At 35.7% G+C, this 144,179-nt stretch overlaps 1 protein-coding gene across 1 annotated transcript; it reads right to left on the bottom strand.

The window, feature by feature from the left end:
* Positions 1-52,668: 52,668 nt before the first annotated feature.
* LOC140147301 (uncharacterized) lies at positions 52,669-143,676 on the bottom strand. The gene is made up of 17 exons (XM_072169080.1): positions 142,508-143,676; positions 133,319-133,497; positions 131,840-132,060; positions 128,910-129,127; positions 120,652-120,740; positions 101,681-101,894; positions 83,717-83,873; positions 79,937-80,112; positions 75,268-75,390; positions 74,686-74,721; positions 65,249-65,617; positions 60,861-60,985; positions 58,716-58,917; positions 56,679-56,936; positions 53,777-55,747; positions 53,179-53,261; positions 52,669-52,975 (listed from the first exon to the last, which is right to left on the bottom strand). The coding sequence occupies exons 1-17, from the start codon at positions 143,333-143,335 to the stop codon at positions 52,669-52,671; spliced, it is 5,556 nt and encodes a 1,851-aa protein (XP_072025181.1). The 5' UTR covers positions 143,336-143,676.
* Between the last annotated feature and the right edge of the window lie 503 nt (positions 143,677-144,179).

The raw sequence follows: 144,179 nt of genomic DNA, 5'->3' as shown, positions 1-144,179 counted from the left end.
AAATTCCACGGACGGTGAAACAGTGGTGAATATTTTTGCTTTTATTAGACAATCATGACAATGTACGTGTTGATAAAACCAAATCATGCAACATAATTTCTAGGGGTCCATTTCGCTCAACTTTTAACCATTCTTATCTCAAGTAACCGTTCGCAAGTTACGAATACCCTATTTTCTAGACGTAATTTTACGAAGTAGGTCTATATAGTAAATCCCTATTACTTACAAAAGGTACCGATCGGAAATTATTGTAGGGAAATGGAGTTTATTATGTGCGTAAGTTACGATTGAAGCGTCTGAAAGTTGAGTGAAATGGTCCCCCAGGTCTTACATTAGAAAACAATATGACGAATATTTAAATCATTTCAATACACAGCATCTAAAAGCTAATCAATAATCTTATATGCTAGATGTAGCAACTGTAACTATCTTTCTTCATTATTTTAATATGGTTAAACTCATTATTTCATTATATGACCTCTGGTTGACGTCTGTAAGAAAAATAATCCATGTGTAATTTTGATTCCTCTTTCTTTCTTTCTTTCTTTCTTTCTTTCTTTCTTTCTTTCTTTCTTTTTCTTTCTTTCTTTCTTTCTTTCTTTCTTTCTTTTTCTTTCTTCATTTCTTTCTTTCTTTCTTTCTTTCTTTCTTTCTTTTCTTATATCCATGACTAAAATATTATTATAAGTCTGCCTTTGATGCAACAGCAACGAAGACCGTTGTAGTGATGACAAAGATACTAGTTACTACACTGAAAATCAACTTCTGCAAGTAAAAGGCTGAAATACAGTCGGGACATATCACAAACATCATACTTTGCATTTCTCAAAATAAAATATGTTGTTTGACAAATCAACAAACGAATTCCAGTTTTAGACGTTTGATATCATTTGCATAATGGCCTCATTTTGGCTGGTGTTTCCTAAGATCATTACAGCATGTAACAATTTCAGCATGCGCTTTTGATCCACCGAAATCTTTACTGGATTTGTTTTAAATGTTTTATTATATAACCACATACTACAGATTGAGTCTGTTTGCAAAATGTTGAAGACATTCCATTTTAGTCAGAATACCCCGAAAATAACATTGTTATTCAAACCGTTTGCCGTTAAAATTTTCTGATGCGTGTATCATGTTTGTATTTACTTCGTATATATTATCCAGAGGAACTGAATAATGAACGCGGACTAGGTTAGCAACGGTATACATAAATCGCGCTGGTTGCACCATGAGCTGTTAAGATACATTTCTGCACCAATCATAGTATAGGTACAAATAACATTATACATTACTGCACTAGGGGAATCTTAAAGAGCAAGGCAGGACAAATAAACCTTAAATACTGTCGATAAATAGGGCTGCCGGAATTGCCCAACACACTTGTTATGTTGGTGATGATATTGAGGATGATATGCATAAACCGTACATATCAGTAAAGTTCCTTTTATACCCGCTGAGACGGAACATTCTTACACTTCATAGGAATAATTTCCATCTCATTTTCACAATACTTTCCCTTGAGATGAATTCGGGTCTCAATTTCGTGAACAATAATAGGTGCCATCGACACGCAAGAGATGTTATGTTACATATTGTTGTAAAGGCGCCATGAAGACAAAAATATTGCACGTACTGTGAATCTTGATGCTTTTAACAGACAATATACGAGTCGATAGAAACAAATCATGCAAACTTTTTTCCAGGTCTTACATGTACATTGGAAGAAAATATGACGAGTACGTTTCAATACGCAGCATAACGCTAATGTATAATAGTTGTTGTAACTATTTTTGTCACCTGACGAAGGGCGAGGCCCGAAAATTCGTGTAATAAAATATTCAATTACGACATTTTAATTATTCTTCGCTTCTTTGCTTCCTTCATCAAATGTCGACGCAGTTAATTTTCTGCTTTAGACATTGTGCGGGTTTCTAATCTGTTATCAAAGATTTATGGAACCTTGAATGAGATTCAAGTATTTCTCGACTTCCGTAGAGTTATTATCAGCCCCGTACACAGGAACTTCACAAAGTAGGTAAACTCAACTTAGAGGTCTTAGATACTACACAGGCCTGGTACACAAGTTAAACCGCAAGCAATAATATGTCTTAGAAGTGAACCAGTCTTTAATTCGACCACAGCCAGATTGTTTGATGTGGTCATTTATTACAATTTTTAACAAAACATTATATAATGTTCAAATCTAGACCTGTAAAATACCAACAGCTATCACACTATATATACATATATTTTGTAACTATTTTTAACATAGATTTTCTTTTCTTTATATTAAATTTTTCATCTTTTTATGCTTTTGTGGTAATTTTTATTCTATAAACTGTACATTTGTGTGAAAATTGAGGGCGCTATGTATATATATTTTAAATTTAATTTAGTCCAATAATATAAGTTATTACTTCCATTTCATGATAAAAAATAGTTTGAAAATGTCCTTGCTACATGTTTCTCATTTTTATGATGTTTTAATGCCATTATACAAGTGTCTACCCCTTGTAAAAATGCGAGTAAGATTTAAGATAAATAGCGCCATCAGTGTTTAACTTTGCTTAAAAATGATTACCATCAAACAACCGTGAGCTGCAGAACGCTGTCTCAGAATCTTCAGCGATTCTATCGCATTGATCTTGACAACAAAAATGTCTCACAAACACATGGACGTGACACGGTCATTCAATCTCAGGCACAATATGTCTTAGAACTGCATACGTCAATTATTTCGACCCCAGACCATGCAGACTAGACGCTATAAAATTAGTTCAATCTCAACTAAAACGATGTCTCAGAAAACCCGGGCAGAAAACTTGGAGAAAACTACACGATTCAATCATTTCAGCCATGTCACAAAAAGTTCTTAGCCATACAAAAAGCAGATGTCTCAGAAACTATGCATGTCAATCATTTCAACCCCATGCAGCCATAAGTATATGTATTAAACACAATGTTCAAGTTAATCATTTTAATGTCAGCTAGAAATTAGCTCTGAAACTAGTAACTATAACAATTAAGGTAACTCTTAACTAAAACTCTCAGCGAAGATCAACAGCATCATTGAATGGAAAAACATCCGAACGCGTAAACGAAAACGAAAACTGAAACTGAAAAGAAAGATAAAAATCTGTTATCTAACGGATGCCTTTTACCTACTCTGTCATTCACTTGTTCAAACTAAAACTGCCTTTGCACATTGCAGATAATAATCAAAGTTACCATGCTAATGTTTCACTATGAATAGAGCAGATTTATATACAAGAGTCCAAATCCAATTTATTTTGCAATTTGTCAGAAATTGTATTTCAATCACGGTTCATACATACTTACGATATAACGACGTTTCTGATTGGATTTGCGCCCTTTTTTGCTGGTCATAAATACCGTTTATGACCAGTACGCAGGGCATAAACAAGCTGCGTCACGCAGCGTTGGAACCCAATTAACACGATCCACGATTTGCTAGTTCTGCGTACACGCGCATGTTACCGCGCCCATCTCACGCGGAGCGCAAAAGATGACGCGTATCACGCGTTGACTCCCGGCCGTTGACCTCATGAGCCGAGCTGCTTCCTGCAAGTAGGCCTACTCATTTTCTTCCAATTTATGAAGGAAAACGGTATGGAAATGTTATTTAAACTTGTAAACCCTTATTATTTTCATCTGTATTGAATTGCTAAGAATGTTGGGTATGTATGAACGGGGTTCATTCATAGGATTTCGGGCATGATCGCTGTTTATGCCCTCGGCTCACGCCTCGGGCATAAACAGCGATCATGCCCTCAATCCTATGAATGAACCCCTAATTTATCGGTCCTATGGTAAAACAAATGCCTGGTCGTACCAACCTGTTACAAGGCGTATAGGCGTTAAGTAAATACCATTTAGTTTGTTCTTCTGTCACGTCGAGTTTACTAAAGTTTACAAGCGTGCCGTGACATTCTCTCGACCTGACTCCGTATTAAATATCACACTGTATGCTACATGTAGCTACTGAAAGTCTTACTGAAGACATTTGATGAAGAAGCGCAGTAGAAATGTTGACATTATTGCACGTTCATACCTATAACAAATTACTATACACTGACATTCACCTCACAATAGGGATGTTTCTCTAACATCAATTATAAATCGTGTTCGAGCCTTTTATAATGTAGCAGGGCGTTCTTATACTGCCTTAAGAAACGTCCTATTCCCAGAGTAACTATAAGTTACAACATGCATCAGATATTCCATGCAAAGCGTGTCTATTAATGATAATATTCAACGCATATTGGATGGATAATAACAATAAGTGCTAATAAATCATTAACAAAGATTCCATAACATCTTTTAAACCACCAGGTCAGTAACACAAAAAGAAGGTTACTGATAAACATATACAAAGTGTGGTTATTCATTAAATATATCTTAAAACATTTTAGGTCTTTCTAATACCTACAAAATGCCAAAAACGTCCACCAGTAAGCGTCATCCCGACATAATGATATTACAATTACAATCTAAGATCGATCTTTATACAATTACAAACTTAGCATAAAGTACATTTGTATTAAAATCACATTTACTCAAAGTAAATTATTACCTAAGTATACTTGCCCTGCAGCAGCCAAGTGATTAGTGAAGAAAGAAACAGATTAAATCAGAAATGTAAATCTATTCGCTTTGATTTTTTATGTCAAGACTAATTTTTAAGTGCTCGTGTTAATTACATATTGCACTAATTAAATCTAATAGGATGTGTAAAGTAGGCACCTGTCAACAAGCGGATTACCTTCAATTGTATCCAAGTTAACACTCCATTTACTCAATGTCATCGTAATGAAAGGCAAATCAGATATTTCTCTGTTATTTCTACAATGTTGATGATTCAGTAATGTTTGGAAAGCACATACAAAGTACATAATGTGAGATTAATTTCCTCCGGGTCTGACACTTTAAATTTCAAACAATAAAAGATGTTATTTGACAAAATCAAAACAAACGAATTCGAGTTTCAATTTCAGAACTTTGATATAATTTGCATAATAACCTCATGCGCTCACGAAACTTGGCTGATGTTTTCCAAGATCACCATCGAATGTGAGTTTTTAGGAGCTTTTCATCGTTTTGGAGCTTTTCATCTTTTTCCAAAAGACAATTGTTCAAAGGTTTATTCAAAGTTCGTAGCATCAAGACAGTGCAACAAATGGTTCAACCATTTGTTCACAACTACATTATCCGTTGCCAAATTTAGAGTGCAGTCAGCCAAAAGCTGCCAAAATTTGGCTCTGAAACTAGTAAGTACACAAAATTAAGGTAGCTCTGTATTGAGCGCTGTCTTAAAATTCAAACTGGTACCAGTTGATACTATCTTTCTTCTTCACATTTTAACGAACTTTGCCTAAGACGACCTACGATTATCTTTAGAAACCCTTATACATGCTATACAAGCAGCTCGCCAAAGTATAGATGCCTTTAGGTTGGCAAGATACAGTAGATACTGTCATTTGCTTTATAAATCTGAAAGTAGCTATCGCGAAAAGGATATCCTGCTTTCATGCAAAGTATAAAGCATGAACTTATATTACACAAAACACACACTGCTTCATTCATGCCATTGTCGGCAATAATTTACAAGTCCAAGTTGAGCATCAACCTGTTATGATTATGATGTTTGAAAGAAACAAGGCTCGCTTAATTTAGGGAATAGGGATTCTGGCGTAATGAAAAGAACGGGTGACACCAGCAGAATGCTTTTGACCAGAGGATGATTTAAGGACTTCCCACCACGCCACTGTGTTGACTTGCGGTTAGCACAGCTGTGTGAGTGAACATGACACCACTGCTCGCACATTGCATTGACGGGTATGGTTAAATTTGAATTTGGACTGATATATTTACAATAAAACGCATTCAAAATGCTATGTTTTATGTTACCTACAGAAGGTGTGAATTATCCTTTATGCATACATCACTTTTGTTCTGAAATCGACCAAGTCGACAACAAAATTCCACGGACTGTGAATCTTTATGCTTTTCTGAGACAATGTACGTGTCGATAAAGGCAAATCATGCAAACTTTTTCCAGCCTTACATTGGAAGAAATATGACGAATATTTCAATCATTTCAATACGCAGAACATAAATGCTGATATATCGTAGAGTTGTTGTAACTGTCTCAGATATTGTGCGGGCCTCTGATGTGTTAATTCTGGATACAAAGATTTATGGTACTTTGTGTAAGATTTCGCGATTTCCATTAACATTTAAAATACAGCCTCGACTACAAAGATATATGAGAACCTTCACTAGTGGGTCACAATCCAATTAGCCCGGACACAAAGATATCCCTTAAATTACATGAGAGTCTGTCAACTCAGCTTCCGCCACAAAGACGTTCTCGTGTACTACATGAGTCGATCAATTCAACCTCAACCAATAAATATGTCTTAGAACTGCACCAGTCATTAATTCGACCTCAGCCAGAACGATTTTTCAGAATCTTCAAGAGTCTATCACCTTAATCTGAATCGAGTCGGTCATTCAATCTCAGCCACAAAGTTGTCTTAGAACTGCACAAATGAATCATTTCAATCACGGTTTATGCTTGCTATGGTAAAAAAGAAATGCTTAGTATCACCAACCTGTTACAAGACGTATAAGCATGTTAAGTAAATACTGCTCTGTTTTTCTTCTGTCACGTCTAGTTTACAAATTACAAAAAAGCTAGCATGGCGTAACATTCGCTCTACCTCCGTTTAAATCATTAAGTATCACACTGTATGATGATTCCTACATTACTCATCATCATCATCATCATCATCATCAGTCGGCTGCGGAGCAGGTGACTACAAGCTTTCTCAACTATATTGCGATCTTGGGCAAGCGAAACAATTTTGTTTGGCTGCAGCATCCCTTCAGTATCTCCTAGGAGGTGCTGGACATACTGTAAGTACAGTGTGCGCGGTCGTCCCGGTTTTTTCCCTTCCCGTGTGGTGGAATATAAAGGGCATATTCTTTCACAGGCTCATCAAGACGCAGTATATGGCCGAGAAATTTGAGTTGATGAATCTTGACTCTGGCAACCAGTGGAGTGGTGTTGGTCAGATTGTAGATGGTTTCATTTTGAATCCGATCAACACGCTTGATGTTTAACATGACTCTGTAACAAGATGTTGCAAAAGCGTTGATCTTGTTTTCTATGTCCTTGGTGATTACCCATGACTCACACCCGTACAGAAAGACAGTAACATAAGTTGTCTCAAACAGCTTGATTTTTGATTCGATTGGCAGGGATGGGCTTCTCCAGGGGCGTTCCAATTTCCAGAAAGCTGCCCAGGCTAGTGCTTTCCTTCTTTTTAGGTCTCCAGCACTAGACCCCTTCTTGGAACCCAAGTACCTGAAGTCTGTGACATGGCTGATGGTACTACATAGACTTCAAGTGCTGGTCGGGCGTTACAGTTTGCAGTCATATATTATGTCTTAGGTGCGCTGATGACATTACTAAAGACAATTTAATAAATATATGGAGTAGATAATTATGTTGACATTATTTCTGACACATTATTTGACGTTCATGCCCAAATCAAATGATTGCAAATTGATACTCGCTTCATAATAGGAAGTTTCTCCAACATCAGTTAAAACATCTTGTTGAATGCTTTTACAAAGAAGCTGTCAGTACATAATTATTTCTTGCTATAAATCAATAACAAAGGTACCAGATCAGAAACAAGATTACCAACAAAAAAGGGTAACTGTTTATATACAAAGTGTGATTATTCATGAATCGGTCCTTATACCTACACAATTCTAAAAATAGTTAGCGTATTCTGCGTGATGTAACAAGTTTTAAGCTTGTCTACACTCCATGACATTAAAATAACAATCTATGATCGATCTTTTCATTAAACGTAACACAATTACAAACTTATCATAACCTTAACAATACACACATATGTGAGTATTAAAATCATATTTTCTCAAAGTAAATTATTACATCAGTATGTATACCTGCCCTGCAGCAGCAATTGAAGAAAGAAACATATTAAATCAGTAATGTAAATCTGTTCGCTTTCATTTTAGTCATCTACTCTATGTCAAGACTAATTTTCAAGTGCTAATGCTAATTATATATTGCACTAATCATGCTAATTAAGTCTAATAAGATGCGTAAAGCGGGCACCTGTCAACAATCGGATTACCTTCAACTGTTTCTAAGTTAACATTCCATTTACTCAGCGTAATGAAAGGCAAATCTCAATATTTTCCTATGGAATATGCAATTTCCCGTTGAGTGCTTTCACTTCACTTTCAATCAAACATATAGCTGCTTTTAATTGGAATTTATAGCATCATCATTTGTTTGAGAATAGGAACAAAATTATCATATGGGATATATTACCTCGGGTGTGAATATATCAATTTCTTAAAACAAAAGATGTTTTTAAAAAAATCAAAATGAATTCCAGTTTTTTAGAAGTTTGATAGCATTTGCAGATAAATAGCTTCATTTTGAGCCTACAAAAATGTAGCTGTTTCTGAAGATCATATTGCATGTTACAGTTTCAGGCGTTTCCGATCAGCGAAATCTTTACTGAAATATTTTTGACAAAATATTTTAAGAACACCACAGATTTAGGGTTTTCGTTTACACAGGTCGAATCTTGTATTACTTTATAAACACTTGATTGATTTATATACTAGTATATTCCTCCTATTGCGCACAAATGTACTGAAATGTTCGTGAAAGTTCATCTGTGTTGCTGTACACAGTGGTTGGTATAAATCATGATTTGATTTAAACTTTTGATCCAAACACAAGGAATTAATTCCTACCTCGGAATTTTCAGATGGTACTCCATCTTTCATCAGCGAGTGAGTGACTGTATCAGGTCGTGATCTTTTTCACTTTTGACCTGATAACAGACTCGTAGACTCTTGCGAGTTTGAACCGGCCCCGTCTTTGTTGCGAGATGGTTGGTTGGCTTTGATGTGAACTGCTTCCTTGACTCCACGTTGGAACCACCTGCTGTCCCTATCGAGTATGTGAACTTTATCAAAGTCCACGAAATGATGAAAGATGGAGTACCATCTGAAAATTCCGAGGTAGGAATTAATTCCTTGTGTTTGGATCAAAAGTTTAAATCAAAATCATGAAATTAATGTTGTTTAATTGGTATTCAAATCGTCTGCCGTTAAAATTTCAGAAGGGTGTATTGGGTTTATATTTGCTTTATTGTGGAACTGAATAAAGAACGCCATTACCAGGTTCGCATCGGTAAACATAAATCGCACAGCTTGCACCATGAGCCGTTCAATAGAATTCTGCACTAAATTCAACAAAGGTACGAATAAAATATACAGTTGTACCAGACCTGGATTTATTTACATATCTAGGGAATCTTGAAGAGCAATAGAGCAAGGCAGGGCAAAGAAAGCTGATCATCCCGACAGATTGTAAGCAGCGAACATTGACGAAACGATTACAACTTTTTATACCATGTATGAATGGATGGTATTCGTCACAAAATAGCCGGAATTGCCCACACATTTGCTATGTTTGTACTCGTGAGAATATTGAAGATCATAATATGCATAATACATCAGTGAAGATCCTTTCTAAAAACACCCGCTGAGACTTTCTAACACTTCATAGAAATAATTTCCATCTCATTTTCACATTATTTCCCCTTGAGATGAATCGGGTCTCCATGAACATCGGCACACAAGATATACGTGATAGGTGCTATCGACACACAAGAGACGAGACGTGACATGTTATGTCACAAGATTGGGAAGGCGCCACAACGACAAGTAAATTCCACGGACGGTGAAACAGTTGTGAATATTTTTGCTTTTATTAGACAATCATGACAATGTACGTGTTGATAAAACCAAATCATGCAACATAATTTGCAGGGGTCCATTTCGCTCAACTTTTAACCCTTCTTATCTCAAGTAACCGTTCGTAAATTACGAATACCCTATTTCTAGACGTAATTTTATGAAGTAGGTCCATGTAGTAAATCCCTATTATTACTTACAAAAGGTGCCGATGCTGGACAAAAATTATCAAGGTCATGTCAGGGTCATACAGGCTCATGGGGCGCAAATAAAACGTGCTAAAAAAGTTAAAAAGGCTTAGGAAAACGGGACCGAAACGCTTTAATATGCAAATTTTCCTGCTTGCTGCGCTTGCAACATTTATCAAGACCATTTAAGGTTGGTAAATTGGGATCCCAAAAATTTGGCATGTGCAAGGGGGGGGGGCAAAGAATTTTTGGCGGGCCAAGAGGTGGGGGCCGTAATAATTATTGCACAGCCCCTAAACATTACTGGAAATAGAATGGGAATAGATTAAATACTGTAGATATGTTACATCAAATATTTTACATCGAATAAAAAGTTTGTAGGGTCACTAACACTAAGATTTGACAACCACTTTCAATCCTATTTATCATAAATCTATAGGCCACCACACACTATGGACCACAATGACCACATCCCAATGGCATAGTCCAATAACCTGAATTAAACAATCATAGTGCAAAATTTGATAGATGAGCATATTGTGGATCCTAGTGACACTATTATCTTTCAAACAAAACTTACCCCCCCCAAATACACCGCTATTATAATACTAGGATCACAAGAGGATGAATTCCTAGCATGAGGGTCAACCCATTATATTGCTCAATACAATAAGGGTATTTTGTTAAATAATTGAATTGAATACATACAATTATTATATGACAATGGGATGTACCTGTTTACACAGCAACTGTTGTAAAAAAAAATAACAGTTTTATAATGATGGAAAGTATTTCATGAACATGCAACAATCCAGTCTGCCAGTCTGCCACAGTCTGCCAGTCTGCATAATGTAAGAACCGGCGATCCGAAGTCATTGTAGGGAAATGGGTTGTAAGTTACGATTGAAGCGTCGTAAAGTTGAGTGAAATGGACCCCAGGTCTTACATTGGAAAACATATATTTAAATCATTTCAATATACGCAGCATCTAAAAGCTAATCAATAATCTTATATGCTAGATGTAGCAACTGTAACTATCTTTCTTCAACATTTTAATATGTAGTAGGATCAAAATATGACATAGCTACCACATGACCCCAAAAAAATTGCAACAGAAGGTTTTTTGGTATTTTCATGCAGTATGAGGTCTAATAAATAACATATCAAAAGTTTAGAAAAAATTGAACTTGGGCGAAGGGTCCAACTGTGACGAAATCAAAATGGCCGCCAAAAGCTGGAAAAATACCCATTAATCTACTGATTTCATCCATTTTTCACTCGATATTGTGGGTTCCACTGGTGACAATCTTGTTCAGATGTACATTACTGGATGTAGTAATAAATCTTTATATTGTGGTATTCAGATGGATCAATTTGACAACTATTATGCCTTTCAAAATGGCCGCCGTTTTGGTACTTTGACATTTAAAATCAAATCATGCACGTAATTGTAAAGCGAAACTTAAAGCGTTGGCTTTTCTAAAATAGCCAATATCCTTTGTACCCATATTCCATTAAAGTTTATATAGGCATACGAATCAAATTGGCAGCAAGAGTGAATTTCAAAATGGCCGCCATTTTGGTATGTTGGCTTATTGACTTAAACTATGCACTTATTGCAACTTGAAACTTAAAGCGACAGAAATTCTAAAATAACCAACATCCTATGCACCCATAGTACCACTTTTAAGTAGGCATATGTACCAATTTGGCAGCCATATAGCATCGCTGTCAGCTATAATCACCATATTGATATGTTGCTTTTAGTATATTCTTGGAAGTACACAAAATTCATCTTGCTATACCACGATGCGATGCCTTTGTTTGCAGTAGTATATATCAACCACATTGTATTATACATGTCTGTTTGTTGTCATCATCATCATCATCATCATCATCTGAGAATAGTTCTTGATCCATATTCTCACATTGGCCTATATGTGTCCACATGCTCCAGAGCAATTGAGTCCATTCTTTCTGTATCTACATTTCACTGTGATGCATCCTGCAGAACAATTTGTCACCTTGAAAAATCCATCCCCAGTCACTTGGATTCATACCATCACTTTTACACATCCAATGCATGCCCTGTAGATACATTCTCATGAAGTGAAGCTTTGCAGCAGAGGGTGTGGGTGGAAGTCTTTCAGGTTCAACAAAGCTCTTTGCTGTGCAAACTGTTTTGGAAAGAAACATGTAGAGTAAGGATACCGAAGCGTCTGATTGCTGACCATTAAACAGAGACACCATTGCTTTGCAGCCTTCACTTAATACATATTCTTGATCCATATTGAGAGTGCAAAATGCCTTGGAACAAACTTGTAAAACAGGATCACCAATAAATATAAGTAGTGTCGCAACCTGAAAACGCATGGGCAAACAACAAATCCGAACAAATGTCATAACTGAGTAAGCGCTTTGGAATCTTGATATCATACACATATGGTTTATCATTGTCAGACAGAAAGTACAGGTCCTTACCGTCCTTTTCTGCATAATGAAGAAGTAATACCAACAGATGTGTCTTCTACAATAAGGGTTGTTGACTTAATGATGTCATTGCGACTGCTGCTTTCACTGTATCAACATGTACATCTTCTTCGGCGTGGATCACATGGTATCCTTTCTGTTGCATACGGTCCCCATTTAGTTTAATGAGAATCTGTTTGCTCAGATCATTTGAGTTGAAGGCTCTTTCTGCTAGCATCTGATATGTCTACCTTATTTGCAACCTGACTCTAAGTTTTGAAAGATGCATGATTATCAGAAGAGGAACATAGTGAGCAGTCCTTGGAATTGTCTCAGGGCCATCAGCCTCTGATAAGTCGCACGATCCTGTATGGCTTGTAATAGTGATGCAATAGTTTGGTCATCAGTGACCTTGACAGTCCAAGCAGATGCAAGGGATAAATGCTGATGAGGATGTTAATGTGCAAACCCTGTTCAAAGTAGGTAAAGATACAGTCAAACAAATGGAAGGACAGGCTGTCCTTTCATATAGCTACAAATGGAAGGCTAGAGTCAAAATGTAAGGTCCAGGTCACTGATGACCAAACCATTGCTCCAGCTCTGTTGTTTCAAAGGTTCCTGATTGTATCACAATCTGGAGATCTGTGCTTAGATAAGAAAGTTTATCATGAACTATCACCATATCCACCATCTTTGTTTGAAGCAAAGTATACGTATGTTTTACATTAGCCAGATAAAGCACCACTACTACAAGCCATGCTCCTGAGACAGTTCCAAGGACTGATCACTATGTTCTTGATGAAGGTTCTCTTCTACATCGCTTGAAGTGGGCAGATCGAAGGAAGAACCCTTGCCGATAATTATGCATCTTTCACATTTGATCACTATGGCCAGACCACAGTTGTCTTTGATGGATACACTGGTGGACCAACCACAAAGGATAACACGCATCAGCGCCGCAAGAGTCGGGTTGCAAATAAGGTAGACATATTAGATGCTGGCAATTTGCTGGCAAGAAACGCTTACTCAGTGATGGCATTTGTTCGGATTTGTTGTTTGCCCATGCGTTTTCAGGTTGCAACACTACTTCAGGAATATTGGCGTAGGTATAAAGTCTGTATTACACAAAATCATCAATGGTGATCCTGTATTACAAGTTTGTCACAAGGCATTTTGCACTCACAGTATTGATCAAGAATATGTAGAAAGTGAAGGCTGCAGAGCAATGTATCCCTGTTTTATGGTCAGCAGAGTCTTTGGAGTCCTTACGCTACAGGTTTCTTTCCAAAGAGGTTTGCACAGCAAAGAGCTTTGTTAAACCTGAAAGACTTCCACCCACAGCGGCAAAGTTTTACTCCAGAAGAACTTATCTACAAGTCATGCATTGGATGGGTAAAAGAGATGGAATTATTCTCAGATGATGATGATGATGATGATGATGATGATGATGATGATGATGATGATGACAACTAATTCCAACATACATGTAAAATACAATGTGGTTGATGTTACTTCTTCAAACAAAGGCATCGCATCGTGGTATAGCAAGATGAATTGTGTGTTACTTCAAGAATATACTATTGATTTTATAGCTGACAGCCATTTTGAAATGTAAATATGGCTGCCAAATTGGTACATCTTCTTCAAGTTACGGCTCAACACCCCAGGTAGAGAAAAGCTAGTCGGTGCATATGCCTACTTGAAAGCATACTATTAATGGTGCTGTGGGTGCAAATGATGTTGGTTATTTTAAAAGTTCTGTCACTTTATGTTTCAAGTTACAATACGTGCATAATTAAACTCAATAAGGCAACATATACCAAAATGGCGGCCATTTTGAAATTCACTCTTGCTGCCAATTGACCTTTTCGGTAAATCCCATAACCCTTTGCGAGTACACCTGAGAACTCGTCATTTGACGTCACGCCGACTTGAAATGCGCAGTAACGATGTTCGATAAACGATGTGCGCATCGGCGCGGAGCGGCGTGACGCAGAATGACGAGTTCTTAGGTGTACTCGCAAAGGCTTATGGGATTTACCGAAAAGATCAATTTGGTTTGTATGCCTACCTCTATATAAATTTGAATGGGAATATTGGTGCAAAGGATATTGGCTATTCTAGAAAATCTAACGCCTTAAGTTTCTCCTTACAATTATGTGCATGATTTACCTTCATAAGCCAAAATACCAAAATGGCGGCCATTTTGAAATTCATTATGGCTGTCAAAGTGAACCATCTCAATACCACAACATAGAGATTCATTACTACATCCAGTAAAGTACTTCTGAACAAGGTTGTCACCAGTGGAACCCACAATAACGAGTGAAAAATTGATAAAATCAGTAGATTAATGGGTATTTTTCCAGCTTTTGGCGGCCATTTTGATTACGTCACATTTGGACCCTTCGCCCAAGTTCAATTTTTCTAAACTTTTGATATGTTATTTATTAGACCTTATACTGCAAGAAAATACCAAAAAACCTGTTGCAATTTTTTTTTTTTTTTTTGGTAACTTTACTCTACTAATGGTTAAACTCATGATTTCAATACATGACATCTGGTTGACGTCTGTAAGAAAAATAATTCATGTGTAATTTTGATTCCTCTTTCTTTCTTTCTTTCTTTCTTTCTTTCTTTCTTTCTTTCTTTCTTTCTTTCTTTCCTTCTTTCTTTCTTTCTTTCTTTCTTTCTTTCTTTACTATTATAAGCCTGCCATTGATGCAACAGCAACTAAAGACTGTTGTCGTGATGACAAAAACACTACACTACAAATCAACTTCTGCAACTAAAAGGCTGAAATACAGTCGGGACATATCACAAACATCATACTTTGCATTTCTCAAAATGAAATATGTTGTTTGACAAATTCAAGACGAATTCCAGTTTTAGACGTTTGATATCATTTGCATAATGGCCTCATTTTGGCTAATGTTTCCCAAGATCATAACAGTTTCAGCATGCGCTTTTGATTCACAGAAATCTTTTCAGGATTTGTTTTAAATGTTTTATTATATAACCACATACTGCAGATTGAGTCTGTATGGAAAATGTTGAAGAACATTCCATTATAGTCAGAATACCCCGAAAATAACAGTGTTGATTGTATTCAAACCGTTTGCCGTTGAAATTGTCTGATTTGTCGGGTTTGTATTTACTTTGTATATATTATCCAGAGGAACTGAATAATGAACGCGGACTATGTTAGCAACGGTATACATAAATCGCGCTGCTTGTACCATGAGCTGTTAAGATAGATTTCTGCACCAATCATAGTATAGGTACAAATAACATTATACATTACTGCACTAGGGGAATCTTAAAGAGCAAGGCAGGACAAAGAAACCTTAAGTACTGTCGATAAATAGGGCTGCCGGAATTGCCCAACACACTTGTTATGTTGGTGATGATATTGAGGATGATATGCATATACCGTACATATCAGTAAAGTTCCTTTTATACCCGCTGAGACGCAACATTCTTACACTTCATAGGAGTAATTTCCATCTCATTTTCACAATACTTTCCCTTGAGATGAATTCGGGTCTCAATTTCGTGAACAATAATAGGTGCCATCGACACGCAAGAGACGTGAGATGTTATGTTACATATTGTTGTAAAGGCGCCATGACAAGAAAAATATTCCACGTACTGTGAATCTTGATGCTTTTAACAGACAATATACGAGTCAATAGAGACAAATCATGCAAACTTTTTCCAGGTCTTACATGTACATTGGAAGAAAATACGACGAGTACGTTTCAATACGCAGCATAACGCTAATGTATAATAGTTGTTGTAACTGCTTTAGACATTATGCGGGTCTCTAATCTGTTATCACCGCAATTCTGGATACAAAGATTTATGGAACTTTGAATGAGATTAAGTATTTCTCGACTTCCATAGAGAATTCATTCGAAATACATAAATCAGATATAAGCTCAGTTATTATCAGCCCCGAACACAGAAACTTCTCAAAGTAGGTAAACTCAACGCAAGAGACGTGAGATGTTATGTTACATATTGTTGTAAAGGCGCCATGACAAGAAAAATATTCCACGTACTGTGAATCTTGATGCTTTTAACAGACAATATACGAGTCAATAGAGACAAATCATGCAAACTTTTTCCAGGTCTTACATGTACATTGGAAGAAAATACGACGAGTACGTTTCAATACGCAGCATAACGCTAATGTATAATAGTTGTTGTAACTGCTTTAGACATTATGCGGGTCTCTAATCTGTTATCACCGCAATTCTGGATACAAAGATTTATGGAACTTTGAATGAGATTAAGTATTTCTCGACTTCCATAGAGAATTCATTCGAAATACATAAATCAGATATAAGCTCAGTTATTATCAGCCCCGAACACAGAAACTTCTCAAAGTAGGTAAACTCAACTTAGAGGACTTAGATACTACACAAGCCCGGTACACAAGTTAAACCGCAAGTAATAATATGTCTTAGAACTGAACCAGTCTTTAATTCGACCACAGCCAGATACGGTTGTTTGATGTTGGAATCTTGATATCATACACATATGGTTTATCATTGTCAGACAGAAAGTACAGGTCCTTACCGTCCTTTTCTGCATAATGAAGAAGTAATACCAACAGATGTGTCTTCTACAATAAGGGTTGTTGACTTAATGATGTCATTGCGACTGCTGCTTTCACTGTATCAACATGTACATCTTCTTCGGCGTGGATCACATGGTATCCTTTCTGTTGCATACGGTCCCCATTTAGTTTAATGAGAATCTGTTTGCTCAGATCATTTGAGTTGAAGGCTCTTTCTGCTAGCATCTGATATGTCTACCTTATTTGCAACCTGACTCTAAGTTTTGAAAGATGCATGATTATCAGAAGAGGAACATAGTGAGCAGTCCTTGAATTGTCTCAGGGCCATCAGCCTCTGATAAGTCGCACGATCCTGTATGGCTTGTAATAGTGATGCAATAGTTTGGTCATCAGTGACCTTGACAGTCCAAGCAGATGCAAGGGATAAATGCTGATGAGGATGTTAATGTGCAAACCCTGTTCAAAGTAGGTAAAGATACAGTCAAACAAAAGGACAGCATATAGCTACAAATGGAAGGCTAGAGTCAAAATGTAAGGTCCAGGTCACTGATGACCAAACCATTGCTCCAGCTCTGTTGTTTCAAAGGTTCCTGATTGTATCACAATCTGGAGATCTGTGCTTAGATAAGAAAGTTTATCATGAACTATCACCATATCCACCATCTTTGTTTGAAGCAAAGTATACGTATGTTTTACATAAGCCAGATAAAGCACCACTACTACAAGCCATGCTCCTGAGACAGTTCCAAGGACTGATCACTATGTTCTTGATGAAGGTTCTCTTCTACATCGCTTGAAGTGGGCAGATCGAAGGAAGAACCCTTGCCGATAATTATGCATCTTTCACATTTGATCACTATGGCCAGACCACAGTTGTCTTTGATGGATACACTGGTGGACCAACCACAAAGGATAACACGCATCAGCGCCGCAAGAGTCGGGTTGCAAATAAGGTAGACATATTAGATGCTGGCAATTTGCTGGCAAGAAACGCTTACTCAGTGATGGCATTTGTTCGGATTTGTTGTTTGCCCATGCGTTTTCAGGTTGCAACACTACTTCAGGAATATTGGCGTAGGTATGAAGTCTGTATTACACAAAATCATCAATGGTGATCCTGTATTACAAGTTTGTCACAAGGCATTTTGCACTCACAGTATTGATCAAGAATATGTAGAAAGTGAAGGCTGCAGAGCAATGTATCCCTGTTTTATGGTCAGCAGAGTCTTTGGAGTCCTTACGCTACAGGTTTCTTTCCAAAGAGGTTTGCACAGCAAAGAGCTTTGTTAAACCTGAAAGACTTCCACCCACAGCGGCAAAGTTTTACTCCAGAAGAACTTATCTACAAGTCATGCATTGGATGGGTAAAAGAGATGGAATTATTCTCAGATGATGATGATGATGATGATGATGATGATGATGATGATGATGATGACAACTAATTCCAACATACATGTAAAATACAATGTGGTTGATGTTACTTCTTCAAACAAAGGCATCGCATCGTGGTATAGCAAGATGAATTGTGTGTTACTTCAAGAATATACTATTGATTTTTATAGCTGACAGCCATTTTGAAATGTAAATATGGCTGCCAAATTGGTACATCTTCTTCAAGTTACGGCTCAACACCCCAGGTAGAGAAAAGCTAGTCGGTGCATATGCCTACTTGAAAGCATACTATTAATGGTGCTGTGGGTGCAAATGATGTTGGTTATTTTAAAAGTTCTGTCACTTTATGTTTCAAGTTACAATACGTGCATAATTAAACTCAATAAGGCAACATATACCAAAATGGCGGCCATTTTGAAATTCACTCTTGCTGCCAATTGACCTTTTCGGTAAATCCCATAACCCTTTGCGAGTACACCTGAGAACTCGTCATTTGACGTCACGCCGACTTGAAATGCGCAGTAACGATGTTCGATAAACGATGTGCGCATCGGCGCGGAGCGGCGTGACGCAGAATGACGAGTTCTTAGGTGTACTCGCAAAGGCTTATGGGATTTACCGAAAAGATCAATTTGGTTTGTATGCCTACCTCTATATAAATTTGAATGGGAATATTGGTGCAAAGGATATTGGCTATTCTAGAAAATCTAACGCCTTAAGTTTCTCCTTACAATTATGTGCATGATTTACCTTCATAAGCCAAAATACCAAAATGGCGGCCATTTTGAAATTCATTATGGCTGTCAAAGTGAACCATCTCAATACCACAACATCGAGATTCATTACTACATCCAGTAAAGTACTTCTGAACAAGGTTGTCACCAGTGGAACCCACAATAACGAGTGAAAAATTGATAAAATCAGTAGATTAATGGGTATTTTTCCAGCTTTTGGCGGCCATTTTGATTACGTCACATTTGGACCCTTCGCCCAAGTTCAATTTTTCTAAACTTTTGATATGTTATTTATTAGACCTTATACTGCAAGAAAATACCAAAAAACCTGTTGCAATTTTTTTGGGGTCATGTGGTAACTTTACTCTACTAATGGTTAAACTCATGATTTCAATACATGACATCTGGTTGACGTCTGTAAGAAAAATAATTCATGTGTAATTTTGATTCCTCTTTCTTTCTTTCTTTCTTTCTTTCTTCACTATTATAAGCCTGCCATTGATGCAACAGCAACTAAAGACTGTTGTCGTGATGACAAAAACACTACACTACAAATCAACTTCTGCAACTAAAAGGCTGAAATACAGTCGGGACATATCACAAACATCATACTTTGCATTTCTCAAAATGAAATATGTTGTTTGACAAATTCAAGACGAATTCCAGTTTTAGACGTTTGATATCATTTGCATAATGGCCTCATTTTGGCTAATGTTTCCCAAGATCATAACAGTTTCAGCATGCGCTTTTGATTCACAGAAATCTTTTCAGGATTTGTTTTAAATGTTTTATTATATAACCACATACTGCAGATTGAGTCTGTATGGAAAATGTTGAAGAACATTCCATTATAGTCAGAATACCCCGAAAATAACAGTGTTGATTGTATTCAAACCGTTTGCCGTTGAAATTGTCTGATTTGTCGGGTTTGTATTTACTTTGTATATATTATCCAGAGGAACTGAATAATGAACGCGGACTATGTTAGCAACGGTATACATAAATCGCGCTGCTTATACCATGAGCTGTTAAGATAGATTTCTGCACCAATCATAGTATAGGTACAAATAACATTATACATTACTGCACTAGGGGAATCTTAAAGAGCAAGGCAGGACAAAGAAACCTTAAGTACTGTCGATAAATAGGGCTGCCGGAATTGCCCAACACACTTGTTATGTTGGTGATGATATTGAGGATGATATGCATATACCGTACATATCAGTAAAGTTCCTTTTATACCCGCTGAGACGCAACATTCTTACACTTCATAGGAGTAATTTCCATCTCATTTTCACAATACTTTCCCTTGAGATGAATTCGGGTCTCAATTTCGTGAACAATAATAGGTGCCATCGACACGCAAGAGACGTGAGATGTTATGTTACATATTGTTGTAAAGGCGCCATGACAAGAAAAATATTCCACGTACTGTGAATCTTGATGCTTTTAACAGACAATATACGAGTCAATAGAGACAAATCATGCAAACTTTTTCCAGGTCTTACATGTACATTGGAAGAAAATACGACGAGTACGTTTCAATACGCAGCATAACGCTAATGTATAATAGTTGTTGTAACTGCTTTAGACATTATGCGGGTCTCTAATCTGTTATCACCGCAATTCTGGATACAAAGATTTATGGAACCTTGAATGAGATTAAGTATTTCTCGACTTCCATAGAGAATTCATTCGAAATACATAAATCAGATATAAGCTCAGTTATTATCAGCCCCGAACACAGAAACTTCTCAAAGTAGGTAAACTCAACTTAGAGGTCTTAGATACTACACAAGCCCGGTACACAAGTTAAACCGCAAGCAATAATATGTCTTAGAACTGAACCAGTCTTTAATTCGACCACAGCCAGATACGGTTTTTTGATGTGGTCATTTATTACATTTTTTAACAAAACATTATATAATGTTCAATTCTAGACCTGGACAATACCAACAGCTATCACACTAATATATACATTATATTTGTAACTATTTTTAACATAGATTTTCTTTTCGTTATCAAATTTTTCATCTTTTTATGCTTTTTTGTGGTAATTTTTATTCTATAAACTGTACATTTGTGTGAGAATTGAGGGCGCTATTTATATATATTTTAAATTTAGTTTAGTCCAATAATATAAGTTATTACTTTCATTTCATGATAAAAAATAGTTTGAAAATGTCCTTGCTATATGTTTCTCATTTTTGTGATGTTTTAATGCCATTATACAAGTGTCTACCCCTTGTAAAAAATGCGAGTAAGATTTAAAATAAATAGCGCCATCAGTGTTTAACTTTGCTTAAAAATTAATACCATCAAACAACCGTGAGCTGCAGAACGCTGTCTCAGAATCTTCAGCGATTCTATCGCATTGATCTTGACAACAAAAATGTCTCACAAACACATGGACGTGAACACGGTCATTCAATCTCAGGCACTGCATACATCAATTATTTCGACCCCAGACCATGCAGACTAGACGCTATAAAATTAGTTCAATCTCAACTAAAACGATGTCTCAGAAAACTCGGGGAAAACTACATGATTCAATCATTTCAGCCAGGGCACAAAAAGTTCTTAGCCATAAAAAAAAAAAGCGGATGTCTCAGAAACTATGCATGTCAATCATTTCAACCCCATGCAGCCATAAGTATATGCAAAGAATACTTTGGTATAATGTATTAAACACAATGCACAAGTCAATCATTTTAATGTCATCTAGAAATTAGCTCTGAAACTAGTAACTACAAACTACAAAACTAGGTAACTCTTAACTAAACCTCTCAGCGAAGATCAACAGCATCTTGCTCCCATTGAATGGAAAAACATCCGAAAGCGTAAACAATGACATCCGAAAGCATAAACGAAAACGAAAACTGAAACTGAAAAGAAAGATAAAAATCTGTTATCTAACGGATGCCTTTTACCTACTCTGTCATTCACTTGTTCAAACTAAAACTGCCTTGAAAGGCACATTGCAGATAATAATCAAAGTTACCATGTTAATGTTTCACTATGAATAGAGCAGATTTATATACAAGAGTCCAAATCTAATTTATTTTGCAATTTGTCAGAAATTGTATTTCAATCACGGTTTATGGTAAAACAAATGCCTGGTCGTACCAACCTGTTACAAGGCGTATAAGCATGTTAAGTAAATACCATTTAGTTTGTTCTTCTGTCACGTCGAGTTTACTAAAGTTTACAAGCGTGCCGTGACATTCTCTCGACCTGACTCCGTATTAAATATCACACTGTATGCTACATGTAGCTACTGAAAGTCTTACTGAAGACATTTGATGAAGAAGCGCAGTAGAAATGTTGACATTATTGCACGTTCATACCTATAACAAATTACTATACACTGACATTCACCTCACAATAGGGATGTTTCTCTAACATCAATTATAAATCGTGATCGAGCCTTTTATAATGTAGCAGGGCGTTCTTATACTGCCTTGAGAAACGTCCTATTCCCAGAGTAACTATAAGTTACAACATGCATCAGATATTCCATGCAAAGCGTGTCTATTAATGATAATATATATGATGATATTGGATGGATAATAACAATAAGTGCTAATAAATCATTAACAAAGATTCCATAACGTCTTTTAAACCACCGGGTCAGTAACACAATGAGAAAGTTACTGATACACATAATGTGGTTATTCATTAATTATCTTAAAACATTTTAAGTCTTTTTTTGCCAAAAACGTTCACCAGTAAGCGTCATAATGATATTACAATTACAATCTAAGATCGATCTTTATACAATTACAAACTTAGCATAAAGTACAGTTGTATTAAAATCATATTTACTCAAAGTAAATTATTACCTAAGTATACTTGCCCTGCAGCAGCCAAGTGATTAGTGAAGAAAGAAACAGATTAAATCAGAAATGTAAATCTATTCGCTTTGATTTTTTATGTCAAGACTAATTTTTAAGTGCTCTTGTTAATTACATATTGCACTAATTAAATCTAATAGGATGTGTAAAGTAGGCACCTGTCAACAAGCGGATTACCTTCAATTGTCTCCAAGTTAACATTCCATTTACTCAATGTCAACGTAATGAAAGGCAAATCAGATATTTCTCTGTTATTTCTACAATTTTGATGATTCAGTAATGTTTGGAAAGCACATACAAAGTACATAATGTGAGATTAATTTCCTCCGGGTCTGACACTTTAAATTTCAAACAAATGTTATTTGACAAAATCAAAACGAATTCGAGTTTGAATTTTATATAGAACTTTGATATAATTTGCATAATAACCTCATGCGTTCACGAAACTTGGCTGATGTTTTCCAAGATCACCATCGAATGTGACAGTTTTTAGGAGCTTTTCATCGTTTGGGACCCGGTTTGGGAGCTTTTCATCTTTTTCCAAAAGACCATTGTTCAAAGGTTTATTCAAAGTACGTAGCATCAAGACAGTGCAACAAATGGTTCAACCATTTGTTCACAACTACATTATCCGTTGCAAAATTTAGAGTGCAGTCAGCCAAAAGCTGCCAAAATGTGGCTCTGAAACTAGTAACTACACAAAATTAAGGTAACTCTGTATTGAGCGCTGTCTTAAAATTCAAACCGGTAGCAGTTGATACTATCTTTCTTCTTCACATTTTAACGAACCTTGTCTAAGACGACCTACGATTATCTATAGAAACACTATACATGCTATACAAGCAGCTCGTCAAAGTATAGATGCCTTTAGGTTTGCAAGATACAGTAGATACTGTCATTTGCTTTATAAATCTGAAAGTAGCTATCGCGAAAAGGATATCCTGCTTTCATGCAAAGTATAAAGCATGAACTTATATTACACAAAACACACACTGCTTCATTCATGCAATTGTCGGCAATAATTTATAAGTCCAAGTTGAGCATCAAGCTGTTCAGATTATGATGTTGGAAAGAAACAAGGCTCGCCTAATTTAGGGAATAGGGATTCTGACGTAATGAATGGAACGGGTGACACCAGCATAATGCTCTAGACTACTTCAAACCAATTATTTTAACAGTTTCCGGCCAAAATAATGAAATCATTTTAAACATTTAATTGTTATTTTGCTAACAATCCGGTCTATAATTATAATGTCAATCATTAACTGTGTTTTTTATAGACAGTCACAAACTAAAACTGCCCTTTGAAAGGCACATTCCTAATATAATAAAAGACAGTTAAGATACCACGTTAATGTTTCACCATGTGATTGCATAGACGCAGATTTATATACGAAAGTCCAAATCCAATTTATTTTGCAATTTGTCATACATTGTACTTCAATCACGGTTTATGGTTGCTATGGCAAAAGAAGTGCTTGGTAGCACCAACCTGTTACAAGACGTAGAAGCATGTTAAGTAAACACTTCTGTCACGTAGGTATAGTTTACAAAGTACAAAAAAGCTGCGTGAGATTCTCTCGACCTGTCTCCGTACACATCATTAAGTATCACACTGAAAGGTATCTACTGAAGACAGTTTACGAAGAGGAGTTGAAATTGCTTCTGACACATTATTCGACATTCATGCCCAAAGCTAAATGACTGCACTGCACATTGACATTCGCCTCATAATATAATAGGAAGTTTCTCCAACATAGATAAAAAATATTTTAAATATTTTCATAACGAAGCAGGGTTTACATAATTATTTCTTGTTTGAGGGTTGGGGACATCTATCTGTCCTTCAGATTCTGTACGTAAAGGATTATTTTTGACTTCCAAATTAATGTCTATGTTCGTTCATGCCAAGACTATTTGTTCTTTGTTCTAAGAGCCCGTGTCCTTTCCAAGATCGATTATGGCAACGGGTTGCTGCTTGCTTGTTGTAAAGCAGACATTCAAAGACTACAACGCATCCAGAAATTGGGCCGTTGATATGTTAAGCCCTACATGAAATGCGATCATGCCAGCCTGTACTTAAAACAGTTGCACTGGCTCTCTGTTGAAGAGTGCATCACTTTGAACGTTTTAGTCACTGTGTTCAAATGCATCTCCCAGAGTGTTCCTGAGTACATGTCTGAGTACATGCGCTGCCCTGCGCGTGCTGGCCTGCGTTCTGCCACTGATACCACCCTCCTGACTGAGTACAATACAATCAAAACCAATATGTCAGCTGAACGCAGGTGACCTTCTGCTATGTTGCACCTCGCACCTGGAATAGACTGCAAATTGGTATCAGGGAGTCACAATAGGTAGGTGCTTTCAAGAAGGTTCTGAAGTCACATTTGTATTCTCAGATTATGTAACCTTTCATTCATAGCCAGTTTTGGTTTTCCTCATATTATTCGTTTGACTTTGTCTTTGAGTGATTCGTTCTAAATGTAGTCCCAAACCAAAAACAAATTATCCAAAAATGGGAATTCCCAATTTAAAAATTTAAAATTTAATCTTCTTTAGGGGGAGTACCTTTAATTTCTGGAATAACCCAATATTCATCGGATTGGTCATGTTGATGATAACAATAAGCGATAATAAGTCAACCACAAGTTACCTTTAAGATGCAGATCAGTAACTGATCAAAAACACACAAAGAAGTTATATACAAAGTGTAGTTATTCATTAAATACATCTGAAAACATGTATCGGTCCTTAATACCTACACAATGCCCAATATTTGGCCCAATATGAAGACTGCAAGGGAGGAGTTGACGGCATACCCGCAGCGATATGGAAGCATGGAGGACCGACACAGTCGGCCCTGATTTGGTAAAACGATCTAACTTGAAATTTGGACATTTTGAGATAAATCCATATCTTGGGTAATGTGAGGGCGCTCTTTCCATTGGTGACATCCTCAAAACGCCACCATGCTTCATTTTGAAGATAGCAGAACATATCTTGACACTTTTGTCATATTTCATATGGTAAAATGAGCTATCTCAAAGTTAGATCATTTTACCGCATTAGCCAAGACCCTTTAGAGAGCCCCAGACAAATTCTAACACATTAATGATAACACGGCAAAACAACTTATCTCAAGATAGATCATTTTACCAAATTAATGAGTCTCGCTAACTCCCTAAAAATGGTTGTTATTTTAAAATTACTCAACCAAATTAGCCATTTTTTTTTTAAATAATGAGATTTTTATATTTTCTAAGACATTAGAAATAGCGATTTTCAAGTTAGATCATTTTACCAAATCAGGGCCGCACTGCACACCATATTACATGAACTCTTCACCTGCTGCTGGAATCAGGGCAAGCTTCCCCAAGACCTAAGAGATGCAGTTATGCCGCCAATATACGAGTCGATAGAGACAAATCATGGAAACTTTTTTCCAGGTCTTACATGTACATTGGAAGAAAATGTGACGTTTCAATACGCAGCATAACGCTAATGTATAATAGTTGTTGTAACTGCTTTAGACATTATTCGGGTCTCTAATCTGTTATCAACGCAATTCTGGATACAAAGATTTATGGAACCTTGAATGAGATTAAGTATATCTCGACTTCTGTAGAGAATTCATTCGAAATACATAAATCGGATATAAGCTCAGTTATTATCAGCCCCGAACACAGGAACTTCACAAAGTAGGTAAACTCAACTTAGAGGTCTTAGATACTACACAAGCCCGGTACACAAGTTAAACCACAAGCAATAATATGTCTTAGAACTGAACCAGTCTTTAATTCGACCACAGCCAGATACGGTTTTTTGATGTGGTCATTTATTACATTTTTTAACAAAACATTATATAATGTTCAATTCTAGACCTGGACAATACCAACAGCTATCACACTAATATATACATATATTTGTAACTATTTTTAACATAGATTTTCTTTTCTTTATCAAATTTTTCATCTTTTTATGTTTTTTTGTGGTAATTTTTATTCTATAATCTGTACATTTGTGTGGAAATTGAGGGCGCTATTTATATATATTTTAAATTTAGTTTAGTCCAATAATATAAGTTATTACTTTCATTTCATGATAAAAAAAAATAGTTTGAAAATGTCCTTGCTATATGTTTCTCATTTTTATGTTTTAATGCCATTATACAAGTGTCTACCCCTTGCGAAAAATGCGAGTAAGATTTAAAATAAATAGCGCCATCAGTGTTTAACTTTGCTTAAAAATGAATACCATCAAACAACCGTGAGCTGCAGAACGCTGTCTCAGAATCTTCAGGATCTTAACAACAAAAATGTCTCACAAACACATGGACGTGACACGGTCATTCAATCTCAGGCACAATATGTCTGCATACGTCAATTATTTCGACCCCAGACCATGCAGACTAGACGCTATAAAATTAGTTCAATCTCGACTAAAATGATGTCTCAGAAAACTTGGAGAAAACTACACGATTCAATCATTTCAGCCAGGGCACAAAAAGTTCTTAGCCTAAAAAAACACCGGATGTCTCAGAAACTATGCATGTCAATCATTTCAACCACATGCAGCCATAAGTATATGTATTAAAGGGGGTCTCCGGCAATCATAACATTATGCCTTATATGTTAGAAAAATAATTATCAAGCACGAATCACATGGTTTTAATTAATAGAAACTCATATTGACCATAAAAAACGAATAAAAACAGTCGGCTCTCAACACGCAATATTCAAAATTCCCGCCCCGAAATAGTCTAAGTGCAATGACGTAATTGTTGTTTGTGCTCAATTGTCGCCAGCCTTCATTGTATTACTGGGACGTCATTGCACTCGACAATTTCGGTGCCCGGGAATTTTGAATATCGCGTGTTGAGAGACGGATGTTTTTATTCGTTTTTATGGTCACTATGAGTTTGTTTTAAATGAAACCACGGGATTCGTGCTTGATAATTATTTTTCTTACATATAAGGCATAATGTTGTGATTGCCGGAGACTCCCTTTAAACACAATGCACAAGTCAATCATTTTAATGTCAGCTAGAAATTAGTTCTGAAACTAGTAACTACAAACAATTAAGGTAACTCTTAACTAAAACTCTCAGCGAAGATCAACAGTATCTTGCTCCCATTGAATGGAAAAACATCCGAAAGCGTAAACAATGACATCCGAAAGCATAAACGAAAACGAAAACTGAAACTGAAAAGAAAGATAAAAATCTAACATATGCCTTTTACCTACTCTGTCATTCACTTGTTAAAACGAAAACTGCCTTTGAAAAGCACATTGCAGATAATAATCAAAGTTACCATGTTAATGTTTCACTATGAATAGAGCAGATTTATATACAAGAGTCCAAATCCAATTTATTTTGCAATTTGTCAGAAATTGTATTTCAATCACGGTTTATGGTAAAACAAATGCCTGGTCGTACCAACCTGTTACAAGGCGTATAAGCATGTTAAGTAAATACCATTTAGTTTGTTCTTCTGTCACGTCGAGTTTACTAAAGTTTACAAGCGTGGCGTGACATTCTCTCGACCTGACTCCGTATTAAATATCACACTGTATGCTACATGTAGCTACTGAAAGTCTTACTGAAGACATTTGATGAAGAAGCGCAGTAGAAATGTTGACATTATTGCACGTTCATACCTATAACAAATTACTATACACTGACATTCACCTCACAATAGGGATGTTTCTCTAACATCAATTATAAATCGTGTTCGAGCCTTTTATAATGTAGCAGGGCGTTCTTATACTGCCTTGAGAAACGTCCTATTCCCAGAGTAACTATAAGTTACAACATGCATCAGATATTCCATGCAAAGCGTGTCTATTAATGATAATATTCAACGGATATTGGATGGATAATAACAATAAGTGCTAATAAATCATTAACAAAGATTCCATAACGTCTTTTAAACCACCAGGTCAGTAACACAAAAAGAAGGTTACTGATACACATATACAAAGTGTGGTTATTCATTAAATATATCTTAAAACATTTTAGGTCTTTTTAATACAAAATGCCAAAACCGTAAGCGTCATAATGATATTACAGTTACAATCTAAGATCGTTCTTTATACAATTACAAACTTAGCATAAAGTACAGTTGTATTAAAATCATATTTACTCAAAGTAAATTATTATCTAAGTATACTGGCCCTGCAGCACCCAAGTGATTAGTGAAGAAAGAAACAGATTAAATCAGAAATGTAAATCTATTCGCTTTGATTTTTATGTCAAGACTAATTTTTAAGTACTCTTGTTAATTACATATTGCACTAATTAAATCTAATAGGATGTGTAAGGCAGACACCTGTCAACAAGCGGATTACCTTAAATTGTCTCCAAGTTAACTCTCCATTTACTCAATGTCAACGTAATGAAAGGCAAATCAGATATTTCTCTGTTATTTCTACAATTTTGATGATTCAGTAATGTTTGGAATGCACATACAAAGTACATAATGTGAGACTAATTTCCTCCGGGTCTGACACTTTAATTTTCAAACAATAAAAGATGTTATTTGACAAAATCAAAACGAATTCGAGTTTGAATTTTAGAACTTTGATATAATTTGCATAATAACCTCATGCGCTCACGAAACTTGGCTGATGTTTTCCAAGATCACCATCGAATGTGACAGTTTTTAGGAGCTTTTCATCGTTTGGGAGCTTTTCATCTTTTTCCAAAAGACAATTGTTCAAAGGTTTATTCAAAGTACGTAGCATCAAGACAGTGCAACAAATGGTTCAACCATTTGTTCACAACTACATTATCCGTTGCAAAATTTAGAGTGCAGTCAGCCAAAAGCTGCCAAAATTTGGCTCTGAAACTAGTAACTACACAAAATTAAGGTAACTCTGTATTGAGCGCTATCTTAAAATTCTAACCGGTATCAGTTGATACTATCTTTCTTCTTCACATTTTAACGAACCTTGCCTAAGACGACCTACGATTATCTATAGAAACCCTATACATGCTATATACTAGCAGCTCGTCAAAGTATAGATGCCGTTAGGTTTGCAAGATACAGTAGATACTGTCATTTGCTTTATAAATCTGAAAGTAGCTATCGCGAAAAGGATATCCTGCTTTCATGCAAAGTATAAAGCATGAACTTATATTACACAAAACACACACTGCTTCATTCATGCCATTGTCGGCAATTTACAAGTCCAAGTTGAGCATCTAGCTGTTCAGATTATGATGGTGGAAAGAAACAAGGCTCGCTTAATTTAGGGAATAGGGATTCTGACGTAATGAATGGAACGGGTGACACCAGCATAATGCTCTAGACTACTTCAAACCAATTATTTTAAGTTTTCCGGCCAAAATAATGAAATCATTTTAAACATTTAATTGTTATTTTTCTAACAATCCGGTCTATAATTATAATGTCAATCATTAACTGTGTTTTTTATAGACAGTCACAAACTAAAACTGCCCTTTGAAAGGCACATTCCTAATATAATAAAAGACAGTTAAGATACCACGTTAATGTTTCACCATGTGATTGCATAGACGCAGATTTATATACGAAAGTCCAAATCCAATTTATTTTGCAATTTGTCATACATTGTACTTTAATCACGGTTTATGGTTGCTATGGCAAAAGAAAAGCTGCGTGAGATTCTCTCGACCTGTCTCCGTACACATCATTAAGTATCACACTGAAAGGTATCTACTGAAGACAGTTTACGAAGATGAGTTGAAATTGCTTCTGACACATTATTCGACATTCATGCCCAAAGCTAAGTGACTGCACTGTACATTGACATTCGCCTCATAATAGGAAGTTTCTCCAACATAAATTAAAAATCTTTTAAATATTTTCATAACGAAGCAGGGTTTACATAATTATTTCTTGTTTGAGGGTTGGGGACATCCATCTGTCCTTCAGATTCTGTACGTAAAGGATTATTTTTGACTTCCAAATTAATGTCTATGTTCGTTCATGCCAAGACTATTTGTTCTTTGTTCTAAGAGCCCGTGTCCTTTCCAAGATCGATTATGGCAACGGGTTGCTGCTTGCTTGTTGTAAAGCAGACATTCAAAGACTACAACGCATCCAGAAATTGGGCCGTTGATATGTAAAGCCCTTAAATACATGAAATGCGATCATGCAAAACAGTTGCACTGGCTCCCTGTTGAAGAGTGCATCACTTTGAACGTTTTAGTCATTGTGTTCAAATGCATCTCCCAGAGTGTTCCTGGGTACCTGCGCTGCCCTGCGCGTGCTGGCCTGCGTTCTGCCACTGATACCACCCTCCTGACTGAGTACAATACAATCAAAACCAATATGTCAGCTGAACGCAGGTGACCTTCTGCTATGTTGCACCTCACACCTGGAATAGACTACAAATTGGTATCAGGGAGTCACAATCGGTAGGTGCTTTCAAGAAGGTTCTGAAGTCACATTTGTATTCTCAGATTATGTAACCTTTCATTCACAGCCAGTTTTGGTTTTCCTCATATTATTCTTTTGACTTTGTCTTTGAGTGCTTCGTTCTAAATGTAGTCCAAAACCAAAAACAAATTATCCAAAAATGGGAATTCCCACTTTGAAAAAAATATTTTTGGGAATTCCCATATCTTCTTTAAGGGGAGTACCTTTAATTTCTGGAATAACCCAATATTCATCGGATTGGTCATGTTGATGATAACAATAAGCGATAATAAGTCAACCACAAAGGTACCTTTAAGATGCAGATCAGAAACTGATCAGAAAGACACAAAGAAGATATATACAAAGTGCAGTTATTCATTAAATACATCTGAAAACATGTATCGGTCCTTAATACCTACACAATGTCCAATATTTGGCCCAATATGAAGACTGCAAAGGCGGGAGGAGTTGACGGCATACCCGCAGAGATATGGAAGAATGGAGGACCGACATTGCACACCAAACTACATGAGCTCTTCACCTGCTGCTGGAATCAGGGCAATCTTCCACAAGACCTAAGAGATGCAGTTATTATCACCTTGTACAAGAAAAAAGGGGAAAGGTCTGACTCCCGGGGTCTGACTGCTCCAATTATAGAGGGAATGCCCTGCTCTCCATCGCTGTAAACGGATTGTTCGGATTCTCTTGAATATACTGGTAACCACCATTACAAAGAGGAACACCTCCCAGAAAGCCAATGTGTTTTTAGATCCAACAGAGGCACTACAGATATGGTGTTTGCTCTTCGCCAGCTCCAGAAAATGTGTAGTGAACAAAACAAAGGACTTTTTGTCACTTTTGTGTATCTGACCAAGGCATTTGACACTGTGAGCAGGAAAGGACTTTGGCAAATCATCCTAGGCTGTCCATCAAAGTTCCTTAACATGATCATCCAGCTCCATGAAAACCAGCTTGGCCAGGTTAGACTAAATAACGACCTCCTTACGATGGACAGGATATGTGTACAGAATTGAAGACCACCGCCTGTCAAAGATCATTCTGTAGGGCGAGCTGTCCTCTGGGCGACGAAATGTAGGGGTACCTCTAAAGAGGTACAAAGATTGCCTCAAGTCATATATAGACCCCAGACACTGATCTACCCTGGCTGCTGACCGTAATGATTGGAGACATACCATCCATCAAGCTGTCTGACTCTGCCTTTGAAGTTACGAGAAAAACCTAGCTGGAAGACAAGAGAAAGAGACGGAAAGAGAGCAGCAACAGGACCCCCCACCACTGATCAGACTTTTACCAGCAACTACTGCAGTCGGACCTGTACGGAAAGCGATACATGAACCGGCCTCGTCAATCACCAGCGAGCCTGTAGCGGCAAATGTGGACAACGGCCTTTAGATCTTCCTTAGCGAAGCCAAGCCGAGAGACTCTGCGTGATGTAACAAAGTGTTGTCTACACACCATTGATGATATTAAAATAACAAGCTAGGATCGATCTTTTCATTAAGGGTAACACAATTACAAACTTAACATTACCCTAACATACAATACAGTCCTGCAGCAGCAGTGAAGAAAGAAACATATTAAATCAGTAATGTAAATCTGTTCGCGTTCATTTTAGTCACCTATGTTATGTCAAGACTAATGTTCAAGTGTTCTTGTTAATTATATATTACACTAATCTTGCTAATTAAGTCTAATAAGATGCGTAAAGCAGGCACCTGTCAACAAGCGGATTACCTTCAACTGACTCTAAAGTTAACACTCCATTTACTCAACGTAATAAAAGGCAATTTAGATTGTTCCCTGTTAGTTCTACAATTTTGAGGCTCCAGAAATGTTTGAAAAGCACATACAAAACAAGCTGAATATTTTCATGTAAAATGTAATTTTCCATCACAAGCATATAACTAAAACATCATCGTTTGATTGCGCATATGAACAAAATATATCATATGGGATATATTCCTCCGGGTGTGAATATATAAATTTCTTAAAATAAAAGACGTTATTTGAGAAAATCAAAACCAATTTCAGTTTATTTAGAAGTTTGATATCATTTGCATATAAATAGCTTGATTTGGAGCTTACATGTGACAGTTTCAGGCGCTTCCTATCCGCCGACATTTTTATTGGGATGTTTTATAACAAAATATTTCAATGACACTACTATACAGATTTAGGTTCTTCCGTTGCACAGGTCGAATCCTGTATTATGAACATTCAATTGATTTTGATATAGTTTCTACTATTCCGATCAAATATATTGATAATATCGAGTTTAATTGCTATTCAAATCGTCTGCCGTTAAAAATTTCAGAAGAGTGAATTGTGTTTGGATTTGCTTTGTATGTCGATTGTGGAACTGAATAATGAACGCCGATACCAAGTACCAGGTTAGCAGTGGTAAACATAAATCGCACAGTTTGCACAATAAGAATCAGCAAAGGTACGAATAAGGTATACATTCTGCACATATTTATAGGGAATCTTATTCCATGAAACCTACTTCGTCAAGGCCGATATCAGCAGTAGATAGCGTACTTGTAATTAATCAAATAGTTCTTCATCATCGATAGCTGATTCATCCAATGAAACCTACTTCATCAAGGCCGATATCAGCAGTAGATATAGTGCTTCTAACCAATCAAATAGTTTTCATCATCGACATCAGCTTGGATGATTTATCCAATGAACCTACTTCATCAATGCCGGTATCAGCAGTAGATATCGTGATTGTAATCAATAAAATAGTTCGTCATCATCGATATCAGCTTAGCTGATTTATCAAATGAAACCTACTTCATCAAGGCCGATATCAGCAGTAGATATAGTGCTTCTAACCAATCAAATAGTTTTCATCATCGACATCAGCTTGGATGATTTATCCAATGAACCTACTTCATCAATGCCGGTATCAGCAGTAGATATCGTGATTGTAATCAATAAAATAGTTCTTTATCATCCATATCAACTTAGTTGATTTATCAAATGAAACCTACTTCATCTAGGCCGATATCAGCAGTAGATATTATACTTGTAATCAGCCAAATCTAGTTTTTCACCATCGACATCAACTTAGCTGATTTATCAAATGAAACCTACTTCATCAAGGCCGATATCAGGAGTAGATATCGTGCTTGTAATCAATCAAATAATTCTTCATCATCGACATCAACTTAGCTGATTCATCCAATGAAACATACTTCATCAAGGCCGATATCAGCAGTAGATATCGTGCTTGTAATCAATCAAATAATTCTTCATCATCGACATCAACTTAGCTGATTTATCAAATGAAACCTACTTCATCAAGGCCGATATCAGCAGTAGATATCGTGCTTGTAATCAATCAAATAATTCTTCATCATCGACATCAACTTAGCTGATTTATCAAATTAAACCTACTTCATCAAGGCCGATATCAGGAGTAGATATCGTGCTTGTAATCAATCAAATAATTCTTCATCATCGACATCAACTTAGCCGATTCATCCAATGAAACCTACTTCATCAAGGCCGATATCAGCAGTAGCTTTCGTGCTTGTAATCAATCAAATAGTTTTTTATCATCGACATCAACTTAGCTGATTTATCAAATGAAACCTACTTCATCAAGGCCGATATCTGCAGTAGATATCGTGCTTGTAATCAATCAAATAATTTTTCATCATCGACATCAGCTTGGACGATTTATCCAATGAACCTACTTCATCAATGCCGATATCAGCAGTAGATATTATACTTGAAATCAATCAAATATCTACTTCTTCATCATCTTAGCTGATTTATAAATGAACACTACTTCATCAACACCGATATCAGCAGTAGCGATAACTTACTTATTATCAGTTTAACAAATTAACAAACAAAAAACAAGTAGGGTATCAGCAGTAGATATTCACTCAAAGTCAGTTTGGGTGTCCTTCCTGTAAACTTCACAGAGCTATTCTGCTTTTCTTAGGGACGCACCTCTGTGAAGCAATTTCTTTTTAGACACCTCGGCGAGACAACTATTTTTAATCGTCAAGTTCTTTATATTCAACAATTTCTTTTTGGATTTGTGAAACGAATTTTGTCCATATTTTTACCATTTTTACGTTTTGTAGCATCTAAATTTCGTGTGCCATGAAAAACATTATTTTTATGTTAAAATGAGTTCACATCAGGGGCGAAGCCTACGGAAGCATATTAGTGCCAAATGTAAAACAATTATTGCGAATATTCGCAATCGCAATAACAAATCTTTTTTTTTCTGGTCGGTAGAGTAAATTTGTGGGGTTCTTTTTGTTGCAAATACTAGAAGAATTAAAGAATCCATTTGGATCACGATCGTTTTTGACTGTATATTCAGTCGGGTGATTTGAATTTTCAAACTTTTTTATTCATGTCAAAATGATTCTCAATCCCTTTGCGATGACAGTTAGGTTCAAATCTCTTTCGTTTGAATTTTCAGTAGAAATGATCGATTTTCATTGTTTTTCAATCCATTCCAATTGAAAGAAAGAAAATATTCACTATACAAAGTTTGAAATCTCATTTCAAACATGCCATTCGGCAGTACATTAGGATAACACATGATTGGATAGTGAAATCAGTCTACAAAAAGAGTTAGAGTCAAACCAAAAAAAACACCATTTCAATCTATTTAGATTGAAATATTATTCATAAGAGAGAAGGTCCTCTGGAATTTAGAGTAAGTGATTGTACTGCTTGAAGCAGTGTTTGCTTCACAATCAGATAAACTAACCTTACAGTAACTGGACATAATTGCAGGATTCGCGACCTAGGAGCATTCACAACAAAGACAAGTCCAACGCTCGAACCCACTCAGATCGTAACATCATGATCCTGCCTATAGTATAAAATTCATGCACCAAAATGGCTTCAATGGACCTCATTTAGTAAAATTGTGCAACTTCTGAGGATATTCTACTGCGTATATGATTTAATAGGCCTAAAGTGGCCGATTTTACAATAACAGTAGGTCATAATAGTGGAAAATAGTCCACGAATGGCTTCAATTGGGCTTTCATTTCCAAACATTTTCTAAATTGTTCCAACCAAAATTTTACACATGTATACAATAATGGTGTCAAATTTTACCGGCCTCTCTTTTATACCAGCGCAGTTGGGTATTTTTTAAATTGAACATTTCAAGATTGTTAAAATCTTCTTCTTGGATCTTGGATGCTATACCTCCAAATACTCCTTGAAGAAGTTTTAACTGGAGGTATGATTGAGAGGTCTTACTTTTCGAGTCGGGGTCCTACGTCGCAACATTCAGCTAGAGCAGACTTGAAAGCTGCATTTATTTCATGAGTAATGGTGGATGCAGGCAAGTTGGTCCACTCTCTGGTCGTCCGTGGGTAAAATGAATTGATGAAAGCTTCGGTGTTGGTCTGGTAAATTTGGCATTGGTTGTCGTGTCCTCTTCTGGTCCGTTCTGTCTTTGGGGCGATGTATTTGGTGTAGTCAATGTCCATAATGCCATTCAGGATCTTATGAAAGCAGGAGATTCTGTTTCTTCCGCGAAGATCTTGAAGTGGCAGCCAGTCTAAAGATTTTTTTCAGTGTGGTATAAACAGTAAGGCCTATGTCTTTCCCATAAATACTGGTAACAAATCTAGCTGCAGCATTCTGGACTTCCTCAAGATCAGTTAAATGTTTTTGACGGTGTAAGGATCCCACGCTGCAGATGCGCAGTCTTACGGCTGGGTGGAGACACATGGCCTAATGCAAATTTCAATCAAATTAGGCCTAGGCCTACCGCAAAATATCAACATGGAATAAGTCACAAAGGTCATCAGGGCCTATATACTATGTATACGAACTTAATAATGCATTTCACCAAAGCGCAGAGCCTCGGTCTCTTGGGTAGACTATGGGCAGATAAAACCGTAAAAATCAGAGCGATAAAACGAGAAATAGGTCTACTTACTTTTCGTATCACATCTTCTACATTGTCGATGTCCAGCCTGTGAATTAACTCCCTTGATCAATGTTGTTGATAGAGCAACGTTCGACATAATTTTACACCAAAAGATGCTAAAACCCCGGGCCAAAACACGAAACACTTTTTGCTAACAACCGGTTTGTGAAGCACAAATTTTGTGAAATGATTTCGACCGCATCACTACGTGTCGTCTGTGAGCAATGTTGACATGAGAATAGAAATACTTTACAAGAAACCAACAAAAATTTAAGTGAAAGATTCTTTTACAAATTGTTTCAACAGTTAGCAGTTGTTATGGGTAAGAATGGCTTTTAATTAAGTCCTCATCAACAATTTATTCTAAAGTTTAAATACTCGAGGCCCTTTTTTTTCGTGCGTAATAACACGAATATAAAGTTTCATTTTGGTGCACCGGCAGATAATGGTATGCGGCAGCGCAGGTGCAATGCACCTGGCAATCAGCTGATCAATGTTTGCATACCGGGTGTAGGGTTAATAGGATTAAAGTGAGAGATTTGGCCGGGAGATTTGGTTTAGAATTTTGGGTGAATTGTGCTGAATTTATGCAGGAGCTATTTTGCCAATCACATGATTAAGGACTACTTGTAAAAGTCAGTAGGCTATCACTTAAAATTTCTAAACTTAAATCACTAATTTTATGAAGTTTTTGAAAAATAAAACAAAACAAAAACATAATCACGGGCATAATCAATGTCACGATTAAATCTGTTAGACCAGTTGAACAAAAAAGTATTAGGCCTAATGTTGATAGGTAAATAAATAAGTAGGCCCTAATGTTGTTAGTCGACCAATCAATCGATCTATAGGCCTACCAATTAATCAATCAATCGCCAAGGGGGCGAGGGGAACCTTTCCAAATAGCTCCAAAGCCTCCAAATCGTCCCGCTGACCAACTACTAAAATGGCTTTACCATGTTTACCGGGACGAAAAATTAGCAATGTTATATATAAATGGGTCAAAACGTTACAACAATATTATGGCATAAAACCAGGCCTGGTTTGGGCAAGGAATCCACAAAATAGCGACGGAGAAACTTTGAACAAGCATGCTGAATGGTCGGAAGAAAATCACAATGAAGAAGATTTCCATAGAGTTTGAGACTAAAAATATTCTTTAACAAAAATTCACGGTGCAACCGAAATGATCAGGTCAGGTCTTATCTCCTCAGTCTCACAATCATTTGAATTCGTTGTAGGGGCCTATCATGTCACGAAATGAGTTCAAAAATAATAATAAATCTATTATACTAAACAAAAAATATGTTTTTTGACATAGATAATAATAAATCCGAAATCTATTAACTATCTGTTGTTTGTTTTTTCCAACCACCACTTTTGCATGTGCAACTTTCTCCTGTCATTATTTATTTTCTGCATACCTACAAACTAGTTTGGCTGCCGTCCTGAAGCCGTCTCTGACTATTCCTGAAATAAGCCTTCCTCTTTGCGGTACTCGGATTTTCGCTCTTCCGCCATTTAAAGCTCTTGTAAATATAAACAGCTTTCCACTCTGTAATATTCTACTTTGCACGTTTACAGAGAGGAGCCGCCTACATGGCCTGTATCATGCCATGTGCAATGGTGCTGCAGGAAAATCATATTCCTCCTCCAAATGGAGATGCTTCAGAATTTTACCCAAAAAACTCGTTATTACAAAATTCTTGCAGCAAAGTGTTTTAAACAACTGTAAACTAAAGGCTATTAAAACAGATAATATTCCTCAAAACATTTTGCTCTGTCACATTCAATAATACATAAAATGCACAAAAGGATTTGTTTGTTCCTGTGGGTCGAGGTTATTCATTATCTCATCATCACTTGTAGTGTTGTTTTAGAATTCCCTATTTGCTATAGTTCATTTAGTCATTAGATGTAGCAAATGAGTTTAACCCAGATAATTACTGGCCGGTCACTCCTACTGCATTATTAATCATTCCGACACAAAATAATGAGCAGTTCACCACTGGCCTTCTAAATAAATCTCGGTAACGTGTACTGGCCATGTCAATGCCATCATTACCCATATTTTTAATTTCAAGCATTATTTTCATTAGCATCATTTCATCACCAGGGGTAGATCCAGGAGGCATTCCCCTGGATATTATAAAACAGAGAGCTGCAATGCGTTGTACATACCCCGGGTACATACACAATTTCTGTCCACCCCCTCCCTCCGAATGATCAACGTTAATAAGACTGCACAAATCACAGACCACCAAGTTGTTCTATTCAGTAGACGGTGGCCAGTCTTCTTCAGAATATATCTTTTTATATATACGATGTTTTACTATAGGGTCATTCAAAAATGTTCTACCTCCATCGTCTTATCACTTGTTATCGGAAGTGCCACAAAGTTGAAATTACTCATGATTATACTCTTAAATCTTGGCTACAAAATAAACGTTATTTGATTAAAATGTGATTTTTAGTTGTTGTGATGTGTTGCAGATTTGGTACGTCAGAAACGGTCTGAAAAGAAAGGCTAATTTTGATTAAAAAGGTAAGCCACATCTACGTGGAAATCATTACAGATTTATTTCTGAAAATGATTGAATTGCTTTATTTTATCGTGTCTTCTGCACAACAAAACAGATACATGTTCAGGATAGCCTTCATATTGATCATTTTCCATAGGTTGCTGTCTTCGATTGGGTGAGCACTTGTTGGTTCAAGTCGTATTAATTGGGGCATAAGTTAAAACAAAATAAGTCTTATGCACATTTTCTATATTTTGTAAGTATATTCACAAGGTTATTAACAAATTGTTCATCTTATTTCCACGTCAAGATGCACCCATTGCTTAAAATAAGGACGTAATTACGAATTACCATTAAAAATTGTCTAGTCGAAATCCGACAAATTTCACTATCATTTGTGTGTCTGTACTTTTGATTTCTTCTCATATAAAATATGTTTTACTTTGTTTTGAAGTCCCAAGGCATGTCAGGGAGCTCAAATAGCAACAAAATATTTATCCTGAGTAAGCAGTTGAACAACTGCATCTTAAAAACATTTTTATGGAGATTATTCAAAGCTACAATATGATGCTTACTAAACTTTTGGCTTCAGTTTTTAACCGTTTCCGACGTACAAAATCTGGATTCACTTTAACCAACACATCTTACCAACCAAAAACCACATTTTAATCAAATAACTAATTTTGTAGCAAAGATTTTATCCTGGCACGTAATATAACAAAAATGTGGTGGTGGAGGTAGAACTTTTTGAATGACCCTCGTATATGTCCAGTTATACATATTATTCAGTTATTTTTGTAGCCAAAAGACAGTCTACTCAAAGGCTCTTTTCAAGACCACAAATCTTCAGTAGAACAGAGGCACCTACCAAAAACGACTCTTTTCAGAGCCACAAAACTATCAGTGGACAACACACAGTGATGGCGTAAGCATTAAAGGGGTTGGGGATGAGCATATTTAGCCCCAAATGAAGGTATTTTGCAAATTTGATGGACCAGTGGGAGCACAAAATTTTATCATATTTGGGTCCCAAGGCTGCGATCACATAGAAGTATACGGTATACGGTATGCGCTACACGAAATACGCTCATTCGATCAGGCTGAGTTCACATAGGAGTATACTGATCGAATGAGCATATTTCGTATAGCGAATACTTCTATGTGATCGCAGCCTAAACGAGGTGTTTTTGGAACTAAATTGGAAGATGCACAGGACAATTATTTTTTCTTTTGATTTCAGCTTCCCCCGGCAAAAAATTAGGGGGAATGGGCCCCCCCCCCCCCCAGCTTCCGCCCCTTATGGTGGACAAGGGGCAGTTCACTTGAGCGGCTATTTTCAGAGCCACCACAAGGGTGTACCTACTATAAGCAATACTTTTCAAATTGGTCCAGCGGTTTTGATACAAGCTAAAACGTGTATAACAGTGCCCCATAGGATAGAACATACTTCCGGTTGTGGTTACCACAATTCATTACATATTTGTTCACACCATCATAAACAAAACATATCTCAGGTGTTAAATTTTACTTGGGTAATGAGAAAAATGTGACATTTCTTCAGATACCTATGATAATGAGGCTGATGATCGTGGCACACCCTTTAGAAGAAAAATCTCTGGTGTCAGACAGCAGAAGCCTACAGTGAGTTGAGGTTGGATCCAGTGTTATTATCCAAGTGTGACAAGATCAACAGCCTCATCCCCATACTTCATCCTATCAAAATGGAGATTTGGGCATCAGAAGAACACTCTCATAATCCCAATGAAAAAAAGTCTGAAATGTTCCGCTAAATGTTAAGAACAAAATATCCGGGCAAAATATATACAAGCTGCAATACAATTCTCCCACCTACCTCTAGGAAATTAACTTGCTCACAAAAAATTGCTAACAAGTCATCAACACTAAGCAAAAATAAGACGCCATTGGACACAATAATTAAGGTTCATTGTCAGTAGTTATTGGTTTAATTGGTTTGGTTTGATCTCTTCATTTCTCCTCAGTTTATCAGTTCTCTTGTTGTTTACAACTCATCAAAGATGATTTATCATATGTACTGATAGATCAATTATTCTCATTTGTAATCAAAGGTCACACATCTTCTAGTATTAGTAAGTACTGAAGCGACAATTGACTTTAAATTTGTTGGATAAACCTCACACACAATGCCATAGTTCTCCACTACATACATTATCGTTCAAAGTATACTGAACTTTGAGGACAATATGAGAATAATGATGTACAAATGCTTGAAACACCATTCAGCAACCTGTTTCTGTAGACGTTTTCAGTTTGCTGCGCCAATTCAAAGGTTACTCCTATAATAATTATGTTGGTGCTTTATTATGGTTTTAAGAGTGTCTAACATGGATATAATGATATTGTTTTGTTTTTAAATATGAATTGTAGGTACAATTACATGGCGGGGCTTTAAGATATGTTAAAATGTCTTATTAATGTAATAAGTTATTTTATGATGAACTATCATGATAGCTGTGTATATAGTACATAGTGTGTGCAACATTATCACTTTGTACAAAGTGCAAAAAACTACATAACACCAAAATTTGCCATTATAATTTTAACTTTGGGGAAAAAAGTTTGTGGATAACTTCCGAATGTGTGAACCAACTTCTGGAACTACTACTAGATGTGATAAATCTTGAGTTTCTAAACCAATTATCTGATATTTTCCTTGCTTTCTTACATCATTTCAACATTAAAAATTCTGAGATAGAATTTCTGCAAGTCAATGTCACAAAATGATGAAAACTTCTTTTTCTTATGGTGAAACAACTAAGTTTGTGAAAATAATGTTCAGACATAGCAAATCCTGCATGTATTCTGAATACTACAACGTTGGCAAGTTGTCAAATTTAAACATTTCTCCAAATAACATACAAGACTGGTCAAGTTAATCACATCTTAATAATTCCAATGTCAGTGAAATGAGGGACCTTGTGTTGGCTCTATGTTTATAAATTCAATATCTTATCAGATGTAACAATTTAAGTTTACATATTACATATACCAAATACAAGTTATTTTAAACATTTAAATTAAAGCCATAACATTAGTTTGTAACTAATTTGAAGACAAAAAATCTTTTAAAGATATTGATACCAAAACAACAAAGCAAAAACAAAAGACAAGATTTTTAAACTTTAAAGCCATACCATACAATGCAATTGCAAGGAGCGTAGCTTTTTATGTCACATAACTTCCATCACTTATCAGAAGAGCGATTGTCGATATCTGATCAATACGTTGCTAGCGTCAAAAAGGCAACTTTGCTAGCCACGAGTGGACGCTAGCTAAAAAACGCTACCAGTGTTTGATTTAAGAAAACACTATTAGTGTTTGATTACTTGTGATTCTTAAATCGCACGATGCACCTTCTAGTATGATATGTGCATTACATGTTGCATTATTCTGTTGAGTTTTGTCATATTAAAGGGGGGTAACCCTATTGGTTTTGGATATGGATTGTCTTTAAAATTACATAATAATATCAAATATCTCCCCCTTTATGCTGCTTTGTGAAAAAAAAGCGAGAGCATTTTCAGCGTAAATGTGAATAAATAGCCAAATTTGCAATCCAATACCTTGTATACGTGAATTGCATTCTGGGTAGGCATGCAACAACAACAATTCCCGTTCAGATGATTTAATGCTGACATGCTGCAATGCCGGCCCGTATTGAGCGGAAAATATTTGGTTTTTTGTTTTTTTCGTACCGTTTCAGAAAAAAAGGAAACAAAATATATTTCCCCTTGCAATATGTACATTTCAAATGAATATAAAAAGTTTGGGTTAAAAATGGAGAGGAAAAAACCTTCCGATACCGGGTTTTGAACCGGGTACCTCTAGGGTAAAAGAACGGTAGCTAGCCAATTGAGCTATTTCACCAACTGAAATAATCAAGGAATTGTTTTAATTATATCGGCGGACCGTCTCCTCAGCACTTAGCGTAGTCTCGAGCCACACTGTATGTGGCTATCGCCGAGGATCGGCGAGTGTCAGACCGGCGCAAACTGGCTGTGTAGGAGACTACACTTAGCGTGGTTCGCTTTTTCTCTTCCCATGATCCGAAGTAATTTTTATTGTTTACAAACTGGTATACCTGTAAAACCGCTGTGATTCATGATTTCTCCGGAAATACATCGACTTGGGCGTCAAATTTCAGGATAGTAATGAGAAAAATAGTATCTATTATGTGATACCAAAACCTCATCAACAATGAAAAAATCGGGGATGATGCTGTCGATCGGGTTACGGACCTTTAAATCATGAATATAAATCAACAAAGTTTATGATCTTTTAAATCTATTCAATGCAATAACTTAAAATAAGACTTATTGTTGGGCATGGAATGACATTTGGGTGTATTGGTCTATTATATCAGATTGGCTCTATTCACAACATCTTGAATAACAAATTGAACCTTTTTGAAACTTTTACTTTTTTTTATCTCTTGTACATTTTCAAAATTGCTTTCATTTTATACCATGCCACTTTCATCAATTGGCAATATACAAACTGGGTTGCATTTGGTGCATGTCACTTGGAGCATAAGTATGCACGACCAGCCATACGCAAGATAAACTAATTTCTATTATTTAGAAGCAATTCACTTTCCTTTGAGTAATGCCAAAATTATTATTAAAAAAATAATTCAATAAATAATTAAAAATAATTACCCTATTTTAACAAGAATCACACCATTCATTTGCACCAACCAGATGCATATTTATCAAAATTTTCAACTTGATAAGTTCATGTTCACCCCAGCAGCTGTGACAAAAACCAACTGATCACCTACAACAACTGATAACATCTACTGAAGATATAAACATACTACATATTCGTACCATCTCTTCTTCCCTGGAACTGCTTCAGGTTTAGTTTTAATATAAAGTTAACTTAATGTTCAGTTTTCATTTGCTTTAACCAAACAAATAAAATCCAAACAAATACTTGTAAATGGAACAACTTTTATTCACCAAAATCAAAATCTAATGGGGATACGAAAATGGTATATTATATGTTTATTTTGAAAGTTGAATGCAATAAGTACCGCACATGTGGTATACTTTGGTTTCAGTAGCGTGCATACTAGGCTTCATTGCAACACTTTAAGGGCCACAAATGGTTGCCACTAAAATAGAGGAGCCCTTCGTTATTGATACAATTACATTGAAAGGCATATAATAAAGCGTGAAGCAATGAAATTTAGTAATGAAACACTTGTTACAATGAGATACTGGAATTGTATGACTAATAGTAAGAACTTGGTGGTTTCATATATATTTTACAATGTACAGTTTTATTTCTTGTTTCATAATGAATTACCTAGTGTGGATACTGTGAAACACTATGTTAAATAACTGCCTTATTTTTGGTGGATTAGCTAGAACATCTTCAAACTAGGATTCCTTTTGACATGACGTGAACCATTTAAGGCTATATATTTTTTAACTGTATAAATATTATACATATGAAGAGGCCCAAGCTATTTACTGGAAGATGTAATATATTACTTCTAATTTAGGGTAATTCATTGAGTCATTGCAAACACTATCCCATGTCATTTCAAAATCACTAAAATGGTTAACAGATTTTTTCCCTTTAAATATTCATATGTAGACAGCAAGCTATCTGCATAGTTCAAATGATGCAAAAAAGATAAATTTACATTTTTGTTTGGTTGAAAGACAATTACCACTGAATGATTTTCAAGTAATATATTACGTCTTCTGTCAAATTTCTTGTTTGTTATACATACAAACTTCATACAGAATAATGAAACATTTTGATAACAGATTACACACCCTACACACTGTACATTGGGAACATAGCACAGTATTTTATTTTTTCAAAATTAAGTTAACCCAGCACACAACCACAACCATCACTCAAAATCTGCTCAACCAACCTCATCTTTATGTCATCTCATTTGGTAAATAAAAAAATAACATAGAATAATCAAACTTTTTTGTGAACACTTTCTCTGTTCAAAACTCATTCTGCAATTTGCATAAAGATGAGGTGGTTTGGTGTATTTTCAAAGTGGTTAATACTGTACATGCATATTACAAGGGTGGATAAACCCTTATTGCATAGAAAATAGATACAATATACAGACACTGGTGTGAGATGGACCAAATGCAGCAAGGAAACTGACCCAACATGTTAAGGCCCGTATATAGAATCACAATGTTTTTCCAGGCACTGTTCCGCTGTGAAATACGCTGCAAGTTCAGTTCTCGGCTCTGATTTTCTGCTAAGTGATTAGCTTTTCTCACTTCTTGTTGTGTTCTCTGGCAGCAGAAACTTGTAATCGGAGCCAGAGATAAAGAAATTAGTTGGAATCTGCCAATCAAACTCAGAAACAGGTTGTTTAAGATTTGTCTTGGATGATTAAAATTTCTGAATGCAGCGGATCAAATCCTGCCACACGGATAGTTATGCACTTTAAAACATGTAACCATCTCATAAGTTAGAGCTTAGTAATAGGAAATTTTCTTCCCTTTAAACAACATGTCAATAATTATGCCTCTAGATAATTTGCTGACTTTGTTGGCCATTTTCTGTCATTCCTTTTTTCTGATGAAGGCATCAGATGAACCAACTTTCCTATTACACTCTACTACCAATCGCAGGCTGTGTTGAGTTGGTTATCAGATGCCAACTAGTTTCTTTATCTCAGACTTTTGCTATAACTGCTGCATCTGTCGCAGCGGAAAAAGGCCGGAAGACGTCAGACTACATACTGACCTTAATAGTCAGTTTCATATCATACACCCACTGCAAGAAATGCTTGATGATATGATGATACTCCAAAGAGAGAAGAGTACAATATTTTCTTTCTATTATTTTTCCTTCTTATTAGATATCAGTAGTTTGATTTTTAGTGTTATCACAAAATGAACATCACACAGGTATGTAGCAATTTCACATGGAACACACCAATGCAAATGAGGTCAAAATAATAACTTTTTAAGTACACACACTTTTTATACTTCTGCAAAATTGTAACTGTGCTGATATGGAGAAACTTTGTCTTGGTTCCCCTGGGCTGCTTATTAGAACTTGAAAAATCTATTGAAAATTTCAGATTTGGAAATGCTGGAAGATACTTCTTGAATACATATATTGATTCCACTACAAGTGTATTTAGGTATTAAAATGGTATAGAGTAAGTTTACGTAGAAAATGACAGCTAGCTGCTTTTTTTCATATATCAAGAACAATTTAATGACCACACACTTTCTTCTTATTGAGGTAAAAATTGATAAAGCTATTTATTTGCTTATTTTGAGGTTTTACTTGAATTAAAGAAGATCATGGTACAATTTTTTGTAGATAAATGCAAGTTCTTATATGCAGGCGTAAAAAGAGTTCAACCTTCTTCTATGACATTCAAAACTTAATTTCCAGAAAATATTTGCGAGACAACTTGTCTGCTTTTCACCTGATAAATATTCATGCGATGCAACATCGAATTACTGATGAATAGACAAATTTTGCCTCAAATAATTCCTGGAAACTTGAGCGGTAAAAGCCACAGAAGTGTGCACTCTACCAGTTTATTGCAAAAGTTGGCATCAACTGTAACATCATCTGCATAGAACCGTCTGAAAATTGAAGCATGCAATTTGAAGGACAGATCAAGTTAAAAGCCCAGGGGAACTTCTTGTTTGCTACATGTATTTATATTTATGATGGTGTGGCACGGTAACTCAATGAGTGAATTGGCACCAGGTCCAATTGCTCTGAAATGCTTGCACATGCACACACACATATCAGCATCTTGGAGTTATGACAAAAATTCACTACCATACATGTATCTGTGACAAAAACCAATTGTATGATATCAGTATCTAGAAACGGCTATATATTACAGCAAACAGAGATCATGACTATTTTTTAGGATTTTTTTTCCAAATTCAATTTGACAAATATGGATATATATATACTCTGATCTTGCTGCACTGTATGAATATCCCAACTAATTGAACCTGTAATGTTCATTTTGTTCACATAATGATTTACTTTGATGGTGAGGAGTTCACCGAGTAGAGATGAGACGATTATATATTCACACAATTTTGTATATATGCCAATGGAATTGGATAATACACAAGTGCTTTATATAAATAAGCTGCTTAACAAGTACTTGAACCTAAAAAAACATGGACATGTACTTTTTTTAATTCATTCGTTCTATATTTTCATTAAAATGGGCTTAAATCAATCCCAACAAAATGGTTTACACTTAAAAGCACAGTGTTTAGGAGGCACTTATTAGTTAATGCATACATTTAGTAGTAAACACCATGGGCTCTTTGCTACTTTCAAAACTGGGGGATTTCAAGGCATTATTGGCACACATACCTGGGCCAAAAACTTGTCACAATAGTGAATCGGTGCTTTTTTTTGCGTTTGTTTGTACGCTTCTAGTCCATGGTGAATACACCAAATCAGAAGCTGCATTCAAAGAGTTGCTATGCTTACAATTTGTGATCAGAATCAAAATAAACCCCACAATAACACTGTGTGTTAATAACATTGGTAATAATAATAATAGTAATAATAATAACATCATCATCATCATTATAAGAAAAAATATCAGGCACGCAGTTTTATCATACTTAATATGGTATAAATACACTGACAAATTTGTAAATTACAATCAACATATTCTGTTGCATTAATAGCATATCACCATTCTCTAATAAGCCCACAATATACAAGACAAATGGGTAAATACATAATATTGGTCGTAACTATAATACAAATTGGTTACAAGATGGTATACAGTTTATAATAATTCAATGCCCATGGCTAGTTAACCAATGAAATCAGTAACTGTTGCTTTCTTTTGCTATGGTATGATGCTCATGCAGCAATGAGTGTATTTACTACTTTGGAACTAAATTGTTTGGCTGACTAACAACTTCAAAAAATATTTGGAGTACATTATGACAGCAGAAGAACTGTCTAGCTATGTATAACTATTGCATATTAATACGAACCATGTTGCTTATTGCTGCTAAAGGTGAATTTCTTCATAGATTGAATCTTACATGACAATGTGATGTAGTAATGATTGGCTACTTTCTTACATTACATAGTACAGCATATAATACAAGGTGGTCCCAAATCATGACAAAAGTACAAAGTTTTCTCTCCATGTGGACACCTGTTGAAATAATTTATGTCACCAACTAGTCAACCTTGGATGAATCCTGAGGTAACAGACTTGGAATGTGTTAATCCAGTTGAAATCCATACACCCCTATGGAAGACATGACCTTAATCTCCTACATGAGTGTAGATTTCAAATGGAGTTACCCATTCAGATTGAAAGTCACACTGTGGGTGGGAGATTAAGGTCATGTCTTCCATAGAGCTGTATGGATTGCAACTGGATACCCCAATGTCTGCCTGGAAAGCTACACTATATAGAAAACACTGCCACTCTCATTTCCAGTGCTTAGTGTAAAAATATGTCTAGAGAACTTTTTTTAAGTGGTTTTTTTAAATATTAGTATTTCACCTCGACGCAGACCTTTTCAAAGCATCGGTAAATTGGCGTTGGTATTATAATTTGTATATAGTATGTGGAGGTTATCTAAGCTCTGCTGACATGAGAGGACTGCTAGCAAGATTTCAAATAGTTTATCATAGGAACAAATGCTATCTCACTTGACATGGGTATTCTCTGATATCCAAATATCAGAAAACACTGCAGAGCTTTAGTGACAATTCCTTATCATACACACATTTGCTTCATATAGTTGACTAGTTCCAAGGTTGACTACATGTGCAATATTTTATGTTGCCCAATCCAACCAGTGCCACAGCAAGATAGTAAACAATGTCTTATGACCTGGGGTGCTGACTTGTAAAGTAGTCAAGTTCAAGGCAAGTTTCATGCAACTGTTGATAGATAGTGAAGAGAACCTGAAAGATTGGATACATTATATGTGTTCTATAGATATTAATAAAGACGTTTTGCACACTGTCATCTACAAAAATCGTCCATTGTTTAGGAGTTCATAATATAATCGGCAGACCTCATTCAGACATTCCCGAACAATCATTAACTAAAAAATATTTTCCCTACTTTTTTTGCTATCCTGCGATCGTTACAATAAGCACCCGGGCATTAACGTGTTTATGACCGGCGCTCGACCAAGCACACGCCATTGCATTGCGCTTATATATGAACATTTAACAGGGTACCTATGTATACTTTTATATTGATAGGTGTTTTGCATCATAATGCACAACGGAGTTTCAAAAGGACCTTTCACCGATCAGTTACTACATCACAATCACCTGCCTTAAATATCTGAAACCATCTCAATTTTGAAACCATCCGAGGGTAATTACAATGTTTCCACTATGTGTGTTGCAGAACTGAAGAATGTCTGTTAAACTTGGGGGAAAATACAAAATAATATTATATATATATATACTATTTACAATTTTGGCATTTAGTGAATAGCATCCTCTACATATATAATTCCTACAGATTCAGTTTCCATTTTGGCATTGGTTTGCCAGGGCTATTTCTTTACAAATTGAGCTTTTTTCAGTATGATCTAGCAGACAGTTACGACCATTTATGGGTAATTTACTTACATTACAGCAATACAACAGTACTAACAATAATAATATAATAATAAAGCAGTGGTTTCATTTTGCATGTGAAATTTAACATGAATACATTGTAAACAACATCATGGCTGACATGTCGAATGAAAAAACTGATGGGAATTTCCCATATTGAGGTATGATAAAAATTACATTGCACTTCAGAAAAAAATAAAGCCATGACAAACTTGTTTTCAAAGCATTAAATGCCTTGATAATCACCAGCGATGCTACAATGGCAGGCATTCTGAGGTATATAAGTCACAATGAAGTTTTGTCAGTATCGTGATCAAAACCACATTCCTTGTTGACTATTTAGAACGCCATGAATAGCCGACTTGCACACCATGATTACTTTGGAGCACAAAACATTACCTTGCTACTACATGTAGAAGGTAATATTTGGGAGGAGAGATTCATGTTAAATTTCACACCTATCAACCTTAAGAAAACACAGGTGTAAGGAATACAAGTATTCATCTGGGTATGCTTCTTTGACATGTAAATACACAGAACCATCATCCACCTGTATTTTCCCACTCCTTCCACTTCTCAAGGCATATAGATTTTGTTACACCTCGAATTTGGTCGTGACGTGGGGGTATATTGTGCTGGTAGCCGTATAGAATTGAGTCCGCTGACCTAATCCTGCCGAGCATATACACACTCGTAATAAGGCATTTTGTTGGCATACTTGTGGCACAACCACACCGACGCCACTAAACAAACACAGGGTAAACAAAGTACAGATTAGCAGAAATCTGCCATGCTCACTGCATTGTATTATTATGCTGTCACTGTAGAACACAAAGCTTTTACAAAAGTTGGTGGGCTAATCATGGTTACTACAGCAACGGCACTCAAAATAACCGAAAAAAGTGGAATGCTTAACGAACTTTGGACAAGTTCTAGTATAATCAAAACCCTCATTCTGAAGAAATCATTTACAGCTTTTTTTTTCAACTTTCTCCAAACAAGAGGCAAAATAACAATAATGTAAACTTTACCAAATAAAGAATAAACAACAAAATTGATATAAGAATAATGCATTTCATCTTTCACTCTGAAGAAAGCACGCAATTTTATCTACAAGTTTTTTCTCAATACAAAGCAATGCTATTATACAGGTACTGTGGATACATATAATTATCATTTATCGAGTTGCAGAACTTTCATCTACTTGTTGGTATCTCCATTTCCAGTTTGGCCGAATACAGGCTGCCCCTGCGATTTTGCAGTACCATTTGGATTCACATTGAGGTCTGCTTTCATCTTATTTATCTTCAGCTCATTCAATGTGATCTTCTTTCCATCTTGTCTTACAACTTGAGGGGTTGCGGCGCTTAGGTCTGCTAACCGGTGGAAATCATCGGTAAAGACACCTTTCTTTGGCCCTCCTGCTGCCATTGCCTGATCATCTTGCCTTGTGTCTACATATGGAGCTGGAGCTGCAAACATTTCTGCTGTTCTGGAATCTGTTGGTGCAGAAACAGGGGCTACATTTGGGAGATTACTAGCTACTTGAACAGTTTGTCTATTCTCTGTTGATGATAAAGCAGTGTTCACAGGATTGGTTTGTGCTACATTAGTCGTTGTAATCATTTGACTTGAACTGGTACTGTGCTGTAAGGACACCCCTATGTCAGAGGCTGGGATTGATGTTGGTGGGATGGGTTGCTGTACACTAGTCTGCACCTGTTGCAAAGGAACATTGTCAGGAGTATGCATAACAGGAGCATTTTGCTGGTCAAACGCACCAGGAAATTGCTGCTCCATAGACGGATAACTGTTGCTTCGATGTATCAGTCCAGTCATTCCAGCAGCCAGTACAGAGCCAGGTAAACTACTTGTGAGGCTCGTATGAGAACTACTTCCCATTGGAGCAGCAGTATAATTACTTTGTGTAGGCATTGATGCTACTAGTTCAGAGCCAGGTAAACCACTTGTGACATTCGTATGAGAAGGCATCGATGTTGGTGCTAGTAATGAAGCATCTAATGCATGGCGATGCCATACCCAGGAGGAATTTGCATCCTGCTGCCATACATTAACTGCATGGGATTCGCCCACTTGCTACAGATACCATTCCAGCAGGAAGTGTTGGAGGCTTCCTCTTCCCATGTGAGGCATCGGCGGTCCTTGACCATACTGATGGGGGAATCCACTATACGGAATCATTGAAGAAAACATTGCTGCCGGGTCATGAGGATGCGGAGCCATCATATAACCAGCAGGAGCCATGGGAATGTAGCTGTAGCCATAGCCACCATAGCCAATAAAGGGAGGACTCTGTATAGGTGCTTGTATCCGCTTAGATTTCATATGCTCTATGATTTCTTCACGGTGACGGGCTTCCATTGTTTTTCTTTCTTCTTGGTGTCTGTACACAAAATAATGAATGAAAACAAGTGTGAAGTCATTTCAACATATATCATATTGTGAGGACATTTCAAATATATTCAATATTTCACTCCTACGGGACAGTAATAATCTATTAACACTAAGCAATCAAAAAATATAATTATTAAAAAACGGTTTTAGATAACTGAAATTGTTTTACTAGGTTTGGTACAATTGTCTTACCTTTGCAGGATCTCATGTAGCTCTTTATCTTCACTGTCTGGACTTAAGCTAAATTGGCTAGCATTTACTACAGCTTGAGCAGCCTACAAAAACAAGCAATAATATGGATAATTTAATATTTCTGAAATTAAAATTCATAAATAAAGGCTTTTACAGGAAACCTCACATGTTTTCAAAAATAACAATTTATCACCTAAACACTTTGTATGAACAGGAAACTGAAGGCATCTATACTAGAGCACCAGCAGTTTGTAAAATGAGCTTTAATATTCATGAATAAGCAGAAAATTTGCACATCATTTTGCTCTAGCATAGGCCTACTACTATACATAGAATGTTCATTGGTTATTGTGCTAAAGTGGTCAAGTGAATTGATTCTATTTGCTAATGTGCAAATGACCTCATGAATTCCTGAATATGCAGAGAACTTGACACAAAATTATACAGCACCAGAGATTGTCATGCTCTATCACCACTATCATTGATCATTTACTATAAATAATTTTAGAGAAGTCTTTCAAAATTATCATGAAGTACTTCCTATAAAATGAACCGACTCCTGATGTTTAAAGATGACTGCAACTTATTTCAAACTTACCACAGATCCAGGTGAGTTGGACCTATCAGGTGGTGTCACTTGGGATGTAGGTATTCCTGTCATCATCTGCTGTAGCTGCTGTTGCTGTTGCTGCTGTGGATACCTGCCGGTGGGATAACCCATCGTATCAGTCGTCACAACCTGGTTTGGTGGAACTGTATCCGCAATTGTACTGTCTGGTGTTCCTCTTCCACTGCTTACAGAACTCACCAAACTGCTCTTCCTCTCCACATGTGTTCGTGTTGGGGTGCCCTCCCTTGGAGAGGGCTCAGAGTCAAAAACAACATTGCCTTCCACTTGTATGGGAGGGGTTGATGATAGTGATGGTCTTTTTGGTTCAACTTGCTGTGCTGCTGCTGCTGCAGCAGCAGCTGCTTGCTGTTTGCTTGCTGCATTTTCAGCATTTACTCGGTCTACAGCTGCAGCCAAATCCTCTTTTACAGACACTTGTGATACTTTGAAACGTCCCTGTTTCACAGTCTGTGGTTTAGGGACAGCATGAGTTGGACTTGCTCCTGGGGATGTCTTATCATGATCAATATTCTGCGCTGTCTGCGTAACCAGGCTAGTCACCACTTCCTTCACTTCGGGGCTGGGTTGCCCATCTGATGAGCGAGCAGTGGGAGGCAAAACATCTGGGTCTGTAGGGGTCACCTGGAATCGCCCTTTTACAGTGACTGGCTTGGCAGTGTCTGATACTGTGGAAGTTACATTTGCATTTAATTCATTGGAAGACTTTCTCGTTACATCAGGATGCACTCTCGGTACATCTGAATGTGCTCTTGGTCTCTTGTCATCAATAACCAGCGATTCATCTGATATAGTCCACTCAACACGTGCACCCTCATTGCTTGAATCTGTGTCAATGGGATCCTCCTCCACCACTCTCTCCACCTGGAATCTTCCCGCACCAGATTTCAATACTTCACCATCAGATTTCCTCCTATCTAGATACAATTCAGCTGCATTCACATCAAGACTGGGGGCACTAGCGCTAACACTTATAGGAACTGCATGGGGGTGCATTTGATGATCCAGCATGCCTGGTTGAGAAAGTTGACGTTGAGGGCCAGGCATTTGGCCTGTGGGAGGGATTACTTGGGAAGGGTTTCCAGATGTCTGTTGTGATATGCTTGTTGCTGCATCCGACACTGTATTTGATTGAGTTGCTGGAATCGCCTCAGAGGTTGCTGTTGGATGAGGGGTATGTACTGGTGTTGGTGGCTGGGATTGACCTCGGTGCAATTTACTAAGCTGATAACGTAAATTCTCTATGGTGCTCCCTTTTTTGGATGAAGACTGCTGTGAAGCACTCACTGTTGTAGCAGTATGACCATTTTGCCCAGCTACTGGCTGCTGTGACATAGTGGTCACTGGTTGACCCACCATACTTGGTGTAACAGGTTGAGAAAGGGCTGGTGTTGTAGCCTGGCTTGGAGCTGGTGTACCAGGCTGACTCAAGAGGTTGCCCCCTGGCTGTACTAGATTTTGTGGTGGTTGAGGATGTGCAAATTGGGTCTGTGCACCTCCCTGGACCCATACAGTATTCTGATCAGATAAAGCTGGAGCACTTGTGGCATGTGGGAAGTTATTGACAGGTTGTACAAATCCTTGTGGCACTCCTCCTTGGTTTGGATATATAGGTTGAGGAGCAATGACATTGCCGTTACCATTAACATTTCCTTGTGGTTGCTGCTGTAACTGTGGTGGTTGCTGGGGTTGTTGTTGAATTACTTCTCCGCCATTTGTTGGTGATATAATAGGCCTTGTTGCAGGAAGTGGTTCAGATTGTTGCCTTGGTCTTAAGATCTGTTCCACACTATCATCCTTTACTGTGTGCACATTTTCCGGTGGACTACCAGACCTGTTCACTACTTCCTTTCTGGGAGAACCCGGAGCGGTGGCATTACTAGTATCAACCGGAGTAGCGGACGTGCCAAATGCTGCTTCAGGTACTCGGCTTCCAGAGATCTAAGGTAACAAGGAAAAAGAAATAGAATTTCATCTTGTTAGATTTGAGCAAAATAACACCTATGAGTTTTCTGGGACGTTTGTTTAATCGGCAAAAAAGTGCACCATGACAACTTTGAACAGCTGCATGCTGCATAATTTGGATAAATAAAGCCAAGACAATGGAAGTTGATTATATGGTTCCCATCAGCACAATTTTTCTTTTTTGCTAAATCTTTCATTATTTTGTTGAAAATTTATTTTAAGAAACATCTGTATTTTTATCTGTTCAAAATACCAATCATATCTTCTGATGATTTGGGCAACATTTCAGATCAATGGAGGCAAGGTATATGATTAATAATGACATTTTTTGTGTGACCTCCTTATGCTTGCCATACTCCAAGATGTTGCTATATTTTTAAGTGTTTCAAATTTTTTAAATAACAATCACATGTTTAAACTGTCGCAAAATACTTTCAAAACATGTTTTATGCTTGATTCAGGTGTGATCACTGAAAAAGTCCATCACTAAATGTATCAAAATAATGATTGGTGGGCAATAATGAATAAAAAAGCCTAAGTGACCGTATCAATTTTCTAAAATCCTTGACGGGGGGAACCATATAATTAATAAATTAAAACAGGAACATAAAGGGTCAATCATTAAGTATCTGATATACATGACCATGAACCGCATTCACAAAGCAGTTTGTTTGAGCCTGGCTGGATTCCCGGTGGAATCTCCTTATTTATTGTCGGGTGTTAACCTCCAATGACAAACAGCTGCATTATTTGGCTGCATCAAGGAACACTCATGTTTAGTAAGTATCTAACTTAGATAACTGATTTGGGTACATAGTTCTTAGAATGCCTGTAGAATAATATGGGCTACTTAATAAATAAAATGCAAGAATAAGGAAGCTGTTAATGTTGGAAATCACATTATTACCTGAGGAGGGCTCTGATCATCTGAGCTCTGTGTAGCAGATGTATCCCCAGATGGAGGCCCTGAAAGGGTCTCTGGTACTGTTTGTGGACTAGGAGCCTGCAGGGCTTCACCACTAGCGGCTGTTACTGCTGCTGCTGTTTCTTCTGGATAAGTTTGAACTGGTGGAGTGGGATTCATCTTTCTTGCCTCTTCCCACGTTTTCTGCAGCTGCTCAAGGAATACATTGGCACTATTCTGAGAGATGAGGTTACTTTCAGTCTGCAATTGGAAAAATGTATGACAAATTATTTCTTAATACTTGTTGACTACCTGCTATAAAACAATCTTGGTCATTAATCATAATTTCATCCCCAATTTTAGCGGTGCCTTTAAGCTACCTACTTGTAATCCAGTTTCCAGCTACAACATAATCAAAATGGTAACCACACATCCTCCAGGGAGACAAAGTAATCCATTCATTCTGAGTCACAGACTTAACATGAATTAATGTTATTTTGAAAAGAGTGCCCTCTCCATTTTCTAACAAGTGTTATCTTGCAACATTCATTCATGTTACAATTGTGAATCTTTTTCCATTATCACCATGTCATATTCAAGCATGTCTTATTTTTTGAGGTGTTTAATTGTTGATGTCAAAGGGGGTTACTATAAAACAAATCATACACTAATCTTGAAAGACAATTCCATATAAGGGAATACACTACATGTTTAGTCATGCTGTACTATCAAGTTTTAAATCTGAAACATTCAACATGAAAATGTGGTGTAACCGAAAACAGTTGCCAATGTGATAAACGAGTACTTAACCCCCATTCTGTTTAGTCATCTCTGGGCTAGCTAACATACAACATGAATGTTCTATGTTAATGCTGCAATGCAAGTATGACAGAGACATGTGAAAGCAAAGCTAGCCAGTCTGGGTCAATTTATCATAGCTGTCAATTGTCATTAACAATTCCCCACAGGGTTTCCACTTTCCATATACAAGACTACGACTCATTTTGAAACATTCGTGCTTCATTCCCACATATCATTTGTCACCTCTTCTTGAGATGTTGTCAATGTACAGTAGACAGACATTCTATGTTTGTTCTGGTCTTTATGTCATAATGTGGGCAACGGAACTTACTGAACAGATGACTGCAAATTTTTGTTTCCTTGAGATGAATTGGTTTAATTAGGAATACATTTTCCTATACGACTATACAAATAGAAGTACTGCATATCGCTCAGTAATCGCGCTGTCCCTGATAAATGAAATGCTAAAGGCATGCTACTAGTTTATCACATTAAGAGACAAAATATTGGTTTGTAATTGCCATAGGTGGATGATAGTTCTACTTAAACTTCCAGGATTTGAACTATTTCACCCAAACTCCACCTATTTCCTTTTTAATTCCCATGCCAAATGTAACGCTTTCCTGTATTATATTGCTGACACATATACACCCATGGTCTAAATATTATCAAAACTACTTTGACCAATGTACCTTTGCTGAAAGTCTGTCTGAAAGTAATTCTTATCGGTTCAGGTCAGAATTATAATAACAGCTCATAATTTAGCACCAACATTTACGACATGAGAATGCCTGATGTGGACAGTGCATATGCGAGTTTGCGTGCATGGCACACACAAATGTGCATGGACATTTGCATAAACTGATTTTGTTATATGAATGTTGTATAGTTATGCATAATATACATGGGTGTCATGTGGGTGTTTTATATTGTGTAAATACTGCCAGACCACTGGAAAATTGGCCAAGATACTTTTTTCACACATTAATTTCCAATTTTTTGGAAATTGAAATGTGGGTGAAAAGAATATAAAAGCAATCCTGTTTCTAAAAAGGTAAAAGTATATTTCTCAAGTCCATCTGCACAGGAAATATCATACTGCCATAAACCTATTTATAGCAATATTCACTTGCTTGTCCCATTTCTTCAAATTTGTCACATGTTAATTTAAGTTTTCTAACATGTAAACTTTTGTTGTTTTCTGTGTAAGAACCATGTCTATTGAGTAAATCCACCTACCAAATTTTGCACTATATCATGTGCATCATCATTTTCCAGGCTGAATTTGAAAGTGACCCGCTTGCCGTGCTGAGCCTCAAATGCACACTCCACGATCTGGTCCTCGTCCTTTGAATTGATGCTCAGCTTGAATTTTCTCCCCTTTATGCTCTTTACCCGAGCTTTCTTTTCCTTGTCCTTCTTTTCCACTTTTCCTTCAACACTGCAAAATCAAGAAGCAAAATACAAATTATAAAACCCATGATCAACATAGGGGAACATTTTGCTACTGCAAAATCATTATAAGAAACCCTTCATATTTCTCACATCTGTGAGGATTTGATTTTTAAAAAGTCCCATAATCTACATATCTACATGCACTATAGTACTCTTAAAGTACAATATTTCAAACATTACATATGTGGTCAGACATAACTTTTGACTTATAGCAGTGAATAAATCATACATTTTCTTTGAGGTTGGTACCTGTTTATCTACAACTTTTTGCCCAATGAAAGGAAAATAACATTGGTGGTCACATGGCATCCTATGAATAACAGTTAACTGAAGCAAGGAATTCTGTAAGCTACCAACAAAACTTTGCATGGAAAAGTGGGGGAGGGTTAAGCGTTGATAGCATCATAGGAGTTGAGGAATTGTCTATGCTATAAATAAATGTTGGTTGCTAATGGCAAGGAAGTGGAGTGGAAATCTTCAGAACTGTCAATTAAATTGGGACGGAAAATATAAAGTCATACGTGGGAATGACCAATGAGACTCAACATGAACTTTATCATTTTGGTAGGAAACATAAAACACTTGGAATCACGTCCACAAGTGTGAATTATTTGGCAACTTGACCAAGGGCATGGGGTCAGATCCCAAAGCTTTTTTAATCTTGACAATTATAAATATAATTGTAAATATATACACAATTATTTTTGGAAATGTTTCATCTTCAATGTTTAGAAAAACATGTTGTTTTCATGGTGTTTGTTCTATATACAGGCTTTTATAATAATTAGTGATTTCCTTATGACATTATCTTGCACATTGTCTTTTCTTAACCACAAGGAACTTATGTCCTTAATGCCCTTCCTTCTATTTGATCAGACTTGGGGTTATTTAGTCAAGTTTTGTGGTTAGACATGTTAAATGGAAATCAGATTCTAAAAAAGATATCCTGTCCACATAAGCAAGATATTTTTCAGATGCCCATGCATTTATGTGTTTGTACATAATTCACACGCACACTAATATCTACATAATTTCAAGTGTAATAATACTTTTTAAATTTTTATAGAAACAAAAGAACTCAATTTTGTTAGTCCATTGCATGAATATGTATTCTTAGTCAGTGGGAGTGGTCTAGTTCATAGACACATTTTGATTGGACACTTTCGCAAGATTTCGGTGCCGTTTATCAGGCCGTAGACGACCCCACGTCATCATGCGTCTTGATAATGCTTTACACGCTTGTAGAGGTGCGCGTATGTATCGCGCTGTATGCGTGAGACTAGTGCGGAATCGCGACGCCGCTAGCAGTATCGCCAACAACAGAATACGTGAAAGTTGTAAACATGTTTCGTTCATTTTATAATGAGGGGAGTTTTTATGACGGTAACTTATTTTTTGCTTTAAAAATTGTTTACAGTTATTAAAATAATATTTAACTGACTAAGAATGAGAATAAGCGATAGGAATTATTATTTTGCCTATCCTCTACCTATGATAGACGACAGGCAGGTCCAATATTTTTTTCGTAGTGGATACCGGCTGCGCTGGCATCCACTACTCAAAATATTGGACCTGCATGTCGTCTATCACACGGTAGAGGATAGGCAAAATAAAAATTCCTATCGTTTATTCTCTAACTACAACCCATTTCATAAGAGCTTTATCAGAATGCAACAGGCTATATATAAAGTGAACAGCAACAGCCAAAAGATGACCAAATATGTATATGGATCTCAATCAATTAGTGTAAAGAAGGTGGAGTCATGTGATGAAACCCAGGCCAACATAATTATTATGTTCCAGTTTTACTTACTTTCCTAGTTTAAATTGAGTTAGCATACATTTTATACATCAGGTAATATCATTATACAATGAGGAAGTATTCTTGATTAGTCTTTGGGATGACACCTGACAAGTCAGTTCACATACCCGTCTTCTGCCGATGAGACTGAGGAGACCGCTTGAGCTGTGGTGTTGCTGCTGTGGCTCTCTGTGGGAGGCAGTTCCTTCCTGTCTAGAGCAGGGGAGCCTTGAGCTACAGGTTCAACAGTAGGCTGTAACAACAACAACAATAACAAATAACAAGATTAAAATAACTGATTAAAACTGGGTAAAAAACTGAGCATGAGATGAGACACTATGTTTTTAAATACAATTAACCAAGTGCAAAAAGTAATTCTCTCATTCTGGTAAAACTGTGTGTTGTGTTATATTTACCAAGCACTGAGACAGAGATATGTGCAGGAATACATAATGTGACTTTCTCATTGCATCACGAATCAGTAATAAAGAATGGTTGAAGCAGCAAACAGGTGGTCTAATACATGCAGGGTTCGAATTCGGCTGTATCGCATAGCAGTTTGCTCCACATTTTGAAGTAACTGCTACCCAAATTTGCATTTGTATAGCACTTTTTATAGTGCTTTAGTATATGGAAGTATCCTGATTATGAGGAATTAGCCAAAAACTGCTACGGAAAATGTTTAAACGAATTCTCACCCTGAATACATGCACACAATATAAAATGCTTCCCATCTTGGTTTCAGCAGTTTCATACAAGACAATGATGACACCCCATTTTAAAGTTGTACTGATTGCATAATCTATTATATCAGTAATACTAGCTAGCATAATGTTAATGTGCAATACTGTCGTCTTGTATTCATCAAAAAGAAGAGACAAGGATTAATGATTTTACAGAGCATTCTATCAAAACAAAATGATACATGTTTGATTAGTTTTGCATGTATAGGGGCAGGTGCACCTAGGCACGACAATTATACTGATTAAAATTGATAATTAAAACTGATATTTGAAATGAAACTCAAACTCATATTGACAAACATTTGAAATCACACCATACAAAAGGAACAGCAGATTGCCAAAATACGCTTCCATTCGGGAGGAAATTAGCATATTTATTATTGATGACTTTAATTTGAAAAACAAGTAATCCAATTCACTCTCTATCTGACAGTCACATTAAGTTAAACAGAAACAGGTAACATTCTATTTTGGTACTTGTCAAAATCTGAAAAAAGGCATATGAAATTCTGACATGAGACCACAACATATAACACGACTATGCACTTAAGCATCCGCCATTTTGCATCTTGTTAAAATATTTGACACAGATAAAGTTATATAGCACCTTGATGATTGGTAACACATAAACCTATTTCCAGAGTAACACATAAATTTGAGGAGGAAACACTTCATATGACTGAGCCAAAAAATTTGGTTCCCGTTAAGTTCAGATTCGAGGCCAAATTACATTTGTCTCCAGGAAATCACTCACTTTTTGCGATAAGATACAAATATTGATTGGAAAAAACACCTGCTGTGTGTTAGCAAATTTTGTACTTTCTAACTTTAGATGTCAAAATCAGTCTCAAAATAAAGTTGCTTAAATTAGATCAGACTAAAGTGTCTGACAGTGTCAGCTTATTTTCATGATTTTGACATTTGAGTACAAATTACATAGCACATGAAATTGGATATCACACAAGTTTCTCTCTGGTGCTTAAAGTGACTCTTTGTAGCTAGATCCTGGATTGCATATGCTTAAAGTGCACACCGAATATATAAACAATTTACCAGTCATTTTGCTTGTATTTTGTACAGATATCACACATGCAAGCATACCCAAACCACACAGGCATGACCCCCCCCATCTCACACTCTCACTCAGAACAAATATTGTATCTGTAAATTCTATGCTACCTTCAAAACCTTTTTCACACTGTCATGGCTTTGACAATCAAGTGAATACAATATTTGTTCTAGGCAACTTCTTTAAAAAAGCAAATAATCATGTGCGATGATTAACCAGAAACCCTGTTCTCAAATTCAAAGGAATTCAAATGATATTCACATTACGAATAATCAAGGACATTTCAATGACAGCTACTGCAATAATTCTAACAATGTCAAATTTGTTAAGAAATCTAGTTTCCCCTTCAGACTGAATTAAACACCGGTTTTGTCCACAATTGCAGACACTGCGATCTCATTTTAAAGCAGCATATAAGACTCTCCGACAGTAAAACAGTCAAGATGGTTTGGTAAATGGATGACTGAAACTGACTCTTTTACTATCAGGAAATGAAGCAGAACACTGCCCTTTATGTGAACTACTGCAATTACTTCTTTCAGTCCCTGGAATATTCAATCACAGGTTACCATAGAGTTTAGTCCTAATCCCCAAAGTATGAAACATCCCCTTTTTACAAGGGTTTTGAAACAAGAATGTAAGCACCTTGAAACACAATATGGCTATGTCACTAAATAATGCTACAGAAAATACATAGCCTCTATGTTAATCAATTTAAATGTTAGTGATAAATGTACCGTGTATGCACATGTCAGTGCAAGTCTATTGACTGTCTGGGTTTATAAAAGTTATGCAGTGATTAGCACAATCTAACAGGTTGGTTGAAATAATGAGATTTGATGTAAAATCACATGACTTCATACAAATCTTTTGATTATGTTATGTGATGCAACTTATGCTAGGTGGTGAACCTCCTAATATATTGTAAATGGGTCAAATCTTCACCCTCTTATAAAATGCTACTTGTGGCAATTGCTTCAGCCAATTTTGACCAGGAGGATCACTGACCCAAGCTTCATATGCAATGTAAACAAAATACTGCTCAAAGGTCATGTAGGGGTATTAGGTGTCATCTTCTAAATGCTAACACTATGATCACCAAACCTGGTTAGAAGAACCACTGGCCTAAGGTTTATATACGGTGTACACAAATTGGAGTCAAAGATCACATAGTGGTTAAGGGTCATTAAAGCTTAATTTAAGTTATACCCAGCTTGGGGTCAAAAACACAAGGGTCAGTAGCATGAAGTTAACCAAACAACAAGAATCTCTTGCCAGATTAGCTGCATTCATGATAATACATAACACTGTAGTGCATTATGGACTAGCACTATGCACTATTTGATAAATGGTAGCTTCAACTCATGGTGCAATCATACTTCTTGGTATTTCATATATAGAACTTCTTTTGTATCCATATCTGTGTGTCCAGTTAGTTATGCATTTCCCTATACTTGTATCAATGTATCAAGCTGAAATTTTGCTACATGAAAAAATGGAACAGAGGTCATCTATTGGGCTTAAACTTGAATATAACTGGGTCAGCAAAAATAACTAATTGAGAGAAATAAATTATTCATAATGGTTGAGGTTAAATGTCATGCAGAGGTCATCATTATCAGAAACCACCGCCTGACATTCGCGGCTCTTGAGCCACAGCAGCTCTAGTATAATACTGATTTTTGGAATGCGTCAAAGTGGAGTTAGTTTAGATTGAAATATTACAGCAGTAGAATCAGCAGGAGATGACAACAGGTGCATCAATGTATCAGTGGCTTATGATGGATGAGGAGTCATAACATTGCCAATTTGTTGATTAACTCCTTCAAATAAAGGAGAGGTCATGATGGAAAATAACCACCTAACAAACTTCCAAGGTAAAGATGGTAAATATCATGGACTACATATTATTCATAACCTTGTACTTTTGTTACCCTAAAAAGTAACATTAATATCTTGAGATCCAATAAAACTTGTAAAATTTTTTTAAATATGATAATATTATACAGATGGCATCAAACAAATTGAAGTGAATGACTTTGCATTCAGTTATTTTTCGGGAATTGTGAAAATATAACAGAACGGTAAACTGCATATCCGTCTTTACACGCTTTTCAATGGGAAATGAACTTTACTGCTTGGATGATGTCACGAGAGGTTAGCATTTATTCCGTATTGAAAAGCGTAAAGACGGATATGCAGTCGACCGGCCTCTAAACATTTTGCCTGGACCTCGGAATATTATTCCTCGGTCCCAAGGCAAAATGTTCACATTTTTCACAATACCCTCAAAATAAATTAACCTCATATTTACAAAAGGATTATTATGGGTAGATAAAAATAAATGCCTTCCTATTACTATGAGATGAACAAGTTCATTAAATGAGCAACACAATGATTTGTGATGTCACATACAATTTGGTTTATATTGCTTTATCCTTGCAAGTTTTTAATCTCCTATGTTGGGAACTGAATTCTCTTTCTAGTTAATTGAACTTGGTAAAAGTCATGGCTTGTGATGAATGCTTTAGTGCTTGGTCTATTCTTTATCAGATTTCAACCATACCTTACATACAAAACTTTCACACAGACACTTCTTGACATCTAGTTACCTGTTTTGCAATCATGAGCTGCGGCGACACACCCAACACACCTACTACATTACAGGAAAGAACATGATAAAACTACTGAAAGTTGAACTTACATTAACATAGGTGACAGAAAAACTTGTTCCTGGATGATGCTGCACTACGTTGGTCACTTGCCCTGCTGTAATCGACACCTGCTGCTGCTGTTGGTGATAAGCCACTTGTGTTGCTACTGGCTGCTGCTGGTAAGTCACTTGTGTTGCTACTGACTGCTGCTGTTGATGTGGTTGCTGCTGATGTTGCTGATAACCCACTTGTGTTGCTACTGGCTGTTGCTGATAAGCCGCTTGTGTTACTACTGGCTGCTGTTGCTGTGGTTGCTGATAAGCCACTTGTGTTGCTACTGTCTGTTGCTGAGGTTCTTGCTGTCCATGTTGTGGAGCTATGGTGGCCGTAGTCTGGACATATTGAACATTGGTGTTGTCCTGTACCATTTAAATAGGGAAGATTATGAATTATCATTTTGAACACATTTCTACTTACCAAATACATTAGCTTATGAAAATGTTTGAATTTGGTTTAAGATGGAGTTAAGGGTAAACCATTTTCCTTGTTAACTTCTAAATGTAGAATGAGAAAGTGGAAGAACATAAAGATGATGAAAAAAGAGGGGTTCAAATAAAAGAATGGAAAATAAGAAGGGGTTCTTTCTGCATCCATGTCCTATGCATCCATGTCCTATGTATACTTATGCATGATGCAATATATCACTGCTAATATCTCAGATCTTAGTTCTTAATTATATATTCATCATCAGGATTTATCATGCAATTATTAAATCTTGTTTTCATGATGCAAAAAATAAGTATGTGCACTGTAAAAAATACACTTGCAATGTCTGTTGAATATCTAGCAATATATTATATTAGAACTGTGTTACATGCAGTGCTTGGACTTAATTTACTTTTGTTTTGATTTACTCCATATCTGAAACAACCTGCAGGCCCACCCAGTTCATCATTATTTATACTGGCAAAACTGACAAACATGAACCTTTGATGCACACATTTCATTTAAATCCTTGTGTCCAAATGCACATTGCCACAGATAATCTTAAGCCCAAAAGCACTCACAAATTCAAATGGTACACTCACAATACTGCAGTATGTACAGGAATTGTTGTTGGGTGCCAAAATGATAAGCCTATTTAGTGCAGGAATACACCCTAGATTCTAATAGGTGAAATGAGTCAGAATTTCCACTCAGGAAGCACATTAATTGCTGGAGTTGCTGTGATGTGACAGGTGGGGACCCTCAATGGGTGCAGGTCATAATATAGATTGCAGCAATTCTGTTTGAGGTCCAATGACAGCCAAGACATTAAATTTATGGTCAAACTGTCCTCAAAATAGTTATGTAACGGCAATTTATTTCCCTTTATGTCTTTTATCAGAGTTCTATTACTTGTCACCATAGGTCACAGGCCAGAAGGAAACGACTCATGATTCTGGGCATTTCAAACTTAATTTTTGGTTGGTAATCCAACTACATGAATCTCTAAACTTTAAGAAGTTGCTCCCATGATGGTGTGTGAGCAATCATGAATGGTATTATTTCAGGGAATTCTGTCAGATCTATTGCATGTTCTATTATAGCATTTAAAACTGTCAGTACTCCATTCAAAACGAGACAACTTTATCAAAATGATTGATAACCATATAATTCTAGTGATGAAGGGCCAGGATATCACATCCAAACTTTCAATGCCCTCAATACTTAATGGGGAAACAAACATCCTATAAATGTTGATCAGTTCAAGTGAATCCAATGTTGCATTGACGAAAAACTTAAAAACAGATGGGTGCCTATCATTTTGATACAATTTGTAGAATTCTAAGTCTATCAATGCCCATGCATAACAAATTCATTATTATTTTTCGAGTTTCAAATTCTATCTAGATCACTCTATCAAGTCAAGTTGGGGAATGAAATTCAGGAAATACAAATAAAAAGATACTGAAAATGAAGAGATAACTCAAAATCATAATCTACATTAATGATGTTGAAAAACCCTGTGGAAATTCAGATAATGGCAAATAATGCATTTTTTTACCCATTTCACATGTCAAGCTTTTACTTAAATTGCCATTATGCTACAAGCATTAGCGCTTCTAGCATGTGATACAAGAAAATCTGTTCTGCGCTTATTAAAAGCAATTTGTGAAATTAAATTGGATCAAAGACAAGATTCTGGTTCCCGATCCTACGCGTTTAATAAGAAATTTTGGTGCTGTTAACGACTAGGAAATGTTGAGTTTCTTGTTTGGATCCACCTACAGGATATAACTCATTTCAAAACAACTCCCCTTTCTATTTTTCGCTATCTCTACACTACTAATTCAATTTCTTCAGGAAAACTGATATATTGCTATTAATCAATGTGTGCAACTCAAGAAGGGGAAGATTCATGAACTGAAACAGGCTGAGAGTAACTGATATCATATTGAATCATTAAAAAAAAGTTTTTAAAGCAGCACTGTAATCAATCTAAATTGAATCATTCAGGGAGCTAGAATTCAGTCACCCCTTCCTCAAATTCTTTTGAATTCCTTTTACATGAACTATATTAAAATACTAGTGCATAAATAGCAATGTGACTCATGTCATAAATGCCTTATGTATTTAACTATTTCCGCTATATGCTTTTTTTATGTCTGCCTGAACTAGCCACCCATAATTCAAATATAAAAAAAAGGCAAAAAATAAAATGACTTCACAGCACAGTGCTCTTTATAGAAACTACTTTAGTTTGCCGGTATATATTTAATTAGGCATGCAGCCAGACATTTAGGTTGGGTGTACTATTATCAGCACTGCATTGAATGTACGAGATATCCTGGGGTTAGATAAAGCAGAACAAGGGGAGTATTCAATTTCATCTCATGAATAAATGAAGATTTTATACCTTCCTACATGCTCTTAAGATTCACTACATGACTAAACTTAAATTATTAATTACCACTTCTGGATTCGATAGAAAAGGTTAAATCCTACTTCACCTGACCAAAAATTTCTGATTCAAGACAAAAACATTACAGAGTGAATTCAGTTCGTTCAATTCCCATTAATTTGATTAACCTTGCAAGAAAGAGATAAGACAACTTCTATTGATTAGTATTTAAGAAACACTTCGAACAGTAGGTGGAAACAATTTCCTGGAATTCTCTCAACCTAGCTATATCTTATATTTGCTATTGATCTTGCTTTAAAGGCTGAATAAAAAGGTTTACGTGTTTCTGGTAACGTATGTTCTCCAATGAACTAAATATTGGTTATTTTACATAAATATTTGTAATTCCATTAGTAAAAGGGACTAAAATCTAAGGGTCAAACAAACACAGTTGTTACATATTACATAAGCTAAAAATGTTTTAGTCAGTCAGTAGGAGAAGCAGGAAGCCTAAATATATATTTGTTCCACAACTAAAAAATATTTTGGGTTAGCAGAGTTGAGAAGTACTTTTGTCCAGCCTCATCTATTTTTAACACATCATTCTCATTACTATCATTATTATTTTTATTCTTCAGAGCAATATGGAATCATAATTGATGTATTCTAGCTAAATGCATTTTTAAATTACTACCTTTAAAAATTTACTAATTTATTTCTGAGATATAGATATTAGCTGAATAGCTTAAGCAATGATTAATAAAAATCAATAGTTTTATCTATTCAAAAAAAAAAAATTAGTTTGATCTTTTAGTTTGCCTAGAATTGTTTTCTATTCATAGCAAATTCTGAGTAAACATCTAAATAATAATTTTTTTACAGTTAAAGTTAAAGAACAGTACAAATAATACAAAATGGATTTTGAATTTTGTTTTAGAGTTTATCCATGGATTTTACTCTAAGCTATGCATTCTCAAGTCTGAGGAAATAAAGTGGATGTAATTGCACTTGTAGCGCAATCTCATAGTATTTCACAAACACTGCTGCTTGTTTAAGAGAAAGATTTACAAATACATCAACGGATTCACAAACAAAAACTCGTGTATTTGATTTCAAAATTGTCCATGAAATATACGTAGCTTCTGTCTGCAACAGCATCACTTAACTGGAGGACGTACTTGCCGCATGATTTATACCTGACCAGGTACGATGCGATTTCCCTGAAAGCCATACTAAGCGATCAAGGACTGCGCAATATTAGTGAGATCTAATAGATCGGGTGTATAATGATTCCTGACAACACTCTGTTTTGCTATTAATGGTTCACAGCTTTAACTCCTTTAACATCACATCACATGGCTTTACGGCCGACTAGAAAATGGATATGCACCAGAATGCATCATGGCCAAATGGTTTCCCCTGAACACAGCTATCTTAAACCTATCTATCGCCATCATCTCAATCCAATGATACAATTTTGAAACTGTGAGATCATTGAATTAATTTCACACCAAACCGTCACAGTATGTCTTATAGAATGGGTACATAAAATTACTTGAAAATCTGCTGTATCATACCGTGTGATTAATAGTATGATTGAACAAGTGTTGCTTCATTATTGCTGCATGTCATATCTTTACAAGTGTTATGATAACATATTCCCAGAATCCTCTCTCTACCTTTTGTTTGCAAGCTGTAAGTTTATTAAACTCATCTAACCTTACAGTCAGTGGCTTGATGTGACCAGCTATTTCTAGCTTTTCTCTCTCTCTGACAGATTATATTATTTCCAACTACAAGAATCAGATTATTTTCTGATTAATATGTTGAATTTGACAAAGCTAATGTTGGATTGTTTTGATAACCTAGACTTACTGACAAATTAAATTTCACAGAATAACAGTGATAATGCGTATACTGAAGAAACAATATTCACACAAATTGTGGGCAACTCTTCATTTAAAATTTCAACTGAATGTAGATTACTTTGTCACAAGTTGGGAGTGACACTTATCTGTTAATACTTACAAACAAATCCATCAAAACGCAAGTTTAAAATTTAACAAAAAAACAGAATCAATGCAAAGAGCATAAATTTGTGAGCTTTTAAATTCAACAAAGTCTGACACTGTTTACTTCAAAGTAAGTATTTGTTTACGACATCCAGACAAGCTACTTTGGAGACATAGCACTCCTTGGGCAAAAATTTTAATGACTAAATGAAAAAATTGTATATTATGATTGTTGAATAATTAATGGTAAAAAATCAGAAAATAATCTGATTCTTGTAGTTGGAAATAATATAATCTGTCAGAGAGAGAAAATGAGAAATAGCTGGTCACATCAAGCCACTGTAAGGTTAGATGAGTTTATTAAACTTACAGCTTGCAAACAAAAGGTACAAAAGGTAAAGCTACCATGCTTGATAAAATGGTCTTGATATGTTTACACAGACTATAAGCCAAAAAATGATTCAATTACTAGTAATAGTCAAGACAAAAATAGTGGTCATAAAAAAGGTTTAAAGCATGATTGGGCTTGGTTTTTGAAAACATTAAGGTCAATTCTGAAATGGTAAAATGTTTATGATGAAAGCACTCTTGGTTAACAGCATTAAACATGTTATAATAAACAGCAAAGAAATGACACAAACTGCCATATTAGTTCATCATGAATATCATAAATGCATGTAAAATTCAGACACTGAAAAAATGTGAATGTTTCTATAGTTAGATTGCTAATTTTAATATTTTCAGAGTCTAATGAAAAACTTTTAAATTGTAATGTTTCAGAAAAAGAAATGAATGGAAATAACCCACATGATGTGCAATATTGCCATTGCAATTAATGAAAAGCCAATCTGCATCCTCTAATAATAATTAAATACTCTTCAATGCACACAAAAGGTAGAATTTGATTCACATCAAATACCGTCTTTATATGATGCAGTTGAATTACTTGAAGTGTTCCTGCAAACATTGACATTTACAAAACTCAGAATCAACCACTTAAATCTATATTTGATATGCTAGATAAACAAATTTCCATCTTAAAATTTCATTAACTTGTGTTCAAAGATGAACGTCAAATGAAAAATGATGAGAAAATAGTGACATAAAACTAGAGATGTACAGCAGCTACCCTGACATCTACATAATTCTGGATTTAGTGGATTAGGGAAATTAAAGGATCGGATTGCAACATTGGCACAATATTTTTGTGGGACATGAGAGCATATCAGACACATCAAATTGCATTCTGAATGCGAGGAATGTCCTAGATCTTTTTGGGGGGGGGGAAATGTATATAAGAAAGGTCCAAATTTTCAAATGATGGATGGATTTTCCTCCCAGCTACATACACTTTAATTACATATCATTATCTATTTTTAATAATTTGCCATAAAATTTGTATATCTCAAATTAAAAAAAAAAATCAAAATTATTTGATATCAGAAAGACATTCCTCATATTCAGAATGGAATTTGATGTGTCTGATGTGCTCTCATGTCCCACAAAAAATACTCTGCAAACGTTGCTATTCGATCCCTTAAAAGGATAAAATTAAAGGGTATACAGTCATTTTACTTCAACATCCAAAATATAATTGAAATGTATTTTATTGGTAAAGTGACCGTAAACCTCTTTAATGGTGGCAGGTATATTAGTATGTATGTCTATGAATTCCTCGTTCGAACCAGTCCTTCAGTATGTTTTTAAATAATATTGAACAATGTAATTCTCGTATCTGCTGTACATTAAATTATTTTGGATGTGGCAAATAAATTAAAATACAGATATTTATTAAGTTCGCTTGAAACAAAAGCAAACAATGACTTTCACAAAACTCTATTTCCCAATCTGTATTATTTTACAGCTAGCTTGTACCGTTTCCCTAAATCAAGTGAAACAAAACTTGATATCATTTCCAGGACATGAGTATTGAGAAAAAAAAATCTTGGTTATTAAAAATATTTTGTACGGAGGTTATGTGAGGTTTTTCTGCAGAATATGGATAAATTTGAAGAAGAAAAAAATGGAGGGATGACAATAGAAATACAAATTAGAGAAATAAGTATGATTTGTTCATAAATTGGGAAAGTATAAAGAAATTTGGGATGGTATGTTTACTAAGGAGGTTGTAGGTCCACTCTAATGACTTCATTGGGTTGAAAGCAGTGCACCAGAGAGTTGTTACAAAAGAGGAGATTTGGGTTAACAAACATAACAACAAACATGTATGTTTTCTAGGATCACATTCCATATCAAAAGTTTACTCTCTAACGCATGGTTTGAAATGTAATTTTATTCTGTTAGTTTTGACACTCTGGAATATTGACCTTTCTGAATTGCAACAATAGGATTTAATCATTCACTTCTGTTGTATGCACTGTGAATTTCAAGAGTCACCACACATGAAAGAATACAACACAAATACAGAAACTGAAAAATCAATATACCAGTTTTGAACAACTATCAAACATTGTCAAATTCTACTCAAATGACCATTATTCTATGGGAATTTAAACATCTGTTGCAAGGGAGATGTCAAAATATCCGGACTCTAATATATATGCTTTTTAATTTGATTAAAAGCAGATTTGCTTGCTCAAATTCATGACTTGGAAGTGATCTTGATAAAACAATCACATGTTTGGGTTTTTTTGTTTGTGTTTGTGTTGTTACAAAGTTTAATAATGTTATTAGAATTGTGATGATTTCCCTCTATTGGTTTTACAATTAGTGTATCTGTTGGAACTTTTTAATAAGCGGTAACGAAAGAAGCTTGTAACCCAGCTTTAAGTTGATCAAAATTCATGGACACAGTGAATATAAGCATGTCTATGACTGTAGAGACTGTACGGCATTCATGATATTCTGTCAATGTGATATCAAGCAACACCAAGCCATTCCATTTAATCAAATTATCTTCACCAATCCTAGTCAACCTCCCTTTGAATGCCGGTATCATGAAATGGCAGCCTGCTAAAGCACCATGCCTATGCACTGAGTGGATCGGTTTTTGCGCAAGCAGTGAAAAAACCTTTGGCGTTAATAATCACCACCCAGGTTGTTTGAAGTGATTAATCAAAGACATGTATGCCAAACTTAAAGCTGGGTCAGCTACTTGTTAATTATTCATGTTATAACATCAAAGACATGCCTGCTGATGGTGGTATTGCAGAAGTTGTTGGTTGTATGATCCATTGCTGAACTGTCTACTATACACAACCGTCTGCAAAAATACATAACAAGTGCACACACCTCATAGTACTACACGGTAATGGGTCTTTAACTAAAACATCCCTGTTCTGCTTGAATGATATGTCGTTGCAGCAAATAATAGGTTACTACATTTATTGGATATCTGCACTCCTGCGGTGGTTTGGATTGTACATTTTCTCATACATACCAAATGAGGGAAATTATATTGATAAGTTACAGGCATCTTTTCCAGCATAAAAGGATGAAAATGATAAATCTTTGATCGACAATTGAATGCCTTTGACCTTTTAAAGTGTTTATTTAAATAGTTGAGCTGTGAATCAAAATATAGCAGTCCATTACTGATTGAAATTCTAGCTGTAGTATGTATTATCATAGATATGCACGCATCATACTTGATGACGGTTGGAATCACTGATGAGAAGACAATATTCTATATATCCCAAATGTGTGTTTTTCTGTCACCAAACACCATTATAGCAAGTTTCTTCTTTCATAACTTCAAGGCTTTATTCTTCCACTCCATTCAATGCAATGCATATGAAAAACATCAATTCCTCAATTCCAAGCACAGGTTTGAGCAATCAATGTTTCCATTTCTTTTCTTACACATTCCAAAATATTCATTACTATGCTCAGTCCATCACAACAGCTCAGGTATGAACAAATCTCTTACCGTTAATACATTTTAATTAAATACAATGTGAGCAACACAGAGATTATATAAACTTGATAGGAATGCATAAATTCACCAATCGCTGAAGTTGTTACAGTTGAAGATTTTTTTCATTCCAAAGAGTGAGTGCATTTCAAATGATGTATTTTCTAAAAAAAGATCAAATTCATTGCTGCTTCCCACATGTCATGACAAACATTTGCATATTAATCTAACCACTTTTGATTGCTTGTTAATGCATGCTACAAAAGCTGTGTACAGTTCCAACATAACTTGCATTCCACGCTTGTTTTATTGCCAATGTTAATGTGTTCACAGCAAATCGGCATCCACGTACCACATCAAAATTGTACATTTATATTCATGCAAACCTTACACGCATTCTAAGTGAAACAACATCAAGTACAGCTGTACAAAAACTCTAACTCCTCATGCTTTGGAATTTGACACGCTACCAGCCCTAGCATTTGATGCTGATCATGTCCTACCACATTAAAAAAATAGTAACTACCTTTCGGCTTTGCCATAGCTACAAAACAACAAGTAGACTATCAACCCATGGCATGCAGATGACTAAACATCACGGTCCCTGGTGTGGTGCGTGATGTGGTTTCTTACTTAAGTGTTTGGTGTGCACAAACAATCACTAGAAATCCAAGTTCACAAAACTTATCAAACATAGCAAACACTTGCATTACTAACCTGTTGTTGGCTACTATTGGGAACTGGAGAATCGGACTAGAATAAACGAAGCAAAAACATTGCCTGCTTAGAAATGCTTTCCTCAAACTAAAAAATGCACGTTCACACAGACATAAATGTATTATGTTTTTTGCTAGGTTTTGCTGAACAAATTATACTTGCTGTTTACGATCGCAGGTTTCCGATTTCAAAGCTGGCCCTGACTGAACATCAATGAGTGTAACTGAACCTATTGTTTGCATCTCCAGTGAAGTATAATGAATTCTTATTGCTGCTATTAAAACACATCCCATTGTATTGCCCTCTTCCAACCCCCCCCTCTCTCTCTCTCTTTTTGTTTGATGTGACTCAACAAAGCCACAAACTATTACATTCTGGATATATATGTCTTTCAATACCTGTTCCTCTAATGTTCTTCAAACTTATTTCATTTCTGGCATATCCTACCAAAGTTTGCCAGACACTTACCTACATGTTAACAGTTCTGAATGTTACAGAAATCTGTTTGTTTCGAGTTGCAGCTTTAGATTTCAATACCATCATGCTAGAGTGGGAGAGGGGAGAGATAATAACTATTCATACCTGTCCAGAGGCCATCTGATAATTTCCAGATTGATGTGCATGGGGCTGCTGCTGGTTTGGTTGGGCTGTCGCTGTGGCAGGGTTTGGCATTGTGGCGCCTGGAGTGTGTTGAGCATTATATTGCTGTAAAAGATAGGGAAAAGTTAAGCAAAGAAAGAGACTATGACACTAAATGTAAACACTCTCCTGCATTTTACTTTCAGGTGTAAGCAACTCATTCACGTCACACTGTGAAATATAAGGTACAGCAATCAATGTTATGCTTTGAAAAGAGCCTCAAAGCCAAAACTGTGGAATGAATGATTTATTAAGTTAAGAGCCATCTCAAACATCCGGTGCTGCAAAATCTTTAATAATGAAAATTATAAGGCTAGGCAAGAGAAAGAAATTCTGAAAGCAAACATATGCTTCCACAAAATGTAAATATCTTCTCTGAATAATGCATCATTTGCTTTGTGGTCATTTGTGGCTATCTTGACTAATATAAAAATGTAGCTATCTTGACTTTTAAATATAAAAGGTGATATGGCAATGAAGGAAGCAAATTGGCTTGCAAATTGTCTTTGAAGGAAAAGTATCTGATCTACTGTCACTTGCAAACAGGACAAAACATTCCCTGTATTTTGTCACATGTTCTGGACATTTACAGGTACTCAATTACAGCATATTCATCAGAGTCAGGTCAACTTCATGAGACATTAAGTACACCTGACTATGTATGCAAAGATCAGTTAATGACATAGAAAACAAGGACCGCTCACAAAAGCAGGTTTTTTTCATCTATCGCTGGCCTTATTAAGGAAATTTATGTGTGCATCAATTCATTATGTATGTCAATAATATCAGGAAAGTGTGCAAGACTCATTGGAGCCTTTTGTTGAAGATGAAAGGCAAGTGTCACAGCAATTCAATCAATGTAGAGCAACACAGATAACACCTGTCTGCATAGGAGCACAGTGTGTTTTCATTTACCGATGTTTGGGGACAACTTGGCCGCCGAATGTCTGCAACGAAAGGCGCATTTAGCTGATTTGGACAACTTGGACGTCTATCTTCCACGTTATAAACATGCAGGTGACTTGAGGTGGTTGGTCGCCTGTCTCCAATATTGGTTGGGATGGATAAACCAGGGGGAGCACTTGGTCTTCTATCTACTAATATATGTGGAATTGACGGATTATAGGGGCTGTTTGATCGTCTTCGCATGTCACTTTGTATATAAACCTGCAAAACAAAATTGCTTATCTATTAATAAGACAAAACCCTCAATATATTTATAACTTTTAAAAAGATGCTTGCTATTTGATAGCTGCAAAAAGACTATTCCACACAATTCTTTTTTCATTGCACTCACACGGAGCTATTGACAAACGCAAGCGTATAACATGCAGTAACCCCCACATCTCTCCAATTTTAAGTGTGGGTGTTGCTGTTATTTATTTTTCAATTTATATGTTTTATTGGTGATTCACAAAAAGTGGAAGACAAGGAATTTATATAGTACTTTTATCAAACAAAATATTGAATGTTGAATGTTTCTATTCGTTAAATGGAAAGAATATTTTTATTTGGTTAAATTATGATTTGCTAAGTTGAGTGAATGGAACAGTCCATATTCTCCCTCATGAAAAAATTCTTACCATTATATTCATAAACATTCAATATGAGAATATTATTTAATTCATAAAAAGAACAACATATAACACATCAAAGATAATTAAACAAGACAATAGTTGATCATTTAGTGCAAGTTGTAGTTAAAATATAACCAATTTGTGTGGTGTGTTGTATCAGAAGGGACATACAGTGTGTCATTGTTGTTGTTTTTTATATTCAAATAATCTAACGTCAGATTAAGGTTTACCATTATTATACTTAAATAATTGAAATTACTGGCCACAATCCCGCAAGATTAATACAGCCATATTAGAAACAAAACACTATAAAAACAAGTACATTCAAAGCAACTACAAAATAATGACCTCAAAAGCTAATGAAATGGCTGGCCTTAAAATGCTTTCACCTTTGCTGTTTATCTGACTGAGGCTTTCAAAGTAAATACAATTTTATTCCTACGCATCAAATTAGACTTGATATTCACAGGTTAAAATTTTGAATTATTTGCCAACATGTTGGCACATTGTCCGATTTATGACGAAAAGCAATTATGTTTGTTAGTTGTCTTGTGTGAGTCACCATATATCATGTATTTTTATATTTAGACACTATTATGTATAGGGTTTTTTTTAATTTCACTTTTCTCTGATTAGCACGGAATCACAAATTCATAGTCTTTGTATTGAAAAGTTGATAGTCTGTAACAGATTGCTGCATAATCACATCGGTCTCCTGTATATTTATGGATCACCGACTCTGCTCATTATCTCAGGTCAGGAAGGGATGAGATGCAACTTTCATGCAAATGTATAAAAAAACAAAGACTTGCTATTATTTACATAGTTCTAAGACTTGCTAATCATGCCAGTTACACTGAGAATCTAGTTCATTCATATGACAGCATTTTATTGAAGTGTGATCGAAAACTTCATGATAGAAATCCGCAAGTGGTTTCTTGTCTAGTATAAATGCTGTGTTGTGTTATTGCTACGTTAGTTTTAAGTTGCTATGTATATTTTTAGCTAGTGACATCACGGGATTAGTTGCTGGCTAGCAACACAACTCTCCACTGGTGTGTTTGGGATTCAATGCTATTTTGGGAAGGCTTCCTGCGTATAAATATTATATGAATGCATATACGTCAGGATTTAATCAAAATAATGCAATGGTTATTCCCATATATTGTTGTACTGTCCAAAAATACAGTGATAAATTTTTAATTTAATTAATTGGAAAAACCCACATCTTATTTATGGTAAGGAAACAAAGTAATGGTTATCAACCTTTGTTGAACATGTACCAACAATGAAATTGCTATCTCCAGTAACAATGCATCATTGATAACATTCATTATTACAATCTTGAGGAAATGTAAAAGTCAAAATACCAAATAACTGCATGTGAAACTTCCCTGCATGTACTACAAATAAATGCACTCACATCCGTGTATGAATTCAATCCTTTAGAATCAGTTGAAACAACTTGTTTAACATGTGACTGATTACTTCAGGTGTACTAAGTGGATTTAGTACCTCTGTCACATCACATTTTACCACTATAACGGTGCTTCTTTTTGGGTGAAAGAAACATGCATTTTATGAAGAGCACTAACACTGTCATCCATAAATCTCTGGGTATCTGACATGTGTGTAGTGGATTATGTAAATTGGAAACGTGATAACACCTCAAATACGTTACGCAGTTTCAATCAATCACGCCGTGGCATCATGATGTCTAGCAATCGTCACAAAACTTCTGGGAACTTGCACAATTTTTTCCTCAATATTTGAAGAATGGTGGATGACATTCAGCCTTTAGGCATAAGAATTTATAGTCTCTCTTTTGATTTAAGACTACTTGAACCATATGCTGCATTTCCACTACTTCTGATTTTCACTCAACTTTCAGTCACTAGATTGAATAGCCCGGGGAATAACCAAAGCGCATTTTGACTGTTACTTTCATAACTACACAAAGCCACAATCTCTTGGACAATCGTCCATGTGGTCACGACTCGCATCGTATGTTTATATATGCAGTTCAATAATAGTCAATTTAGTTTCTCCAGACAACAGGGAATATTTTCTCACATGTCTGAAAATATATCAGGCTGGTACAAAATATTGAATTTGTTTACAAAAAATAATAAATAAGGCAGATAAAAATCAATTGAAATATACTCTATTCATAAGAGGAAAATATAACACTGTAAACTAATAAATAACAATATCATAAAGTTTCATGCCAGGTTGCTGTATGTTTGTTTGTTTGTTTTTGTATTTTATGGGCTGAGGAGATTGCCAATGAAATGAACCTTCAACCTTGAAGGTATCAATGTACACCATTTATTGCACAAAGAACTATGACAACGTATAGATACATTAACCAAATGATTTATGTTTTGCAATGACAAGAGTAATTACAAAACATAATGTGTGCCCCTTATAGTCTTACTCAAGTCTGCACTTTGGCTACCTTTTCCACTTGTCTGGCCAATTAATCCACAGTGTCAAAACATGCGTCATGCCATGCTGATCATCTAATTTAGACAGAACCCTGGTTATTCCCTTTGCTTGGTATGCCAATGAATTGCAAATGACAATGATACTTTATACATGACGCAAATTACATGCCCAAGTCTCGCTCCATCGTGCCATGATTTATTCACATGTTGTACAGGCTGCTACCAACAAAACATTAAATGTTTTAAACTGGTGCTGTTTACAACTATAGCCTGTTCAGCTTGAAGTTGACAGTACTGATACTTCACATCCTAGCAATCTCTGTAATAAATCACATGCACAAACTAACCCTCAGAAGGGCTCTGCAATTTCTGGTCAACACATGCAATTTCACACCACTATCATAAAAACCGCATTGACGTCACTGCTCAACTTCTTGAGCAGGCAGCTCTTGTGATCTCAGCAAATTGACCTTACTTACCCAGTAAACATCTTCATATATTTTAGTCTACAGACCACTCATTTATCATAATAAATATGCTGAAATATGTAAACACACAGACACACACACCTGACAGTGACATACTTACTTGTGGAATTGGTTGGAATTGTGATATCTGAGGCTGGGAATGCGGCTGTACATGGGGCTGCTGTGATGCATTAAGGATCTGAGAGTGCGGCTGGGATACTCCATAGGACACACCTGACATGTCTGACGGCGCAATAGACGAGCCCATGCCACTATCTGCAGTAGGTACACTCTCGCCTGCAGAATATGGAAACCAAGGTTTTGTTAGTTTGATGTAAGGTGGAGGGCTCCATTGTACAATTTTATAATACATAATACCTGCTGGGGAAGTTGGGGAAGACATCACAAACATGTATGCTGAATGCTCACAACACCACAGGATTAAGCATTTGGTTCAGTGTCACCACTGAAGTTTCACTGGTGTTAGATTAGTTATCTAATTGTATCCGCTTTTGCTAAGTGTTGTTGTCCTTCCACATCCTCTCCACCCAAACCACTTGGTTGGTCGGACACTGAACAGAGACCATGTGACTTCCCAATGATTAGATGCCGGCCGGCCTGCTAGACCACAGCTTTCAGCCCTACTAGGAAATGAACACGGGTATGAGTTAACATGCACCAACAATGTCATTTGACAGGTGACCTACGAAGGAGGAAGTGACAAAACTTCCTTAACAAATTGGAATCAAGCCACAAGACAGCATCCACAAAGTTTGACAAAAAGATATAACTGTATCCTCCAATTAAGGATTATAATGTGTGAACATTAATGCCTATGTACAACATCTAAGCATAACTTGCTAACACCCCCTTGTTTTTTTTAACACACATGAAAAATATGATACCTGCAAATCCTGGACAAGTTAATGCTAACTGGCATGGGATTTCCTGCGTAGTACCTCGCTCATGTCATCATTTGCTATGACAACTGGTTTATATTTGGCAAGCAATATTTACATCCATTTACTCAAATTCAGAATGAAACATAACATGACTTTCTATTTAAAACATAGAAAATTGGCTGTATATAATATTTGGGTAATCTTTTCATCTGTTACTAGTGAACAAAAAAGAACCAGTTGAAACACTTCAGCTGAAGTTTAACCATATCAGACTTGCAATCTACACTACTAGAAGATTGAGCTACCTTATCAACCTAGTCATCAATTCTCAACTAAAAGCACTTGCCAATCAAACAAGATCTCTCTACCTCTACATACGGTTATAATTTCATGACTATTGCAAACTGCAATTTTTATTATTTCTACGCTGCTGGCCACACTGAAGCATGTCCATCTAGCAATAATGAAAAACAAATTACTTAGGTGCATCTGTGTCTAGAGGTTGCACTAAAACTACCTACTTCAATTAGCCAATGATAAAAGGAAAACATGCTTATGAAACAAAAAATAATCAGGATGAATGGAGAAAATGTCAACGTTATTATTCTCCACTTGTAGTTATGCCTGAAGCAAAACTGTGAACATATTCTGATATTCACTTTGTTTGGACAATGGGTAAAGGCTTATAGGATGAAATTGAAAAACAATACGATGAGAAACAATCACCAATTATGGAAGCTACACAGAATGACCAAATTGCCCCAAGGCGATAGGGTGAGAAAGGACTCTTTTGCTCATCTTCTTGACAATGGCTTGACAGGTGAAGATAACAATGTTCCATATGAACATGATTCTAACGTATCAAATGTTCAAGGAATGTTCAAGGAAGTTGTGTAACATCCTAATGGATATATTTGTACTTTTTGGTTCCTAGCGAACCTCTTCACAGTTATCTCGAAACAAGGTTCTTGGCTACAAAGTGCATGTTGTGCCTGGCTGTGACGCACAATGTGCATACGCCTCTAAAACACTTCCAATTATATGTATGCTTTGCAAAAGCATTCTGGTAATTTGCTAGAAATAAATTTATTTTTTGGTTTTATTTTGCAGGGAGAATATTATTTAGATAGTGAGATAGAAGATCCATGTAAGGGGTAAAGACTCTGTACTTTACAGGTGATCACCTCATCCTAGATACAACCCTGTAATGATAGTGCAATCTCTTCCATGACTTAACAAGCCGTGATAACTGTATCAAAATTTAACTGGTCTATCTATATGCAACTGCACTTCTGTGTCATACTGAGAGTAATGGGATCAAGAGAGCTTTATTCTGAAACAGATATTCAAAAGAGATGCTCCCCATCATTACAAATTTTACATTTTTGACTTAACATAAAACTTACATTTCTTATAGTCTGGAAACCATCCTGATACATGCACGGCTGGCGTGCAAATATCATTAAATGCACGAGCATGTTTTGCATTATGTATTGAATATCTGTTTTTTGACATGTCTAGTCAGTCAGTAAGAAAATACCGACTTACATTGATTACATGTGTTACTAATTGCACATTACTACTACTAGTTCAAAGCAATAATGTGAAATTAATAGCTTTTCACAGCATCTTAAATTACTAAAGGACATGCTGTTGTCTTTGAGTTCACTGAAAGAGCCCAGACAATAATTATAAAAATGTAAAAAGTACTTCACATCAAGTCAAATATAAAAGCAGTTGAATCTTACACTGGGGCATGAAGTTCAGATCTCTTGGTGCTACAACTATAGAATAAAATTCATGTGTGCTGGCTATAGGCATGGTAAAGGTGGGACATTTGGGAATCACTTTCCTGAAAAAGGCATGATAAAGGTGGGACATATGAGAATCACTTTCCTGGAAAACTGGTGTTTGGAAGGAAATTTAGACTTGAAATTACGGATAAACATGACAAATTGAAAGGAAGTTCTATGTCTACAATTCAATTCATATAAGTATAATCCATAACTTTCTTTGTTCATAATTATTCATCCTTGTTTTGGTCTTTAAAAATTAGGTTTTGCAATATTCTTCCTCATGTCTGTGTTATATCAATTCATCTTGAACAGTACAACTAACTCTTTGATAAGTGAGGGACTTTGAACCTATAACTTTGATGAATGCTGATGTAACTGGCTTTGATATTTTCTGTCCTCTGGCGAGTATCTCTAATATACATTCGCACACAAAATTAATACGATAAAATCTTGCCCAATTTCATGCGTCATTCTCTACCTTTGACTGATGTTTGACTCTCCGGTAAGTTCAAAACATCAAATGCAGAAATTATAAAATGTCACAGTGCATACCAATTGCTGAATTTTATTCAATTAACTGTTACACTTTGAAATTTGGGTAGCTTGGGAGTATTTTGTGTAATATCCCCTGGCAGTATCATCAATCATCGGCTAAAATGCCGGTCCCTCATGAAAATTCATATCCAGCCCCCTTTCAAATATTTGGAAAGATCAGATTATTTAATTAGTATTGCACCATACAATTACTGCTATTACCGCTGAGGCACAACGCTACAATATCAACAATACAGAATAATATAGGAACATTAAATTGGGTGGCAGAATCAAATATTTACCTTCAAGCTTCGTCTGTCGAGCAAATCTTTCAAGACTATCGAATCATTTTTAAATGCTACAAACTTTTCTTCAGTTTATTAACATAATTGATGGGAATGGGTAGAAATGAAATTGTTGTCTCACAGATTACACAGCTTTTTGTTAAACATTAAAATATAATTACCGAACATTAAAATGCACTTCATGGAATAGGAAGAAATTAAATTGTTGTCTCACAGATTACACAGCTTTTTGGCGAACATTAAAATATATTTACCGAACATTAAAATGCACTAACCAAGCATTTTAATGCAATTAAATGGCTACATAGTTTACAATTCACTCTAGTCTGGCATTAAGTATCCTTCACATGAAAACTGAACTTACCATTATTGTCCTTTTCTTTCCGATCTTTCTCAACCTTTTCCCTCTCTTGTTTCTCTAGTTCTCTTTTCACCCTGTTCTTCTTAACTATGTGGACCCGGTCACGGATACTCTTGGAAACAGTCTTGTGATCTTCTTCGTTGATGAGAGATGACCTCACCTAGTTAACAGAAAAGCAAAGAAAGAAATAGTTTGTTCAAACAAGTGTTATGATGGAATTACACACATAAAAACTAGTGCAAGAGCATGATTATAAACAAAAAAGAAAGATTATATTGATTCAATTCTCTGTCATATATCACAGCAACTTTAGACATATAGATTTACAGTAGTTGTAGAAACAATTCAATTTCCTTTTCCTAGAAAATGTTAATGCTAAACTCAGCGTACGTACATGTGATGCAACCTATACTTGAAAGTCATCCAATTTATTGATGTCATCAGATTAATAATTCGGTATTAGTTTCAAAAGTTGGACCAACCTCAGTCTACATTCATAATTTGTGAGATGAATAACAGGTTGTTTCTATAAAAATCAAATTATTTGGATGACATTCCCTTCTTATGCAATAGCAGGTAACGAAGTGGAACAAGACTGAAAAGGATATTCATTATAGTGTTTTATTCAACAGAGCAGAAAATTGTTTCAAGTTCCTTAAATGGCATTGAAAATTTCACTCCTACACATTAAGTATACATCAAGCTGATTGAAGATATCTAACAGTGTTATATTCTACTGCTTAAATTTCTTCATAATTTCTTCTGGATAAATTGTATTTTCTTAGAAACTCATACCTATACAATGAGATTTTACAGTAATTGAAACCAACGCAATATTTGATTTTCTTCCAAACTCAATTGATCAAGTAGCGCCATTTCCATGTATCCTATTACAAAGCACACAATGCCTAGCAGATAAAGAGCCTAATTGGGATGTTTTCTGAAGTTACATTAATGCAGCCAATATGTCCAACCTCAAACGATAGCTATTTGCTGATTGGAAAATGTGAAAATTTCCCTTTGACATCCAACGTGTAATAAAAAAAGTGCTGCCTAGACACACTTATCACATCGGACACTTGAGAATTTTGCCTTTGGGAATGACGAGGAACACGCGGTGCTTCCTTACACATATGAAAATGCAAGTAGACCTTGCTCGGTCATTCTCCGCTTAGATATGGGGAAGAATGATGACAAGGGAATGTGGTTTTTTGTTTCCATTCTACTGAATGAGAAACCTTTCACATTAATGTGCAAGTTTCTTTCTTTTAGCTCTTTTATGTGTTATTATTTCTTAATTTCATTACACTAGCAAAACATGCAGCAGATTCTCAGCAACTACATCACATTATTATTAGATTCGACACAAATTCCCCTACACTATCCTTAATATTCCCTGCAGGTTACATTGCCCTCAAGAGCCCCTTCACAAAAATGCTAATAAGCATTGGTGTAGAATCTACTAGTCTGAGTCAGTTCTTGTGTGAGGCACATGAACAAAAAAAAAGCAGTAGCAAGCTTTAATACATACATGCAGCTTTCATTTTCATTCTTATTACTCTACAAAGCTGCAAAAATGAACAGCTATAATGTGTCAAGATCTAGAACATGTGTCATTCTTGCCCCTAATATGTCAGTTATGACAGTAGTGAAAGGTTAGAATAACTATGAGTATAATGTAGTGAGTAGATGGTTTGCACCAGTTCCACCTACTTCCTGCATTTCTTCCTGCATTTTAGTTCAGGTTTCATTCATTAGATCCTTTTCTGTTTCAGTGTGATAACATTTATACAAAGGCAATGATATTGTGCTGTAGAAATGCTAGCATCGACAACTGTATTCTTTTGGATATATTTTAAAGGGAAACAAGTATTGATAGAACTGACACAAGAAATGTCAACAACCGTTTAAACCAATAAGCACATCCTTGATATTGGCAACAAACAACTCATATTACATCCATACTAAGTATCTGTTTTGTCCTTGGATACCTTGCAGACATCTGAACTCTCGAGAATTAACCAGCTATCATTATTTTAAAAGTCATTTAAAGACATAATGTGTGATTTGCTTCACAGCGACACCCTCAATTTTACTCGGATTTCTACTTTTTGCACAATTACATGTATAATGCCCAGTGGTGTACTAAAATACCATGTAAAAGACTAAGCCTGAAGTGCTTTAATAACAGTAAAATTTAACTTTTATATTTATAAAACCGGTCGACCGGTTTTATTCAGAGTTCATCGATCGACTGCTTGCTAACATCTCCCGTGCATGTCAGCTTATGTGTACACACATCGAGCGCCATGCTCTGTGTAGTATTACATGTTCCGATCGGCGAGCGTAGTACACGCATTGTAGGCGCTGGAATGAAATCACAATTTTCTTCGCTATACCTCATTTGTTTGGTTCGAAATTAAAAGGGGATAATGTGATCAGTGAAAACAAACATTTAAATAGGAATCTACTCTTTATGCAAATCACACATTATTGCTTTAATGCCTGTATCCTAAAACTGAGAAAGTTCATGCATTTTATTTAGATGTTGAATATTTGTTTCGGTTGTAACATTTACACAAAAGAAGGGATCCTACACTGCAGACTCCTGCATTGCATCATAGTAACATTACCATACTACCAAAGTGGGAATTTCCCTTCTCACAAACCAAGGGTCTCTACCGGTTACTATAACACTTGCCTCCCTGTACAATGCACTAGATCGGCCTATTTATATTTTGTTTATAAAATCCCCATTAAACAGGAATTTCCCTATCCATGTATCAAAGTCTATGAAATGTTGTTTTATGGTAACCATAATATTAGAACTAAACAGGAATTTCCCTATTCATTCATGTAACAAAGTCCCCAAAGGTTGTTTAACGGTAACCATAATAATTATTATTATTAGACTGTCTACCACATACAGAGAAGCACCTATTCATGTTTAATATCGAAACATTGGTATTAATTACTCCTACCTTTAGACAGCAGAGTACAGTGACATGCAGATGCACAATTATTGCCTGTTAATTATTTGACATTGTTTTGAATAATTACCATCTGTGTATCACCTATCGGTTAATCAATGCGGTTAAATTGATCATGAGCTTTGTTTTCAATTTTCTATTTCTCTGCAGCCAGTCATTAAACATATATGCATTATAAATTTCCCTTGTTTTGTAAAACATGAAATCCACAAATGTACTATAAGAGTAAAATATTTTGTTTATGGTTGCCATTGACCACTAAAAAAAATAATATCACCTTATTCACGACCCATTGCTAGTTTGTGCTGTGGTTATATACAAATATTTGTAATAGTATTGTTTTTTCAAACTAAACTAATTCCAAAAATTGCTTGTTTTCTTGTTAGAATTATATGAAGCAATTTATTTCCCCCCCCCAAACAAAAACCCACACATGCAGACCTGTCTCATCACCTACTATATATATCATCAGCTGTTTATTTCATGCAAATACTGTTCACTTTCTTGTATTACCACTGAAATACATGTTTATTTTAAGTAAAACTATGACCAAAATATACATATTTGGAATCAAACTGGCACTGAATAACGCTGTCAGGGAAAATAATGAACAACTGGCGCCATGGCTAGTGATTAATATATGAAAGGAGATAATATTTACAAGGATAAAATTTCACATTACTAATAGCAGCACCAGTTGATTTTTCCAAAGGATGTTTTTCATAAAAATATTGATCAGATAATCATCAACATGCTTAAATTCAGTTGATGTAAGGTAGCATGAAGTAAACCATATTTGGGGTGGGGTATTTGTTGCAGCTATGAAAAATAATGTAACATGTATCATACTTTCCACAGGACTAAAACTGCACTATGATTTAGCAACATTGTAAATGCTTCATTTATGTATGAATTTGTTTGCTACTGTGTATTACAATAATTGTGAATTATAAACATTGGGAAGTGGAACTGTAGGCCATATATTCTGTAATTTGACTTTTAGGGCTATTCTCAGCAAACTTTATCATTCACATGATCATAATCATTCACATGATCAAAATGACTGTATTAGATACTTAGCAGAAGGGTCAAAAATCTGTGGAACATATTATTAATATGCAAGGGCCAAGGACATCCATATCAAAATACCTAATTCATTATGCGAATTGCAAATATTACAGTCTGAACATTTAGACAAATTACCATTTTAACAGAAAGTGCTTTTGCATTAAACTGATGGGACACTGCAAAGACAGATATCATGATTATACATTTATATTTCATCTTGACATGACACTTTTGAATCCCAACAATTTCAGCACTCAAACAAACTGCCTCTTGTCATTTCAATGTTATTTACCTGGTCCAGCATTCATAGAAGATCTGAGTAAGAGACTTTATATTCTTTTATATCTCTGTGTGCAACTGAGACAAAAGACTATATGGTCAAAATGAATCCCTAACATCTGCTGAATATAGTTATTTGTTTTGTTCAAATCATATTTGTCTCTTTCAGTGCGGATGCACACAATTTATTCTGTTCATAAAAAATTCAGCACAGGATCTGCATGATGTAACAAAGCTGGCAAAATATAAAGGGGACTTCAACAACAAAAATTAGGACAAAAATTGTGAAGCATTTTAGCATAATATTCTACATAAAATCATGTCTACATGAATTGTAAAATTAAAAGAATATATTTTTCTGTTTTGGTAAATATATCATGTAATTGAAAATAACTCAAAAATAATAATTGATGAACACATGAATGTGTAACGTTGCAAGAATTTTTAGGCGGGTCTTATGGGAAGAACTAAATGGAAGGAAGGACATCTGCTGAAACAAAATTTGGTGGGGCAGGGGTTAATTAATTTCAACAATCAATTGAAATAGTGGTTTAGCCCATTTTTATATGGATGAATCACATAGTGCTCTTACTGCTATACTTGAAATGGTTCGTAAATGTATCCCTGAAGTGATTAGTAAATTGAAACATATCATATACAACATACAAAGTTCATCCACAGTTCCCGAGACCTGCAAGTAGTTCAACAGAGAATATTTTCAATTCCTCTTGTTCATATTTCTCAATCTAGGACTGGTCTCAATCATGATTGTCTTATCCATTGAAGTACCTGGGTTACTTCTGTTGAATCTTAATTCCAATATAACTGAAAGGTTTGTGCTATTTCTTTTAGAACAGTGATAAATGTTTTTTAGAAGGGATATAAATTTATTTTCTCTCAGCCAGCAAGCCTGCCAGCCAATCTAGTCTATCAGTCATCATGATTAAAACAAGGGCAAAGTCTAGGCCTAGAAGTAACCTCAACATTCCTACCTGATCTATTATCTACCATGTCCCTCCAACATGTAAACTTTAATCATACATCTATGAGGAAACATATCCACCAAAAATAAATTGCTGATTACAACCTTGACTTATGGATTTGGTAGGATAGATGAGCATCAACCTCTTGATATAAACAAGCCTTTTTGTAAACCATCTCAGCCTTTTACTATTTCAACATAATTGCATGCCAGAGAAGCATGTGCCACATATCTACAAAATACATACTGCAAATTTGTTGTGGGTCATCCTTTTGATTGACATTGTGGATTATGCTCTAAAACTAAAACCGTTTTCATTATCAACATACTTATGTTGTCTACATAATCATTTGGAGGTCATCTGTTGGTTAATGTTCCGTATCTGCTCCAATACAAACAATTATTTCCTGATATTACCACCATTTTGACTGTTTTACTGATATATATCACACAATTACTGCCTTTGTAAATGAATGAGCCAAGTTCATGGTGAAGTTGAATTGGCATCTTGTCATGGCCAATACAATGCAATTTCTTGTTTCCTGTTATATTTCTGGGGGAATGAGATGACTATTTCATTATTATTTTTAAACAAGATTCATTATCAAATCATCGCCTGGATTCGTGCATATATTTTATGTCTAAAGTGTTCGCCAAGATTATACACAATTTGGTTGTTTATTGCAAATTCCTGGCATGCTAGAAACATAAATTAAAATGTCAGTGTATTATCATCTTCCTAGGTTTTCTCAAATTTTTAGATTTTAAGTAATATTCTCAACAAAATGATGAAGTGTAGAAGGTAAAGTGGCACATTACTATTTTCACATAGAGGTCAAAATATTAAAAACAAAATTATGTAAAATAATGACATGTATTGGCACAAAAGTTCATGGTTACAGGAAAGAAAGATTCAGTTGTCCATGGCCTTAATCATTGTTGTTAAAGCACCCATAACAGGTCAATGCCTGGATTACTCAAACATTTTACATGGAATCACATTCCAAAAATAAATGAAACATCCATCAACAGTTGCTCTCTCTAAGGAATATCGAGGTTTAAATAGATTTTCACGTGATGTTTTTTCGCTGAAATCAAAAAATAAACATATTCATCACTGAACACGCAACCTGCACAAAATGGTTAAATTTAACTTAAGGGATCTAAAATGAGCGTTTATTGCTTTTCGACAGTATTTTTGTGGGACATGAGAGCACCTCAGACCTATCGAATTGCATTCTGAATACTGAAGCATGTCTTTCTGATATCAAATAATTTTAATTTTTGAAAATCATAATATAATACAAATTTTATGACAAATTATAAAAATTTGATATTTTTCAAATTTTGATATATAACAGTCCTCGAAGTAAATTATATAAATCTAATGATATATCCTTAAAGTGTATGTAGCAGGAGGAAAAGCCGACGGTCAATTGAAAATTTTGACCTTTCATATTGAAGATATGGATTTTTTCCCAAAAAGACCTAATTTTTTTTGGTGTTTTGGGAAAAAAATCCATATCTTCTATACTGAAAGGTCAAAATTTTCAATTGATCGTCGGCTTTTTATCCTACCTACATACACTTTAAGTATAAATCATCAGATTTATAAAGTTTACTTCTAGTATGGTCGTTGAAGAGGAAAAACAGTGGCTACCCGGAAAAAAATGGTAAAAAGCTGATTTTTGCACCAGACAAGCAGAATATATCATAGAACATCATATCCAAAATCCGAAAAAATCCTCTTTGGGGAATTCGTTTTATCCAAGATGGCCGCCAAAATGGCCGCCACAACATATAATTAGCTGTATCTTAGCTTCTAAAGCAGATATGATAATGATTTTAGTGTCTTTGAATAGGTTTAAGAGGTCAGAGAATTCAATTTTGTACAAATCTAACACACTGATATCTTCAATCACACTGAAATCAAAGATGGCCGCCAAAATGGCCGCCACAACATATAATTAGCTGTATCTTAGCTTCTAAAGCAGATATGATGATGATTTTAGTGTCTTTGAATAGGTTTAAGAGGTCAGAGAATTCACATTTGTACACATCTAACACACTAATGTCTTCAATTACACTGAAATCCAAGATGGCCGCCAAAATGGCCACCACCACATATGATTAGATATATCTCCGCTTCTGAAGCAGATATGATGATGATTTGAGTGTCCTTGAATATATTTCAGAGGTCAAAGAATTCAAATTTGTACGTATCTAAAACACTGAAGTCTTCATTCACAGTGGAATCCAAGATGGCCGCCACCACCACGTGTTATGTTTAGGTATATTTTGGCTTATGAAGCAGATATGATTAGTGTCTTTGAATATGTTTTAGGAGTCAATTTTGTATTTATCTTCATAAGTATATGTCTTTACTGACACTGCAATCCAACATTGCCCTCAATATTGCTAAAATCAAACATGATTAGCTAAATATCTCAGCTTCTGAAGCCAATATAATGGTGATTTTAATCTTTGAATAGGTTTTTAAGAGAATGTAGGTTTTAAGGGTCAGAGAATTGTTGCAATTACTTAAAACCCGGGCTTATAACACTGAAGTGCAAGTCGCAATAAAATCCCAAATAGCTGCCACCACATGTGAATATATATATATCTCAGCTTCTGAAGCAAAAGTAGCTGTCTTCGTTCTCATCTACATATATAATCGCCTCAGCGTTTTGGCAATGTTCTCCTGTGTAATCTTCACAAGCTGTGACACATTTAAGTCCATTTTTGCGACATGACCATCTGTTATTTACACAAGAATTCCTGGAGGAAAGTTTACAATTGTATCGTACAAGCTTAAGCAAGCTATGTGGTGCTGCATCTAAATTTGTAAGACTGTTTAAAGAATCTTCTTCTCTGCCACCATATAAGACAACAAATAATCTATAATGTCGCCTCGGGATCGCTCATCTAGGATGATATCTGCTGCAATTCTTTTATCTTCTTCAACAAACTTGTCTTTCCATGTCCAAATGTTGCAGAAGTTGAGTCGCAACCACTCCATGCATGGATAAACAGGAGGTCTTGAACTTTCCAAACCACCAACCCTTTCTTCTCTGAATGGAAGTAGATAAGATATCAGCCATAGTCTGGTCTCAGTGGTACATCAAAAGGACAAGTATATCTGTGTCATCTGCTACTACAGGTACTTCTCTTCCTTGTCTTGCAAATTGAAGGGTACATTCCACTATCAAAGTGTCAGGATCTCCAGTACTATTTTGCACGATCTGACCATTGGTTGCCAAGTATCGACTCAGCAGCGAGATAAACTGACTGTTGTTCTTCTCATTCGAGAGGAAGGTCTGCTGGTTATGATGAGAACCTTCACAGATTCTGTGATCTGAATATGATAAGAACAAATGCCAGTTTATCTCGCTGCTGATTCGATGGATGGTGCACAATAGTACCGGAGATGCTGACACATTGATAGTGGAATGTACCCTTCAAGACTCCTTCAATGTTAAAGACAAGGAAGAGAAGTGCCACTGGGGACCAGAATATAGCTGATATCGGTGGGATGGAAAGTTCAAGACATCGTGTTTATCCATGCATGGAGTGGTTAGACTCCACTTCTGCAACATTTGGACATGGAAAGACAAGTTTGTTGCAGAAGATAAGAAGAATTGCAGCAGATATCATCCTAGATGAGCGATCCTGAGGCGACATTAGAACAGATTGGTACAAATGGCATCAGATTATTTGTTGTCTTATGTGGTGGATGAGAAGAAGATTCTTTAAACGGTCTGCGGTTCACTTAATTCATGGCGATGGTATCATCAAATAAAGCATCACTTGATCCACAAAAGCTTCCACCTAGTTAAAAAGAGCAGCGTATTTTCACAGTCTGAGTGTTCTTTTGCAGGTCATACTTTGGAGAAAGCTCACAAATAATAACTTGGATCCAAATCAATGGGGTTGGAAACTCTCTGACACCGTACTGGCACCGGTCCGTACGGATGTAGACACAGCATCACAAGGCTTGCTTAAGTTTGTGATACAAATGTAAACTATCCTCCAGGATTCCTTGTGGAAATAACGGATGTTCCTGTCGCAAAAAGGGATTTAAATGTGTCACAGCTTGTGGAGATTGCAGAGGAGAAAATTGCCAAAACGCTGAGGCAATTATACTTGCAGATGAAGTCGAAGATAGCTACTTTTGCTTCAGAAACTGAGATATAGAAAATCATGTGGTGGCAGCTGTTTTGGATTCTATTGTTACTGAGCACTTACTTCCGTGTTTTAAGTAATTGCAACATTGAAATCTGCAACCCCTAAAACCTACATTTTCTTAAAAGCCTATTCAAAGATTAAAATCATCATTATATTGGTTTCAGAAGCTGAGATATACAGTTAAGCATGTTTGATTTTAGCCATATTGAGGATCATCTTGGATTACAGTGTGAGTGAAGACTTGACTTAGTACTTTAGATAAATACAAAATTGACTTCAAGGCCACCTAAAACATATTCAAAGACACTAAAATCATTATCATATCTGCTTCATAAGCCAAAATATACCTAAACATAACACGTGGTGGTGGTGGTGGTGGTGGCCATTTTGGCGGCCATATTGGATTCCAGTGTGAATGAAGACTTCAGTGTTTTAGATACGTACAAATTGGAATTCTTTGACCTCTGAAATAAATTCAAGGACACTAAAATCATCATCATATCTGCTTCAGAAGCGGAGATATATCTAATCATATGTGGTGGTGGCGGCCATTTTGGCGGCCATCTTGGATTTCAATGTAATTGAAGACATCAGTGTGTTAGATTTGTACAAATTTGAATTCTCTGACCTCTTAAACCTATTCAAAGACACTAAAATCATCATCATATCTGCTCTAGAAGCTAAGATACAGCTAATTATATGTTGTGGCGGCCATTTTGGTGGCCATCTTGGATTTCAGTGTGATTGAAGACATCAGTGTGTTAGATTTGTACAAATTTGAATTCTCTGACCTCTTAAACCTATTCAAAGACACTAAAATCATCATCATATCTGCTTTAGAAGCTAAGATACAGCTAATTATATGTTGTGGCAGCCATTTTGGCGGCCATCTTGGATAAAACAAATTCCCCAAGGAGGATTTCTTCGGATTTTGGATATGATGTTTTATGATGTATTCTGCTTGTCTGGTGCAAAATTCAGCTTTTTACCAATTTTTTCCGGGTCAAAATGTCCAACGACCATACTATTCAAGTACTGTTAAATATCAAAATATCAATTTTTAATGATTTGCCATAAAATGTGTATTAAATTGCAATTTCAAAAATCAAAATTATTTGATATCAGAATGACATTCTTCAGATTCAGAATGCAATTCGATATGTCTGATGTGCTCTAATGTCCCAAAATAAATACTGTCCAAACGCTCATACCCCAGCCCTTAAGTTCAGAAAAAGCTATTGAATGGTTTATGGAAAAGCATGCGGAATACCATTTTAAATGTTGACATTTATACAGCGCCTCTCACATATATCAAAGCGCTTTTACTTTTATATTGCTATCATTAGAATATGTCAGCTGCCATACAATGCTCAAGGCATTCTCATACCTTTGGCGTTCAATGGCAATATTCCTAACAGTTCCCCATTTCACCCCTAGGTAGAGAGAGGCAAGTGAGATGAAGCACTTTGCCCAAGTACACAACATGATGGCACCTCCGATTGCGAGGTAGAGCACCACCATGCCCATGCCCCCCCCATTTTATGTATCACTAATTCACTATCAAGTGAAACACACAAGTTCATGTTGTTTTCAAATGGAAAATTATACTATTACCAGTACTGTACTATGGGAGCAGTTACATGGATATAAACCCCGAATGTTTAACACCGAATGGATTTGGCTTTTCAGTACTACAGCACATTGAGTGCACAGTATTCATATCAAGATATACCAACATCTCAATGAAGAGATTCTAGCATGTTTTCAGTCGCTGTCACTCACTGAAATAGCCTAATCAAGATCCTGTTTCAAGACTGAAGCATTATAATTTTTACTATTTCTACATCATGCAAAATACAAATTATTCAGATTATGTTACAAGAACTACTATCAGGTCAAAATGACACTGAAAGTTTAGTGCTCAGTTCATATTTCACATTATGATATATAGCTGCATGTATGAATCTGACGTTTGATCTAGCTAAATATTAAGAATTCTGCACATTAACCTCACATGATCAATCTGTATGCCATCTGCCATCTAGTGTAGTAGTGTATCTTTTTACTGAGCAAATCCATCACCATTTTCAACCTCATGTAGCTCTACAGACATAATACCCAATAGCCAACATAATAGTACAATTTGTCTCATTAAAAACTAATTTCATAGCTGACTAATCAATGCTCATACTATACATTACTAATCAGTAACATTTTGATTATTTTGATGTAGTTTATAATTAACATTTGAATATTATAAATTTGGCATGAAATCCACTGAACTACACTAAGTGTTAAATATTCAAAAGCAATGACTCATAGCTACTGTTGCACCCCCTACTCCGCACCACGTACATGTCCACCCTCCCTAATGGTTTGGCCTCTTCTTTTTTTTTTTTTTTTTTACCTGACACTGACACAGCAGATGGAAGTGTCAAGTACATTTTTACTCAAATGTGCTATTTATAACACTGCCTGGTCAATAACATGATCCAGGGCAAATATCTAATGACCAGCACCTTCATTTGACAAAATAGCTCAAGAAATTTGGATGAAATCCAGTATTCTTGAAACATCATGAAGTACAAATCAAAGGGTCAGTGACACAAAGACATAACTCCAATTTGGCCATTTGAGAAAAATTAGTTAAAAGATAATATGGTCGATATTGACTTATGTAGTTAGTCTTTGTATCACTGACCCCTCAAAATATATTTTTCAACCTGTGCTGTGTGCATCAAAACAGTACAGTGAGCTTCATAAGATGGGGTTACATGTTTGTAGGGAAAAGAAAGAAACTAAGAAACTTTTTACAAATCACTGAACCAAATTTGCATAAATTCATTGCAACAAAAAGGCAAGACATATCTGCAGAGGCATGCAGTAAACAAGCCATTGGCTCTAATCAGACCATTAATAGTAAATAATATCATTTCCCATATTTACTAACCTACTGCTACTTGGTTGGTCAGTATTTACATTTCTTATTTTGGAATTCCAATGATTTGGAGGAAAGTAAATTTGTTCTGCTTTGTGAACAGACATAATAAGTGCTTGTCAAAAAGGACATTAGCATATAGAATCTGTCCTTCACTGGAATACATTTATATTGTATAAGATTTGACAAATATCTTAGAATACACTTTTTTATTGTCAAAAAAATCTTATTAGTTACTTCTTCATTAAATTATCTAAATTCCTTCAGCTTCTCAAGAAGCTTTAAAACATTATACAAAGACCCTCCAAGGTTAATATCAGACTGTTAACAATTTCTTGAAAATTTATACTTTTTTGAAAATTTATATGGAGACAGAAAGCTTAAAGTGTAACTTTAGCATTCTCATCAAATGATGCAAGATCTTTCTATCAATATTTTCTCCATTTGTTGGTCGATTTAATGTTAATTCAAATGCAAACTGTGCTCAATATATTTGTACCCAGTCAGTATTCTCATATTTACATGAGGAGTGAAGACAAATTGTGAGCGAACACTTTTTTCATCATGATGAAGACTATATACAACATGAGAATGTTCCATAGCAACCACAGCGAGACACTCTGCACTTCCCGTTCGTTCGTTCAGAGAGGGCATTTCATAATGTGGTAACAAATCCCTCCATCAATAAACCTACCTGCCCTTAAAGTAATGACAATGTATTCCCCTGCAGCTGAATGAAAGATATAGGAAGGGGTCCAGAATAGCAGTAAGAAGCACCATAGCTTAATTATAAGCACAGGTGTATCACAAATCAAAGAATTTCCTAAACTACAATAAAGGAAACATAATTTTGATATTTAAATAAAATTCTATTTCAAAGTGGTTATTGCTTTGTTCATCACTCTTATTTATTTGCTATTGGGTCTGACATTTTCGCATTATGCAAGTGGGTAAGTTAATTAAAAGCCTATTCCACTGAAATTTACTGGGCTGATTATCAATGTAATTTAGTATGATAATGTCATGCAAGTGAATATAAATGGACAGTAATGTGTTTTATCACATGCAAGTTGTGATTGTTACATAATAACATTAGTGAATAAAATTTTTGCCAGAATAAATCTTAATAATTTGGCAGTGTCAGCAGTTGAACTGTCGGCAAACAGTCTGCAACAAAAAAACGTAGTGTTTTTGTAATATTGTACAAAATGTTTCGCTAGTTAAATTTGCCACTGCTAAGGAATAATTAATGTAACTGGCAACTGGTTAATACTTCTTAATTAAAATCCAATTGGCTCTTAATCATGTTCTTGTGTCTGACACCTACAGTGTCAAATTACCTTCATATTTTTGCCCAAGCTCTTGGAAATATTCCATAAAACTGCATCTGGTCCTTCACAACCTTATCTAAGCTTTGCACATGTATCAAATATCATCGGGTCTAAGCCACTTTTTCCACCACTGTGCATTCATAAAGTGTAATGCATTTGACTATGGTAACTAGATTAGAATGTATTTGATGGCCTTATGTACACACCGGTGCTGAAAATAACGCAAAGATTTTCTACAAGAAGGCCTCTAACTGCTTCCTGGTTGTATGCACATTTTATCTAGGCTCGAGTACTGGGGGAAAATCCGAGAATGCCATTATTATGGGTGGTGATACTGTGTCTAGATGAAGAAAGAGGTATTGAATACTATATGGCAGATGTAACACATGTCTTGATGTAATAAAAATGTTCAGTCATTCAGACAGAAATGGGACAAGGCTAGTCATACTGACGATCAACTAATTCAAATCAACATCAATGAGCAGTGCACTGATTACTTGTTTTACCATCTGACTCATCCTTAAGATGAAACTGGAGACATGAGTTTTGCAGACATCCTCCTAATAAATTTGTCAAAATTATCTTCAAATGTACTATCAAATTGTTCAGCGGCTATGAAGTTAACTAAATTGTATCTGCATGACTAGCATTATCATCTAGATACTTTTTCACATGTTATGGAAGCATCATCTTTCTATTGCAGATATTCAAAATGGTAATTAAATTAATCACTGTGTACACTGTACATCTACAAGTTGAATTCTTATTTATCTATACAAACCTGAAAGTTGCTCTCTAGGACCATACCAAAACAGACATATCTATAACATTGAAACTAGAATTTCACTGGTTCACCTCAGAGTACAGCTGCAAAAATGTCACTATCTGAGAATAACTCCCATCTTGCATTACCTAGCTTATAAATGATAAACCAATTCAGTTTCAACTGGGGAGGCCATTTTGAAAATATTCAAATACTGATTTCACTTCAAATGTCACTTTATTTCCTTTCTAAAAAAGTAATGTCAAGTTAAATTTCATCAAATATTATAATATTTGCATATTTTGATAACTTGATGCTCTAAAAATAAGTAAACCACAGTAAATACTACTTACTTTTCTTATAATAATAATAACAACTCTCAGTCTCATCTATGATCTACTAAAAGGAATTGTGCTGAGGTCAAGTAAGGAAAAATCTTTTATCCATATTGTTTAATCAATACAAGTTATCACACAATTTCCCTAACAAAATACTAGAGCAAGAAATTCTCATCCAAGACCTCACTTTGACGTGTTTGTTATTTTCATGCTCTCTATATAACGCTGGTTTGATATTGGTTTGTCGGTTCTCGGAACTTCACCCACATCCTCACAGAGTGGGTATCTTTTAATTATCTGATTACATTTGACTCTGCGCATGGACACTGATTTTGTCGTTCAACGAATATATCACAAAACACAGGGCAGATGTGCCATATCGTATGCGTCAGTAGAGTATACCATATCAATCAAGGTGTGCAAAGTTAATTAAAGATTGAGACAACTGAAGAGTTCAGAAATTGTGAAGGCAGCTGAAGAAATGATTAATTCTCATTAATTATGCTTCAATGCTAAGTAACTTTTCCTTGAACCAATGTTCACATTATTCATGGGCAGAATAAGTCAATTACGCAAGTCAAAATTTGATTAGTAAATTTAACTTAATGAAACAGTTTCAGTACCGGTATAAGGTAATTTTCCCAATTTTGATTCAAAGCAATTAGTGAAATAAATGAGGTTTCAATATTTTAGCTTGAAGTGATAATAAAAGTGTCTTTGCTTGCGGCTATTAATGCTAAGTATTTCAACTGCAAATATATGAAAAATCACCCAATTCACAAGAAGTACTTTGCCATTTGCACATATAAGCACTCTCTAATATTACTCCAAATTTACTTTCTTATATATGAAAACGGATTGCTGCACATTTGGGATTACCGTTCTCAGCTATCCTTGTGTTGTTTTAATCCCATTTGATGTGCTTCACAGTACTGCTTTAAAACAAACACCATTCAAAGCTCTTATGATCGCATTCACCCTCCACTAGTATTTTTTCTCTCGGATAAATACCTTACAATGAACCTAGTAAGAGAGCAAGTTTGCAGGCATATTTGTCAAATACACAGTAAAACCTCCAGAGTCTTATTAAGCGTAAGCTGTGAAACTCTCGCTTCATTGCCTGCATACATTGGAAACATATTTTTCTAATCAATACTATTTCAGGTTAAAAAAGCAGATTAATAGCATTGTCTTGGCAGAGCCTTGAAATATTCTCAAAAATATTTTTGGATGGGAAGTTTATTAATGAATTCAACAATATTAGGAATTTGTTGGGTTATACATTTTATGTTTTGATATCCTGACACTCATATTTATTTCCAGTGCATGAGAAATTGAACACAAATCATGTAAACACTAACAAAATAGCCAAAAGTTGACCTATTTCATTGTTACATAAAATGACTATACAGCACCAGCACTCATAGTGCTTTACAACCTTACCAACTTTGAAGTCTATCTCTTGCTGCATTGAAGTACTGTGGACTAATCACATTTGTCAATTAGCGCATTAGCGCGCTTGATAAAATACGCACTGACATCACTGCCACATCAGGGTGAAAATGGTATAGATAAAGTTGGTACTGCCATAAAAAGTAATATCTGTTCTGTATGTCCATATGTTTTCATCAACTTTGATGTTAAATTTGTTGTTTTCCAATATGCAATTATATTATGTCCTTTTTTTTATACTTTCTCTAGGTCTAATCAACAATTGAATGAGTCACAGTCGTTAAACAGCAGATGAATCAAGCCTATCATATCATCATATCAGCTGCGGCAGACAACCCTCCATTCCTGCCAATATGGCAGACCTTGTGAATTATTCAGAACACAAATGTGAAAGTACTGTCTATTTTCAGTTGTATTCTAGTTAATCCATGTTGATACTAACAACTGATTTGTCCTTGTTTTATTTATTCTCTTTCTTTACATAACCTTATAAATGCAAATATCTATTGAAACGCTATATTCTGCTCTATTGAAAACAACTACTAAAAGACATTGTAATTTAACTGCAATATAAAATTTGTAGTAACTTCGACAAATAATGTTGCTTAGCCAGATTGGAATCTTATTTACACAGAAGAAAAATGAAATCACATTCCGAATTTCACTAGTGTAGCATTCTAATGTAATATACGCAAATTGTGTAGGCTGTATTGTGGCGGCTGTCCAGAATTTATGACTGTTGTTGTGCCCATTATAGATGAAGCACACACATGAAAACCTACATTGTCATGGTTACCAACCACCAAGTTCTGCCGACTTTGCCAAATTTCACAAGTGGATGGTTATTCAGAATAGAAATTTTTCTTCTGATAACAAACACCTACAGACAGATCTGAACTCAAACTGTGCAGTGATAACAAACAAGTGACTAGACAGTAGTATTACCTGAGAATTTCTGTCCTATTTTGAAACATAAACCTACCGGTTGATTTTAAGATGGTCTTAGTGGTCCCAGACCTCGAAATAAGGTGGGTCCTCAGGTCAACTACAAGCATAAGTAGACAAGGACCCATGATTTTCCTAACATATGGGTCTACAGGAACCCCAAAGATTTGAGCAAGCACAGTGTAGAGAAAAATTCTTGTTGAATGAATGGCTTATATTTGATTTTTCACCCTTTATTTTGAGGATATATTACCCCGATTTACGATCAAATTAGCAACAGTGAAAGTGGCTTAAACTGGTTTCCATGTGAAGTTGCAATTTCATTTCTTGGTTTGTGGTATCTCTAGTCCATACCTGGTGGTCTAGAGATTAACATTGAGTGCAAAGGTGCTCTCTCTAACCTACACAGTTGTGGTTAAAAGAAAAATACTACTGAAAGCTTGAATTTCAAGAAAAAAATTAAACCATCACACTTATGAATGGAAATTCCCTACAATCACTTTCCAGAAAAATCATTTTCTTGATACTTTTATGGGACCCTTGGAAATTGGCGAGGACCCCTGGAATTTCAGAGGCAAGGGTAAAGTGGACCCTTTGATTTTTCCCCTGAGTGATCCGTTGTATATTCCTCCTACCTTTATTGTATCCTATACTGGAAATAAAACAGTGATGTGCATGTTTGTTAATTATAATTACCATTTCAGCAGCCACTTGTTCAGGTTCATCCTTCTGCAGATCAAAGTCAAACTGAAGCGCTTCGTTGTCACGGTGCTTGTCTCTTCTTTTCTTAGGATCTTCTACCCTCAGTTGCAACAGAAGGTTGTCTGTGTTCTCACCATCTTTCACCAGCTCAACCCGGAATCCAGTGTCTTCAAAGAACTCATGTTTTAACATGTCCTGAATGCTAGGTCTGAAAATAATAAAAGTAATACAGGATATTGGTGAGCTAATTTCAATTGATCCTCAATCTTGTAACAATCCAAATATGCTGGTTTTGTGAAGAGAAATATCTTCATATTCAACATCAAATTGTTGAAGCAAGTTTATATACAAACATTATGTAGTCCTAGGTTTCCAATGGTATAAAAATCATTTAGTGCCCCTTTAACAGTTCATACACGGTCTTAATAAAAGTAAGTTATCAACATATTTATTGGCTCAAAAGTTTCAGACACATTTACAACACATGAATTAACACAATTATTCTACATGAATTCATGTTATTTTATGACAGCTAGGCTCAATGTACAAGTATAATAAATGCAAGGAATTTTATTCTGGATAAGCTGCCATTTTGTTCATGCGTTATATGATGTGAGCTGGACGTGAGCATAGTCAATAGATTGTAAAATTTTCTTCTCAACCCAATGTGGGTGTACACAAATAATTATGTATGAAGGATATGGTTCTACAAATACATTCAGCTGCTTTCTTTCAAGTAACCAGCCAAAATCAAATTCTGATTATAGATTTGGAAATATATTGGCAAGAGCGACATAATGAAATTAGTCTGTGTGGACTGGGAAAAACATTGTAAAATATGGGGCCAAGATCTTCGCCACTGCACTCATACCACATATAAAACTAAGATGGATATAAACATTTTAACATTGCATTTTAATAAACAAAAGGCCTTAAAAAAACACTTCTATTTGTTTATGGTAAAAATGCTTCAACAATTTAATACTGTAGTCTGTAAGCCTCCCATGTGCATAATTCTGTGTTAAGTATGTTACGCACCCCCACACTCCCACAAAAAAAAACCAGTTGTTTTGTTAAGTTCTGTAAAGTGTGCTGAGGCTTGTGGATCAACGTCTAGGTGTTGTGCCTGTGCATAGCTCACTCTAAATTACTGCACTTTTTTTTTCTGGACGGCCAGTCGGTCTGTCAATGTTTAAAATTTCTAACATCCTTCTAAAATAATACCACATCTCCGGACTGTCATCTGCCATCATGAGGTTGACAATTAATAATTGTAACTGTGTATACTGTTGGATCTAGTTTTAAGACGATTCTTTTAATTAAACATTCATTTTCAGTGAAAACAGTGAAATTTTGACTATCTTTTTTCTGTGTGGTACTTTAACAGCAGAATACACTTCAATATAGCAGTGGACACCCAGCAAACGTGGACTTCCTCAGTTACTTTCTCAACTTTTAATATATGAAAATCACACGAGAGAGATTATATTTCTATCTCCTGTTAACATATCATAGCTGATCTAGTTAATCTAACTCCATGACCTTGTCCTCCTCCCTATCATCATTAATAAAATCTCTCCGTAATTCCACCACGTTTGTAATAATGAAGCACATGGAGGATGACTCATCATCCTCTCTCCGCTAGCTCGCCATGCTGGCTTCGTCATCACTACACATAGCATATTCCCGTCATGGGTAGATTCCGTTACTGCCTGCCCAGAGGGTGCAGGTCATCACTTCACCCAACCTTGTTTTCATTTTCATATTTCTAAATCACACATGATTGACTGCGGATGCTTTTCTCAATTTATTTTGACACATATTTGATTAATATAAGATATGCAAGTACCTAACCGGCTACAGCATAATAAGGGCACACAGAGGCCAACTATCTGATCAAAATATCTTTTTTCTAACCGTTTCAAATCATGACGTAGTAAAAACCTGCTACACTGCCTTACTGCCTTACACCTGTGTGTTAACACCTGATTTCTTTTTGCTTTTAAGCACAGACAAATGGAACAAGTTCACACCCTATAATGTCTGAAGCTCAGATTCGCTCTAGAGCAATAAAGAGCAATTTTTAAGTCTGCAATATCAATCTTTAAGTACGCTAAAAATAGTATTGATGAAGATGGAGACAGACATGTGAGGCGGAATAACACATATGAACTTGTCAATGCAGCGCAATGACTGCATAATGCGTAGTGTGGCTAGAGATGTAAAATGTCTATAATACTTGCAATGATGATAGGGATGATCAGTTGTAACATAAGATAAAGGTTGCTTATTTCTAACTCCCCTATAATATCTGCAGCTGCAATTGATATCGTGTGTGTCATTACTACTCCCACCACTAGAATTAAGTGATCATATAATTTTCTTGTTGTGGGTTCATAAGTTTGAATAGGAAAGAGATGATTTGCAAGTCTCCGCCAGTAAAAAGGAGAGAATGTGAGGATGCATGATGAGTTGCCCTAAAAGCCACTCCCCAAGTCAGGTTATCTACCTTTGCCAATTTCCATACTGTCTGACACACAAGATATATACTTTCTCTTTAACCAATTCTTGTAAGTACACATTTCAACACTGTGAAGTGTTCACACCATTGCATTAGGACTACTAAAACACATGAATTATGCCATCCCTTGCTGCATGCCATACTGAAAGTGATTACAGTATTGCAGGCCCTCTCCTCTTCCTCCTCCCATCCACGTGCGAATACTGTTAGCGGATCAATTATCATGTCTAGGCAAACTCCTTCGAAAATCAAAGGTGGCAGAGACAGAGACGGTTGAGTGGAAACGCTGCAACAGCTGATCAACATGGCTCATTAATTCTAACACGTCCATTGCAAGCAGCGCTTCCTAGTGAGATGGACAACTCATCACAAAATCAGATCAACTTTTAGTTTTGCATATATGACACATACTGTAAACCTCATGACCAGAATCTTCACTTCTTACTCACTTTACTGTCACCCCCCCCTAAAGTGGAATGAATTGTAAGAAATTTCCTATATACTACGTCATTGTAAGCCTAATTTGTCTGCGATAATTTGAACATAAAATGTGTGTCTCATTTGCATCTATCCAGCAGCTTTGCCATTACCATCAGGCTACTACCTAGGGAGCAAGTCAAAACTTTGTATGCATACATTACAATACAAGATACAGGATTGTAAAAAGTGCCAGTATGTTTTATCAGAATTTCAAAGCCTAGATATACAGAAATTCTTTGGTGCTACCAAAAAACATACACAATAGATATTTGAAATATGAATCGTACACAATTATTCATGGTATTTGACTTTTTGCTGGTACATGAATATTTGAAGATTATGTAATAAACAATAAAAAAAGTTCTATTTTGAGAAATGTTGTCAACAAGAGTATAAGTTACTGTTTTTGAAATTCATAACATTTTCCTTTTATTCTTTTCTTTTTTCTTTCTTTTTTTTTTTTTTGGTTTTCTTCTTGAAAACTGATCCAATGCAAATATGTGGATTCCATAACTGTTTTTGTCTGGAAAATGTATCATACTTGAAAATAATTTTACAAATTTTGACATAATATTTCCACACTTCACCGTATCCTCAAGTCTTATGAATGCGAATAACAGATTCACAAAACGGGTCTGTTCTTACTAGGCTTGCATGACTGAATTAAGAAAACACAAGACCTGAAGCTGTATTTAAAATGCAGCAGCAGTCAAACCAATGTACATTCATTTGTATAAATAATATTTTGACAGAATCATGCTGTTGAATAATTCAATGCTTCACTCCATTTTATTTTGGCAGTCTAAAGATGTCTTCTAGTCTTATTCTTAACCAAGACTTTGAACAATGTTCGCAATGTCCCATTTTATTATATTTTACTTTAAGCTTATATCTCTCAATTGGATATATGAATGGGAAATAACAATGCACTTCCTCCGAGGAGAAATAATATTTTTGGATAATAGATGCCGGCATGAGACGATGGTTGAAGTCAAACTATGTTTTTCATTTAGAGTTCAGATGGAAGGACTAGACAGATCCTCAATTATTTGGATTACTTGAGGGTGTTTGCAGGAGTGTTGACAATGCCCCGCAAGCAGCAGTTGGTGATATTTGCCTTAGCTTTCTTTCTTATGTTTAATTTGACATGGCATGAACTGGTGCATCTCTGAAGAGACACAAATCTCATGTATTTTTGAATTTCAATCTATTTCAAGTGGAGCAAGAATGGATGGAGGACAAGGGGAAAAGGAAGAGTTATTTACAGGATAAGAGTCTGTGAGCAAGAGACTGCAAAACAGGAAGAAAAGAGAGAGATGGAGAACCGGGAGAGAGAGTGGGAGAGATAGAAAGGAGAGAGAAAATAACCATGTGAGAAGGAATTGCATGGGAAACACAAATTACCTGGCAATATATCAGAGATGACATGGCAAACACAGCTAGATAACATTCATCAATTTGAGACAGCTATCTAGATATGCAGGCACGAGCACTCATAATATAAACATTCATACGTAACTAATAATTCACAGTGCTCCCCATCTCTCTCTCTCTCATATTATCTGCTACAAGATCTTGTTTTTTACAGGCAGCATGTTATCTATGGAAGAGAACAGGGGGATACACACATAAAACGAATCCATCAGAGCGGCCCCAGGACTAAGCAGACAGCAGTGTTTGCACGACCCGGCGATAATGAAATTGACATTCAAACCTATGCTTGATTTATGCACACAGACAGTACCGACTGTATCGGATGATGATGAGTAAAAACCTGAAGCAATCTCAAGTAGCATGAATGCAGCTATGTATGAGAGATGAGAGAAAGGGCACTGATGAAACAAACTTTATGAGATTGATGAGTAGCAACAACGAGAGACCCAAGTTCTTTATTTCCCCTTCACTTCCTCTCTCAACCATACAAGCATGACCTCTAATCAAATTGAGCCAGGAAGACATTAGCTTAATTTAAGATGCAGCTTGTTGAATTACATAGCTACCGAAAGTGTGATTAAATCAATTCATTACGTCCAGCGTCTAACAATGATATTGAAGTAAAGAGTAAATATTTCAGTTGAATCCAAATTTCAGGATACATATAATTGGAATGGGGAACTGAACCAACACCCACATAACCTCAAATGCCATTGCAATGGATACATCCATCCTATTCTATCTAGATTTATATTAACTGACAAGCACATTTTGCACACCATACAAAAAATATTGTATCTCAAAATATTTTCCAAGTGCACAACTAAGATGACAATAGCAACCAAACAGCGGAATCCTGCATTCATCTCATCTGGATCCGAAAGTTATGGGAATGTCAAGGTAGAGATGACATGAGTTGGCGATGCCGTAAGGCTGTGGGATTCCCTCCAACGACGTGTGTGCACATTTTAATTGACGGTACTGTCTGGTGCGGGTGTTCTCCCTGGCTAGCTTGAGGATTCTCCGATTTGTGCAATGTACTTGTCATCTTCCCTTGGGCACCCATACTGCCTGAGCACTTTATATTAGCTCATAGAAAACAAAGTATTCCACATGCAATCATGCCTACATCGGGGCCTACATCCATAGACAGTGGACAAATTCTATCTATGCTACATCTTGTTCGGCAACCATCTCAATATGAACCGAAAAGATGAAGCCACTTGTAAATATCCACTTTTTTTTATCAAATTGAGCCAATTAATTGAAAAATTCAGGCAGATATTGTCTTCTACTCTTACGGGATATATTGCTAAATAGGTCTGGCATTCTTCCCACAGGCAGGTAAAACCAATATGGATTGCACGTATACCCAAGGGTTTCTTTCCACTTCTGCCCTGACAAATCAATACACACCAAATGAAGGATGCGACTAGCTTAACTGCAGCTACTCATCTCATTTCAATTGCAGAAAATTATAACAACTCACAACACCAAATAGATGCCTGACCTAGATGATAATTAAGATTAACACTTACACCAATATCTTGCTACAGTACAACGCTATATGTATATTATTTCTACTGTCAGACTTGTTTTGTTCCACGTGCACTATTGATGTAGGTAATTGGTCAAATATATCGGCATATCCCACTGTGCTTTGATACTCTATGCCAGTAAACCTGATGAGGAAACCGGGCTAATGAGTCCGGTCACACGACTAGCCAGCCAAATTCCACAATTGGAGAGGACACAAGCAATACCTGATCAAATATCCTATGAGCTAACTTAGACAAAGTTAAAACAAACAAACAAACAAGTAAATGTGTAATTCTAATTGAATCTAATCAGGAATTATGTCTATGAAGGGATATATGGAAGTTGAAACATTGAGCAATAACGATCACAAAATTTGACTTTTTATTCTCTAATTTGAAAATAAATATAAAAACATGTGTAGAATAAGTAAACAAACAAATATACAAATAGGTCAAAGTAAGAGATATACTTTCAAGACAAATCATTGATGTCCCAATTTCTTCTTGGAATGCTATGCTTTTTAAAGGAAAAAGTTGGTTAACCCAACTGCAAGACCTTTAATTTTTGTACACCCCATCTTTGGGTGAATGAACAGTTGGACAGCAATAGAAGTCTGGAAGTTTAAACTTGCTTAATGCCAAAGTCTATCAATAGTTCTTTAAGGACTGTTAGGGTTTTATGAGTCAGTTCCTCAAATAGAATATGGCTGTTCAAATAATAAAGCAAATGTGAAGGTCTCTATCAAGTTGAAACTCTCAACCTTGGAAGAAAAGGGAAATAGAATTCCGGCAGCATCAAATGAAAAGAAGAAACACAATTCTGTCCTCTCTAGGGCTGTTGTCAACCCAGAGGGAGGAGGGGAATGGGGGAGTGGGGGCTGGGGAGGGAGGGGGTACTTACACACAAAAGGCATTTGGGGATGTGCCGTTCCAATGGGTTACTCTCTTGCAAAAAATCCTTAGATATGGGTCCCTATTTTTTGCTGGAAAATCCTCAGACATGGTTCCTGTTTTTATGTTAGCACCTTGTCCACACAGTCAAATGGCCCTTGAAGGGTTTCAAGTCTGGAGCCTCACAACCCCTGTTGTTGACAATATTGTCAACAAAGCAATTTTCCTTATTGTCAACATGCATGGACTAATTATCGACAAAGACTAGTCATTAAAAATATTAGAGATATGCTTAATATAACAATTTTTTACCATGAAATGAAAAAAAAGAAATAATTGAGCACAAGATGACAATGATATGGTGGATTAATAGACTTCATATTTTGTAATGGTAAGTTACCGATATGATTACTTGTAATTGACAGTAATATTTTGATGTAAATAAACGACACATAACATGGTCTATTAACTTAATATTTGGATTCTATTGATGTATTGCTTTTTCGACAACTTGCCGACATCAGATCTTGAGATTTATCGATTGTCAACAATGAAAATTCCACTCGACAACAGCACTAGTCCTCTTCTTATCAAGACATGAAATTCATTAATTGGTGGAGGATGAAAATTTTCCGTGTTATAAAACCATCCTACAATATTCTCTACATCACTTACAGTATTGGCTAGATTGAGGACTCAACACATGGTCCCCTAGGATACAGTACCTAGCACTAAAGGGGCTACTCTGTGTAATGATTCAAGCTTGAATAAAAAATAATGAAAAAATAAATGAATAAACACAACTTCCAAGTTGAGAAACTCTTGGCGTTTCCAAGGTAAGCTTAGACACATGGAAACTGCTAATTTCATTATCACTGATTATGGAGCATTGGCCCAAGCGTTGGTTAGCTGTGGTGATGCATTTCATGCATCAAAAGTGACCAAAGATGGTATTGGAATAACATGCATCTAATATTTCATTGAATATGGCACAGAATATGACCACAAAATTGACATGGCTCCAAGAAAGAGTAACCAAAGGCATCTATCTTGAAGGTTGTTGACACTTCTCCAGTGAACTACCTCTGGTGAGAGAGTCAATACAAATAGCTCCTCCACATTGTACCCGAGAACCATTGGTGAATCAATTTGTGTCAAATGATAATGAAAAATATGAATATCTTCACAAGGCAGCATGAGCAATTGAAATAGTATACAAACCTTATCTTTTTAACATAACAAAACCACAAATTGGAAAATAAAGAGTTGAACTTAACTATACTGCTCTTCAGAAAACACAGATATATTTTTATCATGCATGTATTTTATCTTCACCTAGAACAAAATCAGATATATACCAACAGGAAGTCAATGATGATGAATTAAACATTTTTTGTTTTTCTTTCATTCTTACAACTACAGATTTGTATCATGATTATGTTCATCTCTCTACTTAAATATACTAATTGAAGCTGGACAATTTTAATAATTAGCTCTTAAATAGACCTTAATATTGGTATCTTCCCTGAAGACATTGAATACTTTAGATGATGATGTGCACATCTTAAATGTACTTAATGATGATATGCACATTTACCTAAAATGTATTTAATGAACATCACTAACAAATGATGAAGCATAGTTTATAATTATAAATCATCTACTTTATGCATGGCTCTCTCTGTAAAGTGTATTGATCCAAGTGGAATGTATGCACCATTACTTAATGACGCAATTGACATTCACGTTGTACTATCGTTAAAATTTTAAAGCCAACTGTAATTACCATAATCTACTATAAAATAGGAACTTGTCAACATGAGATCCTGTGGTAATGAAACTTTGCCTCCTTAGTGTCTCAACTTTCATGGATGTTAACTGTTTCTAGATGTGTAAGAGTGTAAAATACTGTACCAAATGTGCTCTAGGAATACCTAGTTGACAAATTTAAAGGCATTTCAGCAATTTGCTGAACCAGAACACCCTAAAATTCAGATTTTTGCATTTTTGGAACAAGCCTGGCAAAAGTGAAAACTATCTGATCTAGACAAGATAGGACAAAGATAAAAGATAAAATAAAAGTGAGTATTTTTGTTTTTCTTATCGCATGATCAAGCTGTTGAAATTTGGCATGGTACGTTGCTAGCCAGAAGATATCATATTATAGCAATTTACACTTTCAGGGTGGATTGGGTTATTTACATGGTTTATGCAATATATTTGCAAATTGCAATCAAATCGGCCTATATGGGGGTGCAGTTGTTATCAATATTTTGTACATAACATCTCTGATGCTGCAATTGCTATTCACCATCTTGATCCTTGAAAATCCTACCTTTTTAAGTAAAAGTAAATCTGGTATTTTCTGTTACAAGAGAGAAAGAGAAAATCCAATTCAACCCCCCCCATATAGGCCTACTCTCTCTTTACATATAAAATCCAAATTTCTTTTCGCAACATTTTTTTCGTCTCAGGATTGACTATGTGTTTGTATTTATGATGTAACAACTAATTTGGCAATTGGGGCATACATCTACAGGAAACGAAGACCCAGCGTTGTAAACCGCGCACTTTGTAAAATCATGGAGCGGTAACAACCTCCCATTAGTATGATGTGTTACAAAAAATACAGTGCTTAAAAATCCTTTTAACACTGATCACCTTTTGCCTACTATGATTCAATATTTACCAACAAATCCATGGTTTCATTTAGTAAATATAGTATAAATATAAAAACGGATATTATGGCTTCATGCTGCTGAGATCTGCCAAAACATGGCCAGCTGCCTTATGACCTTCCTGGACTTTGAAGTCTGAGCTTCCTCCCTATTTCCTGATCAATGTTCATTCTGTTGGCAATGATCCAGAATCACTAGTTTTCCTACAGCAATGGGTTCCTTCACTGAGACATGGACCTGGCATTGCTAATAGGGACACAGATCAGGTAGCATTTTAACATGCAAAAAAAATCATTAAATTCAGTTTTACCCACTTCAATTTCAAACTTGTCTTGTTGATGATACTTGTGTGGTAAATTCAATCAGAAGCCTAAAGCTGTAGTATATTTGATGTATTCCTACCAGAACTTAAAAATATCACAGAATACATAATATTTTCTCATTGCTCAATGCTCAACTTGGATTAAAAATATGCCCGTAAAATATGACATGGCAGATTTCAGAGCATTATGTCATCAATGGAGATACATGGCTACCTAATAACCGATCTCTGTATACACATCAAATGAGATATATGATATCCAGACATAACCAGGTAAACATCAGTAATTGCCACTCCACACAATCATGACTTGTGGGAATACAATTGCCTTTTTGTTTGTGGCAATGGCTTCTCTGTACAGTGTGGTAGACATAATTGAACCAGGACATCAACTTTGCTATATTTTCCGTTTTCTCTTGACATTGGGAAGCCATTCAAACCACCGGCAGGAAGAACAACCATAGCATTCCTGCATGCATTGTCACATAATTATGAAATTCCATACCATCATAAAACTAACATTTTCGTAGTGGGACACAACATATTAGATTACCCACCCATAGCGACTACAACATAGACCCAGGAAATACTCCATTCTGTAAGAAAATCTACTAAATGTGTTTAGAGAACTACTTCATTTCATAGCCATTTTTATTTGACCAACTTACTAATGACAGTGCCATAATCAAAGAACAGCCATTTTCTGTAACATGTTAGGGTCTTCAGTATTATCTTGTTATGTTTCAAAATGAATACATCTTTGTGGCATTATTATGACTGTAAAAATCATGGCATTCATTTTTGTGAAATAAATTTCAGTGAAAATAAACTGTTTTACATTCAATATGTGCCTTCATGGACTGTCCATGATGCCTTCTAGTTGTGAATGGTATTTCATTACATTTCAATACTGTTCAGTAAAACAGTGATGTATGGGGTCAGTTGATTTTGAGAATGAGCCACGTTCCATTTACTATGACTGCTCAGGGGTAGCAAAATCTCAGTTTCAACCATTTATGCTAGGCCAAATATATTGTAACTGATCAAAACCAGAAGCATATCTCTCACACGATGAAAGGCCAGCCACCTACCTTGGTTCTATTGTACTATTTCATTGGTATGGTATACATCTCTTGGCAAATAGGAAAACCACCAAATCAAAATATGTGAATAGGAAGGAATGACGCACAATTTAGATATGTGTAACAGACATGCTGTGATTATTGTGATTGTTAAATCATGAGCAATGATTTCCACACACTTTCAGGCTGTGTAACCAACATAATGTGAATAAGACGACACAGAAATAGTTGATTTGACCTTTTCCTATAACATGTTTAATGAAACATGGATAAACTCACATTCATTTTGGCAAAACATAGACAGTAAATGTAGTTGTACATGACAGTTAATTTAATAAGAGAATACTTGGTCGGACATGGATCTTAAACAAACAACTTTTTTTAGAAAAAAAAAAACCAAACCAATTAAAGTTGCAGTACTGTTTGTTTTCAGACAAATGAATGTACCTTACAAACGGACAATATCAAATGATGATTAAAAAGCTGAATCCTGCGGCAGCGGGATATTTCAAGCGACACTTTCAGCTGACAATCTAATATGTCTACTTCCTTCATTGTCTGCCACAAGTACAAGCCGTTGTTTGGAGCATGATATTATGGGGATATTAAATGCCAAGGGAACCTATTTCATGCAACACAAGAAAACTCAAGAAAAGGCCTGTTTATTACACATCAAAAGGAAAGTTTCCTAAATGTGCACATTGCATTGAATAAGTTTACAATATGTTTGACTGGAATAACAACCATTTTCATTGTACAATTTGATTTGCTTTAAATATTACACACATATAAGAGCATTATGCCAAATTAAGTGTACAGAGAATGTACAATCATAATGACTTTGAGCATGAAATGACAAATACATGCCAATCCAGCCCTTATTCAATTTTATTTTTGTAAATAATAATGTAATGATGTATATATTCAAATGTACAAATGCACCCAGTGTGCAATTACACACGTACCCTGGCCTGATTATGTTTTGAGTAATAATTTTATTTTCAATCAGGAAGCCTAGAACAACAATAATGTTGGATGTTTTTAGTGGGCCTATAATTTGATTTGGTGCATACAGAGTAAATAAATAAGGAAGACTGGTTGTGCAAACTGTATTAGGTTTTAAAAGCAAAGTCAGTATTTCATTTAAGAGTAAGAAAGAGAGAAAATATAACAATTTTGGGCACATCACGATGTTGTGGTGATTTTGTCACAGTGCTATAAATGTTTCGTAATAATTTCGTTATTAATTTGATCAGCAAATAAAGAAGAATTATGAGATCAGAGAAGATCCCTAATTCATTTATCTGCATTGTCAAAATGGTCTTTGAAAACTCGATAGCTTGCACCAATATATCCAAGAAAAAGTAACATTACACCATATATCAGCTGCCACATAATATTAAAATTTCCTATATTAATGACAAACATTGAAACAGTGACTAATTCTCACAGATAAGCATTTGTTGAACTTTCATAGGAAAATAAAACTCTTCTGTGACCAAACCAGCTGCATGTTTCTGCAAAAACATATTTTTGAATATAATTATTATGATTTACATAATATGGATTATGAGGAAACAATTGCTGAACTAAAGCTAAAGCAGATTATGACTTCCTGTCAATGCATATTTCTATTATTTGGTATTCATTTCATATATTTTTAATTTCATTAAAATTAAAAATGAAATACTGATCAGTGTAATCTATATGCACACTCAACATACGATTCTAATGTGTGTATGACAACAATTTTCATCAAACGTTCTTCCTTTCTACAATCAAATGTTCTCCCTTCCTACATGTGAAGTAGACATCATGTAACATAGTATAACACATTTTCAAACATTGTTCCTACTGCTGCGTGCAGGCATGAAAGAGTCATGACTATGTGTATAAAGGAAGTTTAAAATTTATCCTACTTTGTTTTCCAAGAATACTTCCTATTTAAAACATGTCCACAAAACTGTATATTTGCTTCAGAGAGTAGCAGGCTGCTCATAAAGCACTATTTAGTATGCAGCTCTGCATGTCACTGCATAAAAAAGGGTGAGTTTGATAATTTATGAATTTTATTTTATAGAATCAAATTTATCATTTATTAATGCTGCATAGTACATCTATTGAAGAGCGTTCACATATTGGTGATGATGCACACAAACATATACAAAAAATATTTCATAGTAGCAAAATTATGTGATGCATTTACACCATTAAAACACTATGCAAAACGACAGCAACCTACATGTGTCTCCAAGACAACAAGCTCATAATGCTTAGGATATACAACAAGTTGACAGTACATATATATTCATCTGTAATGCTAAGGGTGAAACTACCTAACATTTCAAGCTTACTCATCAGCCTCGCAGAATTGATGAGTATTTTCACTGACAAGGTGAGGATAAGAACAATATCATTTAGATTCAGCTACATACAGAAACAAGATGAATGTGAACAGCCTGTACTACATTTTGTACACAGGTCACATTATAACACAATTAAAAACATTGTAAATGAATTTGACCGTTTTTAATTTTGTCCTGTCATTTCTGTGTAAACTTTTAAGAGTACTTCAAACAGAATTTACAACAACTGGGGTAAGTACTTTCTGAATAAGTTACACTTTGGACCATGCAAGTTAAACAATAGCAGGTATTGTCAATCAAACACACAAACCGAATCCATGATTTGCTAAGCACTAGCAGACTTGTCAAGCCAATCATGATGGGTATATGTGATAGACATTTAGCTAAAGGGGTAAAATACTTCATTTAATGTAAGACTATATGCTAGTTTAATACCACACAGCCTCAGAGCAATCCCCGTAACAGGAAAACTCACCAGGTGCATTTCAACAATGCTATCTCGGTGGGGTCTATCTTTCCTGATTGCCATGTTAAATTCAGAATAAAAATTGAAAATCATTGCTGATATTATCTCACACAAAACAATGAAGCCATATCAGCTTGAAATTGCATCATTTAAACAGTCTTTATTGATCATAACCTTGAAAATAAAACCTTTTTAAATGATTAATTATTACGTTCAGGAATTCAAAATGACACACATTTACAGTAACGTATCATTAATTGGCAGAAATGACATATTTTCCTTTTTTTTCGCACTGCGTAATTGAAGCAGCCATGACCACGTATAATTTGACAAGCATTTTGCTTTTTAACACTCCTTTATAAATGTCTATTTCAATCATTGTCAGGCAAGAGCCAATAAAAGAAAATCAGTAGAAAGGTAAGTGAATGCCATTGCAATATTACACACCTTGAAATTTCAAGCAGTTCAAATTTAAGGTGATATGCAGCAACTTTTCTCTAATATGACAGACAGTGTTGCTATGTTGCCTCTGCAGGAAATATAAAGTAGCATCTACCATACATACATCAGACATCTACATTTAAATACACAACATCATGCAATCATCCATTATCAGGAACCCCAGTCACTCACTGGGGGTTAACCTAAATGCTTTCATATTCATTTGTTTAAGTTTGCCGCGGCAATTTCAGACTCGTAAATTATAATAACGGCAAAAAATCAATCCACTGTTATATTGACAAACGGGGAGAAGATAGGTTTGATATGCAGAGAAAGCAAGGACACATCAGTGAGCGGTAAGCAATCAATGAGGCCGAGGCAGGGATGGAGTGTTGTCCCCAGGTGGTGCATTCTTTTCCTTCGTGGAATGGTAATTATTACAGGACAGTAAAGCTCTGATTTGACAATAGTAAACATGGTTAGTGTGAGACACGCAAGTCGGGTGGTCGCGCAAGGCCATAGGGCAGGCCAAGTAATGGACATTTTCGACAGGTTGAGGAGGAATGGGGGAGGGGATGTGAAATTTAACCCAGTTTTATGTGCACATAAATCAACCTCACTAGAACATTAACCTCGTTGATCAAGTTAGTATCGACAGCAAGCCACAGAGAGTGCAATATTTTTCGCATTCTCACTGCAAAGTCAATGTTCCGATCAATAGAACCGAGTGGCTTTAACTTATAGCTTAGCTATCTTTATGCAGAAAGTTGTTACTGCCGTGGAATTGATCAGAATGTGCCATTTCCATATTTGCTTGAAGCAATGCCAATATTGAACAACTTCTGCATTTACAGGGTTACTGTTGGGAAAAATGGTGCACAGCAGTGGGGAAAAACAACAAGAATGAAATCAAACGTGATTCCTAATTTGTAAACACCTACGTAGCTTATACACTTCTACCGTATTATCTCTCTATATTTGACACATCCTTATGAACTCTTGACCCTATCAAAGCCAGCAACATCTCTATTGTGCATCCAAGTGACATTCATAGCATTTCTGATTCTAGACTAGGGCATGATGAATATAAGTCAGAAAGCTACGCTAAAGGCTAGCCAAAGGTAGGAGTTGGCAGATGTGCACATTTATGCGTCTACCTGAAGTAACACATGCCACACAGGTGTGAAATATACCTGCCAACTCCCCACGGGATGCATGGTGGTTAATTATAAACCCCAAAACTAGAGCATATCATTTGCTCAAAATCAAGGAATATGGAAGTCTTGATTGTTGGTTTTAATATTGTTGTATCAAAAAAAAATTTTATGTCATGTTTTAACTGACTTGCTATATGTCCTAAGGGAAAAAAACAACTTATTACTAGACGATGCTATCACTTCAAAATGGTTGTCAATAGGATAGCATCATCTCTATAACTATTATTGAAGAGCAATGAAATGCTGACGCTAATACTCATCATGTTTTCCGCGGATGGCAGGTGGGGTAATCGACAAGACAGGAAACTTTGCTGCATCTCTTCTGAATACATTCGAGCAGCTTACGGAACCATGCTTGGGGGTAGCACCTTTATTTGCTTGTGGTATGGCTCCTCCAATGTGCCTTTCTGTTTCACTTAACCCTATTGTCCATTTTTTTAAACTTGACAATCTACCTGTTCCATTATACAACACAAAAGCACAATTCTCATCAAGTCTCAAAGTGCTTCATTATTGCCATGCCTTTTTAATTTCACAACTGTCTGCTGGCAATTAATAACCGGGTTGTCTTTCATCTACATGTAGTTGTTACAATTACTGCCACTCGCATCCTACAATTTTATAAGAAATGATCCAATAGTTTCCTATCACCCTCAAATATTGTCCTACATAAAATAATGAAGTTTACATCATCAAAATGTATTCCTTTGATGACCACTACATTAAGCTGTCATGAATTGTATAAAACCTGAATCATGATTTTGTGTACTGTGCGGCTACCCCTAAACATGCATGTGCCATACCACTTTACACACACTCGGATGCTGGAGGCTAGTTAGTACAGCTCAAGCACCAGGAAGGGGGGAAATGGCATATAAATGTGTTGTCTTGGCCATGCCAATCGTTGCAAGTAGCAACGAATTATGCATTAGTACATGCGCCAATCCCTACTTTAATCACCGCTCATTGTCGATCGTGAGACAAGTTGTGTAATAACCACTTAATGAATTCAAATGGGAATCAAAGTGATTGCGCTCTTGTGGCTTGCACGCTGGAGATTTCACCGCTAAAAACGGAGCAAAACAGGGAATCGATGGACTGCTGATTAAGTGTAGCGCACAAAAATGTAGTGTGATGCTAAAACACAAACCCCACCGCACAGTACTAACATTAATTTTTCTTCTCTTTCAGTTGGACATGGTACTTTTTGCTACATACCACCCACTTGCTAGCTCAATTCACCAAGCACTAACACACACTCTTTCTGTTCTGTCTGTAGTGTGAGTGTGTTTGTTTGTCTGGGTATTCAAACAGAATCAGAGTGATAGATCAATGATTTGTTGCAACAAAAGAAACCATCTTTGACCTGTGAAAATTTCAAATGATCTTACACAGCCTCATAATAAAACTGGCTACCAAAAAATACAAACAAAACAACAAGAACAAGTACATGTCAAATGGCACTGACTAGGCAGCCATGAAACTTTCAATTGTTACTGTTATTTGCTTTCAGCCACTGGAACACATATTGATTCTTTGAAACCTTTCACTCCTAACCCAGATTAACATCATCATCACTAACTATCCCAATAGATGGAGGCGGCTATTTATGGTCAACACAGCTGACAGTTACCGTTGTCGTGAAAGGTTTAGATATGGATGGGCAATCTGTACCCACTGCTCTACTAATGGATCATGCCGTGGGATGAAATGATGTGAAATGGTTTTCACATAAAAAGTTTTGTTTGGCGTGTAATTGTATCACTACTTCCTCCAACCCCTATGAGACTATATTGTAAAGTAAACATCGCCGACAACACAACAATTACAGCACTTAACTTTTCTATTTCGTATCGTATAATCACAGAAACTTAACAGAACAGAAAACTTGATACTTTGGGAGTCTTCCGAGACTGCAGAACTGCTCAAAATCACTTTTAAAGGCGAGTGCTTAACATGCGAATGTTTGTACTGTTTTGTCATTTTTTATTTGCTTTCCTAATTTTGCAGATATTTTCAATTCTACATTTTGTAAACTTTGGACTTTCCAAAGCAGTCTTGTGAAAGTATGCAATTCTCTCATTTATTTAACTTTTTGAAAATCTTTTACTGAAAAGGAATAACGAAAGTGCATTTACCTCTGCATTTCTTATTTTTCTTTTTTTCACCTGCCTTTTTTTGTATTATTAATATCTGGAAATATGTATCTCATTATTTTCCATGCTTTGTGCAGTGCACAGTGCTTCAAGTACACTTGCAGCAGTGCATGTCCTCTTATAATTTCCTAAGCAACTAAATGACTGCAATATGCACTCTTCCACTACAATGGTGCTCTTGAGCATTTTCTATACCAAGCACTACTGCATTGGGTTTGTTCTAGCACATCTCACCAACACATGCAAATGTCACTATGGAAAGTGCTGGTGCACTTAACAGGCAATTATCTGAATTAACCGATTTGATCTGTGCAGTTTGATACCTCTCTTAACCCTAACCCTCCTGTATACTACAAAATACTACTTGATATATGCGCTGTTCGTGCATGCATCCCACGTGGTGTGATGACGCAATCACCCTAAGTGATATATAGGCACGGTTTCGCTGGCCAGCGAAGCCCAAGACCTGTGGCAAAGTGTCGCCGACCGAGTGCTTGGCATGCGAGGGGTCTCGGGTTCGAATCCCGCCCAGAGCAAACAACTCCGTTCTTTCTTTTCTCTCTTTATTCTTTCCTTCTTTCCCTTCCAGTCGCCAAAAAGCCCTTAGGCGGTTAGGGTTAATTCAGCAAAACTTAAATATTGAGTAGGAACTAGGATATGGTCATGATGATATGAAAAAGGCTGCTTTTTAAATGCCAAATTTATCTATTGGTTCATTATGGAACAGGCCCATTGCAGCAAGAGCACTGACGTACTTCAAATCAAGGAAAATGTTGTCATTCAAATGGAATAACATGGAGGAATAAGTCATACTGTGTCAAGTAAGGAACCAAATGTGCGCAACAATTAAATATTAATTTCTAATAAGACTCCATCCAGTGTGCTTTGAAGTAAAACAAAGCAGGATGTACACAAGTCATTTGTTTTGAATGATGTATGATAGGTAGTATTTGTTCTCTCAATGTAATGGTGATGATGACCAACCCCCTTCCCCCGACCTTGGGAACATCTTACCTTTGTTTTTGATGTTTAATATCTAGAATTTAATCTTCAACCGCACTAACACACAATGGAACAAGTCGCACACAAGAACAAATATTAAAGCCAACAAAATTTCAAAACACAAACAATCTACATTGGCTGTAGCCCCTGTACAACCATTAACATTTCTATCATCAACTTTGTACACACAATGGTATTCACATGTAACACATCAAGCACGCATCAACAGATAACTATTTAGTATAAGCAGAGCCCAGATAGAGTTGGTCATGACCAGTATCCAATATGACTTGGGGAACAGGATGGGAAAGCTGAAACCAAATCCATTATCTTAATACATTCAAATATACAAGATCCAAATGAGAGCTCACCTGTCTTCCTTGTGTCTTTTCGTACACAGATCGATGATTTCCTTCACTTTGGGGTCAGTGACCTTCTCAAAACTGGCAGGCCTCACTCCCTGTTGGACAACAATGAAAGAGAAAAATTATTATTTAACAAATTATCAATTAAAATATCATAAATTGTTATCTTGCATTTTCATTTCTTTTTTTTTTAGACTAGCTAAGTAATTACTAGACTAAATTGTGGCATTCCATATGTTCATAATTATCATCAATTTATATTCACTAGAAAAACATGTAAAAGTCGTAGGAATTGATTGCATGCATCTCTATTAAAGGTAGTAATCTAAATGCCAAGTCCCACTGTTTCAATTTACACAGATGTGAAAGATGATCTGTGTGCGTTATCTTTAAACATTACCAAATTCCACACCACAGTAGGCTTTGTTTTGCCATAAACAAGCTTGTTAGGACCATCAGATAACTTCGAGCCGATATTGGGATATTGGTTGAGCAGGTTGAGGCCGACAACTTGCAACCGAACACCAGCCTGAGGAGTACTGGCTGATTAAGCTCAATATCACAGCTTTGCTCATGGCAAAGCTGCTAGGTATCAGTGTCCGCAGACAGGGTCTATCTGGCTAGCTAGCTAGTGCAAGAATCCATACACTCAAGTTAGCGGCCAGCTATAGTTCCATATGGCATAGTATAAACTATTGCAGCATAGGTTTTCATTGTGTGACCAAGATGTGTCTATTGGAAAAGATAACGCTGGAGGGTTCAGAATGGGAAGTAAACTTTGTAGCAATAGAGGCCTTCAATGAATCCAGATCAAGAGATGAGAGAACTGAAATGGTCGGGATAGTTAGCATGTTACCTTTATGGGTAATCAATGTTGGGCACAGAAAGTTTTTTAATTCTATAGAAATTAGAAATGTTTTCAGTCTCATTATCAAACAACATGATTTGCCTGGGCTAAATACGTTTGTTTCTGTATCTTTTTTGTAATAAATTTCCTTGCAATTTGATATGACTGGAAGTAATTTTTTGAAACTTATAATACACAAAGCTGAAAAAAAATCTTTGATTGGGAATGAAAGTGATATACATGTAGAAACCGTTCTCTTCCCACTGAACGTATCAAATTGTATCGATTTAATTTACCAATATAGACATTTTCAATTACTTTCAGAAGTTGCATGTGCCAGAGATGCTACATGGTTTTGATAAAAAAAATCCAAAAATGCCTGGAAACTAAACAGCTGTTTCCAAATTTTGCACAAAATTGGCCTAATACATGTAAGCAAAGTTTCTTGAAACTTGCAATTTCCTGAAAAGTGAAATCTCTGATATAAGCAATTGTGTTTATATTAGTCTAGAGCAAATTAAATGAAGTGGGGTATTTCTAATCAAATTAAACTGTCCTTGTATCTGTTTTTGCATCAATAGAAGTATTTTAGTGTCTCATTACGTTTTACACCATAATAAACGAGGAGCCTCTTAGATATCCACATACAGGATCGCAGCAAGTCAACAATGTAAGTAAACATGGTTTACAAGATACGAATGATTGTGTTCTATGGCCAGTGACCTTTCCATCAAACAGAGTAGTGATCATTGAAACAGAGGCCTGCAAACTGATAGGGTATGATCATGCAGACTATTTTGCTTCATGTAAACAATTTGTTTTTGTTAGGTGTGACCAATTACAGATATTGTTAAATTGTTCATCCCACACAGCCGACACTAGCACAAATGTACAATAATTTGCTTCATTCATTTCTGCATTTCCGAGATTTTGAAAATTGACACTAGACCTTGACAATTAACAACTGCTTCATACACCCACCACCGCATCACAACACTGGAACCCCACACTGACGTAGTTTGTCTGTTACCCTTCATTGCCCAGCTGACAACTCCGGTATAATGTACAAGTGGTTAAATTTGTGCTTGTAATTTTTCACGATTTGCCAATTTGAATTACGGTACTTGGCTAGTTTTCAATTCACAACTTTCAAAATTATTTTCTTACATAGGCCTACACGTAGACATATACTTTTAAAAACAGAACAAATTTGGATGATTTTATTTTTGTGGGAGCTGCATTGAGCAAAAAAAGTGTGAAATTTCCATGAAAAATTTCCCCTTTAACAGTACACAAAAACTTTTTACATAACTGAAGTTTTCATTGTGTGTACTTTGTAAAAGGAGCCAAAGATATTATACCCAAAGGTATAAAACTCAAATTTGCACCATGTACATATAAATGCTATAGCAAATATGCCATCTTATTTCTGTTTTTTGAAATTATGAATTAAAATCAACAAACAATGTCATCTTGGTTTTGCGTGCATGGAGGGCAGATATATAATGTGGACAGCATTTGTCGAAGAGCCCGAAATCTAAACAATCATTATTTATCTTTAAGCTTGAGCTTGAAGGTTTACACATGCAGTGCTTTAGCAGGTATATGTTTTTGGCACAACACATTACATGCAGATCAGCGAATAACCACACAAGTTTGCTGGGCGCCGAGCAAAATAATCTGGAGGTACACATACATGTATGTAAGTTGCCTCCATGAATGACACACAAACATAGCTGAGTCGGTCCTCTTTGATTCTACTTCATTGAATGGAGCACATTATGCATGCATATTCTGTTGTGGTAATAATGAGGGTAATAATGAGGTTGTTTATAACAAAATGTCTAATTTTGAATGCAAGAAATGTGACAGTTGTGATTGACTGTCTAATAACATGACAAAAATTTGAGATCTAGTGATGCAATACACTGAATACAGTGTCATAATAACAGCTCAACACATTCATTTTTGTTTCAAATTTAGCAGCTTCCAAATTATATCAAGGCAGCAGACAGCATTGAGGGAATAAGATGTAACATTCGCAGATATTAATACTGCAACTGATAAGACATTTGCACCCTGGGGAATGGCATACATCAAGTTGCTTCATGTAAACTGACTGTAACATGTACTTAAAACAAACATGATATCATGTCCAAAGTATACTTAGGCCTTCCGGGCAACTGATGATAATGAAGTGGTATAAAACCGAATCATAAATGGAAATCATTCCAAATATATCAAATACAGGGATTTATTTTTTATCAAATAGAATACTATTCGATAAACAATTCATACACAGGGATTTAATTTATTATTACTTTTTGATGTCATAATGATGGACTGAATCCGCTTTCATTCTTTTAGTGTTTTTTTTGTTGTTGAAATTTCCCATTTAATTGACAATTATTGTGAGGGAATCATATCAATACCACAATACCTTTCTGATTACCTTGTTGATTTATTTGTACTGAACAGTAACAAATCAGCTAGTGTCCATAGCTGGCTTGTTTAGTGAGAGTTTAAATAAAGTCTGCACAAAAAGTAACTCAGCTGTTATACATACGCCTATAGATTCACAACTAATAATTATTTTCACAATATTTCAACATAGAGAGAAGGATGATTTATTTACACTCATTTTGATACCCCATTCGTCAAATGTCGTTCAATATTAACAACACAGTAGTGCTTTTACAGAAAAATACCCGAATTTAAAAGTTGCAGTTTACAGCGATCAATGGTTATAATGCCAGCACTGTAAACATGTAAAGCCCACCATTATCTTCGCGCTTACTTCAAATCAATACAAATAACTGCAACTTTTAAATTGGGGTATTTTTCTTTCAAAACACTGCTGTATTGTCAATATTGAACAGAATTGGACAAATAGGGTATCAAAATGCGCGTAAATAAATCATCCTTCTTTTTATGTTGAAATATTGTGAAAATAATTATTAGTTCTGAATCTATAGGCGTATTTATAACAGCTGAGTTACTTTTTGTGCAGACTTTATAATGTTGTGCTGTTATCATGGTTATACTCAGTGATGCGGAGATTATACATATTGCAGTTTTGTTATTAATATTATAGATGGGAAAGAAGATCCTGCCTCAAAATAAAAATGCATTCAGGATGTCAGTTTTATGAACTTTATGTTGATGCCATGTCATGATTAAGCAGACTGGAACTACTTATTGAAATCAAAGAACGTAATTAATTTCTAACAAACTAATTAACACCCTCTCTCTAACGAGGAAAATCAATAAGAAATATCAACATTGGCAACCACCTTCAAATTAACATTCTGCGAGTTTCCTTAGCCTTTAAAAATTGTTTGGTAACAAAACTCAACGATATTCATATTTGCACTACTCTACCCGACAATATTGCAAATTTAATATCTCTACAACCAATGGCATCACAAAGTCATTGATAATTTTGACCCAAGATAAATGCCAATTTGTATAAATATTGCCTTCTTTTCTCTGCTTTTTCAATAGTGGAAATAACTCCTACCATAGGCATAAGCAAAATTTTGACAAGTTTAAAATGATACATCTCACAATAATTCTCTTCAGATGTATTCAAAAACATGTACCCATTCTACCTGAGTACCTGACATATACTAAGTCTGATCACCTAACATGATTTATTATTGTATGGTTGCCATGGTGACTCTATTAAAGCAAAAACAGGTTTGTCAAAGAATTGCATGGATTCGCTATTTTGTAAGATGTATTTTTTTCACCTTGAATACCTGCACTAGATGAAATTCATCAAAACATTGTTTGTCAAAGAATTGCATGGATTCGCTATTTTGTAAGATGTATTTTTTTCACCTTGAATACCTGCACTAGATGAAATTCATCAAAACATTGCTCTCTGTATGAGTAAGATTTTTCTTACTCATGTTTATCGACCTAGAGTACTAAGTAATTTCAAATCATTGCTCTCTGTAATATAATAATATCATATATGTAGACGTCATTCAAATATATACAGAGCAAAATCATCGTTCAAACTTTGGAAGTAATGATTAAGTTACTTTTTATCACTGTATGATCATGCCATCATTACAAATTTCATGATGAGAGAAGTAACACTTCAAGTGTCTTATTGATCTGCATTGTATCTTGCCAATGCCTTCTCCCAAGGCATGAATATGAATAAAGCCACATCCCTGTAGGCAAAGGTCATATAAAATGTATCTATAATAGATTTCTGGAAATTAAAAAATATATTGGGGCAAAAATCTACAGGCAAAAACGACACTCTTTCGCTTGATTCAGCAATAACATTATACTGGAGTGTGTCAATCAACGTTGGATGAGGCAGACCATAACTCAGTGGTTTCTCAATCAATGCACAATTATTGTTTTATTTTCAGTTGTTTTATGTGTTGACTGATCGTGTCAAGTTAGTTGTATAAGCTTCACTAGACCATTTGAATGTTAGGATAACAACCAGTATCCATTTGTATAACATTTGCTGAATAATAAACAATGTAATCATGACAGATTTGCCAGACACATTCTCAGCACTTACTGTCTATATATATTTATGGTAAGAAATCCATGACAGCTATTTGACATTATCATACCATGTGATGTGCCTAATGTCCATATCATACTAGCAGTCGCAGCATGCAATTAAAAAATCAAGCAATCAAACGCTGGTAGCATTTCCAGAATCGCTACTAGCATCCAGTAAAAATGGCTAATGACGTAGCGACAAAGTTGCCTTCAAGACAACTACAGTCCAACCTCTCTTATCCGGACCTCTTTTATATGGATCTCTCTCTTATCCATGCTGTGAAATCTTCACAGGAAAACATATTTTTGATGATTTAACACCTTAATTCCATGCTCTGAATGCTTAGAATAACGTATGTTGCATAAAGCACTTTAAAGCCATTTTTAGTGTTACCACCCCAATGACCCCATGTTAAAACAATCTTTTGTTGTCACAATTTCAGTGCTTGGGACAGTCAATGCAGAATTACATGTAATTCACTAATCCAGATTTTTCACTTATCCGGACAGTGCTTGGTCCCATCATGGCCGGATAAAAGAGGTTGGACTGTGTTGCGATTTGACACTTGCGTATGCTAGAGACTTATCACTTGGATAACGTCAATCGCTTTTCCAACAAGTGATGGAAGTTAAATCACAAAAGTACGCTACGCTCCTTATGACCGATTAGTACAATATTGGCCTTAATTCAATTTTCCACCAATGCAACCGAATTGCTTCAAATTTTTCTTTGCAATCAAAGAGTTGCAACTATTTGGACTATAATGAAACCAAACCATTTCCTATTTTCCCAGTAATTGAATTATGATGGATAGTTTCTAAATGCATTTTTAGTTTCATAAAATAAAGCATCGAAAATGCTATAAATTATCTTGAGCATAATACAGGCGTATGATTAGAAAAAAAAAACAATCAACCTATCATTCCAGTTATTTTCAACTCAATTTAGCAGCAACTTTAACTAGAAATTGACTTAATGTATACGCAGTCCATACCGAATATATTGGAATACCATGTAGCAATGTTCATATTTGCTTTGTTATCCCCTCTTCCTCATTTTGACATTTTACTCATTCATGTTTTCATCACTTGGCATTTCTGCTGACTATCATAAATTATTCAGAGCTGCTCATCTCTCTGGGTATGTCATCCATCTTTCAGATTTACTATTGCAACATCACTCTCGACCTACAGCTCCAAGGCAGTGGATTCATTAATTCACATTGCTCGTCCATCCCCATCTTTACTGATTAATAAACCTTGGAGGCCATCTTTATATCTTTCTGTTCATAAAATTAACAATATTTTTCACATATCAATGACAGGCCCTTTGAGCGCACAAACTTGGCAGTGTTAAGTATAATAAAATATTCTGTCTGGAATGTATTTGTGCACCAAGGTCCAAGAAAAAATATCTAGTATTATTTCCATGCAAAGAAAAAAATTGTTCAAATTTCTGTTCAAAATTCATCTGTTTAGCATGTTATGAAAAACCACTCAATGCAAATTATTACTTTCAATATGGATGCTTTCCTAATTATGGTATGAATAATTTAGCACATACAAAAAACAAACAAAAACCTTGGGCTGAACCAGCTTGGTAAAATAAGAAGCCAAATACCATTTTATTATTCACTTTATACATCTATAGAGAGAATTATAATTTACTGTTCTTGACATATGTTTGGTCAGGAGCTTAATGCAGTAAACCTGCAGATTAAGTATGATCATGGTTGTAACTGAGCTCTTTTAATTGAAATTATCAATTAATACTTCGACAAAAAATTTGAATGCAACTTATTTTTTCAAACCATCTTCTATAAAATCAGTACTTCAAGTGCAAGAAAAGTTTACTTATACAGGTCTCCCAAGTTGTCACCATCGAGACTATTGATAATTCCCAGAATTGAATTATGTCACTTATGACCCAATATTTGGATTGGATGCCTCCTAACCCACTCCAACCACAAGCACACTGCTCATCTATTAGGAATTTCAAGTAGTCTGTCCCAACTTTGGGCAAAATCTCTAACGAGGTACTTCAAAGGCAGGCTACATGGAACTGCCTGGTGTGTTCAATAATGTATTTATAAAATTATCTAGGCCATAATAAAATTAGTTTTATAAGGGCACTTATACTGTTTGTGTTAAGAGAAAATCAATGAGTTGACTTATTCAGAGTTACATTTATTGAATTAGTATGTATATTGTCTGTCTGTTTCCAAGCCGACAAATGCAAGAACAGAGAGGACATGCAAAGAAAGAGACTACATGTACCTGAATTATTTAAGATAAGCCAAAACAAGTGAAAAATTCTTCCTTCCAAAATGATTTGACAATTTGAGCTAACACAATGATAACAGGACTTTGTAAACTAGTAAAGACACCAGCTTGTTTTATTTGCATCAAATCGCATGCATGAGTATGTGTGTCTTGGTACAACGTGACGTACATGTACGCTAGTAATTTCAAGGAACATATTTGTGGGAAAGATTGTCTGCGGGAGTAAAGAGGAATACACTGACCCTATTCAACATGCGATACTACATAGGCTACTCCTTTGTGGCTTTTTGCCATCTCTTCCATGCAGTGATTCCAGTTCCATGAGCACTATAATAATGGATGCATTTCAGCATGGTTGCCAAACCTGTGATTTGGTAGCCCAATTTGGGTGACTTTTGAAGATTTTCCAAATGACTTGTAAAAATTTAGGCCGAAATTTTGTGGCAACACTGAGTTTCAACTGAATGCAGTCAATACTTGTCAAACTGTGCTATCTTTGGGAGTTTTCAGCTGATGTTACTGTGCACAGATGAAGGCAAACACCAAAACATCTTTTTTTTTTATTATTTTAAATTATACATTTGAAAAAGTAACTTACCGTTGTGACTCTTTTGTAAATCTGCGCAGCATTGTGACATTCTGCATATGGATACTCAGATGTGGCCATCTCCAGCATGCACATTCCGAAAGCGTAGACATCCACAGACTCGTCATAGTGTTCTTCATACATCTCAGGTGCCATAAATTCGAGTACCTTAAATACAAAATACCCAATTTCGCTTTGAGAGTTCACTGGCTGTGAAGAGAAGTAACAACCTGTGGGGGAAAAAGACCGCCAAGCAAAAAATTGACGGCGAGCAAAAAACATCTTGGTTAATCCTTGCGTCCATCAAAGAAGCTACAACCCCCTGCAAACTAGGAACACAACATGGGCTGTTAGTTTCATACCAGAAAGCAAAAACAGAAATTTCCTACTTTTGTGATGAGCGTGACTGCGTATCACATGCGACCTGTACCTGGGAATGAGAGAAAAAATACAATTTTGTTTGCAGAAAACACAAAAAAATCCATTATAAAAAGTCACACACAAAACAGAAATTAAAATCGAAAGGAAAACAAGCACCATAAACAAAGATTTCTAAATAAATAATACTTTAGTACCTTAAATTTTAAGACAAAATTCACAACCAAAATTCTGCAAATTAACATTTTATTCCATAATTATACTGATATGTTCTTTCCTTCTATAAATTGTATTCAAACAGTGAATAACCATCGTTTTCACACTTCCAATAGCAATAATGGTATTGCATCGCACTTCGCATGATGTACAAAAGCGTTACCCGATGACGGACAATTTAAATTTCATTTTCGGCTTCAATAACTACTATGTAGCCTTGACAATTTCCATAAACCAAACACATGGCAACTACAGAAAGATTTATGAGGTCATATTCAACCAGGTCTTATAATCACCTGCCCAACACACTATACCGATTAAAATAGATTGCATCTCATATAATAAACTTAATTACATATCATGCTACGGACTTGTGACCACTAGGTAACGGCTCTAATTTGATATCAGGTAAGGTCTGTTACCCATTCAAATCTCACGCTGCATGATTATTTTTACCATGTTTTATTCTACGAGACACAAAAACTATATTTGATTAGCAAACTCAAGGGAAGATGCAACTGTCTGTGACTTATCCTGACTAACGTGAACTACAAATATCTTTCCTCCTATCGGTCAAAGTTTAAGCCCAAGTATAAATTGCTGCAAGATGTTTATGAGTTAACTGCATTACTGACTAACATAGTGGTCATTAACTTAGCTTGCCATCAAACTCATACTGCCTCATAGTTAGGTACAATACATTATTGTGTTTTGTCTGATTCATGTGCCATCATATCACCACAGTTTCCAAGTAAAGGGTGGGTTTGACAAGAGAGAGAAATTATTCTAAGCGCTCAGTTACATCACAGCTAATAAAACTGATGCGCAGATATGATGACTGAAAATCTGATGATTGATGGTGGTTTATAATGTGTTCATGATTTCTGTATTATCAAAGTCATCTATAAATCTAATAATAGTGATGAAATCATGGAAGGATAACATTTAAATGCCGCATTCTATGCTTACTCAAACAAAACAATATTATTATACATGTAATAATATCATTCAATCCAAACTTTGATGTCAATCCCATCCTTGACACCCGCTGCATCTTTAAAATGCCTGCGATTACATCTTGTCGGTTTATCTTATCTCTAAATCAATTAGTGATTAAGTATCAGTCAAAACACTGTGGGTCATCTATATGACGCATTATTATGATCCAAGTGGTGCAGACTTGTAATTGTGTAGGTTTATCACCCACTTATAATCATATCACAAAGATTTTTATGTTTTTTATTACAAGTCAAAATTCATTAAATGTTATCTGTAGTCATCGCATGTAAATATTTATTAAAGGGATAAATTCATCTCTGATACTTTAATAATTACTATTATTTCATTTCTAGCGTGTGTTGGTGCAAGGAAAATAATTCCTGGTTTGTATGACTCACTTACCCTCCTTCAAATCAGCAATCATATTTGGGCTTGGAATAGCTTATAACCTGCCAATAGGAATAGCTTTTTTACATTTCATGACAAAAATACTAAACAGCAACACGCCACATGATTTATGGTGATACAACATTACAAAAAAAAGTTCTGCTTCAATATTCTGTGACCTACATGCAGTATATGTTGGCCCACTTCTTGGGGCGAGATTCCAAGAAATGATTGAAAGAAATCCAATTTAGGACAATCCTAGCTAGGTGAATGTGATTTGAATACATTGTATAATTTAAACAGTCTAACTTTCAATGGAAATTCTAAACACATTAGTTTATAATAGAGGGGAAAATACAATTTCTAATCAGGTCCCCAGAAGTTCCAACATTTTCCAACTATCTCATGGGCAATGGCATTTCAAAAGCTGCTACTTCTGTCCAAGTATTTTGATGTGAATTCCAGGTGTAATTAAATGGGAATTAGCAGACGGTATCAAAACAAGTTTATTATCACGATGACCACTCTTCACCTTCTCAACTTGCATTCCGATATCATTTGAAGTTACAAATAACAAAATTAATTATATCTCCATAGCTTCAAGTTTCTTGAACATAAGGAATAGGAAATAAATGAAGTTTCAAATCATGAAGGATCGTTCAAATGGTTACAAGAACAACACACATTATAATTATGCACTTTGTCTCATCTTGTTTCATTTCAATGTGTACTTCAGTTTTCAGCAAATTAGCTGTGTTCAGCCAAATATGTCAATCAATTTGGCTAAACTCTCAAGTCTGAGTACCACTTACTCCTAAATATACATTGAATTCTTATCCAAAATGAAACAAAGTATAATAGTCATCAGCAATTATACTCCATAAATCATTCATTAAGATTCTTTTATTATTGATCAAGGCACAATAATAATGGATATCTAATGATGGCTTATGCAGTCTTACCTATTACACTCTTGGCGAAGGAGCTCTTCTTCAACGTAGCCAGACCCAGGTCCCCGATCTTGACAGACCCGGACGTCCCCGTGATGAATATGTTGTCGCATTTGAGATCACGGTGAATGATGGGAGGTTGTCTTGTGTGGAGAAAGTGAAGACCTTTCAGGATTTGCCGACACCAGTTTCGTAGTACTTTCATCTTGACCCCTTCAAAACGTTTCAGATACCTTTTAATAAAATCATCCAAAAAGAAACATGAACGTTACATTGTCAAAACCAAGCAATTTCAAACGACTTAACATGCTAAAACTCACTTCATGTAAATCATGCTGCACCATCCTATTGTGTCAACATTTCTCCAAAATATATATCAGATTCTTATTTCAACTAAAAGTGGGGCTGGAGTCAGGCAGTCCAATATCTTTTGGTGTTTTTTTTCACTTTATCGTCACAGAACTACCACAGTTCCATGGATTACGATGCCCTAAACCAGTGCTAACTTTATCGATAATAACAATAAGTTTTAGGAAGGTCATTTAGTCAGTAGGCAAAATATTTTTAAAGAAAACTTTTTATGCATTGAACTTGGTCACCATCTGATCTTTAACACACAATTGATCAAACAATATTATGGGAATGGGGGAGGGGTGGTTACAGTCAGTCAAAAAAACAGAACCAAACATGCATACATGTATCTTTGCCCGGCCTTCATCATCAAAAACATTGGAAATACATGGTCAATGGTTACAAACTTAAAGTAATTAGCAATTGCCAATCATTAATTAACAACCAAACACTTAAATGATTTAAATTGTGATGGGAAACATAACTGCAGTGCCCCTGTTTGTCCATGTGTGACAAATTCATTTGCACTTTTTCAGGCCTAGCTGTTTTAACAGAAATGTTAATTAAATTATGGCACTATATTTAATGCACTTTTTGATGACCAGTAAATGTACATTGAGTAACCACAGAAGCTTTCAACAAATTAAACCCTAATTTAGAATTTGTAAATGCAAAACAAGGGATCTTGAGTATGTATATCTTGGATCATTTCATAAAGGTTTTGCAAGGTTTGTTTGCATACATGTAAATGCATACAGGTGTGTCATTGTAAACACGGGCACACCCATGAGAAATATGTATAAAAGCAGATGCGCATGAAAAGCGCAGACATTCACAAGTTCCAGATAGCTCTAAAAAGACATCAAATAATGGCTGCAATAAAACTCTGTATGTTTGCATTAGATTGTGAAAGTTGTTTATCAATGTCCAAATTTGCTGGTGGATCCACATTAGAGGGTGTATGGGGGCATGTGTGAGCGTGCGTTTTATTTTTGTTTGTATCTTAAAATACCAACTGAAAATAGAATCCATCCAATCCGATAAGTAACTGCAAGTTGTTGTTTTTTTGGTTGCACCATTGTTTTATTTTTAGTTTGTAATGGATTTCTTGTTTACTACATTGATGATATTGTAACTTACGTCTTAAGGGTTCCCGATGTCATCAGTTCCGTCACTAGTACAATGTGTTTACGACCAGATCTTGGAGCCGTTGCTTCCCAGTAGTCATAGAAACTGACTATATTTGGATGGCTTAGTCCTTTCAACATTTCAGCTTCCTCTTTGAATCTATATCTCTCGGTTTTGCTGAGCTTTTTATCCTGCAAACAAATGAAATTTAAAACAAACATTCAAGGGATTAGTGGGTTGCTTGAACACAAAAAAAAGTTTACTTTTAAATTTAACAAACACCAAAGGCTTACTGACAGGCCTTGAAATAAGCCAGAATTTCTGAGGGCCATTTGGGCCCTTGATCTTAAATGTTTGAGGGCCCTCACAAATTTTTGTGGGCCCAAATTTGGGCCAATGGTTTTAACGGTTTTACCTATGAACCCCACAAAAAGTGAGCAAATTGCCACACATTTTGCGGGCCACTTGGGCCTGCCAGATGTGTCTTTTGTGGGCCCTCACTGATTGTTGGGGGCCAAGGGCCCTAGGGCCCTCCTTATTTTGAGCCCTGCTTACTGAACTTTACAAAGAAATTTCATCATGATCATGTCAGTTGCACCTTAAACTGGACACAGCTACAGGTCTTGCCATCTAGATTTTAAAGCGAGTGGGCAATTTTCAGCGATTGTGAAAGGCTAATTTACAATCAATTGAATACATTTAAAGTGCCGAGTAAATTGGATTCATTTTTGGGTGATTTGCAGTAGAGCAATTGTTAGTGTCTACATGTACCGCAAGTGGAAAATCGCTCACTAGAAATTGAGTTTGGGCGAGCAGTGGCGGGCGAGAGCGATTGCTCGCCTCAAACGGCAAGGCCTGCAGCTAAGTACTTCAACCAGCATTATGCAGGGGTCTTGGCATTTCGAGATACAAAAACCGGTATGTCCATTTAAAGGAAGGTGACACAATTTGGAATTACTGACATATATATACACTTGTGTTTTCCATGCATTAATAGTATGTGATAGATGAAGAGGCAATTGAAAGATAAAAAAAAAGTTTGAATATGGTCATTTTCACGGTAAAGGGTGTAACTTTTGATTTTTAGGGTCAAAATTTCAAACCACTTAAATATGTTTCTGTTTACTGAAATCATGCATAGAAGCAACTTAATTTCAAGTAAAATAATGTTTCAAGGCTTAAACCTTTTGATTTCTAATAAAAATTTGACATTTGCATAACATTTTGGTTAAAATCTAAGAAAAAATGTATTTTACATAACCTCAGAAAATTTTGACATGAAAGCTGGAATACATGTGAAATTCCATTCCAAAGTAAGTCAACAGATATAAGTTAAATTTTATACCATGTTTTGCTATGTTTGTAATTGCAGTTTTGAAAATTTTTAACATCAAGTGTCATTTACAATGGAAATTTCCAAACCTTAAACATATTTTTTAAGTTTTAATTGGGTTCCTAAAATAATTTGAATGTCTAACTTCATGTACAAATACTACTTGATGAAAGGAACCTCCCAGCCAAGTTTCACAGAAATTGGAGTTATTTTTTAGAATTGGCAATTCAAGCGATTTGTGTTTCGGAGGCTTCAGTTAACAACACAGGTGATCATAAAAGTAAAATATTTAGCTAACTACTACAAGTTGACATAAAAAAATAGGTAAAAAATATCACAATTTCCACTTTTCATGCTTTGCTTATAAGTATTGAATTTCAGTTGTGACAAAAATTAAATTATCACAGCAAGTCATTTTTTTGTTTCGAGGCTTCATGTGTTAACAATTGTTAAACATTGCTAACTAGATGACTTATGTGGCCAAAAATTATGGAATTCTGTGGCTTTATTAGAACACTACGGATTAAAATGTTAAAAATCCAAAGTTACACCCTTTACCGTGAAAATGACCATATGACAAATTGCAATTTTTTCATATCTATTTTTTTTCTTAAAGTACCATAACTATGAATGATCAGAGAGTTCCAAATAGGTTCAGGAGTTCTTCAAATCCACTGAAAAAACTTGTGCATGAACACAAACAAACTAAAAATACCAATCAATCAATCAAGCTTTAGAATATTGACCTTACAATGTCAACAATCTATTCTTTAGAACTTTTACTACAGCTTCTCTTTCTATTGATCTTTTTTTTAAACATTTTCTATTTGTAACTTGTAATTTATTTGTAACTTTTACAAACCAAAACTAGTTTCTTCCATTTTCCTCATGATTTAGTTTCTAATACAAAATAGAAAACTCCAAGGGAAAATGAGCATTAGACTGTTAGAGCATGTGAAATGAATGTGACAAGCTCCTCACTTATTGGTAATTTTATCCTCTTCACATTGGCCATGTTCCATCAACAGATCGTGAACGTAGAAGAATCTGCTTCATATTACAGGCTACATACATAGCACATGTACAAATGGAGTGTGCCAAGTGATAAATAGGAATATAAAAAGTATAGGCTAAGGAACCGGGGGAGGGGGCTTGCTGGGGATCAGTTCCCCCCGCTGAAGTAAGGATATTGTGACCAGATAACAAAAAACTAGAGCGGTTCTCGACTTGCGCGGTTCTCGACGCAAAGCGTCGGCCGCAATGCTTCCACCTTGACGCGTATCATTTTAACTGGTGCAATTTCACTAGCAACTGGCCATCTCTAGATGACAGTGTAGGTTTTTAGAAAAAGTGTAACAAATGAAAGATCCTTGACCCATTTTGTCTTCATCAAAATGGTTTGATTTTGGTACCAGAAGCAAGGAAGTATTTTGATACTATCCGAGTGGAATGTAAGGCCAAAAATGACCTTCCAAAAAATTTAACTTTATATGTTGACTGTACCCACCAAGTTTCATGCCCATACGACAGTTTTAAGTTATTTGACCTCAGATGACCCCTGGGTGACCCCAAAATGACCGTCCAAAAATTTGACTCTAAATGTTGACTGTATCCACCCAGTTTCATGCCCATACAACAGTTTTAAGTTATTTGACCTCAGATGACCCCTGGGTGACCCCTGATGACCCAAAAAAGACCGTCCAAAACTTTGACTCTAAATGTTGACTGTACCCACCAAGTTTCATGCCCATATGACAGTTTTAAGTTATTTGACCTCAGATGACCCCTGGGTGACCCCGGATGACCCCCAAAAGACCAGCCAAAAATTTGACTCTAAATGTTGACTGTACCCACCAAGTTTCATGCCCATACGACAGTTTTAAGTTATTTGACCTCAGATGACCCCTGGGTGACCCCGGATGACCCCAAAATGACCCTCAAAAAATTTGGTTCTAAATGTTTATAGTACCCACCAAGGTACATGCCCATACGACGTTTTTTGCTAATTTGACCTCAGATGACCCCTAGATGACCTTGGGTGACCTTGACCCACTAACCAAACCCACTGGAATTTGAAGACCGCCAATGACCATCCCTCCACCAAATTGCATCACTGTACATCTTATCAGTTCCGAGATATTGCACCCGCAAGCTCGGACGGACGGACGGACGGACGGACAGATGGACGGACGGACAACCAGGAAACATAATACCTCCGGTGGAGGCATAAAAATGGGTGTTTTTGACCTATTTTTCGCCAAATTTCCTGCCCCCTCGAGCACCTCCTGGATGGCTCACCAAATTTTTTTGTTTGGCCAGCCTCCCCTATGTTGAAAATCTTCCAAAGCCAATAAAGGCATGCTACAGTACAAATAACAGCACAAATCACATTTTTCCCCAAAAAAAAAAAAATGACAATTGGGAAATCTCATTTATTTATGGATTTTGAAAAAATTGAGATATTTGAGATATGCTTTTTGGCCTCCAAAATTGCATATTTCCAGCCTCAGTTTCCAGCATGTAACCCAAAATATTGCCATATTTTTGGAAAACATTTCATTCGATATTGAGGAGTGAATCATAAAAGTTTGGCTGATGTAATTTTCATACTTCACATTACTGTATAAAATACATACATTGTAGAAAGTTGCTATTTTTTTCATGTGCATTTTAAGCATGTGCTTGGTTTTGTTGTTTTGGGATTTTTTTTCATTACACTACAGTTGTTTGAAACTTTAAATATATGCATGACTGTATTTTATGTAGGCCTAGCATAAAATATGTTTCAGCAAGTACATACTTGTAGCACCCCCCTTCCCACACAAACACACCTACATACATGTATATGTTCTAACCCCATGTGTAATGTTCCATATTTGTAAATGTTTGTGACAAGCAGAAATAACATGACTTTTCTGAAATTTCATGGACATTTTAATAATCACTTACAAAACAACCACCAGTGTGAGTGTCCACCACATTGATCAGTCTTCATACATGCACGCTACGCTAGTTTTTGTACATGAGCAAGGTTAAAATGTTGATTTGCTTTAATTAATCAATTTGGCTTTCCTTCAATGGAGCTATAAAGTCTGCTTTGGGACATTTTGAATGGTGGGTACTTTAGTCCTTGGTATTCTTAGGCTTGTTTTTGAAGGACTAGAGAAGATGGAAGGACATAAATGCCTATGCTTGAAGTAAAGATTGGTGTCACAATGCCCACAGGAAAGCTACTTTTCTAAATAACCTTCTACCATTAACATGTTTAAGACCTTAAATCCCTTTTACCAGTTTCACATGATCAATTTTATTGAAGGGTCATAATGTAAAATATTGATTCCTTGTAAAAAAGTATGACTGCTTAATGCTTGTATAGCAAGGGGAAAATTACTGCCATACAGACATGTAGTAAGTAGGTAACATTATACTTGATAAGAATAGCAACAAAACAAAGAGGTGCAGGTCATAATTTGGAATTTATAGACATTTTATCAATACTAAATACAATGTCTTTGTATTGTTAATAATATACACCCACCCCATTCATTTTTTTCAATGAAAATGCAGGCAAGTTTTGCTTAAAATTGGTACTTGCTGGTCATCATGTCCTTTGAATGCACTGGGTCAAAAACTGAATACCCCCCGGTACTTCATATCATAACAATTAACATCATGGCATCTTTCTTTAGCTTACAGTACTGTAGTACTTGTATTGTCACTTGAATGGAGCAAATTGAACGGAGTCACTGGACATGAGGTCATTTTGGCTTCATCTTTGCAGGCAACACATTTGTTTGTACCTGGTAGGAATTATTGGTACTTTTCAGAAAGAGCCTTGGAAGTACAAAGCTAGGCACAAGAAGAAAATAATGCTCTGAGAAAATTACAGCTATTAAAAGTAAATTGGGCAGTTAAACAATGCCAAGAATGCTTTCCTTTGTGGGATTTGCAGATCACACTAACATAATTTTTGCATGCTGGGATTGCATGGCCTGAACTGCACACTGACCAAGCATTCCTTGTATTTTCAAATTCACAGTTCATGACCCAACACTACAAATATGAAGGTATTATATAATTTTATAACAGGTTTTTACATTCTTTCCACAGTACAATCTACAATATGCAATGAATTTAGGCCTACAACATTCAGGTATTACCGTAGTTATTTTGACAAAGTCATCTGTATCTTTTAAAGCAAAGGTTGCCTATTTTGAACAGTCTAAAAAGACTAAAATTGTGTTGCAGTGCAATTTTTAACATTTTTGATTGATGTGATCGCCATTGTGATCAGTATTTACTTCCAAACTTTCACTGCTTTCCACGGTGTCATGCTTTATCAATTTCTACTACTAGATTTCTACAGCATGTGAAGCTATCGGTTAGCAAATTCGAAGCTAGACTTCTGGAGCAAGCAAGAACTAGCAAGATCAGATATCTCCATAAACAAAAAAATTGTCATTGTATCAATATTAGTTGATTCAATAATTATTTCCTATTTTACAGGTCACACACCTTGCAGTCAGGCAACGTTTCTAAAATTAGAAAGGATTCAGGGGTTATCAATCGGCATTTCCAGCCCCAATGTGTGTAGAAATTGATTTGACCAAAGTGCAAACTTCAAATTACGCAATTTACTTACAATACAAGTACGTATCGGTTCATAAGTTGTGCAATACGTGTGTAACTGTGATGTCATACATGTTAAAATTTCAATAAAACTTGCTTTGTCACTGGTTGCTGGCTCATTACCAAAATTGAAATAGAAAATTATTTTAATGGGCCAACAGGTAATTTTTCCCAGTTCTATATTTTTTATAGGCAATCTAAAGTTACACATATTGGCTTGCCATAAATTTGTAAAAACAAAACTTGTGATAAAAGAATAATGGGATCAGAGACAAAAAAATCTAGTCATTCAAGGTGTGTGACATGATTGCCATAAGCACTTATCCTCTTGTCCTCTTGTCCAAAAATCACTGGGGACAACCATATTGAGCTATGTACTTATCCCCTGGACAACCACTATATTTTACCTCCAAAAGTATGACACATTTTGGGGACAACCAAAATGTATTGAGGACAAGCAGAATTCATGCTTTAGTTATCCTCGGGATAACCTCCATATTTTCCTTATTTCGGACACTGGCCCTGGCCCTCGCCCACTTCACCAAGCTCATGTATTTTCCCATAAACACAGTGACAGGGCCGTAACAAGTGGAGAGCCACTTTTTGAAGAAACAAAATTATGTTTTTCTAAGTAATAATAGCTTGTAAAATTTGTCTCAGATTAGAAACAATTTCACAAGTAATGATTTTTGAAATCGTAAATTTTTTACCAACAATTTCAGGCTATTCTTTGCTTTTGGTGTTCAACAAACAAACCTACTCGTTATTTAATACGGTATTTGAAAGTTTCCTTCCTCACACTTGAGAAACACAAAGAGATATCAGTGGATATCCTTTCTTTTGACACCTGTAAATTGGAAGGGCATTGATTGACACCAGTCTATGACTTCCTGTAGCTGTGAGTACATTTTTTGTAGAGCATTCTCCAAGATGGATATTCTTCAGAAAATTAGTTCAAGTTTGTACCCCCTGTTGTGTGTCTACAGAATCTTACAGCCTTCACAAAACAGACATACTGGTTGGTCACACTGTCTCAAAATGTTTGGGATACCTGTTCATACTAGTAGCCATGGCATTCTTCTGAGATTTATGTCAAGTTCCTGCAAAATGGATCATGTGTAGGGGTGGGCAATGTGAAGTAAATAAGGGAGAGGGTGAAGTTGTAACACACCAATCGTGTAGAACTGACAAAGTGCCCTCCAAATTAATCAAGCTTGTTTCGCTTGTGGGGGTGTAGCGGTCTGCTAACAGAGCTAGTTCTATGTGAATACTCTCTACAATTATGGAGAAGTTAATCTTTGTAGTAAATTAAAAGCTTAAAAATATATAATGACACATTTTTCAGACCAATGTTTTGTAACAAACGTAATCAAGTATTTTTACCCCTTCCCTCTAATTTAAACAAAATAGTTTTGTTATAATAGGACATCATCAATCTTTTGGTTTGTTCCCTAACCCATCTATTAAATCTTAACTGTCTCACTACAAATCACACAAGTCACAATGTACATTCCTAAAAACTCTTTCATCAATAGTTTAGTGGATAAAATCCTCATGAATATCCATTAAGTTTGAAAGAAGTGACGGTACCTGGTTAACACACAATATTAATTAAACAAGATTTAACATGCTCATGGTATGTTTAATATGTACATTTTGTAGCATACATGATGCATGCATGTTTGTGTTAGTTTTTTCTAGTCAATTTGGCCATGGATGGTTAAAATGGTTTCTAAAAAAGAACTGGTTTCAGTTGGGGGGGTGCAGTAATGCGCTAAGCGTCCATCAAGCCATGTTACAGCTAGAGGTCTCTTCTTGTTACATAGCCAACTGAGCATTTTTGAAATTACTTTCTTTTACCCAAAATTAATTCTTTAATTTTTACCTTCCCCCATTTCTTCCCTACTTTTTTCCATAAATTTGCTTTTCATGTTCCATTATCAATGTAGTGCTTCTGTAAATTTTCATGACGGGTGGAATTTACTTATGTTATATGGAAGTTCTAAAGAATTTGATTTTTGAATTTGATTTTCCAAATATATCAGGTTACCTTCCTTTAAAATAGGATTCGAATAATCAGGCACCCTGGTATGAAGTTCAACTTTCCATCCTTCCAAATGCATGTTATTTTGACATAAATCATCCCAAAATCTCCAAAGAATACTTTGCCCTGACTACAAAAAATATTCACATTATTACACGTAGGCCTATATAAAAAATATAAAGGAGTTGAGGTACCGGTACCTGACTTGAGTTTTGTAAAACCACAAAAAATACCATAAAATACAGAAAAAGTTACTTATTTTTCTTAATTTTTATACAGTTTTATGACATATTTTTGGCATTTAAAAGAAGTGTGCACACCTGACCACTCCTCTCAATTGTTAAATTTGTTGTGGGTTTTCAAGGTTTTGTGGCTTGTATTAAAATGCCTAAAGGAGTCAAGCAAGGATGCATTCTCTGAAAAGAACTGGAATAACAACCTTTAAACTTAGTAATCCTCAATTATTTCAAAGCAGGCCTATATTTCCCTTTTTTTTTAAGTTAGCATACGAGAATTTGGTAGACATTTTTTAAAAGATCAAAATATGATGGGTATAAATTATCGATACATCTTCTTACTGAAATTATTGTTCTACAATTGATCCGATAATCAATTTCTGGTGATTTTAAAATTTTTAAATGAAGATTTTTGATCAGATGCAACTGCAACAAATGTAATCTTCATCAAACATTTGTAATCAACCGCATCCTCATGGAATAATTTAAGAAAGATGGAAAGGACTTTTATTACAGACTGGTGTTAAATACATGTGATCTATCCAACTAAGACAGGACAGGCTAAATGCTAAGAAAATTTATGAGAGCCTCATAGATTTTAAGACCCCAAGACCTGCATGGGGAAGTTGAAAATTTGAACTAACCATGTAAGATAAATGATAAGTTCTCTGGACTGTATAGAGACCAATATTCTTCATTATTATGTTTTGATGGATCCAAGTGTGTGAAAATATTGGATCCAACACATAATAATGATAAAATTGGATGCTTTACACCCAATATTTATTGGTCTCGCTATGTGTTTTAAAATATTGGACTCGACTCGTCCAATATTTAAAAATTCATAACTCGACCAATAAATATGGGCTCAATTGATCCAATTTTATATATCAAAATGGTACTTAAAATTTTGGGCTATAAACACAGACAAAACCAAATACTAGCTTTAAAATACTAACCTGCAATTCGCACCAAGCAACAGCTACACCAGTTTCAGTATCAAGTCCCTTATAAACAGTCTTGAAGGATCCTCTGCCGACCTCATAATCAAACTTCAAAAATCTGCCATCTGATGATTTATCCACTGCAACGTCAACAATGTCTTCGTTAACATGTTCTGGCGTTACCGGTACTTCTCCATGTTCCTTTCCAGGGGTATGACCACTTTCTAAACTTGGATTTTTGTGCATTAAGAGTGGTGGTATTGAAACAACTTCACCTTGTAAATTATGCTGCACAACACCATCTGCAAATACTCTAGGTTCCATGATAGTAACTGACTTGCATCTTCGTTTGCCTCCACCAGTTGGCGATATAGGAGACAAGGTAGGAGACAATGTGGTAGTTCTTTCATTTGTCTGGGTTTCTGAATCTGATGTGTTGCTAGATTCATTTGTCTTGGTTTGTGACAGGGTTTTCGATGGTGATATAGCAATAGATAATTTTGAAGTTCTTTCATTTGTCTGGGTTTCTGAATCTGATGTGTTGCTAGATTCATTTGTCTTTATAGCATGTGATGAGTTCTTTGATTCCTTTGAAGGTGTCCGTTGATTGTCCACACTCTTCTTCTCCATACCGTGGATACTTTTCTTCTCCATACCAGGAGTACTTCTCCTCTCTGGTCCATCTTTCTTCTCCCCATGTTGTGCATGTTTCTTTTCCACACCTTTCTTGTCAACATGTGCATCTTTCTTCTCTGCACCTTTCTTCTCCAAGACTTTCTTCTCAAATCCTTTCCTATCCACACCTCTCTTTACGGGCAAATGAGTATCATGGGACTTACTCATTGCCTTAGTCTTTGAGGATAAACTAGCATCTGCTGTACCGCCTATATTTTTTGGCCTAGTCCTTCTGCTGTGACTTGTAATATGGTCCTAATCCTTGGATGAACCCACCATGTTCTCGCTTTTCTTGTGGGTCACCTTTGGACTGACTGTGATAACATTTGGTGTTGTGGAAGTATTTGAGGCTGATTGACCATTAATATGTACACTCCCTGCCCCAATAGTTCTCCCTGTCCGACTCTCTGGTTTACCTTTGCTGCCATAGCACGCCTCTTGCATGTCTGGTGATGCAAGATTTCTTTCCTCAGACTCAGTAGATGCCACTCCATTTGAAATGACTTCCTTTTACCTAGTTGTTGTTTTGGTGCATGTGGACCCTTGTCAGGTTTCCTGTTCATATTTTATAAGAGGATCAAGCAGAGAACTGCAAAATGCCGTTTGTACAAAACAACAACAGTGTTTGTTGACTGCAAACACTGAACCAATACAGTTCAGTGTGTGTCAGTCACACTCTGAGTCTTGATGAATTAATTCCTATTGAGGATTTGATTTATAAGTTACAATAAAACAGCAAGTAAGAGCAAGTGCCACTTTTGCTTAGGCAAATGGGCACAATGTTTGCTTTGTAGCTATATTCACCATGGCTGTGGCAGCTTATTCCAAGTGTACCACACATGACGAACATTCGTGGATTGCACCTCTTTCTCGTTGTATGAATTGTTTCACCGATGCGATGAGATTGAGAAACTTTCTTTGATCGTATACTTTTCCAAACTGAAAATTGGTTGATAGAATCTAATATTAACCAATTGTAGACAGTGAGTCACCTTCTTCCGGCACAACATGT

The sequence above is a fragment of the Amphiura filiformis genome, chromosome 3 (assembly GCF_039555335.1).
Source record: "Amphiura filiformis chromosome 3, Afil_fr2py, whole genome shotgun sequence".
Classification (NCBI taxonomy): Eukaryota; Metazoa; Echinodermata; class Ophiuroidea; order Amphilepidida; family Amphiuridae; genus Amphiura; species Amphiura filiformis.
The sequence above is the reverse complement of the archived record's forward strand: the minus strand, read 5'-3'. Positions and strand labels throughout refer to the sequence as shown.

Bases quoted from the DNA above. Each gene is read 5' to 3' on its own strand.
- LOC140147301 (XM_072169080.1), bottom strand. From the start codon at position 143,335: ATGAGTAAGTCCCATGATACTCATTTGCCCGTAAAGAGAGGTGTGGAT. The intron at 58,918-60,860 runs GTATGTGAACTG...TTGATTTTGCAG, and splicing joins GTCTCATCGGCAGAAGACGG to TGTTGAAGGAAAAGTGGAAA. The intron at 56,937-58,715 runs GTAGGTGGATTT...TTCCAATTGCAG, and splicing joins ATGATATAGTGCAAAATTTG to ACTGAAAGTAACCTCATCTC.